Genomic DNA, 144179 nt, shown 5'->3' on the forward strand with positions numbered 1-144179 from the left:
TTAATTAACACAGAGCTTAATTAATTTTGTAAGGCAAGAAACAGTATTTCTTTGCAGTGAAAATCAATATTTGAATACTTGGAGCCCCTGCTCAGAGTTAATTTCACTCAGAGATTTAGCTCGTTTTTAATTTCTCACTTCTTGGTAAATGTTATATGCTTCCAACTATTAAGGTAATTGGGAATATTTATGGTGTTCTACCTCAAGTTATTTTTGGAAGAAGAATGTGAAATGTAAATGAATACATTCTTTATTCTCGTTTCAATTTCAGAAGCACGTTTAGGTTATGGCATTGGTCAGGATGTTAAGCTACATTGTTAAAGGCCAAGATGCCTGGAGAAGCCCTGGGAGGACATCAACTCCTGCTTTGGTCGAAGTTATCCGGAAGTGGTCCTCCATGCAAATGTAAGTCCTTCTTCCATTGTCAAAGCCTGGAGAATCACTTCCTTAAATATTGGAGTACATCTCAGGGGCTCTGAAGAAAGGTCACTCCCCTGGCATTTGACTTAGCAGTAATCTCTACTTTGCAAATAAACCAAGGATGTGAGGTTTTTCCTTCATCCTGGAAAAGCAATTTACTGTGAGGATCTGAAGAGAGCCCAGAGATTGGGCTGGGAAGGAAGCAATGCCTGCCAGGGAGCTCCAGATGAAGACCCGACTCCATGGCAGTCACTGGGCTAGGGAAGGCTTGAGCTCAGAACAACAAATAAAGACTCCCTGCTTCCCTGAGGAGGACAGCTGTGAGTGTGGCACGGGCCAGCTCTGCAGCACAGAGGCCCAGAGAGAGAAGGGGCGAAGTGGCAGGTTGGACTCACGGAGCAACACCCATGGACCAAAGTCCAGAGAGGACAAGGGAGCTATTCATTCATTCATTCATTCATTCCTTTCTGTGAACCAGAGCTAGAGCAAAATTCGAAGGATCCTAGAAAGACAGAGAGCAGAAAGCAAAAAGGACACAGTGGTCCCTGCCAGAAAGGCCAGAAAGAACTTTGGGAAGCCAGAGAAAAGCTTCCAGGATGAATTGAACATCCTGCCACACCTAACGCTCATGACACAGATTTTAACTCTGTTAGGACGGTATTTTATTTAAGCTTTCAGAATTATTTTCTCTAAAGTAATTTGGTAATTATTTAGTATCTAAGTGAATCATATGAAAAGGCTTTCCTTTAAATAAACATCCCTTCTTCTGAGTCTCTTTAAGTTTGTGGAGAGACTAGCAATGTCTCCTCAGGACCTAGCATCCGGGTATCAGCGGGTGTCAAGCCCAGGGAGAAGCAGTGATGCAGGACAGGAAGAAGGTGAGGCATGGAGGGAGAATTTAGGGGTCAGCTGTGGACCCTGGAGCCCTGGATGTTAGCTTCTGTTTCTGAAGCTAGCTGAAACACTGCTTCCCAGGCGTCTGCGACAGCTGGATACTGCACAGACAGATCATCTGCACACAAAGTTGCCAGTAAAGATAAATCATGCATTTTGTCACTGTTTTCAGGAGCATGATATAAACTACATTTCTTCCCAGATTTTAAACTAATTCACTGTTCCAGGGCATAACTCTGAGGCAACCACAGAGACCCTCTCTTCAAGCCCTGATCACACAAGAAAGATTTCAGATATGTTGCTCAGAGTAACAGACATGAGTTTATTAGAATGGATTGGAAAAGAGAAAAGTGGACAGTCTCAGAGAGGAAAGATGATGTGCCAATCCTGCCCTCCAGTTTTATTGGGGGTCCTGGGGAAGTTTCCAGAGAGACCTGCTTAGGTCCACCTCCTGACTTTTGACTGACAGCATGATGACATCAGACTTTCAAATCCCCACTGTGGATGACAATTCTAAGTCCCTTTGGCCCATGCTGACTGCTTCTAATTGGAATCCACTCCTACAGATGTACGGTTAGGGTGCACTATTTTATCCCCTAAGTTCTGGGACATGGTCTGTATAGGGGTCACAAAGAGTTTCCCACTTCAGGATAAATTACGTTCTTTTTATCAGCATTTTGGGGCTGAATTATCCTGCAGGTTACAGGTTGTTTGCTGTAACAGGAGTGTTACATTATCCTGTTGACTTAAGATAGGCAGGTCTACAGGTAAAAGGCTAAAGACAGACAGACAGCAAGAAAGAGGGGGGTCAGCACAGTGGCACAGTTTATAGACTTATTCCCTCACCCTCGTGTTCCCACTGCTCATTCATCTGTCTACTTGTTCCCAGTCATTCACCTGCTACGAAGAGGCCACATTTAAGTGAGCACTTGCAATGGGCAAGGGAGTTCAATATGCAGATAATGGAAGGAAGACAATTCCAGGCCATAGGTGGAAGGTGGAACACACCTGACTCAATCAGGGAACAGCCAGGGTCAGTGTCATGGAGGTGGAATGGGAGGAAGGAGGAGGAAAGCAAGATTGGAGGGAGCACGGACCATGTCTCCGTAGATCTTTGCAAGAATGTTGGCTTTTGCGGGGGGGAGAGAAATGGGAAACCATTGCAGAGGGATGTGATCTCCTTCATGTTCTCAGGGATCAACTGAGCTCTGACTCAGAATAGATTTTAAAGAGACAAGAATGGAAGCCAGGGCACTAGTTAGGAGCTTACTGTTGTTAGTAAGACAAGCAATAACAATAAGGGCAGCCGTGGAGGAATGGATGTATTTTGAGGGGAGAGGCTGCAGTATGTTCTGAGGGACTGAGCACAGGGTAAGGACATACGGGGAACTTAATAGAGAGAAATCAGGGTGATGTCAAGATCTGGAACAAAACAACTTCAATTACAAATTTGCCATTTACCAAGTAGAGACGATTACTGGTGGAGCAGGTGTGTGCTCAGAACGTAGGTTCAGTTTGGAACACGTCCTGTTTGAGAGGTTTCACGGACATTCGACTGGTGATACTGAGCAGGTCATTGGAAACATGAGTCTGAACTCAGAGGAGAGGCCCTGGCTGGGAGATTCTTATTTCAGGGTCATGAGAACATAGATGGCATTTAATCAAGGACCCGAGCTTAGACTTAGGAGCAAAGAGGACTTAGTACCGAGTATCTGGAACATTCCCAAATTAATACGCCAGGAAGAACCATCAAAGGAGATGGGAGAGTGGAGTGTCTGGAGCCAGGGGGAAGCAGATATGCCTAGTGCATAGACAGGCCCTGAACCAATCCTGCACACAGGCGAATCAGAGTCAGGACTGAGAACCGACTGCTGGCTCTGGCAATGTGGGGCTACCGACATTCAGGACAACGACAACTTTGTTGGGAAACAGAGGCAAAAGCCTAATTAGAAAAGAGAAATAATAACTGCTTTAGGAGTTTTGCTGTACAGTGGTACAAAGAAATGAGAGGTAACTGATAGAAGAAGTGGAATCAAGAGGTTTACTTTTTTTTTCTTCATTAATCATTTTAATTGATTTAATTAATCATTCATTAATCATTTTAATAACAAGCATGGAGAAGGTGTAAAGATCCCGAGTACAATGGAAAGTGTCTTCACAAGCCCAACACTACCCACATCGGGGAACAGAATCATACCAGTACCACCAGAAGAGCCCTGTGCTCCTTTCCAAGAACTGAGCACCCCAAGCTAACTAGTGTACTGGCTTCTGATTCCACACCTTTGTTCCTCCAGTTTATGAACTTTATGTAAATGGAATAGTTTAGTGTGTACACTTTTGTGTCTGGCTTCTCTCTCTAACATTATGTTTAAGATGAATCCATGCTGTTATATGCAAAAAGTTCATTTGTTCTCATTTCTGTACAGTATCTAATTGTATATTATACCACTGTGCAACTAAATTTTCACTATCTTAATAATATAATGTAATAAATACAATATATTAGTATTGTATGGTATGTGATTTTGGTATCCTGTTTAAAAAAGTTTGCCTATGCCAGAATTATGAAGATATTTTCCTATGTTTACTTCTAGCAGATTTGTTGCTTTGTCCTTCAAATTTACATCTGCAATCCACTCAGAATTCACTTACCAGTATGGTGTGAGATAGATGCAAGACTTACTTTTGGCTGACTGTAAGAGAGATGCAAGATTTACTTTGGGCTTAACTGTACTGTTATTGAAAAGAATGTCTTTCCTAATTGCAATGCAGTATTTTTTCATTTTGTAAAGTATGTGACTGCATATATATGGATGTGTTTTTAAACTTTCTAGTCTTTTCAGTTTGCATTATTGTCTGTCTTTGGGCCATTTACAAAGTGTCTTGCTCATCTTTTTTTTACCTAGTTTTGATATGTGGGGAAAGTCTTCCAACTTGGTTCATTTTTTGTTTGTCTTGACTATTTTTGGATGTCTGCATTTCCCTATAAATTTTAGAACTACTTTGTCAATTTCAGTTTGAAAATGACATTTGAATTGTGATCTCTTTAAGTCTGGAGAAACCAATATGAAGGACAGCTGACATCTTGACAGTACCTCTTCTACGTTACAGATTATGAACATATTATATGCTGTCATCTTCTGTAGGACTTCTTCAGTTTGACACCATCTGCTTTGCAGTTTTCTGTGTAGAGGTCTTACATGTTTTGTATTTACTAGTCCTATTGTAAGTAGTGTTTTTCTAAAAATCATCTTTTTTTAATTTGTTGCTTTTACATAGAAATTGAATTGACAAATTTTGTGTATCATCCATGTATCTGGCAACTTGGATTAATTCACTTCTTAATTCAAAAAAGTGATCTGTAGATTTATGTGGATATTCCACATATGTAATCATGTTATCTTTAAGTAATAAGACAGAATCTTCCTTTTCCATCTTTATATATTTTATTTCCCTTTCTTATGTCACTGATAAGAATCTTCATTATGATAGTGCATGAAAAATGGGATGGAATCATGTTTAACTCCTATCTCATCCTACATCTTACATTTGCTATTAAATGTAATGTTTTCTTCAAATTATGTGGGTCTTTTTTACGGAATTCGAAAGGTCTTCTACCTTTTCTTATTTGCTGAAAGATGTGTTTGTTTTTAAAATTACAAATCATCTTAACAAATGCTTTCCTCCCTTTTTTTGAAATGATTAGGTATCTTACTTATTTCCTTAATATGCAGAATTATGTTGATTGATTTTTAATAGTTCTGTCAATCTTGCAATCCTGAAACAAATCTAACTTGATTGGGATTTATTACTCTTTATGTAACTTGCTGGATCCAATTTGACAATATTCTGCTTGAGAGATTTACATATATAATCATGAAAGGAGTTGGCTTGTCACAGGCCTGTCATTTTGCTTTCTTATCTTGTTTGACATTACATTGTCCAGGGGTCAGCTATGAGTGCCAGGCCAGCTCCTGGCAATGCCAAGGCCAGCTGCTGGTACCATGCTATCTGTTGGCTCTCAGGGACTGCATTTGTATTTTTAGTCCTTATTTAGGCCAAGCACATTTAATATTCAGCTCCAGGGCATTGATCTAGGATATACAGCTCTTCCCCTTTGCCATGACTTCTCTACTAGCTAGTCCAGAGAATATTGCCTGTGTCTGGGAGACGATTTGTGTTTCCTACTTGTGCTGTTGTAGGATGAGTTACTCCAACTTCTGATGCAATAAGAATCTGGAAAAAGCAGATCAGCTAACCTCAACCCAGGTAATTGCCAGAAACAAAGTGGCCATTCATTCTTGTATTAGATCTTAAACCAGAAGCTGGGATCATCATCTCAAGATATTGAAAACATGCCTCAAAATTCATATGGGCTTTTCTAGAGATCTAGGTGGTTTTCTCTTTTAGCCTGGTCCTGGATTATTTTGTTCCGTCTCCAGAATTTATCTAGGTACATCAAGAGTGTTTGCTAAAGCATAAAAGATTTGATCTTCCCCTTGGGTTATGAATTTAAATTTAAACTGGCTTCGAGCAGAAATCATGCTTTCTTAAGAAGTAGTGATAGGGAGATACCAATTCTTTTAGGAACAACAGGTATAAGACATTGGTCCCTTCAACTGGGCAGCCTCATTAAATAATTACATTTTCTTCAAAACAGGCTGGATGTCTCTCTAGAAAGCAAACTGACCATTATCTCAAGGATAGCCTGAGGAGATTCCTTTGTTTTCAGATTATTTCAAAGTCATACCAACCTCAGATCATCCTACAATTAGCATAAACACTGGCTAATTTATCTTCTGTTGGTTGGCATGTCCAGGCAAGGGCCATTAATTGAACTGTTTGAACCAAGTTAATTTGTAGAGTAAGCTACTGTTCTGAGGGTAAAAACACATCTGTGACGGCTTAGCCTGCTTTTTACTTTTTTTTTTTTTCTTTTTGACTACGAATCATCATCAAATGAAATTTAATCAAGGTCATTCAAAGGAGTCTTTCAGATGAACCATTATCAAACAAAATCTAATCAGGGTCATTCAAAGGTGTCCGATAGGGAAGGATACAGACAGTTCCCTTAGGGTGGTGAAGCGGTCACAGGCTCCTCTTGGGGTAAAGGAAGGAGAGGGTTAGGTAAGGAGCATGCCACTTGCCCCCACCAACCTGCAGTTGAAGTCTTAGACCTCAATCCTCAGTTACCTTCTTCATATTTGGGAGCATTAGCCATGGTACACTCAAGCTGGAGTTCCATTCTGAGGGCCTGTTATACCATAGCCTCGGTTGAGAGAGGACCGCTGCCTCTCATCGGGGGTGAGCAATGAGTGTTTACTAAGCCCTAGAAGGCAGAGAGAGAATGACTGTATTCATCCCAGTGACAGCCAATCTACAGCGTGGCCAGTGACTTTTAAAGAGACAAAAGCAGGTTTCACAAGAGTCTTACTCTCAGGATCAGAATTGAGAAGAACAAAAAAACAATCCAGTAGTAGTTACAAGCATCCATGAAAATGGGAGCCCATTTTATAGAAACTGAAGCCAGAGAGGTTATGTTGCTCACCTTAGGTCAACCAGCTAACCCAAACATTGCTTTGCACCATACCTTGCAGCCACTGGAGATTTACAGAGCAAGGGGTAAGATAGTATGTGATAGTAGCAAGATGTGAGAAGTCATCATCAGGAAGCAGAGATGGAAAAGCTAGAAACTGATCCATGTTAATTCTGCCTGGTAGTCCCCCAGCACCGAGATCCCCACACTCTTGCCCAAATCCTAAATTCAAGCTATCCTAATGGTTGGTCCTCAAGAGTCTTAGCCACTGCAGGGTTCTTGCATCTGGATCTTAATGAATTCTCTCTCTCTTATTGCCATGTAGTCCTTAATGTTAACCTCTGTCTTACTTGAGTCAACACTTCAAAAAAAAAAAAAAAAAAAAAAAACAACTTGGAAACAGGGAACTAGGTGTCAAATTATAATTAATCCCTAAAATACTGCAGTTGCCAAAAAAAATAATAATAAAAATAGAAAGCCAAATTCTCATAGCCTGTTAGAGAATACCTTAACAAAGAAACAAAAGGAAGCCACAAAAGTAGTTTAAACTAACAGTTTCAAAAGGCAGATGAAATTTAGTTCCTTGAGTTTTGGAATCGGACAGATTCCATATTATTCCAGCAGAGGAAAGAAAGAAATGCTTCTTTAGTTACTATGAAAATTGTCCATACCAACTGAAGGTAGGCGAGGACAAAGGCAAGACTATGAATCAATGGAAGCACAAATCATGTCAAAATGCAGGCTTCGTCTATAACCAATAACTTTTTCGAATGACACCTTCCTACAGCCTTATTCCGAGTTTCACATCCCTCCTTCAACCTTAGAAATACCTGGATAAAGTTTTTTTTTTTAATTTGTTTAAATTGTATTTGGACACAATATCTTTGTTGTTTATTCATTTTATGTGGTGCTGAGAATTGAACCCAGCGCCTCACATACTCAAGGCAAGCGCTCTGCCATTGAGTCACAACCCCAGCCCTGGATAAAGTTTTTCACACCGCCATCTCAACCGCATGCCTTATTTCACCCTTCCCCATGCTCCTTTCCTTTGGGAAGAAGGACTCACAGTGCAGGTAAGAGTTACATTTATTGCTCCAGCTACTGCAAAAGTGGAGAAAACCAGGCTCATCAATAAAGAAAGCTGCAGAAATCAGAATTAAGTCCAAAGGAATATGTCCAAATACCCTTCGAAAGGGTATTTATGAAAGGATAGCTGGTTTTGCTAAGAGAGAAGTAATAGGTTTAAATAAGGATGTCCAGGGCTGACTTTTAGCTGGTTGGCATGAACTTATCCACATCAATAGTTTATTGTGGATGGCAGTTTTTCTGATTGGTTGCTACCACTGCTCAACCAGTAGGAACATGCTTTGAATATCAACCCTGGTTATGTCATGGTTTCTGTATCTATTATGTGAAAGGATTCTTAGAAAAAGATGTACTTGTTTAGACAGAGTTGTTTATACAAGTAGACACTCAGGTATTGTTCCTAAACACTTGTTGAGTGTTTTATTAATAAACTCATAATGACATTTAGAGTTTCAGTTCCTACAATGATTTTTTTTCTTTCCTTTCTTAACAGAGATGGACAAGAAAAAGACATTTCCTGGACCTCTTGTATGTTATTGAGGTTTGCTTCCACTTCTCGGCTTGATCTTCCCTTAGTCTCTCGTGGTCCCCCTGGATTGGGTTTCTTGGTATCTCTTCAATTTGCCCAGCTGATTGTATGCCCAGGAAAGTGCTCAAAATCCACCTTTATCTCTGATCTTGTCAACTTCTTCTGGGATATTGTCTTAGTTTGGCTGCTATAACAAAATACCATAGACTGGTATTAAATGGGCTTACATTGCAAACGTTTATTTCTCATAGTCTGGAGACTGGGAAATTCAAGGTCAAGGTTCCCAGAGATGTGATACTTGGTGAAGGCCGTCTTCTTGGTTTGCAAATGCTGCTTACTTGCCATTTCCTTTCATTAGAGAGAGTTGCCTTTCTCCCATTTCTTGTTTAAAGGGCACTAAACCCATTTATGATGGACTCCATGACCTAATTCGCTCCAAAAGACCTTGTTTTCAAATACCATTGCATTGCTAACTAGGGCTTCAATACAGTCATTTTGGGAGGGTACAAGCATTTATTCTATAAAATGTTTTCTTTTAATTTATTTTTAGAATTATTATTAATAAGTTAATAAAATGTTATTTTAGTAACTTTGTAAAAAAAAAAAGTGAAAACCCAAATGTCACTTAGCTCTCCTGATTATTCACAGTTTTGTGTATTCTGTGTTTATCTGGCACAATCTAGGCTATTGGAGAAGTACCACATTGGACTGCATAATAGTTGCAGATTTTATAACCATTTTAAAAAATTATTTTCCTATCTATTGGTTCTTTTTAATTATACATGACAACAGAATCCATTTTGATATAATTATACAAGCATGGAACATATCTTGTTCTAGTTAGAGCCCATTCTTATGGATGTATACGGTAAAGAGATTCACTGTGTTGTTTTCATATATGTACATGAGAAAGGTATGTTATGACCCATTTTTATTTGTAAGAAAGTGGGGTGTGACCATTATGTGAAACTTGAGGAAAAGCTGTGCCAGTAGTCCTTAAGAATCATTTATTATTAGCGACAGCAGTGTAAGATTAGCATGAGTGAATACCCCTTGAGTATTATTACATTAATGGAGTGGTGGGAACATTTATGAGGTTCAATATGGTAGATTTCCCTCTCCAAGAAAGATTATGACCAGGAAAGGTGAAGGGGTCCCAGAAAGCAGGACAGAATCTAATGCTGAGCAAGACCCAAGCTCAGAAGGAGGAAATGTGGTGTTTATGGAACTGACTGGAAATGCAAACATGAGCAAAGCAGAGCAACATAACAAATGATCCTTAGCAGCTGGATGTCTTCAGTGTTTAAGCTGGTAATAAACATCGGGCTATCTTTGGAACACGATTTGTCTGTAAATATACATATATTAATAGAACCACAAGAATTAGTTAACAAAAAAATGACCTAAGAACCATCAACTTTCTCTTTTGATTGATTTGTAATCCATAAATTAATTTGTTGGGAAAATGAAATATTATTTCATTCCAACTGTGGTGGGAGTCAGTGATTGTAGGGTTCTCAGAAAGATTCTGAAAAGCCCTTGAATATTAAGGGATTGAGGCTGCAATTTTCTGACTCTGTGAAATGTGAGAGGGGTGGAAGAAATAGCTTTTTTTTGAGACTCTAAAAGTTTTTGAACTTTCAAAGAGAGATTGAACTCAACCCGAAATAGTTCCCACTGAAAAACAAAATAATGTAGTATTGAATTTTAGCTCCAAGTATAAGATAAATCTTGGCAAGTCTATTCCAATAAAAATAAATGATTGCATAGATAAATGGGAGAGAAGGGAAAAAAATCTTTCTTACGGAATAATTCCTGATAGCAGTATATGGATACTTTCCTCTCTAGGAGGTGAGGTTCAATCCCTCCTTCACCTGGAGTGTGGGCTGAATTGAGCGACTTCCATCAGAAGAAGAGAGTACAGAAAGAGAAAAAATAGGAACTTTGCAGTATGGAAATTTGGCAAACATGACTTTACCCAAGGGATCAAGGTCAATATCACCAGTGATTGGTCATGCTTTTACCAGGTACCTGTGAGAAGAAGCCAGGATTAAAGCACTCCATCTCTGTAACTTTCTTCCCCCCTAACCCTTAATTCTGTGAGAAAAATATTAGAACCAAATCTGGGATATCCAAAGAACTTAGCTACAGTACCATAATTCTTAATGCTGTTGCAGTCGAGGAAAAATAAAAAGGAAAAAAGAAACTATCACACATCACAAAAGATACATACGGATAACATGAAGACGCAAATGCTGTATAGGGTCCTGAACAGGAACCTGGAATAGAAAGATATTAGCTGAAACACTAGTGAATCTGCCTCAAGTCTAGGGTTTAGTTAATTCCAAGGGACTAAGGTATAGTTATGACAAATGTACCTTGATTATGTAAGATATGGACTTAGGGGGACATGGGCTGAAGGGCGTTTGGAACTTTCTGTATTCATCCCCCCCCCCCTCTCTCATCAAGGATTGAACCCAGGGTTGCTTAACCATTGAGTCACATCCTCAGCCCCCACCCCTCATTTTATTTTTACTTTGAGACAGGGTCTTGCTAAGTTGCTTAGGGCCTAGCTAACTTGCTGAGGCTGATCTTGAACTTGGGATCCTCCTGCCTTAACCACCCTGCTTTCATCTGTTTTGTGTCTCAAATTATCCGAAACAAACGTTTTATCAAAAGCAACAAAAACAAAAGTTTAAGAACTTCGGGTGCAAATAGAAACTTCTTGAAATGCAGCAGTACATGTCCCTCTTCAGCACGTACCTCGATTGAGAGGCGCGCGGGGCAGGTGTCCGTCCCTGTGCCAGGGCCAAACAAGTCAGAGGCGCTGCCCCAGCCGAGGCTCCTCCCCGGAGCCGCAGGGGCGCCGGACTCTGCCCTGGACGCACCCTGCGGGGGCGGAGCCGAATCTGCGGACAACCTCGGCAACAGCACAGCCCTAGGGAGCAGACCCTGGCCTCAGCACCCGGCCAGAGAGCCCAGGGGAGAATCAGAGGGGTCCCTGCACTGACTGAGAGCCTCCAAGGTAGGCGAGCCCTGGAGACCTGCGGGCAGCGCGCGCCAGGTGGGTGGGTGTCCGGGTGCCCTTGGAGCGGGTGTCTCCAGCGGAGCTCGGTGCACCAAGGACATTTCCTGGAAAAGGGTCTTAGTGAAGAGAAAAGCTTCACCAAGCTAAACCTCTGTTCTGAGCCTGGGCGAGAAGTTTCTTTGCCCCAGAGAAGAGAAAGAGTTGCCTTTCCCCAACAAAGGAACCACTCTCTCCTTAGCCTGGCGCACACCTGATGATTTATTTAGTTTGTTGTTATCCATTTCCTCTGTCATAGGTCCCCGCGATTTCTGTCTGCTAATTTCAGGAGCGGTGGAGAAAAACTCTCTGGAAAACCGTGCCCTGTATTCCAGCGTGGCAGTCACTGCGTCCTCAGTTTGTAACCGCCAAGAGGAATGAGGATGGTGGTCTGGCCCCTCATTCATTCCTTTCTCGCAGCTGCCAGCGCAGCAAGGGGGCAGACCCCTGCTTGACAGTTTGGTACAGTTTCTGTTGAGGAGGCATCTTAGATATTTTTTAATTTCATATTGCAGAGCCCTAAGCAGCACTGCAAAGAAACAGTGTTACTTTTCCAAGAGTAGTACAGGACAATGCAAATGTCGTTTTGAGATTGGGTGGTGCCATAGTTGTGAATTTTCAGCTTTTTTTTTTTTTTCCAAAAGAAAGAAGAAAAAAAGCCAATGGAATATAAACCTCAGAACATGCAACCAGCCCTGAGCATAACCCAAGTTGATCACCATTATATTAAGGTCGTTTTATTTGAGGAATCAAACCTCTCTTCCTTTTTCGGTGTATAAAGAGTAGGTGAGGTGTCAAACACAAAAGGGAGTTATTCTGCATTTGCAACAGAGGAAAGATAAGCTGAGGTCTGTTTTTACCTAGTGCCATTAAATATTCAGCTCTATGGAAAGACTGGTTTACCGGAAATTTGAGCTGGGCTGGATTGTCAGGGGCCCTAGCACACACAATTGGATCTGTTGTAAAGGTTGTTTCCCTCTCCCTCACAATTTGAGAGTGAAGCTCCCTAACAGGGAGGAATTTGTGCCTAAGGCAGTTAAGATCCTGTTCTATTTATGGAATGAATGAAAACAGGTCCTACTTCCTGGGACCCAAGCAAACTTGATAAGTTTCTTACTCTTCCTTACTTACAAAATAAATTAATACCTTGTCCCAACTAAAAAGGGACTTTTGAAATGAATACTGAAGCTATTTCCTGAATTACTAATGGGAATGTTATTTATTAGGCTAGTTATTTACAATGTGCTCAGCAGTGAACTTGAATTCTAATTTAAAGTTTGGCCTAAACTAAAAAATGTGAGCTAGATTTGGTAAAAGATGAAAAATGAGAGGTATATTTATTTGGGATAATGACTGAAAAGGGAAAAAATGGAGTTTTAAGGGAATTCAAGAGTCTTGTAAAATTGTAGTTTTGAACTGAGATATTCACATCAAATTTGTACGATCATTTATAGATTGAACATTTTATAATGGCAAAATTTTACTATGGATTTAATAGCATGTTTAAATGAATTTACCTTTTATTAAGCACAAAAACAGCCATCCACATGGGTTTGGGAAACAAGTGTATATGGGGATATATGTGCATATATTCAGTTTTAGAAAATATTTGTATTTGTTGCATCCATGATTTTGTGGATAAATACTGGCCTTGTTCGCACATTCATTGGGCCAGTATTTATTGAGCACCTTTTATACAGGTTACTGTATTCTGTGTTGGAGCGCAAGGGGACATAGTACTATCTTATTATACAACATTGGGGTCCTGAGGGGCACCCCAAGATCACAGATTAGGAACCACATCAATAACCATCAGTTTTGATAGTGACTAAATGTAGATTGGTTTCCAATGCCATACTCTCTTACACTGATTTAAATCATCAATTCTAAAAAATTATAAAGAAGCTTTCATATTATTCTGTTCAGTGATATCTCTCTCTCTCTCTCTCTCTTTCTCTCTCTCTCTTTCAGATTGGGGAAGAATTTAGGAATCATGTGTTCTAGTTTTAATATTATTAAATATTGAAGTATTAAACCTAAAATAGCTAAATATGGATTTCATACACATTAAATGGAAACTAAACTTGTATTGTGAATGTCAATCATCTAGGTGAAAAATAGCTTAAAATGGAGAAAATAATTTTTCCTTTAAATTAAAAAAAAATGTGACTACAATTATATTTATCCCAGAGGGGGAAAAAGTCACTTTATTCCAGTTATACTTACTTTTTATTATTTTTTAAAAAAACTACTTTGTTGGAAGTGTAATTTACATAACCATAAAATACATTCAAGGGTCCAGTTCAATGATTTTTAGTAAATTTACATGATCATATAAATATCACCACAGTCCAATGTTAGATCATTTCATCATTCCCCCAAATCCCTGTTGTCTGTCTGTGGTCCCTCATCTCCACCCCTCACCCTGGGCAACTACTTTTCTACTTTCTCTATTTAGATTTACCTTTTCTGGACATACCATGCAAATGAAGTCATGTAACAAATGCTCTTTAGCATCTGTCTTCTTTCATATAGAATAAAGTTTTTGAGGCTCTTTCAGGTGGTAGCATATATCTGCACTTGGTTTCTTTTTATTGCTAACCAGTATTCATTCAATTTGATGACTGTACCATACTTTGTTAAACAGTTGGTGGCTATTTCTGCAATTTTTTAAAATAGTAAGACAGATATATTGGTCTGGCTTCCATAGAAGCATAATTTGAAAATAATTGACATGAGCCTTTTTCTTATTAGATGTTTTGATTCTCCTTCATGATTTAAAATATTAACACCAAGAGTTAAACACCTAAGTTCCTTTTAAGCAAGTGAGCTTTCCTATGTGGAACTATTTAGAGAACCAAATAAGACCTTCTTAATGTTGATTTTTGGTGTGCTTCTTTAAGGAGTCAGGAATCTTGAACAGCAGTTCCCAGTTTAAATTTTTTTCTTATACTCCCCTTTTATCCTGCCTTGTGCTACCATGGCAGGTACATGGGGCAGGGGGTGGACAGGTCATGCTTGACAACGTATACTTAGAGATATTTCTCTATTTGAGTAGCAACCCTTCTCTAAAAATCTGGCAGTTTTTGTGAATCAAAAGAAGAAAAGACAGTGTCTTTCTGAATGCCTTTCAGTTACTACTCAAATTGAAAGTTCATATCAGGGGAAAATAGAACATTAAAATAAATAGCTTGAAGTTTATTTTATTGGTAACTTAGAAACAAGAGATTTTCTTAAACATCTAAAATCTGAAAATAAGACAGCCTAGTAGGTCAAATAATATGGCTTTCCAAAGCTAAATGTGTTCCTGTGGAATTCTGTTTTCGATTGAAATGTCCAAACAACTTCCTCCAATTCTCAGGTGAAGTCAGAAGTTTAGTGATCAATCTCAGTTGGTAGCAATACCCCCATCCTTAGGAAGGATTTTAAGAATTCTAAAACTGATACATTTTTCTTGCCTCATAGTGACAACTTTATTTGAAATATCTCCTAAGAAGTCTATTCCATTTTCAGGAATCCACCTTCACCCTTCTTACTTTCACGTGCTTCAGGCATCCAGGTGGAAACATTCACCATGCTGTGTGGGTGCTCCAGGAGGACAAAGGCTTGATGGTCCCAGCACTGTGAGCACCTCTGATGATTATGATGGGTTCCCTAGGTCGTGACCATCTGGTATCATCCGGGACAGGCAGCTGCCTCTCAGCCTTGTATCTTTCTGGATTTTAGTAGGAGGCTGCTCTCTGATAAGGTAGACATCTTCATGGCACAGAAGGGTGAGCAGAGAGTGACCAAAAGGAGGTTCCAGGGATTGAATAGACTTTCTACTCCTGGACCCCATTGCCCACATGCAAATGGACAAAGATGGAGGATAAAAACATGTTGTGCATCTAAAAAAATTGTTAGGAAAGGGATAAATGGACAAGAGAAGGAATCTCTCATTTGTGTTTAGATTTAATTCTTGTTGCAGTGTTCAGGTCTTTCTATCTTCCTTCCTTCCTTCCTTCCTTCCTTCCTTCCTTCCTTCTTTCCTTCCTTCCTTCCTTCCTTTCTTTCTTTCGATTGAACTCAGGGGCACTTGACCACTATGCCATATCCCCAACCCAATTTTGTATTTTATTCACAGACAGGGTCTCATTGAGTTGCTTAGTGCCTCAACATTGCTGAGGCTGGTTTTGAACTGGTGATCCTCAGCCTCCCAAGCCGCTGGGATTACAGGTGTGTGCCACTGCATCCTACTTCTTGTATTTCTTATATATTCTATATATTTCCTTCCACTCCTTCACCTTAGTAAATAGTGCTCATCATTAATTTCCTTGCAATGTCTAAAAGACTTTTGTGTCTGTTGTTACATTAGATATCAGCTGTTACTATCTTGAGCTTCAACAGTTCAACCTACCTACCTACTGACCTACCTACCACCTCTCTACTAATTTGTCAGAGTTCACTTGGCTGCTCACTAACAGTTCTGAGTTCATTGCTGTTTCTTGTCATTTACACTTTTTTTTGGTTAATATTTAAATGAAGGAAAGCAAATTCAGTTCATTGTGACTTCCAGTTCTCCTAAAATCAGGGAGAGCCCTTGGATTTAAAAATCTCAATTGTTTCTTACTTTTTCTGGGGTACTATGTGTTATCATGAAAATAAAGGTTTTATATGCTAAATCTTTTTTTCCCCCTGTATAGTATTATTTTGTAAGTTTTAGCATATGGAACCACCATCACCATCAAGATATGAAGAGTTACTTTATTCCCCCTCCCAGATCCTCTATCTCTCTCTTCTCCCATTTCTAGTTCCAAGCAGCCACAGATCTGTTTCTACTTCCTATAGTTTTGACTTTTGTAGAATGTCATACAAATGGAAGCATAGAGCATGTTCTTTGAGCACAGCTATATTCAGTCAGCACGGTACATTGGAGATTCATCTATGTTCTTGTGAGTATCAGTTAACTTCTGGGTTAGCTTTCTATCACTTTAACAAATACCTTAGATACCTCTTGTATGAGAGAATAGGTTTGGTTTGGCTCTCAGTTCTGGAGGCTTCATTCCATGATCAACTGGCCCTATGGCTTTGGGCCCTGTGGTGAGGTAGCATGTCATGGCAGAAGTATGTGGCTGAGCACAGCCACTCACCCCATGATTGGGGAGTGAAAGAAAGAAGAAGGGTCCTGGGTCCTGCCTGAATCCCCTTCAAGGGCACCCCCACTGATGGGAGAACTCCTATTTGGCCCTACCTCTGAAACATGCCTCTACCTCCCAGTTGTTCCTTGCTGGGGACCATGCCTTTACTACGGACCTTTAGGGACCCTCCAGACCTGAACTATAGTGATTGATTTTGTTGCTGACTAGTACTCGCCTTGAATTGTTTCCAGTGTTGATGATTAAGAACATTAGTGTTCAGGTTCTGTGGAGCATACTTTTTAATTTTATTGGGTAGATGGATAGAAATGGGATTTCTGGATTATACAGTTTAACTGTATAGGAAGCTGTCAACCCGTTGTCCATAGTGGCTGTGTGTTTTGCATTTCCATCAGCCATAGACAGGAGCCCAGCGTGCTCACCAGTACTTGGTATTACCTCCACCCGCCATGGCTCATCTTAAAATGAAGTAAATTATGTTGTAGCTGAAATGCTCTGGGATGAGGCTAGAAACCTATAGATATTTTGTAAATGTCTGAGCTATTGACTCTTAGAAGCTTTTGTAAAGCCACATAATTTTCCAAAAGCACACCATGTACAGGTTACAGGTCCCTGTGGTCTACGTCACTGGCATCTGCTTCTTTTCGTATTTTCTTGACTGATGAGTCCTAACTGGCTTTTGGTTTGATTTGTTAGTTGGGTGATTTGTTAAATGGGTGACAGAGGAAAAAATGAGGGGACAAATGAGCTTAGGTGTTGCCACTTTCAAATTGAAATCCTATAAGTGAACGTCCTGTGGTTGTGAATATAAACATAATTATTTAATATTCACTCAACATGCATCATGGCAGATACTCTGTGAAGTCCTTTGAATGCCTTGTCTCATTTGATGGCCACATAATTCCATGAGGAGGTACACATTCTCACATGAATTTTCAGATGAAGAAGCTGAAGTCCGGAGACTTTAAATAGTTGTGTAAGGCGGCCATGGGTAAGAAAGTGAAGTAGTCTTCTGGACCCTACTGACGGCATCCAATCCCTTTGTTTTTAAGCCACAAAGCCTTATTGCCTGTGTTCCTAGAGTAAATCTACTGGTACAACAATATCTGCTCAGGTTCCTGAAGGACACACCGGGAACCTCACATCAGGAGTTCCTTGACTGTGACTTAGAAACTCACTTTGAAACACCTTGAGTCCTATCTCAGGCCCAAGAAGCAAGGCTTAAAAATTTATTCAGAATACTGCCCAGGCACAGTGGTAAGATGGAAAGAGCTAGCTGACTCCAGGCCAGAGTCAGCCAGGCCTGGGGTTAGGATGCCGTGACCATCGTGACTAGCTGGCTGTCTTTGCTCAATCTTGCTGAGCCTCATTTCCTCGTCTGTAAATACCACTCCTGACCTCTCTGTGCTGCTGAGACAGGTGACATACTCTACACATTCTGGGCACTCCACAGATCCTGGTCTCTCTCATACCCTCCTTCCTGAATGAGAGGGGCTCATATGATTTGTACCTCTTTGTAACCTAGTTGTTGAGCTGGCCCTGGCTGACACCTTCAGCTGTTTCATAGTTTGAAATCAGACTGTATGGCCTGGTTCAGTACAAAGACATTTGGACCTGAGGTCAGTCTGTCTGAGTTCAGGTGATGATGAAAAAATTGTATCATTCCTCTTTGCTTCGGTTGCACTTATTTCATGCTGAGGACCATGCCTATAAGGGAGTATTGTAATGATTGATTGTGACTATATATGGGAAATAATTCTTTGGTAAGTGGTACAGCACTTTGTTAACAGTATGTATTTGTACATAGTATTTGCACTAATATTTAAATCATTTTCCCTATAAAATAAATAGCCATATTTCATGTCTAAGAGTTTTCTATAGGAGTAAATTTATGTGTATGTACCAATGAGTGAGTAGCACGTGGTCGAATGAAGCTAATTCTACTGAAGAATGAATTACCTCCACAAAGACTGGCAGACAGAAGTGGGGTTCAGTGCAAACAGGCCCCTCTTTGGTGTAGTGTGTATTATTTCCAGGTAAGCTGCTCAGTCATCTGAGATGGAGCCAGCTGACACTGGATGTCACCATTGTGCTGTGTAACATAGCTGTGGCACAGGTGAGCTGCTAAAGATTCAGGACAAGGCCATTCTCTCTGAGGACTTGAAGGGATGCTAGCTCCCCTACTCATAACCTAATAAAGATCCAGTGGTGCTTCAGTTGTAACCTGCTTTACAGCTCCTGATCTCTAAGCTCTGTATGATAGATGTCAAGAGCAAAGCAATAGTATTGTTAGCTCAGAGCTGAGAAACTAAAAACCAAAACCCAGAGATGGCACTAAAACCAATCAGAGCTCCTGACTGCAAACCAGAGTAGCTGACTAATGACATGGCAGATAAAGAATTGACCGGAAGGTATGTGGTGTAGCTCCCCGAATTGATGGGAAAGTTAGGAAACCAGCTTTGGAAGGTGGGAGGCTCTGGTGTGCTTATCATCCCACTGCGAGATCAGGCAGCAGGAAAAGAGGTTAGGGTACCTCTGGCGTCACCATTGGTCACTGATTGCCACCGCTGGTGCTCTTGCCACGGGCCACAAAGCACCACTCTGTGTTAGAGTCTTCCCTTCCCTGAATGAGAACTGGGTTTTCATGGCCTCCAGTGTCACCAAGCCAGATGGCTAGTCCTCAAGTCACACCTCCAGGGACAGCACTCGGCTTGTTGAGTCTTGGTGTTGTAGCTAACTATGCTCTAACTCCAGGCAGTGGGGACAAATGAGCAAGGGACACTTGCTGCAAGACTCATGCAGATGGTGGTTCTGGTATCTGGGAAGGAGATAGATCGCCAAACACAGGGGCCACCTAGAGAAGAGAGCTGGGGTGCCCTTGGGTACTCAGGGGGTGTTACTGTCCTTGCTGGGCTCACGGTGAAGCATCTGAGGGCTGCATCTTGCCTGCCTTTCAGCTCTTGGGGACCCACGCCAAGCAGGGCTGTATTAATGTGGCTAAGGAGGTGACTCCTCGGGCAAATTGGACATCTCAACACATTTCAATCTACTCAAAGGAAAACAAGAAAAATCTCTGCAACATTAAAAGAAAAAGAAGAGACAGTGGTAGGCTGCGCCACGCACCGTGGTGGTCTTCTGAGAGCGCGACTGTGAGGGAACTTCAGCCTCTGCTCCTGCTTCTGCCCTTTGCCTGGGGTCCTTGCCAGGTGGCCACCCAGCCTGCAGACATTCTTTCAGTCCAGTCCTCCCCAGTGTCAGTCCCTCACGGCGAATCCCAAACAGCATCTCCTTTCATTCTGTTCCTCTGATCTGCTTTACTCATGCCACTGCCACCGCCTCCCATATTGACTTATTCGTGTCCTGTCTGCTCCCCTCTGTCCTGAAAGTCCCCTGGAAACCAGGCCTTTGGCTCAACCCTGGTAGCCACAGTCCCTAACCCAGTGGTATTCAAAAAATGTTTACTATAGGAAAGAATGAGTCAAGGGTTAGGCCAAGAAAGGAAACGCCCTTGTGGTAGTTTCAAGACAATAAACAGTGCTGCGCTGGTTTCCCAGGCTGCTCTCCCTTGAAAATGCAGGAAGGGTCCACCTGGCTACAGCATCTCCTCCTCTTTCCTTAGCTAATTACATCTACAATGAGCCTGTTTCCAAGTCAGGTCACATTCTGAGATAGCAGGGGTTAGGACATCAACATGTGCATTTGGAGGGGGGGCCACTATTTCAACCTGTAACAAAGCCTTCTACGGATTTATTATGGAATTCTTTAGCTATTCTCAGTTCATCCAACGCTGCAGTGGGTTTGGTTATATTGCTCGGTGTCCAGTAACGTGCTGATTTATCACACAGACTACAATTCACAGTAATGTATGTGCTTTGTAAGTTGTAAACTATTCATCAGACGCTAGCATCGTTGGTTGGGATGTTGACAAATTATTGATGCATTAGCAATAAAGAATCAGTATCATGGATTTGCTGGTCTTAAAATCCCCCAAAGCAAATTTTTCTTTATAGCCCATCTCAGTGTAGAGACTATTTAAAATATTACCTGTTTTTCTTCCCTACAGGGAAGAAAAACTGCTTGTCAACGTTAATTATGGATAATGGTCTCATATTTTATTTACTCATTTGACAAACATGTGCAGATCATTTATTATGTATTATATATGCTAAGTGCTTGACAAATATTAACTCACAAACAACCCCATGTTGATTATTATTGTTAATAATTAATATTATCTGAATTTTACTGTTAATGAGACTGAAGCACAGAGAGGTTAAGGAACTTACCCAAGTGACACAGCTATTGGGTAGCAGAATGAGGCCATGAAACTGGGCAGGCTGCCTATAAACCTTTTAGATGTTGAATTTTCTTTCTTCCCAGAAAGCCTTGTGGAAAAATTCAGTATATGATGGACAAAGCCGAGCTGCCTTGGTTGAAGTTAAGGGAACAGAGTCCTATTCTCCTTAGCAACCCTCTCCTCCCTGGGAGTCCCTTTGAAAAGCCTTCATCTAGGAAAGCACCCCCCTTGGCATGTTGCCGCTCATAAGCCGCCTCAATCCATTCTAGCATAAAACAAATAAAGTCTTTCCTCACTTTAATTAACTGATTGTGTTTTATTTTGAAAATTTTATCTGCCTAATCTACTTCTGGCTGAAATAAAATGCTAACATGGATTTTCCCCAGGATGGTAATGCCATATGGCGATTTGGACTTTGCTGGCTCATGTTCCCCCTTGAGTTTCTTTTAACAAAGCAGAGACTGTGGGCACAAAAGTTTTCTCAACCAAAGAGAGAAATGGAGTTTAACTTCGTATGGATATAGCTGGGTGGAAAGCTTTGTGACCAAAGAGGTGTGAACGGCCTCCTCTGTTATGGGCCGATTGTCTTTTGTGATGATCAATAGCATAAAAGAAGAATTGCAGCAATATTGATATTTACTAACCTTTGAGGACCTTTACCATCAGACATTAAATTAACAACCCATGTTCACAACCCTAGGTGTTTTCCTCTATGTTACAGATGTGGAAGTTAAGGCTGAGGTCGTAGGCGACCCTTTTAACCAGTGAGTGGAAAAGGTGGTATTTTTGAGAAATATCAGGCAGCAAGGAGCAGAATTCTTTGATATTAACAATAAAAGGAATGGGTGAGAGTATCTTTGTGTATACATGGCGTTTGGCCCAAGATGAAGTCCAATTATGAAGATTGGGAATGTAGCCGGATCCTTTCTACAGAGAGATGGTGCTCCATGATGAAGTACCTCTGCTCATTTGTCAATGTTCACAATGCATAACTGACAAAAAGAAAAATGAAAGCAAATCAGTCAAGTGAGATTATAGATCCAGGGAGATTGAAGTGGAGGAAAACCTTGATCCAGGCCAGATAATTTCTAGTTCTCCCATCTTGCTTCCACCCCCTGCTATTCCCAGGGTCAGCACACTTTTCCTGGAAAGGACTAGATAGTGACTATTTCAGATTTGGCTTGCCATGAAAGTCCTCTGTTGCACATACTCATCCCCAAATGCAAAACCAAAGCAGCATGGCCCAAATGCAAACCAATGCAGGGTTGCCTTAGAACAAACCTTCACTTGTGGATATGAAGTTTGATCTTCATATAATTTCCACGTGTCTTGAATGTAAGTCTTTTGAATTTTTAGTTTGAGTCATTAAAAATGTAAGAACCACTCACAGCTCACAGACTACCCAAGCAGGTAGGGGCTAGTTTGGGGGTCTCAGATATGGTTTACCGATCCCTACCCTGGCCTGACCACCCTCCCTTTGGTTTCTGAGCACATTGCTTATTGTCTCTAAGATTTTGAGATTTAAATGTTGTTTCAGACCCAGTCTTGAATCCTGGACTGGAGAGGACTGAGTCAGAGAAGCATTTCCACTTGTGGTCTTTGCAAGCCGACCTGCAGAGCCACTGCTGTCCACTCAGCTTCAGCCAAAGCAAATTGAAGCCCTGGGGGCTGTCTAAGAGGATTTATAATAAAATGGAAAATGCTTGGCATGCATTGTCAATTTCTTTGAAGATTAGAGGATAAATGCAGGGCTTTCTGGTATCCCCAGGGGCTATCTTATTTCAAAGTGATATAGGCCAATGTGAAAATTCTTTGTCTTTTAGTAGCAGAGGTATTGCTGGATTTTAAACATCTTGCTGTGTGTTGGTTGTTGTTGTTTCTCTCTAGGGAAGCCAGACTTAATGGGGTGGAAACACCCCTGAACTTAGTCTCAAAAAGTCCAACGTTTGACTTTTAGCTCCGCTGGATTTACTGTATCTTGGGTAAGTTAACATTACTGTGGGAATCTTGATTTCTTTATCCAGAAAATGGGTTTAATAATTCTATTTTGCAGCACTTTTTATTACAGTTTATTTTTTAGTTCCTTATTATTTTTTGTAGAAATGTAAAGCAAAACCAAAATAGAGTATAATGAGCCCCATTTGCCCACCATCCAGCATCAACAATTACCTATATTTTGTTTAACTTCTTTCATCTCTATTCCAACACCATTTTTCCTCCCTGCTATTTATTTATTTAGTTGTTGATGGACCTTTATTTTATTTCTTTATTTATATGTGGTGCTGGGAATCGAACGCAGTGCTTCACACATACAAGGCAAGATCCACGCACAGTTCATAGGTTGCATTTGGTCATGTGTCTCTTAGGACTCTTAATTCATGGCAATTTTTGGTTAAGATTGATGCATAAGGCCTCTCAGGTTAATGTATCCTCATTGAACTTCCACCTCACGATCTTAGTTGGTCAATGGTTTTTGCTCAGATCCATTATTTCACAGAGGGCTGAAAGTGGTGGGTTTCCCTCAGTCCTTGTGGACTCATTAGAAACCTTTCCCTCAACAACTACCATGAAATACAGTTCATAGAGTAAAGACAAGACAAATGCTGGTTCCTTTCCCTTCCTGTTTTCCCCTCCCTCACTCCCTTTTTTCTCGTTTCTCCCCTCCTTCCCTCCTCTAGGTTGTAATATAGTGGTGTTTATTCCACTGAGTTAAGCCTTAGTGAATTCCAAGGTGGGCAACGAGGCTGCTGCTGATGGGTTTTCACCTGTCATTATAAACTTAGGGATTTAGGATTCTGATGTTTCCCTCCAGCATGGTCATTGCTCCTCAGGATGGCTTTTGTGTCTTATTCAAGTAATATTTTATCAAATTTTTGCTTGCTGGATGATGTACTATCTCAGACTTACTTGATGCATTTCTTGCCCTCAACCTGGATCAACCAAGATGCTGGAGGTTTTTTTTAGCAATTTAAGACACAAAAGGAGCAGAGGATGGCCACCAGGGTGCTAATTGCTACTGCTTCTAGGATTTTCAGTGAATAGAGGTAGAATGTATATTTTTTAAGGAAAAAAAATCATTGCTTTATACTCATAATTCTAGGTGACATTGTAAGATTTTTACTTAACATTTCTGGTTCTATGAGCTATTTTTTCTGTTATGACAAAAAAATCTTGACTTTTAATGATATTAACTCATTTACTTACTGTTTTTTTTTCTATAGTATGCACTGAAGCTTGCCTGAACACACACACACACACACACACACACACACACAGTTTCAAAGTAGCAATACCAAACTTTCCACTAACTCTACTAACATTATTATTGATGAATATAGTTTAAGATTTTTTAAATCATTCTTTTTGTTCTTAGAACAAATATAGCACACCAAAGATCACTTGAATCACTTGAAATAATTTTTGAATCACTTGAAATAATTCTATGCCATCAACTTTATATGTAGATATAGTCATTTTATCATTTTGTTTTTATTTTGTATGATTGCCTTTTCTTTTTTAAATTCTGTTTTACAGTTATTGAAAATATTTATATGGCCCTATGTCAAAATTATAAGACATAGATTTTCCTTTTCCATTCCCATTTCCCACCTTCTCATAGAAAGTAGGATCCTATATATTTCTTTCAGTACCATATCTTTAATTGGACAAGATATACTAGAGGTAACTGCATGATAAATTAGATTAATTTAACCAATCAATCTCTGTGGGCATTTTTTTTAAATCCAGTCATTCACTATTACAAATAGTTTTTATAAATACACTTTATAAACTATATATAAAGATATATGCAAACACAACATGGTTTTGCTTAATTCTATTATTAATTCTACAGAAATTCCTTAAGCACTAACAACAGGCTACAAAATAAAGATGAATAACACATGTCCCCTATTCTTGATTAATAATAATTCTAAGATGATGCTAAAGAAAAAGAAATTTCATATTTTCCTCTTTCAGATTTTTTTCAAAAATTTTAATTATGTTTGCTTTGGATGATATTTCTTCCATATTCAATTTTAATGGATATCTACAGATTCTAAGGACTCATCATTTTTGCCAACTTTTTTTAAAAATGTTTTTATTAGTCGCTCAAAACATTACAATGATCTTGACATTTCATACATTTGATTCAAATGGGGTATGAATTCTTATTTTTACACGTGTACAGATTGCATTGCCTACTTTTGACTACAGTGAACTCCTCCTGTAAGTATGTGAATCATATGACCATCTAATTGGGAAAGTATGTTTTTCTCAGCTCATTTATGTTTTCTTAAAGCCAGAATTCACAATGACCACAATAACAGTGACCACAGAAGTTCCCCCAAAGAAAAAGATGGAGGATTCTGCCTTGTATGAATCTACGTCAGCTCACATTATTGAAGAGACTGAATATGTGAAAAAGGTATTTGGGTGCTGGCAGTCACCTGCGCCTGATTTTTTTTTTAGGATAAATTCTAGTATGGTTGGTGGGCTTGGATTTTCCCTTTCCATGGAAAGTATAAAAGAAACAGATCTAGCCTGGCAAAGGACAGTCTTGGCAGCTGAAATGTGAACACACGGTTAGTGATTTCTCTTGAGGATATGAACCTGATCCGACACTTGGAGTAAAATGATTTTCTTTCCCCAGTAAAATTGAGTAATGGGCCAGGAGGATTCAGAACACCTATCAGCACTTAATTTGCCCCGTGCTGTTCTCTGCTGGATTTCCTACTGTTTTATAACCTTTCCCAGTGGTTTCATGAGTGCTGGTACTGTGTTCCCAAGTAGATGTTTATGTTTCCCGCTGAGTGTCTTTCTCTTTACCTGGCTCCTCTCCACACTTCAGGGCAGCTACTGCTAATGACTACACGTCATTAAAAAATGTGAGGTCTTACAAGAATCCAGGATGATGAGGGCTAACGAAAGAGATATTTGTATTAATCATTTCTTAGAGCAGATGGATGAACTCCGATATGGATAGTTCATAACTTGTTTAGATCAACTAATTCAATTATCTTTGAGTATCTTGCCATTTCGTAGGTCATCACGACATGGGGCTCATATTTCATACATAAATTTATATGAATTCCTTTTTGTGATTATTCTGTAGTAATTACTTAATAGCAATTATTTTGTAGTAATTACTGGGTAGTGATTATTTTGTAGTAATGACGGAATAGTAATTATTTTGTAGTGATTACTAATTTAGTAATTGTTTTGTAGTGATTACTAATTTAGTAATTGTTTTATAGTAATTACCAAACAGTAAATTAGTACTAAATTACTATATAGATAAAATAGAACCAAATAGATAGTATTAAGTGCTAATTACTGAATAAGTATTTTGTAGTATAATATTAATTTAGCTTATCAGGTTCTGAGTTTGTCTGAAAAAGATATTTAAGAGCCAAACGTTTATTTTCAGCAATCTAAATCATTTCAGCCTAAATTCAAGTTAAGGTGATAGCCACTGTATAAATCTGACATCAGCATATGTATGTTACTTTCTAGAAAAATCAGGTATTCTATAGCTTGCATAGATTTTTTTAAGAGTATTTGGCATTAAATGCATTTGCAAAAAATATATTTTTTTCTCCCTCTAGATTCGAACTACTCTGGAAAAGATCAGAAGTCAAATGTTTAAAGACGAAGTAAGACATAACAGTAGGAATCACAAACGAGAGGCAAAGGTAATAAATTTATCAAAATTTACTACTTGCATTCTTTCAGAAGATTAGCAAAAAGCCATATTGACCTTACTTAAGTAAATTTTCTGGTAATTATTTTTCTTTGAAGCTTTGAAGGAGGAGTGATAAATATTTCATGTGTATCTAAAGATGTTAATGGCCAAATGTGTAGAATCTTTGCCCACATGTGACATTAATCAGATCACACTGGAATAGCCAGGCCTTGTTGGAATACTTTAATGGGAGATAACTTACCTGATTTGCATGGGAAAATGTTGGCACAGGAAGGAAACCTAGCAGCATTTCTCTATGACAGACTAAGATATAAGTTTATGGGCTCACCTGGGCTGTATCAATGGACACACAGTTAAAGATGTTAGGCTTGGGTTAGTGAGGATCTTTCAAGCCACACCAACTTAATGTACCTAAGGTGGAACAATTTGCACTTAGCTTTATCTGAATTGTGCCCGGCTAACCACATCTAAGCAAGTGTACGTCATCACTGTCACCCACTAACAAAATGGCCACAGAGTACACCATCAGAGCAGAGGGTGTGATGTGTAAATATAAACCCCTTCCTCATCCTCAGCCTTCCAAGCTGATACGGTTAGCCCCAATTATTTTCTTAAATCAAGGGCTCTGAAAGTGGGGCACATGGGGGAATGTATGTTTGGGGATGATGGGGAATATCAAAATCAGTTTTGGCCACGTTGAGTTGGCTGGTCTTCAAGGAGCAAGACAGCTGGACACCTGATTCTGCAGTTGAGGGTAGCAGTCTGGGCTCTAGGTCCAGGTTACAGGATAGAGATTTGGGGCACTATTGGCGATACTTAAAGTTCTAAAACTGGAAGAGATTCCCAGGCAAGTGATCATAGATAGACAATCTGAGGACTGTGTCTTGAGCTTCCCGATGTTTAGGTGTCAGGAAGAGGAACCATGATGGGAGGCTGAGACAAGAAGCTGGCGAAGGAGCAGGAAGAACAGCATTGGAAATGGAGTCACTAAGGGCAAGTGAGGAAACGATTTCAGAAAGTTGGCGGGATCGTTCTGTCTACTGTTGTCTATGGTCAAGGAAATTGAGGACTGCCCATTGTAAATAGCAACATGGAGTTGTTGGCGGTTTGTTGGAAGTAGCTTCTTATGATATGACATGTGCTGCCATATCAAATGCACAAGCTGAGTAGACCCACTGAGTACCAAAATATCAGCTACCTGGCCCTGCAGGGATTGCTTGGTTATAGTGCCGGGTCCTGCTGCTCCGAGTGTGGCTCAGTCTCAGTGGCAGTAGCATCACCAGGAGCTTTTTAGATAGGCAGCCAACACCCCAGGCTTCCTGAATTGGGACCTGCATCTTTAACCAGATCCCGCACCAAGTCATTCTTCTCAAACATTAAAGTTTGAAAAACACTGATCTATGTCCTTTGTAGCCATCCTTTAATGCCAATAATCTACCTTCTACGGGAGTTTTCTGTCAAATATTCAATAGCAAATTTAAAAACAAAATAATTCCTACTCTGGATATGGACAGTGAGGGAACACACTAGGGTCGGGACCCTAAGAGTCAAATCTGGCAGAGTTCTGGTGAGGGACGGTGTTATCTTTCTGCATCTTTCTGCACTGTATTCTTTTGGGGTTTTAGTTTTGCAAAAGCAGTCAGCATATGTAGTGGAAAGAAGAAAGGCTTAGTTGCGAAGCAAGCTTACATTCTAGTTCTGGTGGTGGTAGTTATTTTATGCATAACTCTTGTTAAACTCTCATCTTCAATTTCCTCCTATGTAAGAAGATCATAGTGTCTTCTATCATTTTGAGTATTCAGACAATGACAATGGAATACACAGTAGTATTAGTAGGTGCTTAGCAAATTGAGTATCTGTATAATATATATTTTTTTCCATCTGCCTTGAAATAAGTTTAAAGAGCACAGGATGGATATCAAGAAGTTGTACTGGGAGTTCTCTCACTTGCTATGTAAAGTTGGGTTCTGGTCCTTGGTTTTTGGAAAATTGATGTGCTAAGTTGGAAGTTTACTATTTTCTTTCCACCTCCAGATGTTTAAGAATCCAGATGGTATTTATGCTCCAAGTGTAGTTTCAGTGAGCTACAGTTACATAGAATTATAATGGCCGTGGTACTCCATTCTGATGTCCCTGATTGGAAATTTAATATGAGATCTAAGTTAATTACAGTGAAACATTGTTGAACGTTGAATATTACGTATCATACCTATTAGGTCCAATTATATTAGTGTGTAATGCAGTGCAACCAAAATATATTTATGCCATGACTTAGATAAGAAATTTGGTCTGTGGATATTCTTTATCTCCTAAGATGCATTTAACAGTATGTTTGAAACTATAAGCGATATAAAAGGAAAAAGACATGTAGTCCTACCTCATTTATTGTAAGAATCTGTTCAAATTTGAGCAAATGTAGAGGCCAGCCTAGTGTGGTAGCACACGCCTATGATCAATCCCAGCAACTTGGGATGCTGCTCTGAGAGTGGCATTACAAATTTGAACTCAGCCTCAGCAACTCAGTGAGGCCCTCCGCAACTAAGTGAGACACAGTCTCAAGATATAAAATAAAAAACACTGAGAATGTGGCTCAGTGGCAAAGTGCCCCTGGGTTCAATCTCCTGTACAAAAAGCAAAATAAATAAATACATAAATAAATAAAGTTGAGGCCAGCTGGTTTGGTCTGTGTAATGCTGAATGATAACTATTGTTGTCCGAGTTCATGAGGAAAGGAGTGGCCAGCTCAGTGATTCCATGTTGTCCATTTCAGCCCTGTGGAAACTTTCAAAATGGCTCCGACTCTGAAGTGGACCCCTCTTGTTGCAGCTTGGATTTGCTCATGGAAAAACTGAGAGGAAAAGACCTGCAGCTCTTAGAAGTGAACAAGGAGAATGAAGTATTGAAAATCAAGGTCTGACCATTAGGGGAAATTTCCAATCTCACATTTTGAGCCTTGGAGCTGACAGGTGGTCAGCATCTGTTGTTTTGTGCAAGCTGAGTGACACCCACACACATCCACAGGCCCACACGGGTGCTCACGTGTGTACAGAAGCATTTCACAAATTAGGTCTCAACTTGGTTTACTGTTATTAGTGAAGAGATCTTACAGAAGTTCAATGGGTATAAAGTTTCAGTTATGAAAGTTGAGTAAATCCTAAAGGCTTGCTTTAGAGATGGAGCTTATAGTTAACAATGCTGTACTGTGCACTTCCAAATTCAAGAGGCTAAGTCTCAAGCTAAGTTTCTTTCCACAATAAATTTAAAAAGCATCTGCATATTTAATAAACATTAATTATAGCATTCATAGATGCCTCACTATTGGTTTCACTGATCCATTATTGAATGCTTTATGTTTTCTTTGAGGGGCCTTATTTTCTATTCAGTCCTACAGTGAATATCTTAGTAGATAATCTTTGCAGCCATCTTTATTTCCCTATTTAAAGCTTTGAAAGATTCACAATCCTGAAATTTTTGTTGCCCACCTACTTCAAGCTTGTCCCACTTCTATTTCAGGAAGCTACCATGCATGCACCTAAAGCTCTGTTTCGGCTTGGCCAGGACAGATATGCCTCCATGCACTGACCCACTAAACAAGGGGTTTCTTATTTTACGTTTTTCTTTACCAAATAACAGTGTCTTTTCTCCCATCCATTGTCTATGGGGCTGCAAATGGCAGAGTCAGAGTCTCTGTTTTTAATTGCCCATCAACATGTTCTGCCTCTCACCCTTTTAACTGGAAATGTCAAAACATGCAGCGTGACCTTTTTCCCTAGCTGGAAGCCTCCAGAGAAGCAGGAGCAGCAGCTCTGAGAAATGTGGCCCAGAAATTATTTGAAAACTACCAAGCACAGTCTGAAGACGTGAGAAAGAAGCACGAGGACAGTAAACAATTACTCCAGGTACCAACTACCAGCTGGTCCATGGGAGCCAGTCTAGTCCCTCTTTCTGGAGGAGTTAGATGTGGAACAAGCCAGAGCCGGTGATGTGGCAAGGGCAGAGACGAGGCAGAAGAGCGGTCTTTTGTGCCGATTGCCCCAGCCCTGCTGAGCCCACACCAGATATGGCCGAGCTGCTAGGGTTTCGGGCCAGATAAATGGATTAAAGATCACTTGGGTCTTAGAATACATTCTTCTGATTAGGGAAAAAACAAACATAAATTGTGTGTGCGTACAAATATATTTAAAGATATAAAAATAAATGTGCACACATGCAAACTCACGCACAGTTTTTTGTTTGCTTTTATTTTAAATCAGAGTTATGTGTGTTAGGACTGATAAACGTCTGAAAAATGTTCTAGGATTGGAGGAGAGAATGTGTGTGTGAGTGTGTGTGTGTGTGTGTACTGAAACTCAGAATATAAAACACAGGATGAGGTGCCTGGGTCTCTACCTGGTCTGGCCTTAGGTATAAGGTCCCCTTGGGAGCACAGTAGGAAATTCACTGCTTAGGTCATGCTCCTCCTGCTTCAGGCTATGATGATGACAGCTACAAACTCGCCTGTGTGCGGGGTCGGGTGAAGAATATAAGCAAATGAAATGGCCTGGCTGGCTTGTGCCCCTGCAAGGGGTCCACTGGAGCAGTGGGACCTGCAGACAGGTCATGCATGTCCCTGTGATGGGACATCAGCCTTACCCCAAGCAGCCTGGCAGGAATGCCCGCCTGGATTTTTCAAGGGCAGACAGATGCTTTTATTTTTACTGAGAAATCTCAAGTTCTGCAACAGAGATCTATGATCATGTCAGGTAGAGGTCAAGTTGAAACACTCCCAAGTGTGGCCTATAGGAGGCCAAGCAGAGACTTTTCTTCTGGGGTCTTTCCCCTCCTGCAGCACGCCTGGGAAAAAACCCAGACACGTTGGGGATAATTATTCTGCTTTTATGACACTTCCTGATTTAGAAAGAAACACCTTCAATTGAACATATAAGCTTTTATTTTTTATTCTAGATAATTTTTGTTGAGAAACAGTTAAATATTTTGCTTTTCTTAAATCAGCATGTGTCTTTCTCATACCATTTTGGGAGGCGGGCTCTATGGTGACAAATGTCAACATTCTAGGGATCATATTTATATATTATTATTCTCTACTGATTTAGTATTGCATTCATCGGGATTATTTCAAAGAAAACACTGAAATCAAAAGAATAGTTCTAAACAAGTGTGAGCTATTCATTTCTGTGGCTAGTTAGAAAATTCTAGAGGGACATGTTATGTGTATGGTTTAATAAAAACAATCTGGTAACTATTTTTCTGACCAAAGGTTAATAAGCTTGAAAAAGAACAGAAATTGAAACAACATGTTGAAAATCTGAATCAAGTCACTGAAAAACTTGAAGAAAAACATAGTCAGATCACAGAATTGGAGAACCTTCTAGAGAGAATGGAAAAGGTAAGTCTCTGAAGAACGAAAGGGATTTCTTCCTGACAGGACTGGGGGGAAATGAAAGACAATAGCACTGAAAAAATAGGATATTAAATTAAATTAAATAATATAATATGAAATGAAATTTCCTCCTATGATACCTGATCTTAGGAAGTGCTCAATAATGTTAGCTTCTTCTCTTTAACACTTAATATGATCTGTGCTATAGTTATGGATTTACTTTAGCAAATAATGTAGTGATATCACTGTCACTTTCTCTTTCTAGTAAATGCACATCTTAGAATGGGAAACCAGGTCAGGCTGTGAATGGAAATAATGGAAAATACCACAGAATCTACCTCTTGGAATAATAATGCGGCAGATGCTACCCCTCATGGCCTTTTGTGTGTGTAGAGAGAGCAGTCTTCATTTCTGGCCACTCTTGACCCCTCTGAATACATAAAAACTAATGTTTACACCAGGAGAAAGAGAGTTCACAGTAAGAAAATCTATTCTTTGGAAATCAGAACTTTTCAAAGATGGATTTGGAAAAGAGTAATAATAGAAGAAAAATTGGGAAACAGTTCATGCAGTGTTACTTTAAGTGGCTGGCACTCCAAATGCATACAAAAGATAAACACATAAATTTAATTATTCATGCCTTAGAATTTAGAATTCAAACAAAACAAGGAATTTTAACTTTTAATAGGAAAACAAACAAGAAATTGGCATTTCTGAAACTGTATTCAGTGTAGATAAGAACATAGGTTTGGCTTCTAGGAAATTCCACCTGATGTGTTTTATATTTATTGTTTTAATCTCCTGATTTACTTCTGCTCTTCTCAACCTCAATATTTTTTCCAAGTCTTCTTTGTTATGGCATTTTAAAAAATGTCACTTCAAAAACGTCACATTTCAACGGTATTCATATTTCTTACTGAAGGAACTTTGATTAGTTTTAAAGTATTTTCCAAGAATGTAAGATTTGTGATACTGAATTTAGTTGCATTTATAATCTTAATGAGGAAAAATAAGAGGAAATCGAAAAAACTAAATAAGCCTAAACTTAATGTTATCTAATAACAACACACCGCTACACTCCTATTAGGTATTGGGTGCTGTTCTTCAGTAGAATCATTGGACTAGAATGTCCTTAAGCAGTTGGTGTATGCAGGCAGGCCAGTTTATAATTACACTCTCTTGGAAAAGCTGCAATATTTGGTTTGGTACTTGATAGTGTTAGAAAACTCCATTTGATAGTAAATCATTTAGAAACTAAGCACAATGAATGTTTGCATTGAGAAAAGGAAAACAGTTCTGGAAAGCACATAGGGTTGTCTAACCAAACAACTTGATCAACCAGTTTGGAATGTAACCTTCAACTTGCAATCATCCTATCTCAAATCCAGCAAACACCAGGTCAGATTAGTGGCCACTGGTTAGTGCCTGAAAATTAACAAAAGGACAGTGGAAGATAATTTCTGTTTTCTAACAACCCCAGGAATTCCAGACCATGTGTGAGTTATTATGCTAGGTCTCAAAGTTCCGGGATGTATTTAATCAACCATTTATTCAGTAGATTTGAGCACCTACCATGTGCTATGCAGAGCTGGGGTGAATGAGCTTGGGAATGAATGGACACAGTCACTGTTTGTGGAGATTACAGTGTGTGGAACTGGACTGTGTGCTGCTTCTGCCTCTAATTCTCCTAAGGATCTTTTGGGGAAGGCTAAAACCCATGTTGAATGTAGGGGGACACATTCAAGATTAAGGGTCAGTGGCTCAGATACTGGCAGGGCATTTTTTAGAGGCAAAGGCTTAGCTTGCCTGTAATGTTGACCCATAACTGTTCTCTGCCTAGAGAAGATTTGTGACAGAGTAATAGACTGGATGCCCATGGCTAAGCCAGGCCATGTGCTAACCTTCTAGAATGCCAAAGTTCAGTGGTTTCTGGGGTCGAGCCTCTGGGGAACTTCTGTGAGGTTGAGCTGAGTGGAGATGGAGTGGAGGAGCATGGAGTGTTTTTTTTTTAACATATTTAATTTAAAGATATTTTATATTTGTAAACAAACAAATAAAACTATTAAAAGAAGTAAAACTTGGCACCATCTTGGTTTAAGGAGATAATGAGAAGACAGGCTTGGAGGAAGTTTCTCAGATAGGGAGTGTGTTAGAATGGGGGGAGGGAGTCCTAAACCTTTTTGTATTAATAGGGAAAAGATGCCAGTTCCAAAAGAAAGTAAAAATGAAAAAAAAATGCTCATTCTCAGAAAGGGTGATAAATACCGCCCTAGTAGTGGGTACCCCTAGAGAAGAATTCATTTGCTACTCACTTGAACAAGGCCCTGCTCCAGTAAATAGCCATTAGTGCTATGAGGTCTGGTAATGAACACATGACTTAAAACCTCCACCATCTGTCCCACTTTAATCAGGAATGCAGTGAGAATCTATTCCGCACACACAGTGATAAGCTAGCGAAAACGCCCAATAAGAACATTTTCATATGGCACATTCTCCTTTTGCTAACAGTGCAATTCTGTTGAATCATGTTTGATTCTTAGTGTCATTGATTTAGCTCCATTAGAAGTTTAGAGCTCAAAGACACTTCTGAGACCACCTAGTTTCTCATCATCATTTTATAACCGAGGAGGGGGGGGGGGGGCAAGGAAGTATTCTGTAATCCTCCAGCTTCAAATTCACAGCCCTTCCCATTATGTCGCTCTCTTTTCTTATGCTAGATAAAATGACATTCTGGGCCCCTACATCAGTTAGATGGGAACATTTGGTAATGACTCTAATTGGTGTCCACTCCTCTCCTATTGATACTGCCTCCTAGGGGGGCAGCTTTGGGAACAGCAGGTGCCCACGGTGTGATGCTATTCACACCATGAAACCACAGTCAGAGAAGTGTTAGCTGGTAACCTGTGACCTACTGTGCTGCCCAAGAGGGTGTGTGAAGAGCCCAAGCCGGATGCTAGAACCCTGGCCTGGCTTGGAGGTTTTCCTCAGTTGTCTGTGGACTCTTTTAACTCTTGACTGTGAAAATCTGTTAATCAACAAGAAGTCCATCTGGAAGAACGATTGCAAAACACCATTCCTCCAACCTGCAAACTTAAGATACGTGATCTTTCATGGGTTTTATTGGTCATCCAAATGTCATCATTAGCTTGCAAGGCTCAGAAATAATTTGAACATAACTATAGCTACTCTGGAACAATTTCTGTGGATCAAGAATTCCACAAGAGAAATTTGAATAAATTAGCATAATTTTAAAAAAAATCTCAGAACACATAGAATATGAAGTAATTCATACTCTCAAATTTATTATATACTGAGGTCCAGCTTCATGCCAGGGGAGCAGGTAGGCCTCTCACATACATTATCTCTAATCATCCCAAGGTTTCAGTTTAGGGATTATTATCCTCATTTTAGGGATGTTCATAAATTTTAAAATGTGACTCATACAAATATAGAATGAATACATGTCGTCGAATGTTTTATTCAACTCATTAACTAATGAGGGAACCAGTAAGATGGTAAAGCTGATTTAAATAAAGTATTTTGAGAAACTGGCTACTTACGTAGGCATTTTGTGAGAAGGAAAGGAGTATAGAATCAGGTTTTTAGGTTAGACTTTAAAAAGTGGTTTATATTCTTTGAGGCAATTAAACCATAACCTTTGGGATCATCTTTCCTACCAGGCAGGAACCCACACATTAACATGCAACTTCAGAGAGTCAGAACTCTAATCAGATCACAAAGTCAGGCACAGGAAAATTATCTGAGTAAATTAAATAATTCAGGGGTCAGATTAGTAATGTGACGTGAAAACTACATGCAGCACATGTTGCTTTTATTTCTGAGTTTTGGTTAATTTTTCTTAACAGTAATAAGACCCAGAGAGGCTAAAACCTTGGACCCAAATTTCAAAACTGGATCAGCCCATGTGCAGAGTCTTTCAGATGCTTCTGCTGTGTGCTCTGCCTGTGTAATACCCGTATAAATACCACAGTGAGAAGCGATTTAAATAGCATTGTGGATATTTTCATAAAATCTCTTTCAGTCAGTGCCATCCAGTTTGCCGATACCAATTCCTGCTCTTTTCAGTTTTTTCCTGATTCCCCCACATCCCAACTTGGCTACTTAAAGCAGCCAACCCAAACTCTAAATTCCTTCTTTCAGCATGTTGCCATCAAATACACACCGAACACAATCGTCCCAGCCTGGTTTTTCATGGACTTGTCTATTTTCCTTTGGGATGAAGATAGTTTGGTTTAATAATTAAACGGCAGCATGTGTAAAGATGTTCTTTTTTAGTGTCATAGTTTTTCTGGGATCCTAATTAGGAAGCAATTTAATTGTCTGTGGCCTTGATCCGTCATTAAAAATACATTTAGTACTTTCCTGTTTTCCCGACAGATGCCACGAGAGCAGGTAGAGGTATCAAGGTACGCGCATTGGTGTCCTTGGATACCAACCACTCAGCCTAATGGAGGAGAGGCAGGTGTGGTGATGAGCAGGGACTGAACAGACTGTGCATTTGGGGTGGGACTGAGGAGGAGGATGGGAGAGGTCAAGCTGCAGGGGCTCCATTTCAGCAGTGGGTTAGATGAGGAGCAAGCTCTCTAGGCAGCAGGGGAATGAGGGTAAAAACTACTTTTAACTTCCTTGTAAAGCACTCAGAGGAAAGCCCAACCAGGCTGTCTTGGGGTACCTTGTAAACAGCTCTTAGGAAATGAGCTCTTTAGCTCAATCTGTATTTCTCGCATTGCAAGAGGCATCTTTTGTGAACAGTTTGCAAGAAGAATGCTTCACTAAACATGTGTGTGCCTGCACACACATGCACATACACACAGAAAATAAACAAAACTTGTATCTTATTTTCCCCTAGGAAAAGAGATCACTGCTAGAAAGAAAACTGTCTTTGGAAACCAAGCTGCTGCAACTCAAATCCAACACTGCATATGCTAAAAGGTTTGCAAGTCTACCTGCTAAATCAAAGTACTTCCTGATAGCTTTCCTCTCCACTGGCAGGCTCCACTGTGGACAGTCTTTTCACCCCCCAATGAAGTGGGAAGGAGGATGAATTTTTAGGAACAACAGCCCTATGCTTCTTTTCCTCACCCACTGAGGAATGGGGGGGGGTGGTGTGTGTGGGGTTAATCCTTCTGAAGAGTTGAGTGAGCCTGCAGCCTCCCTGTTTGCTCTTGGTGTTAAGGATGCTGGAGACACTGTCATTCCCCATGCTTTTGTCTGTTCAGGGGTCTCTTCTGCAGCCCACATCAAACCACCCAGCCCACAGGTCAAATTCTAGGGTACTTCTCCACAGCTCAGGAGAGGATGAAGGAGGTACTATGGAAAACATCCTGCCATCTTGGAACTGATTCATCGTCACACCTCTCTAGCTGCTGCAGTGCCCTCGGGTGGGCTGGATATGTGGACATCACGGGTTGTCCTACTCAGCTGTCATTAGGAGAATCCTCTAGAACATTGAGTCATAACTCACACCATCAGACATTTCTGTTCTCATTTTTTATTCTAAGCCCACCACAGCCGTGGTAGTTCTGATGCAAATAGATCACATTTGAAGTCAGCTTTCTTTCCACATCTTAGTCCATCCATCTAGAACTCTCGCTCACTGGGTCATCAGGCACTATTAGGTGCCTCACAGGGGGCAAATTCATATTTTCATTTATTCAGTAGTATGCACACCCATATCCTCTTTCTTGATCTTTGGTCTTTTCCCCTAACTTCCTTTTCCCTTCTGATTTCTCTTGCTCTCTTCTCATCTCTCCTTATATGTCTGGCTCATAGTCACAATTTTTTTACCACCAGAAATGGCTGAACCTGGCAATCAGGCACACATACCTGAAATATGGTGAGATACCAGTAAGTCACTATTTTCCTGTCTTCTTCTCTCTGGACACGAGTGTAACCCCAGCAGGGAGATTCCTACGACAGTTGTGTAGCCCTGTGCATCCTGGTAGAGAGTGAAGAGAATATGGCAGAGAGCATCCTATATTGTGAAATTACTTAAAGTATCCTTCCAATGTGACAGAATTACTTAAGAATACCTGTAACTTAACTCTAAGTCCATCTTTGGCTTACTTCGTTCCCCTTAAATACAGCTTTTGGTCCACATAGCAGAACTATTGGATCATACAGTATCTTTCATGAAGAGTCAAGGCAGTCTGAGTTTGATACTTTTCTTTAAGAGATCTTTTTAACAGATAATGGGGGTTTTGTCAGTCTTTGAGTCAACAGTATAATCCTTAAAAAAAAAAAACCTGATTTTTTTTTCAGTTCTGTTTTATATTAGCAATTGTCATAAGGAATTCTCCCAAAGCTCTTAAAGAGATTTCAGAAATTTCTTGAAGGAAATGGATGTTTTGTGCTCCCAGAAAGGTGTTTGGACATCTGGCTTATGTGGTTTATCTGGCTTATGTGCTACATAGTGTGTAGCATCACACGTATTCTGTCTTCCTTATTATCTCCTCCGAGCTGAATGGAGAGGCATTCATGGTGCTGTGTGACAACACAGTGAAATCAGCATGAACCAGCACCTTTGGGTTGGAGCAGTAGAGATTGGGTAAACCTCTCTCAAATAAAGGGAATTTCTGCAGGCTCAAGTCGGATAAATATGGCCATGAAGAAGAACTGGAAAGTTAAAAGATGTGTTTTCTTGAACATAAGGTTGACTGTATTGCCATTACCATTACCACTAGCAGACACATGGATAGTGCTTTACAGTTCAGAGTAACCCCAGGTACCATATCTAATTAAATCCTTCCATTGACCTTCAAGGAGCAATCTGGGCTTTTAATAACTAAGGACCTTGTCAAGCTATTTGACCTCTCCCAGGCTGGGATTGGCTTACAGGATTTGGCTCCAGTTTTCCTACTGGTTTCCCCTCCCTCCGGTGTGATGGCTAGCAGAAAGCTATTTCCCGGCTTGCCTGCTACCTCACCGACATATACACAAGTTCATGCAAAAGTCATATTTGGGATTTATAAAAATTAACAGCAAGGGCTCCCCCATTTAGGTAAGAGTTGCTTAGGCATGCGCAACCTCAGAGATGGAAAGACGGTTACCTCGAAGCTGAGGCTGCATGTCAAAGCATGCTGTGGTTGCCACTTAAGTGTGTGTTTACCTGCGGTCAATAGGGGGCTCTCTAAAAGCCATCCCTTTGGTGCCGTCACTGGAAATAACAATGGAAAGGATTTTGATGAGCTAAAAAAAAGACATATTCCTGAGTTTTATTGAAATATGGATAAAGCTACCTCTACATCCATACTGATTCTACCTCTTGTCTGGCTGAGTGATGGTAATACCCAACCTCTTCTATTCTCACTCATCCCTTCTTCCCTGGGGACCCACACTCAGTAATGTGGACACTCACAGAGATCCAGAGAAACATTATATCCTAGACAGCAGGCCATCTTTAAGTCCCTGTAGCTGCAGAAGATTCTTGCATGGCTTCAGAGAACCTCTTAGATACCACAAACCACTGTCTTTTCTCCCAATCTCACTTCTATGAAGTGTTGTGTTTCCAGTGCCCAGGGAATGTGTGCTGTGCCCAGAAGTAGCATCTTGGGCATGCAGTGTGGTTCCAGTTTTCACTTTTACTTTCTTCTTTTATCTCTTTTTGATTTTTTTTCCAATTTTTTAGATTTTTCATTCTTTCCTTTTCATTCTTGCAATAGTTGGGTTCATTAATCCCTGGTACACTTTGAAAACACCTAAAAAGATCGTATTTTGGGATTGTGTCAATGTGACCAGGAATGATGAACCCACAATTATATATATATATTATATTTATGTGCCCTAAGATTGCTTATTTAAAACCTATAAAAGTCATATCATCATTACTTAACTTGGAAAAAAATAGATGGTGAGACCAAGGAGATATAAGAATAGGCATTTCATGTGGTTAATCTACAAAATGCCTATGGTGGAATGCTGCAGACTTGCTCTCAGTAGACCACTGGCACATTTTTAAACCAACCCAAAAAGGAAATTAATGACTAGTTCTGTGACTCACGATGTCCACATGACTAAAACTAACCAATTCTTTAGGAGAAGTTCACTTTTTAAAAATATGTTCATATAACTGGAAAGAAAATTGTCCAGGATATGCTCATAAAGAGAATCATGAACAATATCTTCAACTATATCATGAAAAACACCTGAGGCCACACCTCAGAACGTCCTCTAGAAAAGAATAGCATGACACCAAAGAACAATTCGATCAAAGCCATCGCAACAGCATGGAACAGAGGGCAATGTAGCAAAGGCCAATGAAGCTGCCCACAGAACATCCTGAAGAACAGATGGAGAGACAGCGCTTCATGAACTTGGGTGCCTCCTACCAACCCTTTTGCAGAGCAGTACAGAGACGGAGGGTGGACTTCCTGTCAAGTACTGACCCTAGGGCCCCAGGTGCTAAAGAAAGGCCAGGGGTATTTGTTCTCACATTTCTGCAAGTTAAAAACGAGCTTGAATTTCTGTCTTGAAAGCTAAAGAATCCTAACAGAAAGAGAACCAGAAAAGGTACCCGCCTCATCTTCCCTCAGTGATGAATTGGGAAGGAGTCCTCAATTCCCTGCCTAAAAGGGAAGGGCCAGTATTCTTCTTTATTTTTTTTTGGGGGGGGGGGTTGGAGAGTGAGGGAGAGACTCCTCTTTTTTTTCCTTTTTCTCTTTTTGTCTACTCTCATTGACATTCTGGACTGCCAACTTTTTCAGCTTCAAGTCTGGGATTTAGGAGGTAAAGAGAAAATTCTGAGAACTCACCATGTTTCCCCCTTGGATCCTAGGATCCCAAGGCTGTCTGCCACCTTCTTATTGTTGTCAGTCTTCTTATGCTTGTTTATATCTAATGTCCAGGGTTTTTAGTTGTACTTAACCACGAAAGAATGGAGAAGCTTCCCTGAAGTTGAAGTTTTTAAATTATATTTTAATTTTAATATTCACTCCTTTTTTCTATTCTATTGCATGGCAGAGGAAAACGTCCATCAAAAATTCTATTGAGACATTGGGAGGCAGAGCATGCATCTTAGATAAAGGACTCCTGATGATCCCTGCCCCAAGGATTCATTCTCTGGGCTGTGGCCCCTCTCACTCTCACTCTCTTTGAAATGCTGCAAACCTCTGAAGTCTGGACTCTCCTTAGAGGCTCCAAGTTCCCCACACCCCCTCCTCAGGTCCTGAACCTCACCTGCTAGGGGATCTGAAATTTGCCCAGACTCCTTTTTCCTTCTTAAGAAAGCCTCTGTTCCTGGAGCTCAGGGGCACCTGGAATCCAGTGCAGGCTGGTGCTGCAGCAGCTATTCCTTGAACTTGAATTTCAGAAATGCTGAGAGGGCTGTGCCTTGCCTCCGTGGTGGTCAGATCCGGGAATATGAGCACACAGCATTTTCCTCTGAATCAGGCATCCAGCTTCTTTCTTTCAAATACTTTTCCTCACAAATTGTGGAAAGAAAACAATGAACTGCACATTTACTTGCTTCCGATTTCACATTTCCTCTGTCCAAGGGAAAGGTCCAAGTATGTGTTTTTGCTGAGATATGGGTCCCTTAGTGGATCATGTTACAAAAACCATGTGCAAAGGCGCAATTGAACTGGTAGCCTTTCTTCAGCCTGCGTCAACAATCTGCCCTTTTCTTCCTTCATAAATTTTCCTAATTGGATAGTTGTTTAACGTGTCAGTCAGGATGGGGAGGGAGGACGTAGCTGGCAGATTGTATTGTGTAGGCAATGATAATCAACTTAGGGAAACTCTGTCTCTAGGTAAAAAATAAAATTACAAAAAAATAAATAAAGAGCTGGGGGTGTAGCTCAGTGGTAGAACGCCCACGGGTTCAATTCCCTGTACAGCAAACAAACGAACAAAAAACAGCAAGAGAAGATTAAATAGCATGATAATCTCCAAAGACAAATGGAATTCTTCCAAATTCATAAACATAGAAAGCTCACTAGCATTAGTTGGTTGGCTTGTATCCCCTGCATCTCTTTTCTGTTTAAGCAAATATTGATACACACACACACACACACACACACACACACACACCCATGCATGTGAAGTAAGACACACATACAGAAACATGCACAGAACATTAATACTACCTATGGTTTAATGGACTATTTAAAAGCAAATAAGTGGGTGAACAAAACCACGGTCAAAAAACAGAACATTGTGACTTCCTGAAATGGCCCTGCTCTGGTCTGTCCTGTATCATGTCCCTGCTTTTCTTTATGTATCCCTTGCATAACAGCTGCCTTGACTAAGTTTTTCATTTTTACCTTCTGATGAGTGGCACAAATGGGTCTTCTTTTGCTCTGTGTGGTTTTTGAGCATCAGTCATGTTGTTGGTGTCTGTCATTCATGGTTTATGTGTGAAAAAGCCACAGTCGCTTATCCATTCTCCTGTCACTGAATCTCACAGGGTTGTTTCCAGGTTTCAACATGCATAAAGTTTCCATAAACATTTTTTATCTGTCTTCTAATGCACATTTTGGAATACACTTAAGAATGGAATTATGGATGATTGGCTAACTTCAAAAGAAAATGTTTTCTAAAATGATTATATTAATTTAATTTCCAGTGGCAGTGGTTAAAGTTCCTGTTGCTCCAAATCTTTGCCAAGACTCAGTATTCTGAGTCTTACTAAATTTTAGCTACTTTGGTTGTGCATAGATGTATGTATGTATGGCTGCCATTTGTGCTGCACTGAATATCAATGATATTTAGCATCTTTATATATATATTGGCTATCTGAATGGCATAGATAGACAATGCTTCATTTTTTCAGTCTTTATTGATGAGCATTTAGAACCTTCTCTTTTGTTTTATATTATGAACAACAATGAGCCTCATTTTACATGTATTTTGTGACATTTATTTTGCATAATTATACAGCACTTTGGTAGGATAAATTATTTAACTCCATATGATAAATATATTGTAATAGTCATCATTATGTTATTTGCATATGCAAGGATTAGTGTAGCTTTATGGAAATTAATGTTTTGTACAGTCAACTAAACTTTTCTAAAGTCCTCTCATGCAAAACCAAAAGAGAAAGAGAGTTTAAAAGAATTTTGCAAGTTGCCTGATAGTAAGTCACATGGTTTTGAAAGAGTATCTTATATACAAAAAGTTATGGAGCCTCCTTTAGTGGTTTAATGCTGCACTACTCAAAGCATAATCCATAGACCAGCAACATCATGGAACACCCAGTTGTATATGCAGAAATTCAAGCCCTACACCTGCATACTAAGTTGGAATCTAGATTTAACAAGATCCCTGATGCCTGATAAATTTGAGAAACAATGTCTTAATATATGATATGAAACTAGTGGAGACTAATAACCCTATTTTTCCCTAATGAGATCATGTTCTATGGTGTTCTATGAATTTCCATGATCTTTACATGTAGAGGCTATAAAAATACAGAATTGTGATTGCATTGGATGAGGGTTACTCATTGCAAAACTTTTAAAAGGCTGAAATAATATCGATACATTACTTTGTGAAAAGCTCATTACTTTCAAAAAGCATATTCACTTTATTCTTCAAGTCTATGGATTAATCTCATAAAGTAGCAAAGGCAGAGGTTATTGCAACTGTTACACCGAGACTTAGAAAGTGTGAGTGGCTTCTCAGCTTCCCAATACTCCCAACCTTGGTGGTCTTGCCGGGATGAATGTGGCTTCATAACTAATATTGGAAGAAGAGAAAGAAGCAAAAGTTGGAAAATTAATTCCCGTATCCCAAGTGGAGGTCTGGAAAAGTATGAGCAATCTAAGTTCAAACCTAACTACATATATATATATATATATATATATATATATATATATATATTTTTTTTTTTTTTTTTTTTTTTTTACCATGGTTTGTGTGGACTCAAAAGTGTTAGCTGAAATGTTAAGTGCTTCACTTGGCCAAATACAACTTAACCCAGCTGCCTCTTGGAGAAATTTTGTGACATGAATTGGCATTCCTGTTCAAGTTCATGACTAGGCACAACCCAGGAGCTGCTTCCTGGCTGTTCATCCTCAGTGTGATCTGTGTGGTCTAGTGCTCCATAGCTTGGGGTGTGTAAGGAGACCTAGCCCTAAAGGCAGGGGAAAGAGCTGCCCAGCCTGTTTGCAAAGCTTTCTTTCTTTTTTTCCCCTCTGCATTCCCAGTTGCCAGGATCTTCAGACAGAGATTTCCATTCTCCAGGAGCAGATCTCTCATTTGCAGTTTGTGATTCACTCCCAGCATCAGAACCTGCGCAGCATCATCCAGGAGGTCAGGCTAATCGAGTGCATTTCTCTGGTAGATGGTATGTTTACAGCCTGAAGGCCAAATATGGGTAGCTTGCCTGGACTTTAGAAGCGATGGGGCTCTTCTCCCCAATGATGTATGTTTTTGCTTTCTCATGCAACATGGCTCAGTTCTGAGTATCTTCTGTTACAGACAGTAACGCCAGCACCTGCCATATTTTCAATAAGGACCATTGGGAAATTGTGTTTAACTGCTTTTTAGGTGTTCCATTGATGTTTGTGTAGGTGTTCTGAGTCAGATACCATGCACTGTTGTTATTCAGAAGATTTTGTATATTATTCATACTTTTCAAAAATAAGAAGTTGGGGCTGGGATTGTGGCTCAGTGGTAGAGTGCTCGCCTAGCATGTGTGAGGCCCTGGGTTTGATCCTCAGCACCACATAAAAATAAAATAAAGGTATCGTGTCCAACTATAACCAAATAAACAAAATATTTTTTAAAAATAAGAAGTTATATTTTTTGATAACCTTATAATTAGTAAATTCATTTAGAATGTGTTTTAGGGTAGGAACTAGCCTGTTCTCTAGGAATACCCTGGCAGGAGAAAAAGAAGAAGTAATAGTGTTAGCAACCAGTGAGGCGGTGGAATGTACAAGACAGACTTCAAGATGTGTATGTAAAACTGGACTTCCATTTCATGTTTTTATACATAGCATTTGTTTCCAGAAGCAGCCTTTTAAAATAATCCCAGTGCTTTCCTGACACAAGTCAGCACTTGTATTCATTTGGCCATGGCTTCAATAAAAGGCCAGAGAAGGCCAGAAAGTTGAGGAGTGGGATTTGAGAGCCAGGAGAGATCTTGGGGGCATCTCACACTCACATTTTACAGATGAGAAGACCAAGGCTCATAATGGTTCAATGGTAGAGCTGGTGGTAACAGAGTTGGCTTCAGAATCCACTGTGCCCTCTCTTGGGTACTGTTCTGCACCTCACTACCCCATGTCTTGTTTCTGCATGGCCTCTTGGCAAAGCAGGTCACATCTTCCTGCCACTGCTTGACAAGCAGGCTCAGGGAGCTTCTGCACTCCCCATGCGCCTCGCCTTCAGTCTATCAGCAGGTGCATCTGCAGGAGGAGGCCAGGAGGTTGCTGAGACCTCTGGGGAGACCAGTGCTACTCTCCACAGGATGGGCTCCTGCTCAATTTGGTGTGAATAGGTTCTTCAGAAGTTAAAATGTCTAACAGCACCATCTGAGGACTTTCCTCTCCAGGTGCTAATTTGGCTTGCGATTTTCTGTAGCTTGCTGAGTCTGTTAATACTGGGAGATATCATGCTTTTATTTGATGAGCACCATTTGGCCTCAGAAAACCATATGATTTCTGACTTAACTATTCCTTGTGGCCTGACAAGATTTTTCCAATTGTGCCCCCTAATTCTTAGATGGAAGGATTAAAAAATAATTTAAAAGAACAAGATAAAAGAATAGAAAATCTGAAAGAAAAAGTCAACATCCTTGAAGCCCAGGTAAGAAGGGAATCTGTGGTACAATTCAGCCTGGAGTGTGTGTGTTTGTGTGTTTCAGTGAGCTTATGTGCCAGTGTGTGTGTATGGGCTTGTGCATGACTGCATGTCTGTGTGACACTATTCTGAGTGTGTATGCGTGGTTGCTTAGAGCTGTGTCTAAGTGTGTATGCTTGTGTGTACATACAGGTGTCTTCTTCTGAGCATATGCATATGAATGTTCTATGCATAAGAAATCACATCTTTTGGAGGAATATTTATAATAATCATTATTAAATTCCTAGTAAGTATTTAAATCATTTAATTGCATTATTAAATCGATAGTAACATTATTATATATTAGGTAATTGTTAAGCATCCACATTTTCCATTATACTTGATGTACTGGCAAGACAGATGATGACCTTTCCACATGGCCTTGGATCTGAAGTTTGTTCAAGGCCACTCTTATGTAAATTCCACTCTAGCCAGATGGCCAGGCTTCCTGTTGCCTGCCTTTGTTCCCACACAGGTTTCTTTTCCCAGCCTGAAATGTCCTCCTTTCTCCTCTCTCTTCATCCATACTCATCTTGGTTCTCAAGCTTTGCATCAGCACTCACTTCCAGAAACCTGTTGCAATTATCCACTTTTGCCTGTTTGAAAGCCCAGCACAATACTTTCTGATTTCCTGTGATAAGACATGCTTTTCTTCCCCTCCACTCCACTCGCCCCTCCTCTCCATCCCTTTTCTGGCATTCAGTGACAATCCTGGGCAGGTGGTGGCCCTACCCCAGAGGTTGTGCAGCCAAGCCCCCGCCCCGGTTGGAGCACAGGCACAAGACCCAAGGGCACCTCCACCCCCACTGTGTTACCTCTTTGTCTGCATCAAGGGCTCATCTCCAACTGCCTGAATCCAAGTACTTTTCCGACTTTATCCTTCAGTATTTTGATTTTCTGATGGATATCCATCTGCCAATGTCGTCCTGTCCTGTGGAAGACAGAGATGCTCTGAATTCCACTGGAAACCTGCAGCAACTTTTGGAACTTTCCTCCTCCTCAGCATAAACCAGGAAGGAGCACCATGACTACATCTTATTTCTGTAGGATTCCGTGCACATAAAGTTGTGGAGTGTACATGGCTCACTGTGTCTACTATACTGAAAGTAGTTGGACTTTTACTCATTTCATTCATTTGTTCACATCGCTAATGGTGTTATTAGTTCTACAGGTATTGAGTGACTACTCTTACCTAGGCACTGAATTCAGAAAAACAGTGTTGAAATAGAGAAATCATGAGACCCGCACTCTGGAGTTTATGACCAGTGAATGAAATTGAAACACCCACGTATTCTAGACTACATTCTTAGGTTGGAAACTGTTCAGTGGCCTACCAGCCTATTTTGGCTCCAATAAATGACTGCTTTAATTATTGTGCATCTGTGATCAATTTTAATTGGAGGGATTATTTTAGAGCTCGTATCTTTCTCTGATCTTTCACTTCATTATGGTCCTGGGCTCTGGTCATACCTAATTAAGTGCCAAGTCTTCTCACAGAGTCAATGAATCAGTGGTGCTCCTGCTTCTAATCCAATTTTATGATCTTCAATTGTGTCTGTTCATATCATCCCCAAAGCAGATTTTATTGTCTTAAGTAAAATGGTAATTTATCCTACACACTGTACATTATTGATCCAATTGGCCTTTTGGTCTAATAGTAAGTGCAGGAAAAGATGCATTTTGCAAGTGATAAAACCTGAGATTCAGAGAAGTTTAAAAAAAAAAAACTTGTTCAAAATCACTTAACTAGCAGGTGTCAGAATCTGCGTTTTAGTTTACTTGACTTTAAAGCATATGACTCCTTTTCACACAATACCCACTTATCAAATGAGCATGTGCGCATGTGTGTGTATAAATATGTGTGTATCATGTGTGAAATATAATGGAAGTGGTTATTTAATATATATTTTGAAATGAGTAGTTATAACATTAAATTGGGATAACCATTATTTTATCCATTGTCACAGTTACTGTATTAAATATTTTCTATTTTATTCTTATTTTGATGACATGGAAGTAATTTTTTCTATTTTAGCAGTTTTATTTTTGTAACTCCCTCCAAATAGAAAATAAAATTGACTCATATCAAGTTCCTTAGAAAAACTTTTAAATACATATAAAAGTCTTTTAAACCTCTTTTAAATATCATCAGAAAATACTTAACTCTACCTAAATTGTTTGCTTTCTTTCTACTTTTCCATGTCTTTCATCATCTTGATTTACAATGCTGACATTCATCTTACATTTCATGCATTTCTAACTTCTTTTACTAATGATCTGTTCTTATGGGAGATTAAGTGTGCAACAATTACATTCTTTAGGAACCCTGTTTAGTAAACTTTCCTAGGATAAAGTCATAACAATGACAGGCAAATTCTGGCTAGTGATTTGTAGTTTTATAAACAAATGATTTAATAAATCTCTGTCTTACTTAAAGGAAAAAGTAGAAACAGCTATGAATCAATAATAAATGCCTTAATCTGATAGGTGAAACAAGTCAACATGGAAGCTGAAATAAATTAAAGACAGACATGATAACTCATGGTTTTATGTTATTTGGAACTTGAGAAAGTGGGAGTTTATTTTGGAAAAAATCCAATTAGCTTCTACATAATTGTCTAGCCACAGAAGTATTTTCCATTTCTGGCTGTCATCACAATGTTGTGTTTCCAATTGCTTCATAACTTGAATAGAGGGGGGTTTCCCTCAGCCACACACTGGGCCTATCATATGCCTGCCCTTGTTTGGAGGATACGTTAGATTTATCTCCAATACATGAGGTGCATCCTTATTATCAATTTATCAAATCTGAAGTATATTTCCTGGATGAGACTTAAATGCTTAACTCCTGAAATGATTTATGTATCCAGTGGTGTTGTCTCTATCTTTTAGTTATTACTCAATATATCCACATATGTCGTTCTCACTTGAGGACTGAGAAGGGCCAAAATTCACAACTTACATCGATTCCTTCTTTCACTGGTTCTTTATTTCAGTTGCACTTTAGAATCACCTGTGGAACTTGAAAAACTCCTGAGCCCAGACAGCAACTAAATGAAACAGAATCTCAGGGAACAACTTGGGCTGCCATTGATTTTAATGCCCTCCTGGCAATTCCAGGACATAACCAAGACTGAAAATCACTCTCAGTCCAGTGTTTCCCACACTTGAGCTGACCCCAGAAGCACCTGGTGAGCGTATGAACACATATTAGCAGGTGCCTGGGTTTCTGATTCTGCAGGTCTCTTGAGGTCTGAGGATCTGTCTTAACAGGTTCCTAGGTGATGTTGAAATTGATGTTCCCAGGATCACACTCTAGGAATCATCAGAAGTCATTTTCTTTCCCACCTCACCCTTTGCATTTTGTTATGGATGTCCAAGTTAAGATTCTGTGTTGGAAAATGTTCCAGATTATTCTAGTCACACTGATTTCTATTTACTTCTCTTCTGTAGTCATTACATGCCTCCTGTTGGATGCTTCCTTGAATGGCTTTTATTCTACTTAGAGTTTCATATTCACATGCTTCCCCCACATGGATTTGTGGTGGCACCGTCCTGTAATATCAGCATCTTGGGAGGTTGAGGCAGGAGGAGGTTGAGTCCCTTAGCCTGGGTTTCAAGACCTGCAGCGGACAGTGCAGCGACGGGCAATTCACTCCTGGCCCATTCACTTTCACTCTTTGGACTCTCACTCTCCAGATCTGTTCAGTGAAATCTCTCAGTTTTGTCTTGTTGTGGAGAAATCATTGGCTCTGGATTGGGAAGACCCATCTTGACCCTGAACTTTGCCATGAATAGAACTTGGGCATTTAAAGGTTTTTATTTTTATTTATTTATTTAGAAGTACTGTGGACTGAAGCCAGGGGCACTGTACCACTGATAGATATATATATACACCTTGCTTTATTTATTTATTTAGACAGGGTCTTGCCAAGTTGCTGAGGCTAGCCTTGAACTTGGGATCCTCCTGCCTCAGCCTCCAGAGTCACTGCATGGGATTACAGGCATGTTACTGCACCTGGCTCAGAAAACCAAAGTTTTAGAACTCATTTTTTGTTGTTGTTGTTATATAAAAAAATGGTAGTTAGACTAGAAAACTATAACTAACTTCAGACCTTTAAGCCTTAAAATTCATGCTAGGTACTGAACTAATCTCATTTCAAACCTGTGATGAAGAGGCTATTTTTATATGTATTATGTAGGTGAGGAAATTAGGCAGAAAGAGGTTAAGTAACCTAAATCAGGTTACAGAGCTAGTGAGAGGCTGTGCTAGGATTTGTACTTGACAACAGCTAACACTGTTATTAGCCATTCCGTTATCTCCTAGAATTATGAGAACACTTCCAGAATTGAAATATTATCATCGTACAGTATTTGTTTCTTTGAAAAAAAAATGTATACAAGACAGGCTGGACATGTATCACTTACCACTAGTATAGAGATGAGCAATCTGAAGCCTCCAGGAGCAACTGAGGCTAAGGGTGCCTTGAATGGCATAGTGAAGAAGAGATGGCACCTGTTCTCATGTGATAAAACTGAGATTCAGAGAAGTTAAAAACATATAATCAAGAGCTTTTATTCAGTTTTGTAACAATGTTGTGTGTATCTTTAATAGGGTCCTTTAAGAAAGTTTTTTTTTATTTGTCTGTATAAAAGAATCTGTACAAAAAAATGTGGCATTTATACACCGTGGAATATTACGCAGCACTAAAAAAATGACAAAATCATGGAATTTGCAGGGAAATGGATGGCACTAGAGCAGATTATGCTTAGTGAAGCTAGCCAATCCCTAAAAAACAAATACCAAATGTCTTCTTTGATATAATGAGAGCAACTATGAACATAGCATGGAGGAAGAGCAGGAAGAAAAGATTAACATTAAACAGAGACATGAGATGGGAGGGAAAGGGAGAGAAAAGGGAAACTGCATGGAAATGAAGGGAGACCCTCATTGCTATGCAAAATTACATATAAGAGGTTGTGAGGGGAATGGGAAAATAAACAAGGAGAGAAATGAATTACAGTAGATGGGGTAGAGAGAGAAGATGGGAGGGAAGGGGAGGGAGGACAGTAGGAGATAGGAAAGGTAGCAGAATACAACAGTTACTAATAGGGCATTATGTAAAAATGTGGATGTGTAACCGACGTGATTCTGCAATCTGCATTTGGGGTAAAATTGGGAGTTCATAACCCACTTCAATCTAACGTATGAAATATGATATGTCAAGAGCTTTGCAATGTTGTGAACAACCAATAAAAAAAACAACCATATAACATATTTTACCACTGAATAATACATCATTTTAATGTCTTAACATCACTATTCATGGGTTGCTGCAATGACCACATCCTTTATTGATCTTGTTTTATGTTGATTGTATAGAGTAACTCAACTCTTCTACCTCCTACCTGCATAAGAACTTATTTACCATTCTGAAGCTTTGGCATAATATTTTTTTTGGACCCAATATTACAAAATTAATTTATATGTGCTTCCATCTTCTAATAATGCCTGGGCTCTATAAACCTCTTGAGGTTTCAAGCAAAGCTGGCTGGTATTTAATACTATTTATTATAAACAGCACATTTCCTGGTGGTTTCTAATTTCATTTTGTATTAAAATCTGTTTGTTGTAAAAAAAAAAAAAAGAATCTGTAAATTCAAACATAGATAACTCAGCTGTTGCAAATCCGAAGCTAAGTCAGAATACTGTATGTTGATCCCTTAAAAGAAGATTATGCACTTTTCAGGGCATATTTGTATCTTTGGAGATAAAAGTTAATGACCTTCAAATGGTTCATTCCTGGGTTCTAATAGAATGATTGCAACAAACTTACTGCCAACAAATGAGGCGGGTGTGTGTGGCAGGGTGAACAGAATCATTGGGGTTTATCGAATAGGTGGGTTAACTATCTGATCTCAGCACTTTTTTTTTTTTCAATTTTAGAATAAAGAACTAAAAACCAAGGTGGCACTTTGGTCTGAAACTCCTAGGACAAAAGTATGTAAGGCCGTGTCGACCAGGTAAGGTCTTTCTTTCCTCAGCCCCATCTTCACCACTGCTGTTGAACATGATTGATTTTCAACCCCCTGGAGAAAGACTGCAGTCTAATACTTAAGTGATCTTTTATTTACTCTCTGTTTCTCGGTTCCTCTTCAGAACTGTGTTAATCTTGCTCACCACTGAATCTTTGAAGCCTCCCATATAATTATTTTCTGAATAAATGAATGAATACATTTAGGTACCCTCTCCCTGCTTTCTTCCTTCCAACAAGCCCAATCTCGACTTTGATATTTTCTCCAAGCATTACAGATCATCTCCTGCCATGTCCTTCACTCCCTGTTGTTCATTTTTTATAACATTAGTGGACATTTTAATCATGAATTGTTCATACTTATTGAAATTTCCCTGTCATCTCTCAAATTAATAGATGGCAAATATCACCAGGGCAGGTCTAACTACTGGTATACTTATTTTTTGTTGTTTTTTTTTTCATTGCTTAAAAAATAAGTATCTCCAACAACTACCTATGAATAATCTCCAGTATTTCTCCTCTATTTCACTCTAGCTTCATTCCCTTCAAGGGCAATGAATAATCTCCAGTAATCACAATGATCCATGAAAGCCAAGGAAATGATGGTTGAAACCATCTAAGTCATGTCTAAATGCTTAATTTGTGTTGTTGTTGCCTGAATTTGAATGTGAATCTGGCTCAAATCTCATTTCCATAAACTCTTAAGAGATGATCACTTAAAAGAAAACATAGCCTGTAATTACATGATTCATTTTTTAAAAGTGATTAAAGACTTCCTGTTTGAGCAGCTTTTGAATTTCCCAGTCGGGTCCCTCTAGGGCAGAATCTCATTTCTGAAACCCTTCAGCACAGTGCCCGAGGTGGAAAATCATACTCGCTGTGATTAGCATCAGTCTAGGAATTCAGACAGATTCATCTCTCGCTTTAAAACTTCCTGCAACAATGTTTCACTTTGCTAATGATGGATATAATTAGAGACTGGAGATGAAACTATTATGAATCAAGTCCTCTAAAATCTTTGGGCCTCCAGGTGCCAAATTCTTATCTTTTTGGCCACTAGCAATGCAACTTCCAAAAAAGAAGAAATTAAACCCCAGAGGTATTCAAGGAAGAGACAAGATGCCCACATTTCAGAAGCAGGGAGATTATTAGTCACTTCAGTGTAGGGAAAGAGATGACAGCTTTGGAACAGGAGGACAAGTATGACCTTCCAAAGGAAGGGAGGCTGATCGGTGTGCTGGTCTCTTCCAAGCAGATAGCATTTCCCAAGGGTGGCTAAGTGTCATGGAGGCTCTCAACAGCTTTGCCCTTGAAGGGAATAAAGCTAGAGTGAAATAGAGGAGAAACAACTGGTTGCAACCATACTGTAGCCACTCCAGTATCTAATGCCTTGAATCTAGCTGCTACAGAGGGAGTGTGTCAGAGAAAATGGTTTTATGGGTCAATTTCTTAGTTTCAGATAGTTAATAGTTAAAGATCTACTTTTTTAAAGACTTTCCCTGTGATGTGGGGAAAGTCAAGTGGAGGAAATTTCCTAATAGAAATGGTGAAATTGGACTGAATATCCCTTTTGTCTTGTGATTTTTGATAGAAATTCCAGGGTTAAAATAGCTCTCCCATTTGCAAAATGAAGTCTAACCCACTGGCTGTTTTAAAAATGCAATTGGTGCCAAGCATGGTGGTGCACACCTCTGATCTCAGTGACCTGGGAGTTGAGGCAGGAGGACTGCAAGTACAAGATCAACCTCAGCAACTTAGTGAGGCTGTAAAGACTTAGCAAGACTCCGTCTCAAAATTAAACAACAACAAAAAAGGACTGGGGATGTGGCTCAGTGGTTAAGTGACTCTGGGTTCAATTTTCAGTACTCGCCCCCAAGAAATAATGTAATTGGCATGGATTCACCAATATACAATGGAATTATAACTTCAGGGATAGATTAAAGTACAAAAGTAGCCATTAAGTTTAAAAAAAAATCACACGCCTAAAATCTAGTCTTGACAGAGCTGTTAAATCATCCCCAAATGTAGTTCTATGTAGTTCTATGCAGTATTTCAGGAAGTACAAACAAACCATGTTTTGTTTTCAAACGTTAAAAAATATAGATGTTTCTTGAGTTGAACACCAGAAGAATGGGTTTGCTTGAGATTAGGAGCCATGTTATTAAATAACAAGTCACACATATTTACCTAGGTCTGTACATTCTCAGGGATGTGTGTGTATGCATGTATACATGCAGGCACATTTTAAATACTAGAATTGCATAGTGAGGAGAGAAGCTCAAGCTATAAGAAGTCCCCAGAACTTCAACATTCTGAGGGGACGCTTGGTTTGTGTTTTCTAACCTCCACCTAACTGTGGTGCGCATCTCCCCTGAGTGGAAAGGCAGACACAGGCTCTGACTCTCTGGCTTCCCTTCACTCTCTTACTCTTGTCCTGTCAAACCTAGCTGAATCTGCATAAGTTAAATGCTTTCACAATGTGATCCTACTGTATCTTGGGAGAGTTGACTAGAACAGATCCATGATGACCATCTCTTGGATCAATGCAGTTCAGACTTGGCAACATGGTGGGAGTAGAGGTGTGAGTGGTGGTGGTGCAGCCATTGGATCACTAGGGTTTCATGTGCTCTTCTTTGATACTGGTGTGGTCTTTTCTCCAGTGAAATGAAGACTGAAGGCACTTCCCCTTATGTGATGTTGATTAGACTACGGAAATGAACTTCGGGATAAAGATCCAGTTAAGAAGGACAATGTGGATCTCATTCTTTCCTCAATAGGGTGTCTACACATTCCTGTTAAAATAGCATAATGCAAGTATTTAAATGGGATTTATTATATAACGTTTGCTTTGGCAGAAGATGATATTCCAGAAAACCATGCACATATATACTTGAAGAAGGAACTCTTTCTTCAAAACTTGGTAAATAAACGAAGAGGAAGAGTCCAGGTGCTTTCTTGGAGGGAAGATGAATTCTGTCTCAAACCTAAAAGCAAAGAGAAAATATGAATCTTGTTTCCAGATTTTTGCTAAAGGAACTCTTTCAAATTTGTCAGTTTTGACCTTTTGATAGTGGTTTTTATGTGTACAAGCAGAGTGAATAGATGTATGAATAAATAGTCTATTTAAAGTTGACTTAGCTAATAAAAAATATCTTACTATGACATAAGTTTATCTTCTAACCTATTGTTAAAGAGCAAATTGTTTCCTGCTGAATTATGGACAAAGGAAAGAATAGATTCTTCTAAGCTAATTTCCTAACCCATCCTGCCCACAGAAGATGAGAATCATGGCTGCACTCATGCAAACATACTGATGCTCAGGAAAATACAATACACTGCAATTAAACGAGTAAGGAGAGACTTAGTTACCCTAAAGGGGAATTCTCTTTAAAACCTTCATCATCCACTGTGTATAACTCTCAACATTTTCTCAGGAAAATGTTTCCAACCTTTCAGTATGGAATGTGAAGTATCAGTATTATTTATTAATATTTAAAGGTATGTACAAGTGAGGTGAAGTATTTATAAATTCATGCAAGTACTGTAGTCCTCTAATGTTGCATTACTCTCTGTGTGAGTTTTAGCAAACAATACAAATGTTTGTCCTTGCAAACATTTGTATTGTTTGCTAGTTTTTAAGGTAGTTATCTAATAAAATTTACGTCTTAGTTATCCTATGCTGGGGCAATTCTAAGCACTTTACTTGTTTTGATTCTTGTCATTTTCTCTCAGACCCTCAGAAGCAGGTCATGTCATTATCCCTGTTTACAGAGAGATACTGAGAGTGGTTATGTAATTTCCCAACTGCTAATTGTGGACAAGGATTTGAACCTCTGACTTGGCTGTTGATATTCATTCTGCCTGCTCACTTGGTGGTCTGAGATATTTCTCAGTAATAGAAATACCCCTCTTCTTGCTGTATATCAAGCATGCAACTTCCATGAGGGCTGTCCGTCTACATTATACTGTGGATGATGGTCAGAAAAATCATTTACTGAGACAATCAATATTTCCTGAAGTGAGTTTGTCTTTCACTCGTTAGACTAACATCTAAAGAATTTAGGCAAACTTTTCTGCTGAGAATCTGCTTATTTACGTTTATTATTCATGATTTCACGCAGTATTTTTAGGGTATACAGAGAATCCACTTTTCCCTGCAGTTCCTTTGATGCCCTTTTAACCTTAAGCATTCTGTTAGATTTTAATAACTTTGAGATTTTGAAATGAACTCATTTAAGTAACCAAACAGCCTTCATAATTTCTAATAGAACAATTTATTCTAAAGTAAAAAATGGAAAAGCCCTCATGTGCTTTATTTTGACTTTGCTGTACTCAGTTTTGAACATCAAAGTACAGTTGGAGACAATACAGATGAGACCTGCCCTCCAGGTCCACTTTGAAATGGACTTTGAATTCCCTGAGAATACCAATCAGCAATTACAGAAGCCTCAAATGATTCAGACTCATCAAAAACAAAGATACCTTTATAGTAGCATCAGTTTTATCTTTCATTTGTCATATTTTGGTTATTTTTCATACCCTTATAGATTTAGAATTTATCATTTAAAATGTTTTTTATGTAACATTTCAAAACAGTTAGAAATGTTTCTTAAATAAACATTTCTGAACAATAAAACAGAAGAAATGGGGAATGAAATTCATTACTTTGAAAGTAAATTTCTATAAAGAAAATACAGGAGAAGAAATAGTAGTTCAGTTGTATTTTAAATAACTGCATTTCTAAATACAATAAATAATAAAATAAATAAGAAGATCTGAGATGGGCCTAACGTTCATATTATGAAGTTGGGAACTTAGTTCTACTTTGATTACATATGTTGTTGCAAATCATTGCTAAGAAATGTGTAGATTCAAAATTAAAAAAAAGAAATGTGTAGATTAAATAATTAATATATCTTTTGAACAATTACTTATGTGCCTTATGATAAAGAAGACCAATTATATATAATGTAAATGTTGTGTCATTTTATAATAAAATTATTATGCATTAATGTCTTTATTGGATCATAACAAAATCATGCACAAGAAATTGATCGTTTTTATCAGTCAATAGAGTTCTAAAATTTATTTGCTAATTTTCCCTGGTCCAAATTAACTGCAAAAAAGAAATTATTGTTTTTATTCTAAATTTTAAAACATAATAATTATAAAATTAAGAAGCACACACATACACCTTCTTCAATTCTTTCACTTTGAAACTCTCTACCTTTCCTCTGACCTGCAGATAAATACAGATTCCGTACCAATGTTACTCTAGGTTACCTATAGCCTCCCAGAACTGCTAAGTCCTTATTTTTTTTCTTCCTTGCTCCATCCCTTTCTTCTTCCACACCGCCCCCCTTTTTGATGAAAAAATATTAAGAAGGCAATAAATATCTAAATAATAACCTTTAATTGCTTGATTGTTAAAGTATAAACGTATGGAGTTCAAGATGTAGCTCCTCAAAATATGGCACTTGGCATTTGAGAAAACAGCCAAGGCAGGAAGGTGCTTGAGTTTCCACAGCACCCTTATTTGTAAGTGCTCAAAACAAACCCAAACAAAACAAATGTCCACCAAGAGGTGAAGAGATCAACAAAACGTGGTTCAACTCAGGTTTAGGATGTAGCCCGTGGATACAAAGGGCTAGGTCACAAACAAATATATGCAACAGAGACACTTCGAATCACTATGTTAAATGAAAGTCTTCAGAGGGAAAAAGACATACTGTATGTTCCATGTGACAAGAAATGCAAATCAAAATCTTGCACAAAGTTTTAAAACCAGAAATTGTCCAATGACGTGAAAGTCGGGATGCTCTGTTTTTTCCTCAATGTGGGGCATGCGATGACTTTTAAAAATCCTATACAATCATTAGGGAAAGCAAAGCTCTAATGATTTATCTTGAATTGTTTAAGATGAACCCAGCAGCAAATGAATGTGCCTTGTGAAACAACGTTATGGCTCCCAGGGAGCAAAGTGGAAGGAATGGTGCTGTATTTGCTTGCATTGGGAGAGTTGTTTATTTTCAATTAAAAACTCATCATTATCTTGGCAAAGCCCATCTAAGTAGCATATGGGCGAGGTCCACTCTGGGAGCAAGGTAGTCTTTGCAAATAAACATTTTAAAGAAAGCTGTATGGCTGTGGTCTAGAATTCCTCGAACTGGCTTTCACCTTTCTACGGCCAAGGGAGATACCACCATCTGCCCAGCATTTTGCTATGAAAGAAGGTATGTGTAATAATATGTGGAAGGGCTTATGTGCCACAGAATACTTTGACATCTTTATAGTTAATTTTAATCAATGTATCATTCAAAATTATTAGGAAATTTCACTAGCAAAGCCCAGTATTGAACTAATTAATGAGAAAATTTAGAGAGAGAAACAAAAACCAAGAGGCAGAGCTCAAATCACTTCCTACTTCTGCATGGATTCCTTTTTTTTTTTTTAATATTTATTTTTTCTTTAGTTGTAGTTGAACACAATACTTTTATTTTATTTATTGTATGTGGTGCTGAGGATCGAACCCAGGGCCTTGCACGTGCTAGGTGAGCGCTCTACCACTGAGCCACAACCCCAGCCTGTGGATTCCGCTTTTAATGTGATATCAAGTTCATGTTGATCCCAATGAAATGTTCCCACCTACCACACCTCCAACTTCAGCACAAGACATAAAGGTGTTCCAAGTCCATAAAATAATTGATAAAAATGTATTTTTTATTTGAAAAATGTGCAGAACAATCACTGAGTACAGTTCTCAACCATAATGTTCAAACCCAGACACCACAAAAATCATTGGATGCTATGATTTCTGAAGCCACTAGAACTTTGGTACAACGAAAAAGTGACCTAACAGTGTTTGTCAGGAACCACAGTTTATTCAGGGGCGTATAGAATGAAGACACCATGTTAAAATTTCAAGCTACATTCAAAGCATTAGACAAAACAGAGATCTGAATAGGAGATCGATGAAACAAACATGCTTAGCTTAAAAATGAGAGTCAGGTCACTGAAAGGTGAATGGTTGGGATACAGTGAAGCGTTGAGTGCTATGTGATTAGAACATTGTCTATTTTTAACACAGGAACTAAAGCAGGATAATTATTTTTTTTACTTAATTTCAAGTACAATCAGAATCTTACCAGGCTATGGACACAGAAGCCCTATTTATACATGAAGGACATTGACCAAGTTGTAATATACTACCTAGAATATACTTGGTTTTTTTGAAATACAAGAGGACATACAGATTAAAATGGAGCTCGTGTTTTTCAATCAAATGGAGCTCATACTTTTTAATTAAATGTTTTCAATCAAACACAATGACCTTGAGGTCACTGGCCCATTTTTCGTTTCCAATACCCCTACTAAAATTAGTGTGTGGTCCTTGTTATACTTCTTACCCCAAGAGGTTCAAACTAAGACTGAGTATTTCATTTGTTATTATCTTGTGATAATAGCATATGTTTAGGAAATGGAACATAATTTTCAAGACTTTCTTATGTATTTTATTTTCTGAGCCTTACATAAAAACCCTAGGAGGCACTCAAGGTTTATAAACATTATATGAGGAGAAGCCACCAAGATATTTAATGACATACCCATGGTCCCCAAATTGTTCTTTCTGGTCATTATCCTTTCTATAACACTAGCTTTCTCTCAAAGAGCATTTGGAGAGAAATATCCTCTGGGAAAAAAAAATAAGCACAAGCATACATAATTAGCTTGCTAGACAGGTAATATTTTGGTTTGCCAACAGATGTAAAGATGGAAGCCACAGGTTCAATAAGGGATCTATTCAGTTAAAGTCAGATGTGCTGACTTCTATAGAATTTGCTAATCATCCTTAAAGCCTAAGTCAGCCAAGGGATATTTGCCATGACTTCCTTGACCTCTTGAAAGGAAGGGGATCAGGAAGACCAAGTCAAACCACTCGATCGAAAGAGGATTTCCTGGTATATTTTTCCCCAAAGATAACATTCTTTTAAATAGTTCCACTATTTGGGTACTAATGTTTTGTTTATTTTTGTTAGTGATCTTCTCTCCACATATGAAATTAGAAAATATCTCAAGCATCCATTATACAGAGAACTTTGGAGAAAAACATCTTTAAGATGCTACACCTTGAAATTAAAGTACAATTTATGAGCGTATTGGATTCAACATATACAGTGAATAAATGTCTCTAAGTACACAAAATTTTGATGACATAGTGAAATATTTGGTGTTTATTTTATTAGCTTAGATATAAGGGCATAAACAAAAACGATAAATATTTTCCATAAATCTGGTTACAAATCTCTGTTTTTATTTTCTACCTAAAAGTCAATATGACCTTCTCCATGTTATGCTGTATTGAAAAGTATGATTTAGCCAACTTTTTCCTATTTTTTATTTTTTGGTTGTTGTTCCTTGTTCTTGCTCACCAATATCATTGTGGTTGGATCTCTACCCAAGAATTTGAAGGCAATAATTTTAGAAAATCCCCTATGTATGTGTAACAATTTTTATCTAAAGCTCTACATTATGAGATAAGCAGCTTCAGAGATTTATAAAGCACTGAGACCACCGTCATCTCAGATAATATTCGACATCCATTTTCATGTTTAAGAACTCAGGACTCTCCCCAGAAGTAAGCTGATATCTCAAAAATCAAGAAAATATAGCTTATGGAAAATTCCTAGACAACCTATTCAAATATAAACAGCATCTTGACATCTTTAAATATGATATAGCTTATATTTTCTCTAAAAGATGCAAACACACTAGACTTCTTCTAATGCTGTAAAGCTTAGGAGTAGAAGGTGAAAGAACTCTTCTAACACTTTGGCTAACATCAGCTCTCAAATCTTCCTTTTAAAGTTATTCAGCATCTTAGGAATCCAGAGACTTGGAATATTATTTTTTATAGTTTTGAGTTTTAGAGTACCACTCTAAATCCTTTATGTATGAGGATCTTTGATCAAATTTCTGGTGCGATATACAAAGAGTTGAGAGATGCATATCCTTTCCTAAGTGAGCAGAGAAGGAGAATGGTGAGTGACCTCATTCCATGGGACAGGATTCGTGGTCACACCTATGCCTACTTGTTCACCACACCCATGCACCACGGTGCTCCTAAACCCTGAGCTCACTCCACTGGCGAGAGGGTGCATGGACTTCATCACATTCGCTGAGTCCCAGCACACTCAACATACGGCTGAAAGAACTTGTAGTGTCTGCTGTTGACGTTTAATGTATCTTTCATTATATTCAAGCTTCTCTTTCCTATAAAGGGAACAAGAAAAAGACAGTCCAGTTCATCTTATCTGTTAAAAAAAACAGGTGGACAAAAAGAACTTGTTGTAGAAGTATGACAGAGACCCACCGAGTCACAGAATGCCCCATCTGGTTAAAAATAACAAAGAAAGTACTAGAAAAATGCTGGTTTTCAATTTTTTTTTTTTTAACGGGTGTGATAGCTGATAATATGGGCATGGTAGCACAACTGGCTGGAGCGCTGACTTACAAGTTTGAAGACTTTTAGGGAAAGAGACACAAATGCTGCTCCCAACACTCAGCATTTTCTTTGCTACTTCAACATTTGCTCCCATTTGTCGGCAGATCAAGACAAACATTGTTGTCTCTCAACTCTTTTTGATACATTTTTCAAAAGACTTGTTTTGACATTAAACCACAGCCTTGTACATAATCACAAATCAAGAGTATCCAGGAATGCCCATCCACGAGAAGTAAACTAGGAAATGAAGAGAAGGTGGTGGTTGTCAGCAGATACCAAGAAGTCCTTGAATCTTTTGCTGAAGGTCTCAGAAGACCTTTAGCTGTGGGAGGACTGTCTCTGTGTCTAGCCTTTCTCCTAATATTAGAGGAAGTGAGCTATGTGACTGGAGGCGAATTTGGTCACAGTGGTATCTGAGGCACTGAGTTAGGGAAATGTAAACATCAAACCCGTGTAAACTCCACCGAAACGGATTCTGTATCAGAAAGGAGTCATGTACTTTTAAAGTAGGTCTCCAAAATACAGTAGGGTTTTCTGATGGATTGGGAGATAATTAGTAACAGGACACATTGTGGCTAAAAATATATACTGTTCTGGAATACAAAAACATGGAGTTCCATATCATGGTAGAAGATCAACTTGAAATTATAAAATGAATTAATACAGAGCTATTAATACTGAAATAATGAGAGAGGGAATTTCTAACAATGGATTATATAGATTTGGGGTCAGATGCCAAATTTCACTGAGAAAATATTTTTTTTTAGACAAGGTTTTATTTGTAAGTAGAATAATATTTTAATTTCTTTCCAGTCTTAAATTTCATTCCTGTTGAGATTGTTACCCAATAATTGTTATTTTTACAAGCATAGTTCTATAATTACAGGCACCATCACCTTCTGCTTCATGCTACAGCTATCAAATAATGATCTTAAAACAGACCCTGAAAAAATACTCATTAAATAACTGACAGTGACAGAATCTTGGCATAAGGAAATCAATCATGTAACTGGAAAATGAAGAGGAACTAAAAGACATATCAAAACAAAATAATTGCTTTGGCATTTTATAAAGAACAAACATTCCCTGTTAGGCAAATGCAGGGGACATCACAATTTGCATCCAAAGAAGAAATTATCATGACCACAAAAGTTCACCAAACTTTGCCACAGCAGTGGTTATATCATTCCCCGCCACTTTCTTTCCAGAAGAAATATCTTAAATAATAATTGTCTATCTTCATGGCACAGGCACTGAGATTTTGAAGAACATTCCAGAGAAAACACCTTTGGAGGGGAAAGCCAACCATGATCCATCTTAGAAGCTGGTGTGGTGCTGCAGAAGTCAGAGGTGCTGGGCACTGAGAGCTACACAGGGACTGATCCCATCAAAGCTTCCAGACTGTTCTGACCTGGGGCACATTGATGGTAGACCATCCTGTGAACCTTACAGACAGAAATTCCCTTGGATCTGCCTATGCTTATGATACTGACGAGGAGGAAGGTGCTGGTATTTTGTTTCTAATGTGTATAATTTAACAAATTAAATGTGTATAGAGCATGGAAAAACTAGGTGTGGCTGGAAAAAAAATTTTAAGAGGAACCATCCTATAAAAAAAAAACCCTATACTCAAAATGGAAAATTGTATTACATTGCCTTTGTTATTGATAACATTCTTAATATTGTCATAGGAATGGCTTATGGATATCAGAAAATGAGATAACAAAATGAGTGTAATATTAGTTTAGATGATGTTGAGAACTGGCCAATGGAAAGTACTTTGTGACAATACTTAGAAAAGACAGCTTATATATATAAAAAAGAAGATAGAACAATTTGCCACAATTTTGGTGAGATAAGATAGAGCTCTGTTCCTGTTCACTCCTCAAATACAGCTCAACCATAGGTGTTCTTTTGCCTTAGGCAAAATAAAAAAATAAAGACATTTTAATAAGGAGATATCTTCAATTTCCATGTGATTAATCATTTGAAAATCCAGAGTGACCACAGAGCTGCTCCATCCTTATTCTGAAGTTGCTGATCTACAAATAATACACCTGCATTTCCACAATGGTTTTCAAAGCCAAGGTTGAGGGAAGGTATGTGATTTGGAGTCTCCCAGATTTTTGTAAACAAAGGAAACCCACAATTGATAGTCACTTTTGGTTTTATATCACCAACACAATTTATGTTTTTTAAAAAAAATTTTAGATAGATTTTCTTGACAACATTTTTAAAAGAGATACTTAGTCAACAGCAACAGTTTATTTCTCCTTGTGAGTATTTATCAAGATATGCTATGGAAAATGAAACGTGAAGCTGAACACCACCCCCACGGATTCCGAAAATTTTGTTTGAAATAGAAACCTCTGGAGAGCCTCCTAATCCCAACGAATAATGCCAGCTTCTAATTGGCTTGAGTGAAATTTGGCTAAGTAACTTTTCCAGGCATCTGGACAGATACATTTACTCTCAGCTATCCAAATGCCATATCCCCATACTTTCGTTTCTCCTTTAGGCAATCACTTCTAATCTGCCATCATAGTTCTGTTCTGGTCTATCTGCCACTGGTTAGGAATATAAAAAATGGCATTGTTATGCAATCTCCTCATTTTAGCAGAAATCTGACAATCACCCTCTCACAAACCTAGCAGCACTTGAGCATTTTAGTGTCGTTTATTGGCTATGCACAGCAATGTCATTCTTTTATGAGCTATATAGACTTCTTCATTGTATAACCATTGTTGCTATTATATTTTCCCCAATGCCAATGTGGAACTAGGTATCAGATTCTGTACAAGAAGTAAATATAATCTTTTTTAAAGGCAACTTGCCATGTTCACCTTTAGTCATCCTTCCTTCTCCAATGTGAAAAGGCAATGTTTGTTCTCATTTAAAACTCACCAACATTTCTTTCTTATATTTTCTCTTATATGCTCAACTTCTTTATTTAAAAAAAAAAAAAACAAAAACATCCATGCTGGTGAGATCACCTTAAAAAAAAAAATCTTTGATTTGTGTTTAGAAGGGGCTCAAGGAGAATTGGTCAATTTGTTTGAACACTGTTGACTTACTCTGATTTCTTAAAAACAGATCTGGCAGAAAAAGAAAGACATGCCATTGTTCATGGTCTACTCAACAATGATTGTGTGGCTTATCATTGCTTTGGGGAGGAATATTTGGGTGGGGTTCTTGATTATCAGTTCCTAGGTAGAGTTTAGCAGGCACATTTCTTCTCTGCGGGCTTTTCCCCGTCTAGCTTTCCAGAATTTCCACCGTTGACGGTGTCGGGGACTTGTGTCTTCTCCACACACTGTTCCATTCGCTTCATTATTAAGTCCAGAAGGGTTTCCACAGATTTCTCTACATTCTGTCCTGTCGCAGCACTTGTTTCAAAATATGGTATGCTAGCAGAGAAAAGATCACATATATATTGTCAGATAAAACTGTACGTGTGCATCCTATTAAAAAATGTTTTGAAGTACATACATGGTGAAATGGTTAAATCTAGCTAATGAACAAATCTATTACCTCACACAGTTATCATTTTTATGTTAGCACTCTCTCTCTGTGCATTTTTCACGAATATGACTTATCATTATTACATAGAGTCACTCTGCCGTATAATACACTTCTGGAACTTACTGTAGTCTCAAAAAAATGCCAAGAAAAGTGGATGTTCAGAATTCTCGCACAGAATGCTAATGATAAATATTTTTAAGAGGAAGAAATCACACATGCAAAAACATGGCTGGCAGAGAGATTGTGAAATCGTGTTTTCACAGGATACATTGGAAAACATCCTTGCTTTTTCTCAGTTAAGTAAAAATTAGTGGGCTGATCTTTAGGATGGCTATCATCAGTTTTATGGACAAGGCAACCTCTGCAGGAGGCTGTCAGGATGTTGAAGCCAAGGTGTTATCATTCTTTTAAAAACTAGGAGGGAGGAAATGCCCAAACTTGTGACTGAAACTACCGTGAAAATATTACTTCCCTTCCAATCAATCATTTAGAAATCTAATTTAGAAATGAGACATGCACTGAATGGATATTCACGTGAATGCAGCCTATATTTGTTTAGAATGAACAATTCTGAGATGTAAAATTTACAACTCCAAATAAGAATCCTTTAGCACAAAATTGGCAGATAGTATGAAATTGCTTTAAACTTAAAAATTAATGACAAATTTGGGGGATGGGTCTGTTGCTCAGTGGTAGAGCACTTGCCTAGCACATGTGAGGCACTGGGTTCGATCCTCAGCACTACAGAGAAATAAATAAACAAAGGTTTTGTGTATATCTATAAAAAAATTAAAAATTTTAATGACAAATTTTATGGTGGAAGTCCTCTTTTAAGTATAGATTTCTTTTTGGTCTTGTTTCTAGGTATCATTCAAGCTCAGGACAAGGGCTACATTACCATGTCCATGTCAGGTACTACTCTTTAGACTTGTGTAATTATTGAGCAACTGGATACTGTTTAAGCACATGAGCTGCTATCATAAGCTGTCCAAACTTAATTTAAGTTCTGTTCCTTACTAGTTATATGGCCTTCTATCAGGTACTCAATCTCTTAGTGATTCAATCTTCCATGTACAAAATGGAATTACTCCAGTATCTCCACGTGGTGATAAGGAGTTAAATGAGTTACAGCCTAGGAACAGTTGCTAGCATATATGAGAATTCAGTAAATGTCACCTGCTATTATTATTAAGTAAAGCATTAAACCATCACATATTTCTTTGGAGGGTCTTTTTCAGCTCACCTCCTGTTCTTGATCCAAGGAGATTCCTTCAAACACCAATCTCGTGTCTGCTCCACTCATTGGGCAGAAGAGTTCTAGGTCAGAGCGTTCTTGGTGGAACTGACTTACCCATATTTTTCAGCCAGGTCCCGGGCTTGCCGTTCATTGACTTCCCTCTGGTCTGGCAGGTCTGCCTTGTTGCCAATTAATACTATATCTGGATTTTCACAGTAAGCATTTGCTTGCAGTTGGCCTTGGAAAGGAAGCAGATGGAACCAGCAAGTTAGATGTAAACAAGCAATGTCAAATGACTGCTCATACTCCAGATTCTAATCGAATTGTTCATCTGCAGTTTGGTTGCTTACTAGTAATTAGCCAAGTCACTTACTCTTCTCAGTCACAGTTTCCTTGTCTATAAAATGGAGATAATGCCTCACAAACTGCAGACAGTGAATAATGTCCAAGAAGTACCTGCATCCATAGCTCTCTGTGTTCTTCTACATCCAGGGAAATGGCCAGAGCTCAGCATACCACCGCATACCATTTGCTCCCCAGATACAAGCGGAGGTACCAGAACACAATTTGAAGCTATTTAAATTTGCTTATTCCATTAGGAAGCTGCTAGATTTTCACCTTTTCTGTTGTCCCAAGAAGGGATCAGTGGAATGGAACATTTTTGAACTACCATAATTCATTTTAGGACAGGTATCTTGTTTTTCTGCTTTCTCCAAGAAAATACTGTGTGTGTGTGTGTGTGTGTGTGTGTGTGAGAGAGAGAGAGAGAGAGAGACAGACAGACAGACAGACAGAATAAGGGAAGAATGAAGGAAGAGGGGAGGGAGGGAAGATATGGGGAAGGAAGAAAAAGATAAGAAATCCATCCCTTTGTGTTTTCTAAATCAGAGACTACTTTAATACCTACTTTAAGGAGTGTTGGTTGTGTAGGATCTTGCCAAAACTACAGGAAGAACACAAAGGCTTTCCCTATAATATCAATTATTTGTGTGTTAGACATTAAAGTGTTAATTAGATGTAGTATTAACTAGATGTTGGGGTTTAAGATAATTAATCTAGTTTTGTTTTGTTGTTTTTAAACTGATCCAATTTAAAAACAACAAAACAAAACTAGATTATCTTAAACCCCAACATTATCCTTTTGGAGACTTAAAAACAAGAGTCTCATCTGCCTTGAAAAAAAAAGACAAATAAATCAACCTCTGGAAAGAATTTAATAATCTTATTATCTTCTTGTCCCCTCAGAATCTAATAATGCCACCAAAATTGGGATAGGGAAATACATATTAAAAGGAAATAGAGACAGATCCCAGAATAAACATTCATTTGGAGAAACAATTAAGAAAGACAGAAATCTGTTGATGTTTTGTCCATTGGTTGCAACTCTTATTGAACTCACATTGAAAGCTTTTTTTAGATTTTAATTATTAAGTATATATTACTAATTTTAAGTAAAAGAAATAAATATGCACACCCAGACACACACACACACAGAGAGAAAGAGAGAGAGAGAGAGAGAGAGAGAGAGAGAGATATCTACCCTGTGCCCATTGCTCACTAAGCTCTGGACTTTGCAATGGAATGAAATAGACCAAGTGTGCACATTCCCAGGCCTGTATTCCAGAGGGACAAAGATTCAAAAACAAAAGTACAAAAATACTTAATACAGTGACATGTGGTGATAGTGACTAAAGGAACTGTGCAGAGTATTGAGGGGACAAAGTGATGTCAAGTGTCCTTTTAGATGAGGTTGTGGGTCAGGAAACGCCTCTCCCAAGAAATCAAGTGTTGGACAAAATCTTGGGAAAGAAATAACTATAAAAAAAAAAAAACTGTAAAAAAAAAAAAAAAAAAAAGGAGAGAAATAAAGACTGAGGAAACTGGAAGTAGAAGGCCCACGGCAGGAAGAGGACTCATGTCCACCAACCCTTGACCTGGGAGCCCCGGCCCTGTACAAGTGAAGAGGAAGAAGTCAGATCTAATCACAGGGGCCTCAGGAGGGCCTCAGGGACTCTGCTAATATTCCTCCAGGTGAAAAGGAAAGTCAAAAAACTTCAGCAGGGGAAAACTGATCCAATTTAAAAACAACAAAACAAAACCAAACCCAGCGTCAAGCTGGCCACAGACAGCCCAGACAAATCCAGAAATAGCAAGAGCAGAACCAGCCCACAGGGCAACAGGTCTGGCCTGCTGCTGTGCCATCTCGTTCGATCAAACTTTTTATCTGTTCTAAAAATGTGAATGAAATAGTCTCTTTTGTGGTACATGTCAAATAAAAAAATAAATAAGGGCAACTTCTGACACTTCCCTCCTGTGGTGATGGGTACCAAACCCACTTCTATGACTGATCAGGCAGCATTTCAGTTGTGTATTAAATCTAGGTGGCCATGGAGGCTGGAGATTTTCCTATATGAGAAAAATGGGTCCTCATATTTGAACAATGGCTTGAGAAGTAAATTCCAATGTGAGCTGAATGACTGATAGGCTAGGCCTTCCCCTCATACAGCAGTCTGACCTGGAGCAATTTCTGGCTACTTTAAGTCTTTCATCTTGAACACATCAGAGGGCCAATGTCCCCATCTCAGAAAACCCTGCTCTTGTTCTCTGTGCCCTCCCCAGGTGAGGAGCTGCAGAAGTGGAAGCTCACTTAGTTATAACGAGTCATTCAAGACTTACTAGACAAGTGGTATTCATCGTCTTTTAATTACAATAATAAAGACCTTAAATATAGGTGGTTAGAAAGCTGCCAAGGCTTCCTCCAGGAACAGGGTCAAAGGAAAATGTGATTCCAAGCTACCTTGGGTGAGCCAGGTAGAGGCCACCACTGTGAAGGTGACACAGGAAATACTAAACTCTTATGCCTTTTCAAAGATAGCCCATGGTACCCAACCTGGCCGCATCTCCCAAGTCCAACAAGCTATGGAGCTGTTGGATCCCAACGCAGCCAGTGCACCCGTGACTCAGTCCCACTTACTCATCCAGTTTCTGACATTTAAGAAGCTCTGTTGACTGGTGAGGTCAAACATTAACAAGAAGCCCATGGCGTCTCTGAAAAACGCGGTGGTGAGGCTCCGGAACCTGCGAGGAAGCACAGTGGGCGGATTGGGGAGTTAGTCCACAGACTTATGATCATGGAACCAGCAACACTGTTTCCCTCTCGGGTGTGAAGTCTCCATGGCTGGTCCTGCTGGATTCTCCTACAGAAATGGTGGTTAGGAAGCTGCAAAGGCTTCCTCCTTTGAGGAGAGCAGGCAGACAGATGGCAGGAGGGCCAGGCCAGGCTTTGGGTGTCCTGTTTTGAGAGCCCCTGGGCACTTATATATGCACTGTGTCTGTCATAGTCAATCCCACGCTTGCTTATGCAGCCTCCTGGAATATTTTCCTTCTTGGTTCATGGGCATGGCATGGCCCACAGTTAGAATGTAAGCCACTTGAGAGAGCGGGGACTTAAACTTATACTTTTCAATTTTTCTTGTCTGTGCCCAGAAGAAAACTTGGCACAAAAATTCTTGAAAATGAATGCCTGGAAGCATATGAAGAAAACCACAACTTGTTAGCAGTTGGAACTAGACTTCTTTTGTAAGGAAAATGTTTGGTGAATTGATTCTTTTTAAAGCACTCCTGGGGGAAAATGGAGCTTTGAGCTGGCATCTAGTTCTTAGGAGAGGAAGATGAATAGGATGCCCAGAGGGGGTCGGGACAGAAGAGGCTGAGAAGTTGGAGAAAGAAAGGAAGGTTCTTCACTCATTTCTAATGAGGATGTTGAAGAACATGCTCTTCTGTGTGCAATGGGGACAACCTTTCTCTCCTGCTTCTCTTCCAGCCCCATGACTTCTTCAGGGAAGCTGAAGGTCTGCTGAGATCCCCAGAGACATTAGCAATGGGCAAAACCACAGACCGCACATAGGGACCAGAGGTTTCGAATTTGACAATGGGTTTTAGAAAGGCATTGAATTGGAAATGGAGACGTATATCACCTTCTATCCTAATTGTCCTCCAATTGCTCATTTCTTATTTTAGTCTGAAAAGATCTTTCATGTTGGTTTTCTCAAATTTGTTTGTTTTTCTGTTTTGCACCAGGGATTGAATCCAATGATGCTTAACCACTGAGCCACATCCCCAGCCCTTCTTATTTTGTATTTTGAGGCACAGTCTAGCTAAGTTGTTTAGGGTCTCACTACATTGCTGAGGCTGGCCTTGAACTTGTGATCCTCCTGCCTCAGCCTTCTGAGTTGCTAGGAAAACAGGCGTGTGCCACCACACCCAGCTCAAAGTTCTATTCTTGACTTTCCTCATTTTGTAAATAGGCACTAGATAATGTCATTTATTTTTGGTTCAATTACAGCTTATCTGTTGAGAAATCCAATGTTTATAGATCCAGATCTTTCCTGCCCTTCACCCTAAGTGCCTAATTACTTGGATATTTCCACTTGGAGGGAACTCAGGTGTCTCCAACTTCTTATGTCCAAAAACAAACCAGCCCCTCCTCCTGATTTCTTTTCCTGTCAGTGCCTTCGTCATTGACCTGGCTGCCACAACTTCTGTCTCCTTCACCTGATGTGTGCAGGTGACACAGACCTCTTGACCTGCTCAGTTTTGTCCATCTCCCCTGCCAAGACTCTATTTTTGGTACCCGCATTGCTTCATATTGATGACTACTACCAACATTTTAACAATTATAGATGACTCTTAACACCCCAGCTCCTTAATAAAGCTGTCTGGGCTCTGCAGGGACAAGATGCTGTTCATCATTTCAGCTTCATCTCTTCACTACCCACAGGCATGCTGAGCTTCTCCAGCTCTGAGAAAGTTCACCCCCCTCCCGGGCTCTCACACATGCTGGTCTTTCGGTGGGTGACCTCACATTAAGGCATCCTTTCCCCTTTCCTTCTTTTAGAGTGGATAAGCCTCACTCATACTCTGTGTGTGGGCATGAACATGGCACCAGAGGAAACAGCATTCCTCCAGGGGCTTCCCCAGCACCCACATCTGGGTGACAGCCTCTTCCTGGAGGGCTCACTTACTACCTTTGATTCCTTGTCACTATTCCAGGGCAGAATTGCAATCGTTTATTTGTTCGGTTTCCACCCTACGCTGGTCTCTCCGACGGGAAAAGCAGCTGTGTTTCTGATTCACCATCCATTGAGGGATTAGTTTTTAAATATTTATGATATTAAAGATAGTAACAGAAAAATAGAAAGAAAATGAGAATAAAGATAGAAAATTATTAAATATTTAAAATGACTTCCATAGAGAAGGCTACTTTTAATACCAAAGAAGGGGGAAAGAGATGACTTAGTTACTATTTGTTTCCCCAAAGTAGTTATTTCTTCCATAGAGAAGATTTGAAGATGTAGCATAAAATATAAGAATATTTACTCATTTTTTTTTTTCCTCTGTGACTCTGTTTCTATGGTTCGCTGGGAGCTCATGGAGATTACAGTGCTTTTGTTGAATGGTTCTCTCTCTTTGAAGACTAGCTGTACCCACAGAATCATTTCCTGCCCAACCATAATAGTGATGTGGCTACGAAAACTGTTCTTTGTTCCCTGAGTGTGCATGTTTCTCACTTGAGGACAAGACTGTCACCCTCTCTGGCTGCCTACAGTACACAAGAAGTTCTTCTAAAACACGTAGAGACCAGACTGGGCTGGTCCCATGTTCCTTCACAGTCGTGTAGGCAGGACGCTCTGGTTCTGGGTGGTTCTGATACTCTGAGGACTGCTCTGCCCAGTATTCCTGTTAACCTTCATTTGCCCTGGGAAAACAGAAACGCACTTTCCAGTTTCCTGTCCCCCAACCCCTGCTGCCTCATTCTGCCCAGGGATCAGCAAGGTGAAGAGAGAGAGGACCACATAAGGAAACACAGGCCAGAGTCAGGCACCTGTCGTTCTGTCTGTCTCACCTGGCACTAAGGCTATGTCCCATATCCTTTAGGTTCACGGAAGGATCATGTGTTTTTCCTCTTTCCCACGAGGTAACTTCCATCAATAATCATTACCCTACACGGATCATCCTGCCAGATGTCCTGAGGCATAGGGCCGAGGTGTGAGGCACGGCTGATCTCGTTGCCTAGCTACGCCCCACATACACAGAACGCTGCCTTCTCAGGGGATGAGTAACCCAAGTGTGACTAAGACTGCCCCTAGTATTCCCCATTTCCCTCACCGCGCAGCTGTCTCAGGGGGACAGATGAGAGAAGCCTGCCATCATGCTAAGCTGACATCTCATGTGCGAGGACATATGGGAACCACATTTTCTCCTATTACTTCTTCAGAAATGAATTAAATTGGTCTATACAGCATCCATCTTGGTGACAACAAAACTGACACACGAACAGAGACTCGCAGGAGGAGCGGCTTCCGCGGAAGCAGTAGTGTTGAAGGGTGTGTGTAAATGGAATTCACAGTCAAAAAAGCTAACGGAGAGGGCCCAGCACCTCTCCCAACGTTTACACCCACGGAAAGTGAGAACACTTTGGATGCATTTCAAAACTGGAAGTGTTTACAAGCATGAGCATTCTAAGACACGCGATGCAGGATTTGGAGGTACGTACCTTCTCAACATCTCTGCTGTCAATCTATTGCGGATTTAAATTTTTTTTTGATCCATTGTTGAAAAGATTTATTAACTGTGACTCTTCAAAATATTAGATCCAAAAGAAACCAAAGAAATGCATCTTTATTAAATAACGGAATGATACCTCCAGCTCAAAGCAACCAACACTCCTGGGTACTGAGTATCCATGATCCTGGACACTGTATTGGGGCTGATGCTGAAGCCCCAGGTAAAGTCTCTGCCCTTAGAAAGCTCACAATTTTGATGGGATGAGAAAAACCACAAGAGAATCCATATAGAGCAGTTCGAGGTAGAAATAGAAGATTTGCCTTTTTACAAAGTGGTATTTAATTAATTTAGTAATGGAAGGGGGTAAGACAGGGGCCACAAGTGTTCAGAAAAAGTGGCCTTTTGTTTCAGCTGGAGTGCTCAGAGAGGTTTTACCAGGAGGTGGAATTTGAGCCAGGCCTGGTGACAGGGGAACATTGAGAAAGGTGGGAAGGGAGTTCAAGATTCTAGATGGAGGGCAAAGGTATAACCAAAATCTGAGAGAGTCAAGTCAGTCACTTGGCAGGGGACGGAGGCTTCACAGAAGAATAGGAAGAGAGGAGAACGGTCTGTCAACTCCCACCTCAAATAGCACTTATAACAGCATTTTCACATCTTCATGCAAGTAACCCTGGAGAGGCTTTCTCCTAGTAGAAGCAGAGTCAGATTTACTTGAATCCGATCTCTGTATCTGTAGGAGCTCCACAATGCTAGTATGATTAGTTAACTAGAAATCATTTGTTTTTATTTCTCAATAAAATGTCAATTTTTAAGCCAGGTACGGTGGTACAGGCCTGTAATCACAGAGACTCTGGAAGCTGAGGCAGGAGGATCATGAGTTCAAAGCCAGCCTCAGCAACAGCAAGGCACTAAGCAACACAGTGAGATCCTGTTTCAAATACAAAATAGGGCTGGAGATGTGGCTCAGTGGTTGAATCACCGTGAGTTCAATCCCTGGTTACTCCCACCCCTGGCCAAAACAAATGCCAGTTTTTGCATGAGGAGAATAGTAGCATATGATTTGTCTTTCAAGTTCATATCCAGCATTCATTTAAAATAATTTTTTTCTGGGCTATATGTCACTAGAAATAAAGTGATTTCCTATTACCTCTCTTGTCCTGCAGTGTCCCAAAGCTGCAGATGCACCTTGAATGCTTTTCCCGAAGATCCATTTGGTCCTTGTGTGTTATAAACCTGAAAGATAAAATTCCCCTCAGTTAATATTGCTTTGGATTCTTGCCAACATTCTAATTCTCTGGGTTCCATCAGTGTGTTTTCTCTTGAATACTATAATCAAAGTTCATAGTACAGAATAAATATTTGCTCCATTTTTCCCCACAAATATCATTCCTATATATATATATAATTTAAAAGTTATATATATCACTTTTAAATGTCAAGTTCAAGTATGATTTCCAATGCTATTTAACCATATTGCAAACTTAAATTACATACTTTCTGTCATTTCCTTATAGAGCCAACAAACATCAAATTTAGGACACAAGTTCTAAGTTCAAAAATCAACCCCTCATTTAACCCAAGTCTCATATTTTTATCTGCAAACTGAGTCCTATAATCCCTTCCTGCTTAGTAGAGTTACTGCAAACTAAAATGAAATTACAAAGGGGAAAGTATTTTTTTTTTAAATAGTAAAGTGTTTTACAAATACCTAAATTTCATCAAGAGTGGAAATGGACTTTCCAAATAACTGAGCTGTGAAATATACACAGAATTTCTCAGTAAGTTAACACAGGACATCTCAGGCCTTCTTGTAACTAGCCATTTCTTCAAAGGGGCTTTTTAAGTAAGTTTATTGGCTTAGTGAAAAATGTCTTCAAGGGAAAATTTTGCAAGGATGTATATGCAGATGAGTGGGGGCATTGGGGAGGGGGGAACTGAAGCCAACCTGAAGCAAGCAAGTTTGCTAAGACTCCACTGCAAGGTGTGGACTTTGAGATAAAGTACGGGTCATGACTCAAAGTCTCAGGCAGTGGCCTTCCCACACCCGTTTCCTTTGTTTTCTTTCTGAATTCTCCAGGAATGAGTGGATTTGTGACATCAACTGGGAGCCACAGCCATCTTGGCAGTCGGGAAAACTTGGGTGGCAAGAAATCTGGCTAAGCTTATGGGCCTCTGCTGCATGTCTCACATGTCACAATATCCTTATTCCTGTCATTAGTGTCTAGCATAGGAGAAGGGTGGTTGTGATTCTCACTTAAACTCCCTTATCTTGGAAAAGAGCATGAAATCGGTCTCACATTCTGTTCATAATCAGCCAGTGATTGATGGCTGAGGCTCCACGTAAATAAAAATGCAGCAAGAACTTACAGAGCTCATGTTCCAGCTATTTGCCAATCATGCTTTTAACCTCTTTGTTACAAGCAAGACTTACACTTGGTCTTTTCAAGGAATTTAACTCAGATCAAGGAGTTAATTTTTCTTTTTTTTTTGAGATCCTGAATAACTCAAATTTGGAAAAATTTCTTAAAAATGCATAGGAGGGCTGGGATTGTGGCTCAGCGGTAGAGCGCTTGCCTAACACCGGTGAGGCCCTGGATTCAATCCTCAACACCACATCAAAAGAAACAAATTAATTAAAGATATTGTGTCCAACTACAACTAAAAAATAAAAACTATTTTTAGAAAAAGAATTCATAGGAAATACACTACACAAATCCAAAAGTTATTTATTTGCCTTGTAATACCTTTGGAGACAAGAGATTATGCCATTCAATATTTTTCTAGCAAAATGTTATTTATAGCCAAAAAAAGAAGTAAATAATACTCTAGAGTCAGGATATGAGTTCCTTGTGATAAAAGACACTTCTCAGTGCCACACACGTAGCTTCTTCATTCTGACTTTATACAGGATGAGAAGCAACAAGGTGAACAGTACGATTAAAAACTTACCACACGTTTTTCCCGGAAATCTATTCCCACTGTAGTGATGAATTTAGGGTTGAATTTATTATCTGTGTATCTATAAAGAAATGTCGTCTTCCCAACCCCTGAATCTCCAAGGGCCAGGAGTTTAATCAGATAGTCATAGTCCCCATCGGTCATAGTGATGGCGTTGGTAGGCCTGAGTAAGAGAGGAAAAACAGCATTTTATGATGAAAGTTGATTTTCCTTTGCCTCCTAAATACAACATAAATGTAATTTTCAAGGTTAAAAAAAAAAAACACAAATGCCTCTGTTCTGCCCAATTCAGAACTAACTTGATCAAAGCAGCTTCAAAGGTGAGGGCATATCTGTCATTTCACTGAGTACAAACCTTTTTACATCGTGTCACTTAATAAACGAAACCAAACCAAACCAAACAAAAACGTGAAATAGCCATGGCCACAGCAATGGCAGAAATTAAATTAGAAAGCCAAAAACATTTGTTTCAAAATCAGTGCCCTTTGGCAGTTGGAAGATGGTGCTAGGAAGAAAAGAGAGTCTCAGGAACAGAAATGGCAGTGCCAGATGACACAGGGATGTGTGAGAGAGAGACAATTACTTGCAGATAATGGAAGAGAACAGCCTGGGGGTATATTTTGCATCTAATCATGCAGGAGGAGTTCGCTATTATGTGCATGCGAAATATTCCTTTTTAATTCTAAAAATCTAACAACGGGTATAGTAACCTTTAAAACATCAATTTGAAATCATTTTAAAAGCAGGGGTGAGAAATCTTCTTTTTTGAAATACCAAAGCTTCTCCTTTCCAACTTCTGCTGCGTTTGGCTACATACTTTTATATAAATTTTCCAGACCTTGAGAAAGACGAAGGGCTGTCAGAAAGTATAGAAATGGTAGTTCTGCTAATACTTCTGCTGTCTGAAGGAACGACGTCACTTGCCATTTTTTCCAGGGCTCTAATCTCTCCCGATGATGAAGAAGGATGAGCCACAAACTAATGCCAGAGGCCCCTGCCTTGGGTACATGGAGAACACCAGGACACGCTAGAAGGACAGCATGGAGTTCTAGAATACTTGGCGAAGTTTCCACTTTGAGTTTAGAAGAATGATTTGATATTTAGTACAACTTTCTGATTGATGGGTTCCAGAACCCAGTGTGTCATATCCTATGTAGAGGAAGGCCTACAAAGATTTTTCTAGAATGGAAAAAGTTGCTCTCATTATCATGTGAAAAAGAAAACTATTTACCTACCTGTGAAGATCTGGAAAAGATTTCATCCTTCCAAAGTTCTGAAGAAATTGAAACTGGATTTAAATAACAATCTGTCACCTGGACATGTCTAAAACACTAGATCATTCTAATACTTTTCTACATGTAAGAAAATGAGGTCCGTGATGTCCATGCGTTTACTCTGTCATGTAAGTTAGCAGTCAACGACTGATGAGGGCCACAACCAAGTTAAGATGGCGCCTGGCAGTATGCTAGGAGGAGTGGTTTGTGAAGTAACGCCAGCGAGCCATTAAGATGATGAGGATTCCTTAATGACTGACTGCTGGGTCTAGATGATGTCAATTAAGTGAAGCTGAGTGTAATTAGTTGGGTATATGTACCTCTGCTGTCTGGCAGAGAAGCGGCTCCTGCTACCTTGGGTGCCTGCTACTTTGAGTTCTCAGTTCCTGCTGAGTTCACTCGAAATAAAGTAGTTCCTGCTTCAACCTTCAAATTGCTTGTCACCTCTTGGTTATTCCGCCCAGCCAGACTTAGGCAAACGACTATTTAAAATTTTTATTTTCTGGCTGCCTCAATGGAAGATAAGGCTGGAGGACACTGTGGTTCCATGAGGAACGAAGAGAACAGAGTCAAAGCGTCCTTCAGCATCCTTTAAATTTTTCTTCAAGTTAATTATGCTTTGTGTGTGTGTGTGTGTGTGTGTGTATGAGACAGTCTCAAGAAAAACTAAATCTTGAACAAATCTAGTGAAATACCTTCAGTACATAGAGTTACATCCAAAGATTAAAAACCAAAAAAAAAAAAATTTAATGCCTGAAGTGGCTTCAGACAAGATATGAATACACTGTAAGGCTACAAGTAAACAACATAAGCTTTCAAGATGGAACATGATTGATAAATGAGTCCATTGTGCTTTTAATTCAAACGCAGCAGTGGCCCTTGTGAACTGTAGTTTCCCCGACAAGACTTAACAGGAAGACAAACTTGAATTGACCCTTCCAGCATAGGGAGGAGAGACACACAGGGCCATCGCATGGGAGATTGCTTCCCCCTTGTAGAATGAGACTATTAACCACTTATCAGCTGCATGATCTACCAGGTACCCCTAATTGGCAGCCAGTACATCCTCTGTTATTTATATGTAAACCTGCCTGGGACAATACTGGGGCTGCAGCCCAGTCAAACTCTAATCCAGAGCAAGTGATGCAAGCCAACACAGGTCATTTTCACTGTGGCCTACACTGTCCCTTTTGTATATATGAAGAGTGGCCAACACTTTGTAGCATTTAACATAAATACCTCCGCAAATTAAGCAAAGCTTGGCACTGTTGAAACCCTTTATTTAGTATTTCCAATACCCTATTTGACAAGTTGAGCTAAAGTATAAGATAGATTATCTTTAAGTTTTGGGGTTTTTTTTTTGGACAACTTTTAACTACCCTCTTTTCTCTCCCTCTTTCTTTCCCATATTTTCTTTTATTTGGCTCAGCCTCTCTTTTTATTACTCTGTGATTTTCTGAGTCCTAGTACCTTATGACCTTGATATTTTATCCTTGGCACAGCAAATATAGCACCAGAAAGAAAAATAAAAGCCTTGGCAAGGTTTCTTTTTCTGACAACCAGGCTAAGAAATGATCCTCAAAGGGTGGGAGGTGGACACGTTTAACAGTCTTGTATATCCTGGCACAATGATGGATGGTCTTGTAGTTCTTGGTTCTCTGGATCTAAAAGGGAAGAAAAAGCTAGAAGACTGCAGTGTTCTGGCAGGCCAAGAGAAATACCAATCCCCAGAACACTGCAATCTTCTAGCTTTCTCTTCCCTTTTAGATCCAGCCATATCACAGAGTCTGAAGAGCCAGGAGATACAGAAACTAAAGTGCCACCCCCCACAGACGACAGGTGAGAGGTTGAAGAAGCAAGGAAAATAACAGAAATAGATGTCACCCATGAGGCTCTGCTGAATTGAGTCTAAAAAGCATAAAAAAATCCCAAGTAATCACCTGGTCAAGCCCCTCAGTTTTCAGATGAGAAGCCACCTGCTGAGATGATACATGGCTTGTGGGAGCGACTACAAATTTCTAGGAAAATCCATGACTCTTGTTTATTTTAATTTGAAATAACAAAAAAAAATGTGTTTGATAGGTACAGATAGAAATATTTTCATTCAACGGGAGAAGGGAATTTTCTTGTATGGCCAGGAACATAATTTTCAAAGCCAGAATATCTCAAATGAGGCTGCCCATGGGTTCTCTGTGTTTGCACCCCACCCTCCAAGCCCCTGTTATTCTTGTTCACCATAAGTTCTATTAGTTGAGGGACTTAATCTCCTTTATCCATTGCTAGATTCACAGAGCGCAGGACAGTAGCTGGCATGTGGGAGCTCAACACATATTTGTTGAGTATAAAAATATATTGAAACTCTTCCAAGCCAGACCCATGTTGTGATTAATGACATGAGTCTCATGACTAAGTTGGTGCAAACGGTGTCCATCCAAATTCAGGATTTGAATTCCTGTTTATGTGTGAGTGTTTAGGTTAAATGATCACTATGGCACTTTCCAGATCTGACTTCCTGAAATGACTTTTCCTTTTTAAGTAGTGCAAGAGTATGAAGATCTTCTCAAAATAGAATATTTATGTCTTCACAGGAATAGTTTCAAACAACCCTAGAAAAAGATAAAGCACAGAGGTACTGTAGTCTTTGAGTGTGTTGACTGAGAAAATGGGAAATCGTCAGCTGAAGAGGACAGGGCTCAGAGAACAGGGATCCATCCATTTGTCCATCTAACACACACCCACTGGCACCTCTTATTTCCCTGGATCTCAGGGTACATTCCTTATTCTCTACAAGGGAACTTAACAAATGCCACTTGGATGTATCAATGACTAAGGATGATGGAATTAACGGTGTTCGTTGCTAGTACACTGAAGAACAATCTCAAGAATGCCATGACCACGTGACTTTAACTTATTAAATTAATAGAAGCCAACTCAATATTCTTAAGGCACTTTGGAAAGCTTAAAATAGTAGATACATAAAGTATTAGTGCATTCCGTGTAGATCATGCCAATAAAATAAAGCTATTGAGCATAAGATGGAAAGATGTTTGTATTTCCTCATTAATTTTTATTTGATTGGCTGCATTGGGCTCCAGTGGGTGCATTTGACTTCTGGGACTCTCAAAGCAAGGCACCACTGACTGAATGACAGCCTGACCCATTAAATGACCTTGGAATGTATCTTCCCATTGCCACAATATACCAGAAGCTTAGAACTAAATGACAGAAGGCTGGATTATTTTGGATTTGTAACCTATGCATCAAAGGAACTGAAGGCATGCTACTTGGGGGGGGGGGGGAGGGGTGTAAATCAATTAAAATTAAATTACAAATTAATTCTCTATTATATTTTATAACATCCTTTTTTTCTGTTAGAAAGGTCCATTACCATTCATTTTTATTTCAATTCTTCTGAAAGGCCATTCAGAATTATTAATAGATGAGAGTTTATAAGGAAGGTTCAGACTAAATAGAAAATCTAAATCAATGTCAACCTACCTGAACATTTACTTAATTGTCAGTGGTCAGTGGTCCACTGGAGAAATCAGATCAATTTTTTGAAAAATAAGATGATCTATTTTATTTCATCTGTGACCAAAGGCTTTAATATAAAATAGAGATTAACCTAGAATGTATTGAGCTCTGAAGTTCAGCTTACTTATTCTAGAAGTAAAGAGTAGAAATTCCAGCACAGGCTGGATTTAGATTCATATATCCACACTAGCATATTGTCATGATTCCCACCCATTAAATTTGTTTCTAAGTCAATGAGTAATTTTTTTTCTCCAAATTATTTTTCCTCTAAAGTAACAATTTCATCTGAGTTAGTTTGACAGTATCTTTTGAAATATGCACATTTCTTTACTTGACTTTTTATTATGGAAAATTTCAAACACATACTAAATTTGAGGAATTTTAAGAGCATAATAGACCCCCCACCACCACCCAGTTTCTAAGTTACCAAAGCACAGCCAGTCTTATTTCATCTACCTTAAACCATCAGACTTCTATTTTTTTCCTAAAGAAAATACCAGACATCATAACATTTTTTAGAGTAATTCAAAATAAACTGTAAAATGAGATCTCTCCACTTTGGTGCTCTTGGCATTGACTAAATCATGAGAGGCAACTATCCAACATTTGGCTTTTTGAGAATTTGATAGGTCAGAAGTCATATATTAATACAATTTACTTGTAATTTCACCTACAACAATAAAGGTCAAGCATTTTTTCATAGGTTAAAGGGTTATTTTATTTTATCTTTGTGAATGAAGGCCTCATATCTCTTGCCTATTTTTTTTAAAAAATGGTTGTATCTGTTCTATACATAGAAACTGTTTGTACGTTAGGAAATGAACACTTAATCATTTCAGATGCAAATACTTTTCCCCATTTGTCTCTTTATTGTGGTGTTTATGCCACACAAAACCCTTCTGTTACAGCTGCTAAGAATGTTTTGGGTGATCAGAATAAAATTCTGTCAATTAGGAAGGGTTCCAAGCTCAGGATATAGGTGTTGCTATAGTCCTTACATAGTTTCAATTTTACATTAAATCTCTCCCTCACCTAGAATTTATTATCATGGATAGTATGAAGAATTGATCCAACTTTCTCTTCTAGCTGTTCCAGTATGACTTATTTAAAAATCCATTCTTCATCATTGACTTGAGGAGCCATTCCTGTCCTGTAAACTTTGATGCATAATTGTGTCTGTTTCTAGATTTTTCTCTTCTGACTCCTAGCCTGACTGTCTTGTTATGCAGTACTTTTTACTGAGAGGGTTATCCTCTCCTCATTGTTCTTTCCCCGACATCTTTATGATTTGAATTTTCCCATCCAAAGACCTGACAAATTTATCCATGTAGTCAAAATCCTACTATGACCTTAATTACTTCATGGTTTTTTTTTTCCTTCAGGTTTTGAATATCTTTATTGTTTATGCCTAAACATCACTTTTATTTGTTTTCTTAAATTTGGGCTCGATTTATTATCTTGTTTGTTATTTATTATCAGCTTCTGTGAAATGGTTTTATTACCCAATTCTCTGCTAAATTTTCTTTTATGATAATGATTTTTCAATGCACTATTTTGAACTTTCTAGTGTATAATCACACCCTTTCTTAATAGAGTTTTAGTTTTTCTTTCAAACTTTTATGCTTTCATTTTTTTCTCTAGTTCTACTTTCACTACCTCTATTATAAAATTAAAGTGAAGCAGACACAGTGGGCTTCATTATTATGGCTCTCAGCTGGAAATTCTGCAGTATTTTTCCATTTAGCTGACGGAATTAATATGAGTAATTATTGGATTTTTCAATTGCCCTTTTTTCTTCTCTTAAGGTGATCCCTTTATTTTTCTCTTTATTTCATTTGATATATTTTGACAGTACTATTTTAAATTTTAATAAATTTTGAATAGACTGCATTTATAGAACGAACTTTACATTTATGTCATAAATTTCACTTGTTCACGATGCCTCAACTTTTAATACACTGTTTGGTCTGTTTCTTAAATTTTTTCTAGTTGTTTTATTAGTATTCATTAGAAAAATCCATGGGACTTTTGGGGAAAATAATCTTTGATTTTGAGCTTTGAATTGTGTTCAGTTTATAAAATATAAACTTCTCCTTTTTCTGTGCTCTGGAATATTTAGATATTGAAATTATCTGATTTTTTTAAATATTTGAAAGAATTTCTGTGTGGCAACATCTAGTCCTAGTGATTTTTCTCTGAAAGTGTTTCTAAAATATCACCATGTCTATTTCTTCCTTAGTAATTGATCCATTTAATATTATTTTTATTTAATTGTGCAAAGTTGTAATTTGGTGTAATATCAATCACTTCATCTGGAAATTCTAATGTAATTGTACAAATTACTCTCGCATGAATTTTAAAATTTCTTCTATTTTGATATCCAAGATGGTATATTTAATGGTATATATAATTCTGGAAGACTTTAGGGAACAAATGAAAACACAGATCTTGACCTCAGAATCTATACTATACACTATAATCTATACTATAAACCAGTCTGTCAATCCTCTATTTCTTGCCATCATTCATTTTATCCATAGAAAGTCCTTTCAGTCCTATACTGTAGCTTCTAAATTCACTCTGCTCACTAACATCAATCCATTCAGATCAATGCTTTTCATATATTTCCCTACTGGATTTTTATAACTTGGCAGGAGTCACTCAGGCACAAGGCTGCTTTGTCCCCAGCTGCAGTATAATCTGGACACGTGTTCTGGGTGGGACGTTTCTGAGAAGGATGTCAGAGCAAGACCTGACAGGAGCCCTGCAGCTCAGGTGTACCCATGATGAAAAGCGGACCCCTAGGATGTGTGCCTAACACACTGGTGAGCTGGTGAGAGCCAAATGTCAGGGTTAAATCAATTCAGGCTTTTGGCTTCCCATGAGCAAATAAATAAATGGTCAGGAGGAAAAAAAAAAAATACTGTACAAACTTTCTGTTTCAGATTCAGAGAAACCTCTCTGCAGGCCTGCGTTTAAGGGTAAAAGTAGCTGAGAGGTCTCATAAGATGCTGAGAGCCTGAAATACCTCTTGATTCAGCAAGACTGCTAAGAACTTCACTGACTTCTTGGGAACCTGCTTGTGTGCAACCCCACAGCATGCCCCGGGTCATGAAGTGGGCCCAGTGCCCACAGTAACATGGGAGGATACAATGGTTTATCTAGCAAATCATCTGCACTGCTGAGTACTGCAGGGGTGAGAGATGAAGAGCCCCACTCGTCCTCCTGGATCCAGGGTGTCCTCACGGGTTCCCATTAAGACCTTATTCTTCTTCCCCTGTTTCATGTCCTTTTTTTTTTCTTGACCCTGATTTGGCTGATATCAGCTGTCACACAAGATTAAGATCTACAGGCTTCACAGATAGCCTGGTCAGCTCCTCCAATGGTATGGTCTAATTTGATGAATAATTATCTGACTCTGTATCACTCAGAATTATCCTTTTTTACTTTTTTGGATAAAATCTTCACTGATATAAATTTTCCAGACTGTTGATATGCCAACTTCAGATATGTGCCTCTATTTTCTAATGTGAAACAATTGGACAGTAGATTTCATTATAGCTAAGATAGCACTATGGAAAGAGCACCTATTTCAAATACAATGTCCTGCATCGTTTACATCAGACTCACAAATTGCAGTCTTGAAAGATAGCCACATGGTTATAATGTTATGGGCTATATATATTTCTCTACTGCTAAATAGTTATGGGCATTTAATATTAACTTCACTCTAAGATGTTGCAATTTTTTCTAAATCCTCAAAAAAAGATAATGCTAAATGAAGTTAGCCAATTCCAAAAAAACCCAAATGCTGACTGTTTTCTCTGCTATAAGGATGCTGATTTGTAGTAGAATAGGGAGGGGGAACATGGAAGGAATAGACAAACTCTAGATAGGGCAGAGGGGTGGGAGGGGAAGGAAGGGGGCAGAGGGTTAGAAATGATCTTGGAATGAGATGAACATCACTATCCAAAGTACATGTATGAAGACACGAGTGGTATGAATATACTTTGTATACAATCAGAGATATGAAAAATTGTGTTCTATATATGTAATGTGAATTGTAATGCATTCTGCTGTCATATATAACAAATCAGAATTAAAAAATTAAAAAAATACACCAACACCAAAATAAATAAATAAATAAATAAATCCTCAAAAAGTTGCCCTGTGGATGCTAACATGTCTCATGTCAAGAATCATGAACATGATTCTTATTCAATTTACACTATATTAAGTCAAATGAAGAATAATTCTTGTATGGTTTGTAATAACAGTATCGCCAAATGCTATTCTTCAGTTAGAGATATCATGATTTACAGACGCTGCTCTAAGACGTGATGCTGCAGGATTTTATGGGTTTTTTTCCCTCAGACAGGCAATTCAGGCAATCACTAGGCAATTTTTATAAGATGCACCGTCTAACATAATTTTCACATAAATTAATTTTTTTTTAATCAAAGGAAGTAAATCATGACTATGAAAAGTCACACACACACACACACACACACACACACACACACAGGCCATTGCAGGAAAAATAGAAAAAAATGTCAATCAATAGGAAAGAGATATTTGAGACAACTCACGCAATAATAGAATAATGATATCTAACAGTGGCACTGCCTTCTTATACATAAGGTTCTATTTTAAACACTAAGTTCTACCTTAAGGCAACCCAGAAGCACAGTCAATTCAATCCCTATCAAAACCTACCTTTCTTTCTTTCTTTCTTTTTTTCCCCCCAGAAATGAGAAGTTGATCCTAAAATTCAGGTGCAAGTGCAAGGAACATGGAATAATCAAAACATTCTTAACTAAAAAACAACATCAACGCTAGAGAGTTCATATTTCCCAATTTCAAAACTTACCACAAAGTTACAGAGTCCAGACAGTATGGCACAGGCCTAAAGACAGACATGTAAGTCACTGGAAGAGAATTTACTTTGAAACTCTTGGTTCTAACGTTTATAGTCAATTGTGACAAGGGTTCTAAGACAATGCAAAGGGAAAGAAGTCTATTTACCTAGGTGCTGTGGCAGCAGATAGAAAAAAATGGGCTCAAAATGGAACACAGACCTAAATGTAAGAGTTAAAGCTCTGAAATTCTTAGAAGAATACATAAGAGTAAATGTTCATGACTTTGAATTAGGCAATGGTTTCTTAGATTAAAAAAAAAAAAAGTGACCAAAAAAAGATAAAAACTTGTGTACTCCAAGACACCATAAAAAGTGAAAATACAACTACCAGACTAGGTGAAAAAAAAATTCAAACCACATATCTGATGAAGGGCTTGTATCCAAACTACACAAAAAATTCTTACAACTCAACACTTAATAATAATAATAATAATAATAATAATAATATTTTTTAAAAAATAAAAATGGGCTAAGAATTTGAACAAGTATTTCTCCAAAGACTGTATACAAATGGCCACAAACTGATGCTAAAAGAGCAGCAGTTGTTAGAAAAGTACTGAAATCCAACCCACAGTGACACACTACTTCACACCCAACTAGGAACCTGTAACACAGACATCAACACTAAGAAGTGAGGGAGGGGTTGCAGCAAATGGAAACCTTCACATGGCAGGCAGGAATGAAGGGCTCATCCACTCTGAAAAAGAGTTTGGTCATTCCTCAAAATCTTAAACACAAACTTCACATGTGACCTAGGAATTCCATTCCTAGGTCTACAAGAAATTGAGAAGTGAAAATATATGTCCACCCCAAAACTTGTATGTGAATGAATGCTCACTGCAGAATCACTTATACAAGCACCGAATTGGAAGCAAAAGAAAAGCTCATCCACTAAATGTGGAAACAAAATGTGGTGTGACCATAAATAGAAGTCATTCAGCCAGACAAAGGACAGAAGTACTGACACATGCTACAACACGGAAAAATCGTGAAAACATTGCTAAGGGAAAAAAAGGCCAGAAGCAAAAGACTGAATATTTAATGATTCCATTCATGTGAAATGTCCAGAATGGACAAATCCCTACAGACAGAATGTCAGTGAGTGTTTACCAGGAGCTGCCGAGAGGAGGAAAGGTGAGTGACAGCTAAAGGGTGGGGGTTTTGGGTGGCAGGGAGACTAATTAAAATGTTTTAGATTCAGATTCTGGCACAACTTTGTGAATACACTAAAAGCACCAAATTTTAATGTTCAAAGGACAGATTTTATGATATATGAATTTTAACTTGATAAAGCTGTTATTAAAACCCCAACAAGGTAAGAATACTACATTTCCTTTTACAAATAACTTTTTGACCTACCACCACTGACTGGGTATTCATTAATACTTGTTTATCATGCAGTAACTTACTAGTAAGAATTATGCATATCCAAACATGGATACTTCCTTGAAACCTAAAGGAAATGGCTTGTAGAATGTATGCTATAAAGCTAATGATCGCACAGTTATTTCTTTTGTTATTAAAATAGTGATTATTTGACAGGATTCTGATAACCAATCTACTTTATAAATGTGCTCATAAATGAGATTAGTTGAAAATCACTGAGAAATAGCAGGATGGGTTGACTACCTGGGTGCTGTCAACACTGAAGTGGAACTTGAGAGATACTTAATCCAGTGGGTCCCCAAAATAGGTGGCCATCAATATACCCTGGGGAAGTTTAAAAATAAAAACTCCAGGGCCTTTCCGGATGGGACAAATCAAAATCTCTGTAAGAAGGTCTTAGAATTTAGAGATTAAATATTCCCCTAAAGCAGGAGAGAATAGCAGCCCAAATGGAATTTTTTTTCCATTATTGTTTATCTAGACCTGCATCTACAGCCTGTTCCAGAAGGTTGAGACTCTGTAACTCCTTTCAGCAACCCCTTGTAGCAAAACCCATTGGTCAAGAAAGGAGACAATTTATCTAATTTGATCTGGTTACAGTTTAGAGCAATTTCCTCTAGCTGATTGTGATCTGCAAACCTTGGCACTGATGGATTGTGCTAAATAGTGAGATTACAATTCCCTTCATGTTGCCCAGTTACATGTAATTTTGTTTCCTTGCATATTCAGTTTTGTTTCCTTGAAAACTAGGAGTAGTTCTTGAAATCTTATAACTTTATTCACTCAAAACACATGCACTGGGGCTGGGGATATACCTCAGTTGGTAGAGTGCTTGCCTGGCATGCACAAGGCCCTGGGTTCAATCCCCAACACTACAAAAACAAAACAAAACATACATGCGCTGAAGATGTTACATAAATATTTGAATTTAGCAAACCAAACTTCAAGAATTTCCTCAAAGCCTTCATATTTAACCTGAAAAGCTCTTCTGCTACTCTTCATGGATTACATGGCTCATTTTTTTTCTTTGGAAATCAGTTTTTAAAAATTATTTTCTGAGATCTTTTTAGCCAGGACTTCAGCTAGGGACCAAGAAAAATAAATGTAAAATAAGTAAATAAATTCCTTAAATTTCTACAAAGCTATTCAGTGAGAGATCTTTTTCCTGTATATCTCTTCAAGGACTGAAAAACCTAGTGATGCAATAAAGCAGAAATAACCCCCGTTGAAAAGATGAGGAAGTACATGCACATAAGCCGATGCCTTTCTGAGATTATTCACCAACAGCAGAAAATTGGTTTTCTGAACTGGGTAGTTCTCAAGCTTGGCTGCTTTTAGAACTCCCCAACCTCTAAACCTAGTAAATCTGAATCCTGATGGTGAGACAAAACCATTTGCATCTTTTCATGCTCCCCAGATGATCCAACCATTTCACAAAGATCAGTAACCCTTATTCCAACTTTCGTTTTCAATCTATGCTACTGGGAGAGGAGAGGACCACACCCATAAAGATGTGTCTTTTCCTAAGACGTGCCTGAGTGGGAAGGTGCTTCCCTGCCTACCATGGGCACCTATTTCAAGGCTAACCAGCGCCAATCACAGCACAATTCCTTGCCCTATAAGAAAACACCACTCTCTGAAGAGTCAATCCATCTCTCTTCTTCTTAGAGTTATATGATATAGGAAAAGATGTTATATTTATATTTGTAAGTTGAAGTTTCTACTCTTAATATCTTCCTATAGAAAAAGACATGGTTATAAATTAAAGGCTTTTAATTAAAGGTGTACTTGTGGTTTTAAAAACATTTATTTTTAAATAAACAAGTAAAAATTATATATATTTAGAGTGTGCAACACCTTTTGAAATGTTGCAAAATGACTAAATTGGGCTAGTTAACAAATGCATTACTTCACAAAAACTTTTTCACAATGAGAATACTTAAAACCTACTCTCTTAGCAATTGTTAAGAATATAATTACTATTAGCCACAGCCATGGTGCCCTGAGGCTCTCTTAAACTTATTCCTCTGAACTGAACTTTTATATTCTGTGACCCACATCTCCCCTCCTTCCTCCCAGCACATGCTTGTTTAATAAGATACTTTACCAAATTTTCAGGTATTTGCCTGATAATTGTGCAAAATGGTTAATTTTCTTGTTGGCTGATGCTTTCGGGAAGTCATGCCAAAGTTCTGCTGTTTTGCTACATTATCTTAGAAAAAGCATACTAATCAAAATATCTTCCCACAAATTCTGCCTCTGAGGTGTGAGGAAGCAAATTAGATAGCATCTCTGGATCCACAGGCAGATAGCTATGAAAACAAGTTCCACATTATTGAAATTTTTCCATTTAAATATAATTCTAGATTACTCATACAACCATGCAACTCCAATCGTAAGAAATGTAAAAATTCTAAGACTTTTATGAAGAAAATGTTTACTTCCCCCCCCCCAACATTGTAAAAGACATAATTATGAAAAATAAATGCTGGGGGAAAAACAAAGATTATAGCTACAGAGAAGGGATCAGTCCTAAGAAAATACTTATTTGCTTCATAAGGGCTCCTTCTACATTAAGTAAATGTTGATGTTAATGGAAATTTCTGAATTTTATTTTTATTTCTGACATACATATATATGCATATGTATATGTATGTGTGTGTGTGTGTGTGTGTGTGTGTGTGTGTGTGTGATATATAAGGCTGAATAGAAACTAAGAACTCTATTGCATACATCTCTTACGCAGTCTTATGTGGTTGGACAGAAAGTACTTTCAGCTGATGTGTTATTTGAAATGAAGTCTACCTGGGGAAATCTAGGCTGTAAATCTGATAGGAGTTCAGAGGAGAAAGAAAAACTCACATCACATGCAGGGCGGGTAGGCAAGGACAGAAACAATCAAGAGGGCTGCACAGAGGAGGTGACAGGAAAGTTGTAGCTTGATGGGTAAAAGGCAGAAAAGGGGATCCCGAAGGCCGGATATGGACCCATGTCACTCGGTTTAGATGGAAGCAGAGCTGTCCTGGTAGCTGCGTTGATGAGTTTGGGTGTCCAGGATTAAAGGTTGACTGTGGTGTAATGGTAAGGGGCAGGCATTAGAATCCACATCCCTGAGTTTAGAGTAGAATTATAGCCATTTCCAACCAAGGGGCACTTACCTAACCCTGAATTCTTAGGTTTTTAATCTGCAGTTTTGTGTAAAACACTAGCTCAGTGCATTCAGGTACCATGAATTTTTCTCCATTCCTGACTTGCCAAGAAATGGAGTTTAAAAAAAAAATGACCTGGGCCCTAACATAACAAAACCACAAAATCATTAACCATTCAACAATCAAAATAGCCTAAAATGAAGTCACTGAATTCCTCAGAACAAAGGTAGTATAGAAAGTACCCCCACGCCTCCCCCAAAAAATCCTTGTCGAAAGTTTAAAAAGCTGGTTTTACTGCTACTTAACAAAGTAGTAGATTATTTCTGCCATTTAAGGCTCTGCTGGAGATGTGATTAAAAAAACAATAGTGAACAATGACTAATTACAGCATTAATGAGACTATTGTTTCCTTCTTGGCAGTAACCTAGTCCCTGGACGGTGTCTTAAACTCACCTAACATTTTCCAGTATAAAACATTCATAAAACGGTCTCTGTCAACTCTCACCCGCAGGTGTTCCCGGTGAGAAAAGCTGTCATTAGCACCAAGACATTTACAGCTTAAGCATCAAGACATTAAGGGCTCTGACCAACTTTCCCGCTGTTTGGTGCATTTTAAAGTTTAATCAGAGCAGGGCAGAAGGCAGCTTCTTGGGGTCTTGCTCAGGATCTACTCCAGTTCTGACCATGGAGAGTTCTAGCAAAAAGCAGTGCAGTCCTCATATGCTTACAACTTAGAGGTGGTGCACATTTTTGAGGAAGTTAATGACAACTTTGGGCTGACAAAAATTATGAAATACTTATAAGTTTGAGGAGCTTCACAGCCGTAATGGCAGTACCACTGTTCTTATGCCACCTTCTTTTAGATTAGTTCTACTTTGGAAATTTTCTCTCATTAAGTTATTCTCTGTCTTCTCAACGAGGCATTGTAAATTCTAAAGAAAACCACATTTAAATGACTCAGACGCTACCTGCCAGAGTCAATTATTGCAGGAAAATGAATTAAATAAACCCTGATCCCAAGATCCCGTAACTGGTAATCATTTCTTTGTTTTTCAGAATATCAAAGTGTGGACTGAGGTCTTGCTAAACTTTTCCTTTAATTAAAAAGTAAAATGTGGGGCTGCAGTTATAGCTCAGCATGTACAGTGCTTGCTTCGCACATGTGAGGTACTGGGTTCAATCCTCAGCACCACATAAAAATATATATATATATATATATATATATATATATATATATATATATATATTAAAAAGTAGAATGTTTCACCTGTAGAGAAATAGTCTTTGTCTAAAGAATTCTAAGGGGGCTGGCCTAGGAGGCAAACACAAGCTGTGAACTTGAGTTCTCTAAGATATCTTAGAGATAGTCTTTGTTTGGGGGGTGATAGCCCCTCCTCCCCACCCCTTCGGCATGCCAGCCCTTGAATAAAACCGATTTCCTTCCCACCCACTCTCCTCTGCAAGTGGCAGCTTCAAGTGCTGAGTGGGCAACTTGGGTCCAGCAACAGTTGTGAGCTGAAATTACACTTATCAAAAGCTTTCCACTTAGAATTTTGAATTACACTTTGCTCAACTTTTCCTTAAGCTAAGAAAGGAATCTCTGAGTGAAAACACACTCTCTCTTAATTGTGCTTCTCTAGAGTGACTGTTCTTGCTGAACAAAATTACAAAATTGGAAGAAAAGAAATCCCAAAATTGAAGTTCTTATAAAAATAAATTTGTTATAAGACAGTGCTTAAAAAATGAGCTTTGCCCACATGTGTTGGAGTTGATATAGAGAACACAGTGTGTGGCCTCTGAAAGAACACAGACTGGTGATAGTATATCTTATCCACACAAAGTCACGGCCCTAAAGATGACTCCTGGCCAAGGGGAAAACATGACCACAGTTTCTGTTGTTGTAAGTGAATTGTTGTGAATTTTAACAAAAGGACAAATAAACTTACTCCATTAAATCAAAGATTAAATATTTAATAGAAATTATACAGTGGAAAAAAATCACAATAAGCTGTCACTAATCACACCATATATTTGCTACATCTGACACATCACAGTCAAATGTCTGGATAGCAAAGAAATTCTTGGAAATCGGTCTATTCCTCCAATGACCGAGAACGCTCTTCCTATGCCACTTCCTTCAATTTTTAAAAAGGAAAAACCCAAATCTTTCTTTTTACATCTTATTTTATAATATTCTAGGAGCTTCAACTATAAATGGGAGGTGCTTATAGCTAAAATCAAATTTTCCTGCTAGAATCTGAGCCTATTTTGGTAGATGGTATTATTCCCAAAAGAAGCATAATTGTGAAAGCTAAATTCTTACACGTTAAATTCTAGGAGTATAAATTCTGAGGACATAGAATAACAGAATAGAAATATTTTGCATTTGCTCTGATTCTGCATTCCAATGGAGTACCTAAAGTGGAATATAGCACTGTCTGTGACTGTGAGAGGGATTGTATTTTGACAGAAGGTTCACAGCACCTTCTCACAGTTACAGAAGGACAAACACAGGCTAATGTTAACTCCACTCATTGTCTTTTTCCTAATCAAGCAAAGGCTGGATAATGGACACCGCAAAGTCTCCCAGCATCATCTGAAAAAACTGACATTCCCTAGCATTTAAAACAGAAACTAGTTTCCTAAATTCATCTGCAGGTGAGGCACCTTTGTGGGGTGTTCACAGATGCTGGCTGATGAAATCCTCTCTCTCCAGGGAGACGAGCTTACATTTTCTTCAGCAATGCAGACCAACAGGATAAAATGTAAGGATGAGGATGAGGATAAAATGTAAAAATGAGGATGAGGACAGGAGCTAACGTACTATCTTCCAGCAAACAGCACTGATTGGGTTATATCAGCTTTTGGCTGTAGAGGACGAGCATGGTCACCGTGAGGGCAGGTGCATGCACACCTGCACGTGTGCAGAAGCCCATGTGCATCCATGAACGTACACACATGAACACACACAAGTGCACAGACACATCACACACTGGAGGATCATTAGGACTCTGATTCACTCCTTAATAGTCTTAATAGTCTTCTATTTAAGTTGCTCTTGTCAGGTGTGTCTACTTTGAATGTAATAAAGTAAGCCAGAAACATATACAGTTTACAGCACAAATCTTACCGAGTTTTCAAATTGGAAATGTGCGTTCGTAATTCATAGTAGAAAAGTGAGGTATATGTTGGAGAGAAAAGAACAAAGGAGAGATCTGTCTGCAGGAAGTGGGAGAGGAAACGCACCTTCACCTTCACCGTGTGGCTAAAGGAACCCTGACAGATGGCCCACATGGCCGGCTTCTGAGGTTGGACATCAGATGTGGCAGGGATTCCTTCAAAGGAAAGATCAAAACATGACCCGAGGACTCTACTATCCAGGGTCGCTCTGATCCCCGCCTTTGATAAAAACTAGCACAGCGAATGCATTTCTGGAATGTCTGAAAGAAGAACAATAAACCTAGAGGAGAAGTGGAAATAAAGGAAGAAAATAGAGAAATAGACGCCACAGTGTTAGAGCATTTAAACAGCAATGGGGCCCTAAAGAAGCTGCAGACCCTGGTGCTCTTACACCAGGATTTAGACTTCACAGCATGGGGTGGCGCGCTCCCTCCTCAAAGCAAGGACACCAAACCTCTCCAGACTCACTCACTCACTCAGTCACTCACCAACATTCATTGGGCACCTATATGCACTGGGCACATAGTTTATTATGGGGATTAAAATAAATGACATTAAAGGCACTATCCACTCTCCTGTCCTATCAAGATGACTAGTAGTTAAAATCCCACAAACCCTCTGCTCAGCATACACCCAGTTTATACCTTCCGTTCTGTTAATGGTGGCCACTTTCACCCTCAGCGGGGTCCTCATGTAGATAAAAGGCAGGGTCCTTGTAATGAAGGAGCCTCCTAACTTGTCCTTAGGCCTCCAATTTTGCCCTCCCACATCCATTACCCAAAACACATAGAGTGATCTTTTAAAAGTGTAACTGAGACCACATTCCTGTTCTACTTAATGATCCCCAGTGGTATCCCATCAAACTGCAAATAGAGCCTAACATCGTTGGGCTGCTTCACAAAGTGCTATATGATGGTCTTTACTAATTCTCTCTGCCTACTGAAATTATACTCCTTGAAGGAGCAAAGTTTCATCCTGCCTCAGGGTCTTTGAATTTGCTGTTCCTTCCACCTATAACGTTTCCTCCGCCCCCATTTTCACAAAATGTCTCCTTGTTATTATCCATTTCTCAGCTCAAATGTTTCTTCCTTAGAGAGGTCTTGCAGTGGTGCATATTTAAGAAAAGTCTTCTGCCAGGTGGGCACAGTGGCACACGCCTGTAATCCTGGAGGATGGGGAGGGCAGAGACCGAAGGATCTCTAGTTCAAAGCCAGCCTCAGCAACTTAGCAAGGCCCTAAGAGCTCATTGAGACCATGGCTCTAAATAAAATATTAAAAAGGGCTGGGGATGTGGCTCACTGGTTAAGTGCCCCTGGTTTCAATCTCTAGTACCAAAAAAAAAAAAAAGAAAGTCTCCACCAACTATTTTAATTATTTTTACAGTACCGCTCTCTAGCTGCTCCCTAGCTGATACCTGTCTTCTTGTTTATTATCACTTCCCCTTATCCTGTAGAATGCAAGAGAGAGGGCAGAATCTCTGCATCTTGTTCACTTTGGGTCCCAGATCAAAATATGCACTCAACAACACTTTGGTGAATACACTCATACGTGCTCTGGTACACCAAATTTGGTGGGGTTATGTACTAAACACTTCGGGTCTTGGAGAACTTCTAGTTGTACAGACAAGAAAAATAAATACTTTATTTAAGAATCAGTTACCTTATATACTGAACCCAAAGAAGAAACCAATCTAAAATGACCTAGTAGGAATCTATAAAATCAAGGCACCTGGTAAGGAAGTGTACAGTACCCAACCCCATCAATAGCTCTTTGGTTTTGTTTTTATTTTTTATTTTTATTTTGTTGTTGTTGTTTGGGTACCAGGGATTAAACTCAGGGACACTTACCCACTGAGCCACATCCCTGACCCTTTTCATATTTTATTTTGAGACGGGTCTCACTAGATTGTTAAGGGTCTCACTAAGCTGCTGAAGCTGGCTTTAAACTCTCTATCCTCCTGCCTCTGCCTCCGAGCTGCTGGGATTACAGGTTTGTACCACTGTGCCTGGATCAACAGCTTTTGTTGAGACAGTATTTAATATCTACTTCGCTTTCTTGGTTTTTAGAACCATGTTCAGTAAAGATACCTGATGAGGATTTTGCTGAGATGCTGGAGAGTCTTTGGGGCTGCAGGGTAAGGTTATCAAAGTGGGAATCCAAGAGAAGCACTAGCCCCAACCCTCAGCTATACCCCGTGCAAGGCTGTGAATGGACCCAGGCTTTACACTGGATACACGTATGCATAATACAAAAAAATCTGTACCTCAAATAAAAGCAGGGATCATAATTTTTTTTTTGTTTGTGGCACCAGGGATTAAACCCAAGGGCACTTAACCACGAAGCCACATCCCCAGCCCTTTCTATAGTTTTATTTTAAGACAGGATTTCACTAAGTTGCTGAGAGCCTTGATAAATTGCTGAGGCTGGCTTTGAAGTAGAGGTCCTTTGGCCTCAGCCTCCTGAGCCACTGGGATTACAGGTGTGAGCCACTGCACTGGGTAGGAATCATATTTTTAATGCATAAAAATGTCTAGCATTTCAGGAAAAATCAAGAAAACACTATCACCACAAGGTTTAAATAGCTCACAGTATACACATCCTAAGGATAAAGTTTGTATTCTATCACTGTTTTTACTTTAGACTTTATTCTTCAATAGCTGATAAATGAATTGCTCAGTAAGAGACTGGACACGAGGAAGGTCTATCTAGAGACAAATTTCTACTATGTTGAATTCTCAGAACCCTAGTTATAGAAATCTTATAGGGGATGTGGCACTTAATTCTTATTTATTTTTCAATCTCAACATATTTTTAAAATAAATGTTATGTTTGACATTCCCGTGTGATACAAAGGCAAACTAATAGAAATCTCCTGTTTTCCCAAGTACCCCAAGAGTCGCTCCCTAAATGTGGCCTTGGTAGACAGGTTTTGGAGGGCCACTGACAGACTGCCCTGGCCTTCAGCCTCTGCCTGACCACACCGCCTGCCACTGTCCTGAGATGACACTCTTAACAGACCCAAAAGAAAAGGCAATATTCACTGTACGTGGGAAAGAGGTCCCCGAGGAGGGAACATATTAACTGGTCCCTCTTATCTGTACTGACGAGGTAAACTCATTAATTACTTATTACCTCCCATAATCTCCTAAAGGAAGGTTTCCCTTAGCAAAGTCCTGGTAAGAAGAGGCATTTGTTGGATAATGAAAAGGAGACAAAGGGTGGGAGTGGGGCACATTTCTATCAGTGAAATTTCTGAAGGAGAAAGCAGAGGAGACACAGGAAACAGTAGGATAAGGTCAAGGGGCAGATGGAAGGAAAAAAATAAAAGTAGAGGGGTTAAGAGTCAAGGCCCCTCCTTCACAATTTTGTTCCAAGTTGGCCCTAAAGCTATTGTATCAAATTCTAAATACGTGTATTGTAGCTGGGCTCAGCCCACTTTTGTGGCGCTCTATGGCTATTGTAAATAATTAACCTAGGGAAACCACTCTGCCCTTTACCAGTGGCATTTAACCGGATCTATAATAATATGCACTTTTACTAATACACTAGGTCTGAGCTAGGCGCCGAAACCAGGAGCAAGGAGCAAAGGGGACATCAAAATGCTCCCCTTAAATACATTTATGAAGACGTACTGGCATTATTGGATTCTACAGGTAAAAGGAGCCACAGGCAAAAAACTACCCCAAAATCCAAATAGAAGCAGGTTGAAGAAGGAGGGCTGAGTGACAATGTTAGGTGTGACACACTGGAAGTTCTGAGCTGGGAAAAGGGGGGGATTTAAAACTCCTGACAAACACTGCACATCATTCTAAGCTTATGCCAGCTAATAGTTCAACCAAAAGAAGATGGACTAGCAACAACAGCCAGGGGAGAACCCACCGAATGGGAAAGCACATGTGACCACCACACTTCTGAGAAAGAGAGTTGAGAATCTTCAGACCATTTAACAGTCTGAACAGCGAGAAAAATACCAAGAAGGTAACCTACTCCCATTTTTTCTCTTTTTTTTAAATAGTCCTCAGAGAAAATTATATTTACTAGGTCTTTGTTGCTGTCACAGCATTATTCTCTGGATTCTGGCCTAAACACAATCCCAAACTACTGAAATGGCTCAAACTGTGGTTTCATGGATCTTTTTTTTTTTTTTTAAGCAAACCCACAACTGTCATCAAGCCCTCAGTGGCTCTCTAAAATTCCCAGAACTTACAGTGCTTTCTCATCTACTGTTTGCTGAATGTTAAGATTTTGAGGTTAGTTGATCTTCTAAAGATTTTCTAAGTAAATAGAGATTGTCAAAATTAAAAGAATTTAAGATCCCAGTATAGCCCCACAGCCACTGATTTCACATGTCCCCATTGGTATCTCCTCATTTCCTAATGACCCCAGAACATATCCTCATGTTTCAAACATCAAAACGGTTCAATAAACGTTTACAGAACATCAACTATATGTAAGAGATGTTCAAAACTGCTGTAAAAACAGACAAATGAACTTAGCTAAGCCAAAAACAGAATTCAGCTTCTCTCCCTCCTGATCTAAGCTTCCAAATTTATGGGAAGACATGATTATCAGGAAACGACCTTGAAATAGATACTTACATTGTGTGTTTTGCTGCAGAAAACTGAATGGTTTTGTGGTCTGTCCCTATAGCACGCACATCAAAAAACACATCCATAAAGGAAGATGTGCATGTGCAAGAAGATAGCCACTCTTAGCTTTTTAATCCCATCACTTTAGTTGTGCATCACAACATGGGTGTGGTATACACACAATTTGAAGAGAATCATAAAGTTCATTAGCAAAAGACCCAACTGCCTTTCCCCTATGTCACAATTTGTAATTACATCCTTGCAACTCTCTTTTATGAGCCCTTCACGCTCAGGTGATTCAAGGCAGGTGAACCAACAAACACAAATCCAGAGCCACCTAGTAAAGACTTTAATGGAGATCAAGAAACTTGAGCCCAGAGGAATTTTACTTGTTTGGTTTCAATTGGCTGGTTCTCTGAGGAAGGCATTTTGGCTAAGAATCATGGTCTCAGCAATAGAAACCCTTGTTCTGAATCATTTCTCCTAGTCAGTCAAAGACAGCAGTCTGAATCATGCTAGAATGGTGGAATCTCAAAATTAGGCCAGGTTAAGAACTGATCCTACGAAGACTTTGGGGTCAGAATATGTGGCTCGAATCCTAGCTCCTCTAGTTACTACCTATGAGGGCAATTTCTTAACCTGGGTCTCAGGGTCCTCCTGTGTAAATGGGTATGAATGGGGTCACATAGCACCATGGGTCACCTAGCATTCCCTTCAGCAATGCAGAGACCTGGAGTAGGTGGAGGTGGACTCTTGATATGAAGCACTTCACAAGTCTTGCTTTGCAATCTTTCCTTTTCTTTTTCTTTTTTTTGGGCAATGAGTGTTGCAATTGCAAACACTTATAACATTTCTCATTTTGTTCATTAAAACCATTTACCAAGTGCAATAAAGAACTCTATTAGTCAACCTTTATGCCTAAAACACAGAAGTCCTAGGAAAGAGAAGAAGCACAACATATCATGTTTGCTCTAAACAGTTTACAATTAAAGAAGTGATTTTTGAGTGATTGCCAAAATATAGTGTTAATTAAAAACAGGGGCACATATTTGTCAAAATTCACTAAACTCTATACTTAAAATGGGTTCATTGGGTGTGTGTGTGTGTGTGTGTGTGTGTGTGTGTGTGTGTGTAAATAAAAAATACTGTTGCTCAGTTCCAGCCCTTAGAGATTCTGATGAAATGATTCTAGAAAGTGTGACTTGGGCCTGGGGAATTCTAAAACTATCCCAGGTGATTTAATGTGGAAAAAAATTAAAATAAAAAGACAATAAGATGCAAAACAGTGTAAAGTGTACCATAGGGATACTAGATTTAGCAAATAAAATTCAGAGCAACCAGTTAAATTTGAATTTCAGATAAAACACCATTTAACTTTTAGTGTATGCCCCCAATATTGCAGATATTACTGTATGCCCCAAATATTGCCGAATTTCATTTGGCAACCCTAAATAGTACACTAAATCTCATGCAAAAAAAAAGGGAAGTGTGGAATATATGTATCTAATTGTTTAATTATATACACATGACATAGATTTTTGAATTTTTTTTTTCCTGGGGAAGGAAACTATGACAGGAGGAAAAAACACCTTTCAATGCAGATGTTTTGTTTATTTTGAATTACATGAATGTATTTGTACACATTTTTAAACAGATATTATAATGTTTAAAAGTAAGTTCCAATAGGAGCTAAAAATCAATATAAGAAGATAAAACTAATATATAGGATATGCTTAGAAAACAAAACTGATAGGAATTTGCTCAAATAGTTTATTTTACTGTACCCTAATTTTTCGGTGAGGTTAGATGTAGGTGAAGAATTGATGATCACTTGTCAAGGTGTTGGACTATAATTCAAATTAATATTAGCAACTTCCAATTGAGTTGCTACTCTACTAAGTACTTTACACATAGTAGTTAATTTAATTATCACAAGAATCCTTTGAGATTTTGCAAATTAAAAGGCTAAAACTCAGAAAGGGGAAGTCATTTGCCCAAGAACACACAACAGCTAATTGGCAGAACTGGGATTTGAATCCAGGTCTTTCAGAATCCACAACCTATTCCTTTTTAATGCCACACCACACCACACAACACAAGACAAAGCTACTTGGTAGAATATATATATATATTCATTAAAAAGTTAGAACATATGCATTTAGTCATGAAAATCAGTGCAAAGAAGAAAACCAATGAATAAATTCATTTATGTACCATATCAGTCACTGGACTATGGATGATCATACACTAATAAATCCTTCCCTCCTTCCATCCTTAATCATTTATAAGTAAATATACTAATATATGTCACTTTGTGCAGTGCTCCTGTTTCAGGAAAGTTGTTTCTAAATATTATTTATGCAAATGTGATCATATCAAGAATAAAGCCAAGTGTCTGCTTTTTAGACAAGTTCTCTGTTAAATGTTTTTTTTAAATGGTGAGAGATTTTTGTATCATAACTGACCCCAGTTCATTGGTTTTGGACAGAGTGAAAAATAAAATAATCTAAGAGTTTGCTAAGAGTTGATTCAGTTGGATATAACAAATATGATTAAGTAGGAGATGGTCTCTTGATACGAATTGTAATACAAAACAGGACTGGTGGTGTATGTGTCGATATGATGTTTTGCTAAATTACAAAGGACTTAATTAGTTAGGTTAAGTTTGTGTCAAACCTACCTTTTATTTTAAAAGTATGAGTAAATATTTGCCAGGGAGAAGCAGAATGTCACTTAACTTATCAAACCAGTACTGTTTTCACAACTTATCAAGACAGGAATATTGTGAAAGGGCTATTTAGTTCTCTATTGTGAATGGTTTTTAAAGATTTCTTTAAAATCTGTTTTGGTCTCTATACTCTATGCATTTTGGGGTGATCCACTTTCTTCTTTTTTTTTATTGGTTGCTCAAAACATTACAAAGCTCTTGACATATCATATTTCATACATTTGATTCAAGTGGGTTATGAATTCCCATTTTTACCACGTGTACAGAATCACATCGGTTACACATCCACGTTTTTCCATACTGCCATACTAGTGTCTGTTGTATTCTGTTGCCCTTCCTATCCCCTTCCTATCCCCCCTCCCCTCCCCTCCCCTCCCATCTTCTCTCTCTACCCCATCTACTGTAATTCATTTCTCTCTCTTGTTTTTTTCCCTTTCCCCTCACCTCCTCTTATATGTAATTTTGTATAACAATGAGGGTCTCCTTCCATTTCCATGCAATTCCCCTTCTCTCTCCCATTCCCTCCACCTCTCGTCCCTGTTTAATGGTCATCTTCTTCCCATGCTCTTCCTCCCTGCTCTGTTTTGAGTTGCCCTCCTTATATCAAAGAAGACATTCGGCATTTGTTTTTTAGGGATTGGATAGCTTCACTTAGCATAATCTGCTCTAATGCCATCCATTTCCCTGAAAATGCCATGATCTTGTTATTTTTTAGTGCTGAGTAATACTCCATTGTGTATAAATGCCACATTTTTTTTATCCATTCATCTATTGAAGGTCATCTAGGTTGGTTCCACCGTCTAGCTATTGTGAATTGTGCTGCTATGAACATTGTACAGGGGAGTTTGGAGGAGTGTGAAGAAAGAAGACTACCCCCGGATGACTGTTGGAAACTAATACTGAAGGGTCATTGAACTTAACACTTTTAAAACAGTCAATCAAGAGCCATTATCCCTCAGAGAGCCACAGGTTCCGTGCAGAGCTGAGATGAGGCCTGACCAATATAGACATTCAGCACACATGGTTAAGGTAAACCTTGAGAGCCTGTGTACAGACTGTGAACTTTCTGCCATTATCCACCAACACTGCTGAACAGGCGGTGTACAATCCTAGCCCAGGCTTTTCAACAACCAACTCGGGAATGAACATTTAAAACCGCGCCCCAGAGCTGTGGCTGGCCAGGGGGTGGCTCAGCCATCTCAGGACTCCACTTATTCTCTTCTTTATTCCTCATCATAGTGAGCATTTTCTTTGATAACACAAAATTAAAGAACATGTATAACATGCCGAGATCTACACTGCCAAATATCATGTCTAAAGAGCAGCAAATGACGGAGGACCTCACATCACTGTTAGCGTCCACCATGAGATTTTTTGATATCTTCCATATTTGATTCAGTAGATATCTTCCAGAATGCATTACAAACCGGTAAGGTACTGCTTGCAGTTAATCTGCATAAAACTTACATTATTTCCAATAAATTCAATTGCATCTCTACTTAATCATATTTGTTATATCTAACCGAATCAAGTTTTTTGTTTACTTTCTTAATTTTAAGAAACAGGGAACTGAATTGCTGATATATTTTATGAACCATAATAGGTTTAAAGTTTTTCCCCTCCGTTTTCTGAAACCCTCCTTTTCCCTCTGTATGTCACCATCCATTTTTATTTCAACAGCTTTCTCTCTAAAGATTTGGGAAATATATGTACATCTCTTCATGAAAAGATTCCATGAATTTTTCCCATTTAATAATTTATTCATATGAAGGACTCAAACCTTAATATAAACATCTGAAACAATGACTAACAATGCAGAGTTATGAGATAGCCATAAATACTTCTCGTTACAAAGTTTCACAAGAATTAGATTCATGACCATGTTTGGGAAATCAGTACAAATTAACCTCAAGAATTTGGACAATTGCCGGGCACGGTGGTGCACGCCTGTAATTCCAGCGGCTTGGGAGGCTGAGGCAGGAGGATCTCAAGTTCAAAGACAGCTTCAGCAATAGCAAGGCGCTAAGTAACTCAGTGAGACCCTGTCTTTAAATAAAATACAAAAAAGGCTGGGAATATGGCTGAGTAGTTGAGTGCCCCTGAATTCAATCCCTGGTACCAAAAAAAAAAAAAAAAAGAATTTGGACAATCAATCTGAAATGCATGTGGAGAGGTTTAAGTAAGTCAATAAGTCTTTTCTAATCTTTGTTTTTTTTCCCTTGTTATTTGAGCCTATATTCTATACCTTTCTCAGCATCACATCAGAAAATTAGTAGCATCAGTGGTAGGACAAATTAAAAAATAAAATAGATGTGGATATTTAAAAGTCAGGGCCTTGGAGAGTGGTATTTCAGGTAGACAATTAATAATAATAATAATTGCATAATTAGTAAGATATTTGTACTTATCATTATGTTCCTACTGGGACACGGGTTCGAGACTACAGCCTTCCTCATTTTTCTGGGCTGCACCACAGAGGCTCTGCAGGTGGTAGGCCCAGGACGGCTGCCTCTTTTTACAGTGGTTTTGGAGGTCCCAAACAGCAGCCTGCTCAAACACACCCTTCCTCCAACTTTCCAGAGGATGAGGTGTTTCTACCGATAGAATAATTTCGTCTGAAGTTCTTTGGAATGTAAATGCAAGCCTAATATGCGTGATAGGACTATACTTTACCTAAGAATCCCAGAGATATGTAGAACTTCAGACCTGGATAGTAATGCCTTCATAGAACAAGAAAACAGTGTCCATGCCTTGGGCTTTGTCGCTGTTAAGAAAGAGTGCTATAAATCCATTTCCATTTCATTTATAAAACTACAATCAGAAATGCTGTCCACAGTGTACTTTATGATATAATGTTACTCCTAGAATGTAATACAAAAACAAAATGTGGCATACTCAAAAAAACTGGCATACTGTCCTTAATCTGAAAAAAAAAAGAGCTTTTTATCCTTTTCTTTTTTTAACCTCTATTCCCTGAAAGCTTAGAGTTCAGGTTTGGTTCAAATGTAAAGAACGTCAAAGGTTCTCAGGTGAGACTACCTTTTCTCTCTCTGGACTACAAGGCTCAGCTCCTGCTTGATTTTACTTTTCCTTTAGGTACTTGACTGCATTTTTATCTCTAAGGATAAATTACCACTAATCTTTCCATGAGAGGAAGTACATAGAGTAAATTCTTGTCTTTCACATTATTTATGGTCTACAAAGTTGCTTCAAATATGAAATTAGCTAAGACCGAGTCCCTGTTATAGAGGAAACACAGAATTCGTTCCCACCCGCCTCTGGTCAGGACATTCTCATCATGGGTCACTACATCACCTTGTTTAATGTGACACCTTATTCAACATGTTTTTGATTGGCAGAGGAAACAGAAGCGATAAGTACAAATTCATTCCTGACGCTATTTTCCAATAACTTTAAGTGTAAGTTCTTTTTACAGTGAGTTAGAAGCATCTTCATCTTTTGATGTTTGCCCACCCACCTCTGGTACCAGGATGGAACGGATGGAACCCAGGGCCAAGAATTTACTCTATTTACTTCCTCCCGTGGAAAGATTGGTGGTAATTTATCCTTAGAGATAAAAATGCAGTCAAGTACCTAAAGGAAAAGTAAAATCAAGCAGGAGCTGAGCCTTGTAGTCCAGAGAGAGAAAAGGTAGTCTCACCTGAGAACCTTTGACGTTCTTTACATTTGAACCAAACCTGAATTCTAAGCTTTCAGGGAATAGAGGTTTAAAAAAAAAAAAAAAAAGGATAGAAAGGCAAGTACTCTGCCTCTGAGACCCATCCCCAGCAATTACAAGCATCTTTTAAATGTACGGCAGTTTACCAGTGCTAATAATAATAATAATGTTTTATTGAAAATAAACATTATCACCACCCAGCTTCAACAATACAACTCTACAGGGCAGTAACTCATTTTTATGCCTTCCTGAAATAAAATTTCCCAGAGAAATTCTTACTGCAAACTCTATAGTTAGGTTATGGTAACCACTGACTATTGTACAAATGAACTTGAAGAACAGTGACTCTCTTTATAGAGGTTTAATGTCTGTTCATTAAAAGACATGGAAACAAAGAGTACATGAATTCACAATACCTGTAACAATTTTGTCTGAAACTAGTAAATCTAAGGCAAAATTATTAGTTGCAGCACCTGGCAATCTAAGAATATTTGTTAAATAAACATTTTGCTCTTGAGAGTAAAGAGAGATAAAACCTGATGGCAATGGCTATAAAATATATTTTTTGTTAATGTTTTGATTTCTGCTTTGATGCACACGAAAAAGATTTCTACCTACCCTAATGATATGTATGGCTAAGTTCTTTGTCTTACTTGATATCATTGTCTAAATTCTGAGGAACTTGAAAATGTCCTGAAAAAACAGGTTATGCTCAAAGATTAGGTGAAAATATCCCAACTTCGTTTCACACATACAGCTTTATAGAAATCTTTTTCTAAAAAAAGTAATTCACGCCAGGCACAGGGAGCGCACGCCTGTAATCCCAGCGGCTTGGGAGGCTGAAGCATGAGGATCGTGAGTTCAAAGCCAGCCTCAGCAAAAGCGAGGTGTTAAGCAACTAGGTGAGACCTTGTCTCTAAATAAAATATATGGCTGGGGATGTGGCTCAGTGGTAAAGTGCCCCTGAGTTCAATCCCCGGTACCAAAAAAAAAAAAAAAAAAAAAATCAAAAATTTGTTTCCTTGAAATGAAACTGAAATTATTTCAGTGCATTGGATCAAGTGCCCTGATGGTTCTGCAAAGAAAACCCTGTAACATCTCCAAGACTTTCAAGTTACCCAGACCCAGGTTTTCCTTATGGCAGAGGAAACAAGAAACAAAGACAGTGAGATAATCATTTATGCAACGTTTTGTACATTTCACCATCTTGCAATTGAGTATTACTTGGAGATAAGTACGTGAAGAAAATTAGGACCAAATAAAATTTTAAGAAGGAAGAAAGAAAGGAATGAAGGATGGCAGACAGGGAGGGAGGGAGGGAGGGAGGGACCCAGAACCCAATTTCCCCCTGATCACCTATTTTGTTTTGTTTTGTGGCTACTGCTTACACAGCCGTCTTCTCCCATGACACATCTGACCCAACTTTTTCCTCCATATATTCAAATATTTTCTTGTGGTGGACGTGGGACACCAGTTTACTTACTCCAACCAATAAGGGTATGTTTTTGTCCTTCAGCAAAAGTCGAGCTCTTTTCTCTTTATAATTCCTTGATTTTGGAACCATTTTATTCTGTGTAATAAGCCTGTTTTTCTAGGCTGGTAGCCTGGAAATAGGACTTCATCATGTATTGTTGTTTATTTCTAAAGATAACCATTCAGAGGGCAAAAAATTACACTCAGATTACTCTAAAATTACCAAGGCACAATCAACCAAGAGATCTTGAGCTAATGGCTGTGAAGTCAGCCATTTAGTTTGCAACTGTGACATGTATGCAGAGCCTACTTTTATTTATAAACCCACCCCTTATTCTTATCTAGTTAGGCTCAGGAAAAAAGAAAAAAAAATCCACTCTTCAAGCTGGTTGAGCTCTGAAAGCAGACCAAAGGCCCTTTCTGCAAGAAGGGATAGTGCCCTCATTTTCAGAACTGGAGGTCCAAACTGCTGAACCCTAGATCCATTGATATATTGGAAGATTTGAAGTGGAGGCAAATTCCAGGTCATAGTGGTGCCCTCCACATAAGCCACATTAGCTTTGACTGATCAAGTTCCTGTTGCCCCAAAATATTTCCTTAAAACTCCATTTTTAAGCCTGGGACTTCCATGATTTTGGCACATCTTTGGAAGTTTTACTGCCTGTAAATAAGCAAATATGCTTATTAGGATGTGCAATCTGTAAGCTGTTTCAGCCACAGGTACTTTAGCAGAAATCAACTAATCAGAAAGATTGGTCCACAAGTCATTAATTCCTCAGCTTGGGAGTGACAAATGCCACTAAGCAATGTAGAACAATATCAAAAGAAAGAAAGATAGGCTCGGAGATAAAAGTTCATTGGAGATCAATTTTACACTTGATTTGTATTAAAAAGTAAGTTCTTTACTCCACCCTCAGAGAATGTCAAAGATGAAAGACTCGAGGAGACAATTTTACCTGCATGATAAAGCCGACACGTAATAAGATTATTTACCCAGAGAGCAGTTCAGGGGCCCTCGAGCACGCTTAGCCATACAAAAAGCTTCATTATTCCCAATTAAGTAGGAGAAGCTGAGGACATATTATTTCTCTAAAAAGTCTGCTAATAGACATCTTTTGTTTCTTCCTTAACAACATTTCATGTCAAAAATAAATATTCTTAAGAATGTTATGGATTTATATGTTTATACGCAGACACTGCTCTTATATAAATGTACTCTGGACACTGATCACTGGGATTGATATCATAAAATTATTCACTCCCCTCTTTAATTCTAGTATCAATTCATTTCAGACCCAAGGAAACAGGTAATTTTAAGGTCATAGTAATCAAGTGATATTTTCTGCATAGAAAAGAAAAAAAAATATTATTCAACATCCAGTCCACTCAGTAGATTTTTCTTTACTGGTGGTGGATTTGAGGTCTGCTCTCAATAGCTGGTGGTGCTAGATGATACCATCAAACCAAGAAAAGAGCCCTTAATAGATTTTTAAAAATTTCCTTCTGTTTCTATATCCCCTTTTTCCTGGAACCTTGTGGTTTGGAGAAGACCCACCATTTACATCATCTAGTTCAGTTTTGTCTTTAAATCATTTCTTGAGCCAGTTCTTAGGAATTGTGTTAAATAAAATGGAATTCAGAAAGATTATGTCTAGCAGGGGAGGAATATTTATTTTCTTTAACCTTCTTTTTCCTTTTTCATACTTTGCAGGTATATTGTAGAAAAGCCCTGAAATCTTCACAAGTTCTATGGCAAAAATGACTCCAAAGGGAAAGCACTAGTAAGAACAAATAGAACTTGCAAAACTGTGCCCTTTACAACCCAAATTACCAAACTTTTGACGTCCTTCCACAGCAGTGAAGATTTGAAAACTGTCATGCGTGATGTGATGGATGCTTGCTTTAGGTTTTCAAAGCTGAAAATGATGATGCTCATTGTCAGGTCTTTAATCAAGTCTCAACATCAACACAGCTTTCCACACTTGATGACCATGCCCAACAGTCACCCTTTAAGGAGGCTCAGGAACATTTATCAAAGTTGTGGGAGGATGTTTCCTCTGCAGGAATCATGGTTGGTACCCATTTTGTCATATTTATTGTTACAGTTTCATACAGGGCCACACACTTTACAAAACAAGAAATTTGAGTCCATAATGTCATGTCACCTTGTCAGCTTACCTGTACTCAAAATTCAAACAACAGACACACACACACACACACACACACACACACACCACACACACACACACACACACACACACACACACACACACACACACACATACACACACACATCTTTCCCAAAGAAGTATTGATGAATTTACAGATGGGTTAAATTGAGAAGACTCACAGTTGGATAACAACTTAGAGAAAAACATAAACAACCAAATGCTAGAGGGAAAAAAAGAATTGAAGGATTAAAATCAACTGGGTTCTAATCAGAAGTCTTGAATGGGCTATTTGTAGAGAGGGGTAGTGTATCTAACTCATACATGAGTCATTGAGGGTTTTTTGTTTTGTTTTGTTTTGTTTTTTAGGATTTTGATTTTCTGTCTATAATAAGAACAAATAACTGGGCTCTTGGCAAATTACAAGGAGATTTCATGAAAAACACAGTTATTCAGAATTAAATGTCTCAACTGATGCATACTTAACAAAGACACCTTTGCATACCTGAAATCCAAGGAACACAGAGAGCATATAAATTGGACAAGCAGACACACAGTATGTTCTCAGAGTAATTATTTAATATTCACAAATATTTATGATGGAGAGTGAGAAGCAGCCAGATGGCTATGCAAAGAGTTACTGTAAACAGAATGTTTTCCAAACTTTTTTTCAAATAGCCAACTGGAAAGAGTATTAACAGAGAGATGAAGATGGGTGAGGAAAGGAAAGTAGGGAAAGAGAACAACATCCTTGAACTTGATTAATCGTTTGTCATTCTACTTTTTTTTTAACAAATCAATCATTTGATGATATTTTACATATTACTTATCCTACAATATAATTATTTTAATTCTTTTTGCATGTCAAGATATGTTTTGTTTTGCTTTAGTAGGTAGGTCTTGAGGTTAAAATTGTCATAAACTTAGTCACAGCAGAGCTAGAAAAAAGCTATTAAGTAAAATGAAGAGTGAGAGTTAATTTACTCTTAAATTAATAGTGCTTGGGTATCAGTTACTAGGGCATGATATTAAGGAGCCTGAATCAATAGATTCAATCACTTTAGGGACCTGTTGGGTTCCCATTCTATAGTACTGGCACATATTCTAATTAACTGAGATACGCCTTGCCTTTCACAGGGTGGACTGGGTAAATATAGGTGAACAGAACAAACCACAAAAAGGGATAAATAATGCCATATTCATATCAAAGAACTACTACAGGCTAAATCGTGTCCTTCCAATTCAATAGCAACAATGATGATACTGATACATATGCATGATTATATATCTTACATTTCCCCTAACTCCTTCCAAAATGTAAATGCCATTATTAGTCAAAGCAGAGTGATGCTTACAGAGAAAAAAAAATCATTAGTTTTATGTCTACCCTCCTCCCTCTCCCCAGGGACACTGCAAGAGGTGTCATTTGGTCTCATGGATTTTAGTGATCACCTGCCACCAATAGTCCCAATCAGGATTAACTTCCTGACCTCACCTAAGAGGCCTCAGTTTCAGTGATTTTCCTGCAGATCCAACAGAAGGACCACAGCCACCTCGACGTGGTGTGTCTTCTCCCTCCAACTTGCTTCCCCTCCTTTATGCCTGATTTCAATTTTGGGAACCACTATTCATCTATCAATTTTATTATTAAAAATGAAACCAGCAAGTGAGACTTTATAAAATTTTCTCCTTTATCCCAATATCTGGCCAATGCCCACTCACACCCCCTTTTTTTTTCCAACTCCTAACTGATCTTTCTACACTTTTAATTCTCTTACATTTATCTTCCTATTTATGACCACAATCCTACATTCAAATGATGAACTGAGTCTGAAGGGTTACAATGAAATTACCTGCACATGTTTCTCCAGATTCTAAGCCCTTTAAGATCGGATCCTATGTACAGCCTGAATGATTTTTTGCAGTTAAAAACTTCACACAGAGAAAAATTTCTGCTGGAGATTAAATTGCTGCTGCAGGTTTAACATAGTAACCAGGTCTTTTTACTGTAATAAATGCCACTGTTAATTTTAACTACCTTGACATTTTCCTTAAAGTTTATGCCATTCTACAAATAGTCAGAATTTATGCTCCTAAAGAATGTCAATAATTCTTGAATTTGTTATGTTTATCTGTTTCATCCAGCAACCATTTGTAACATATATTTGCTGTGTAAAATGCTTGATTCGAAGGCAGTTTTGAGCTATTCTTAAACCCTTTTATTCCAATTCCTGTGCATTTTTTAAAAACATGATTCCTGAAAAATAGGATAAAACAATGTCTCTACCGATTGTATAATATAGTTGTGCAAACAATACATCTTTCTTTAGATATATGGGCAACATGTATGAGCTTCAAATGTTCCTTTTCTATGTTCAATTAGTTCTCTGTTCTCAAGGTGCCAAGCCTTGCTCCTTATGTGTCTGAATATCGACCCATCTGATTTTAAGAATCAACCCTTCTGTTCCAGGCTGCTTATGCTATACCTCAAGACTATACTTCACTCAAATCACTCTACTCTTACACCTTCCAGGAACTGAAGATTAGGGAACTGTCTTTTGAGTCCCTGGCTTCATGCACCGGGTCTACTTTAAAAGTCAAAGCATCTTCTGAAAAGGTGAGTGCTGTAAAGAGTCAGCACCACAAGCTTGATTAGAAATACCGTTGGGAACTAGAAAGCACATTATAATACAGAGGAAATTCATCTGCGCAACTACTCAGTTGTTATCAAAGAATCATTTTACAGAAAAAAACCACAAGATAGAATTCAAGACCTTCCCAAGAGCTCATGCAGGAAACAGATGCCACCAAGGCTTTTCAAGTCTGCAGAGGGGACTAGGTCTGCAGGCTGCTGTTACTCTCTCTCTGGAGGAAGGAGCAAACGTGCTGGACAAGGTCCTCGTGCTCCGTCTTTCACCTTGCCCTTTAAAATCGAGATACACTCTTTATAACCTCAGATGGAATTAATTCTTATCGATTCTGTGGACACTGGGGACAGGGAGAGGGTACTCCAATTAAGGACATCAGAAGCCCTACTCACCGAGTTACATTTTCTACTTCTGTTTGCTTGGTTATCCTAGCAGCTAAGTGGAAAATTAAAATCAAACAAGGGAGATGCAGGGAGACTGTGTGGGCCAACTTTGAGAAAAGCAGCAGGTAACCGTGGCCTAGCACAGTCCCAAACACAATCCAGAGCTGCTCATCCGTCTTAGTGCTACCGAGGGGCGTTGATCAGCTAGCACCCCATTTCCAGCTGATGGAGAAGCAACAGGTCCCCCCATGGGGTGCCTGTCTGTTTAGCATGTGTGATTTGTTTCACCCTCAGTTACACATGTAAGAGCATCTGCATCCAGTGATCTTCCCAAGATATGTGTGACAGTGTGGTTTTCATTACTGTATCTAATGGAAGTTTTACCTGCAAACCTTCACAGGCAGCATTGGAGAATACAGCTGGTGTTACTAACTTTAGGAGGTTGAAGATCAAAGAGGGAGGGAGAGGGACAGCACAGGGACCTGATTTTCCACAGTTCCCACATAGGGAGTCGTGGTAGAGATCTTTAGTTCACTCCAGGAATTAAGAAATTCGCAAACTAGTTGTGATGCTCCTGCATTTTGGGGAAAACTTCTCAAATCAGAGGTGGAGCTGGTCAAGCAGGTACCTGAGTCAATATATGGCAACTGTGGTGTTGGAAAAGGATTCAATTTTTTTTAAAGCACTGAGATGCCCAGGGGTTTTCCTCCTCCTCTTTGAAAAATCTAATTTCATTATAGATTTTTAATGTTTTGACATGCCCAGAAATATATATTAACAGTTCATGTTATTTGTGAAAATAAGATGAACTGAGTATTGAGTAACTCTTTCCATAAACTTCTCAGGCTCTGATGATCTCTCCTAAGTCAGGCAGGACAAATACAACATAAACCAATTTCACTTTTTCTAATTATTCTTATTCTGGTGTATCCCTCGGGTCAGATTTAATGTGCAGTTTTATTTTTTCTGAGAATGTTAAGGAAGCAACAAGAAAAGATGTTGACCCTCAATTTACTATAATTAGAAATAAGTTATGTGCGACAGAAAAAAACTAAAGTCTGGTAGTTTCTTTCTACACCCCTTTAAATGAATTTTTCTTCCTTTACAGAATTTATTTGTATGTGTGTGTGTGTGTGTGTGTTCATATACATGCACACACATACTCAAGCACACACATATCTACTTATACACATAGATAGATACATCTGTATCTCTATCTAAGTGGATAGATACATAAATGGAAAGAATGAAGAAAAGAAGAAACTAAAATTGAAGAAGTACAAGTCCCCCAGGTTTAGAATTAAACAGTAGGAATGCTAAAATAATCAGTAATTCCTTTCATTTTAGGCAGGAGAAAAATCAAGATCTTAAGCAGACCTTCTGTCACAGCCTTAGCAATACATTTTGCAGCACTGACAATACTGGATTAATAATAGACTACAATAATTAGTTGACGTAAATCACACAAATTTATAAGCCTATATCTGTCTTCTATGAAATCACTTCCAAAATTATGTCTGTGGGTCTTAGTATTCTTGAACATAGTTTTACCAACTAAAAAATGTTGCTTTTGCTTTACTAAATCTCTTTCAACTGGCTTTTATGGCAGTTATAACATAATTTACATTGATCTCTTTTATTTCTCGTAAATAAACTTTCACTGTCAGTTCTTCCCTTTTGATCTATAATAGTGATCCAATATTATACAAATTGTGTTCTGACATTTGTAGGCTGACAGCTTTGGAGGAGAGTTTGAAGGTCATGTCGTTCCGTTTCCCAGTAGCAGTCATCTCACCGTGCCTGTGACTAGAAGTCTTGGGTGGCTGACCTTCTTGGTCCTCCTTGGTCTGACCCCTGCAGTGACTTTCCAAGCAGTATCTCCCACCTTACCTTGGCCCTCTCTGCCACTGCCTTCCACTCTCTTCTCCACACTTTTCTCTCAGTCCTTGAATGTGCCCAGCTCTATGCCAGGTTACATTCTCAACAGTGAGTTGCTTGTTGTGTTTTTTTTTTATACCAAAATCCACAGATATCCAAGCCCCTTACAGAAAAGGGCACAGCATTTGCATAGAACCTATGCATACCCTGTAGTGTACTTGAACTCATTTCTAGATTACTTATAATGCTTAATAGAATATGAATGCTATGACAATAGTTGTTATACCACAGTGTTTAGGGACTAATGTGTGTTAGTCAGCTATTTTGTAACTATGACAAAATACCTGAGGAAAACAACTTAGAGGAGGAGAGATTCATTTTGTTTACAGTTTCAGAGGTTTCAGTCTATGGTCACTTGACTCTTATTCCTGGCCCTGTGATAAGGCAGAATCTCATGTGGGGGTGTGGCAGAACAAAGCTGCTCACCTCATGACAGTCAAAAAGCAAAGAGTGGGACAGTCCGGGATAAGATATAGCCCTCAAGGGCACATACCCAGGGACCCATTCCTTTCAACTAGGTGTTATCTCCAACAGTTTTTATCCCTGGATGAGGTCACAACCCTCAGAACCAATCAATTCCTAAAAGCTTCACCTTTGAACATTGCTGCATTGGGATGCAAGGCTTCAATAGATGAGCCTTAGAGGACATTCCTGATCCAAACCACAGCATAATGACAAAAAATAAAATAAAATAAGTCTGTCCATGTTCAATACAGATGCAGTTTGTTTCCAAATATTTTGATTCGCAGTTGGTTAATTATGGGGGTACAGAACCCACCAATACAGAAGGCCAACTGTATACATATTGAACATCACACTGTACCCTAAAGACATGTACAGCTATTGTCTGCCAATAAAAAATAAAATAAAACTCTAAAAAATAGTCACCCTCCACCCCTGGAGAATTATTTTACTCTTTCACATATTTTCCGTAACAACACTGAGACTTGTAGAACTGTTTATTTATTTAATTATTTATGTCCCTGGAATGTAATTTTCATGATAGCAGAGACCCCAGTATGTTTTATTAATCTACTTTATCCACAGTGCTTAGGGGAATATTCAAGTTCATAGAATACTCAATAAAGTATTTCTTAAAAAATGTTTGACAGGTTGTACCTTAAGCACAGTGTTTTTGTGTTTCCTCATTTCATCCAGGATAAAATCAAAAGCCAACATATTTTTTATGACTTTCAAAGCCTCCATGACCTGACCCTGTTATTGTCCCTCCCTCCCTTCTCCAGACCTTACCCTTCCCTTTGTCTGAGCCAGATACACAGATTTCTTGCTGTCCCTGGAAGGTGCCAGGCAACCCCTGCTTCCTAGCCTTTAGTCTGGAATGTTCTTCTTCTCCCATCCACAGGGATCACTCTCTTCCTTGTTCAGATCAGTACTAGAATACAAGTTCAGCGGGGCTTGCCCTAGGCACCTGATCTTCCATTCCCACACTCCTTGCCTTCTGACAGTGACAGTTGATGCGTGCCTGTCTGTCCTTAGTCTCTTTCCTTAGCACCTTTCTCTAATGCACCATCAATTTAATTGCTCATCTTATTCATTTTTCGTCTCCCATGGAAAAGGTAAGCTCCATACGGTTAGGGAATGTTGTCTGTTTTGTCCACTTTTGTCCACATGGAATCCAGAATAGTGCTTGTTGACACTATTAATAAATACGTGTTGAATAAAAGGACAATCAACTGAATATAGTATTTTCTCAGTATATTGAGCAGTTGTTTGGTTAAAAAGACTGAATTTATTGAAGAGTTCTTTTCACCATTTGTTAAACAGAGTGCTCTTCACATCACTGATCATCTAGCCTGTCATTTAAAGAGGACTGGGGAATAAAGGTTAATATTTGAAGAGCATGAATAATTATTGTGAAGGACCTGAAATAAATGAGGTTAGAGCCTCAACTCCGTGTGTAGAGTTTGAAATAGACTTGTTACGCTCAATGATGTTGACGCTTCCTGTGTCTACAGAATAAACTTGAGCCCCACATATTCCTACCAATGAATAAAAAATCATCCCCCTTCAGCAGCCATCTTTTAGAAAGTGATATACTCTCCATCGGAAACACCTGTCTTGTCCTGTTTCTATTGTGATTGTTTTCCTGCATCTCAACATTACAATTACTTGCTTCAGTGCTGAACTGTTGGCTAACCAGCTTTGATGAGTCGACTCAAGAAACTGAATTAATCATGACACAAACTTTATGTGAATAGTTGATCTACATTTCATGTTCTACTGACCAGAGAGACCAGAAACCTAACCAAAATGTCCAAGAAGGAGGATGGGAAAAGAGCTGATTTCTGTTATGAACCACTTGAGGGTTTGGGATGATGTCCACATTCCTAGAAGAGCAGATAACTAATGAGCATCGAGTCTGAAAGTGGAAGGAAGTTCTAGTACAGGGTGGTACACCAAGGAGATGAGATTACCTTCCTAGTGTTACCTTCTCATCAGGTCAAATGTGACTGCTCAGAAATGACCCATGAGAAAGGAGAGTTGTGGTTTGCTTGCATTTGACAGATCTCCTTTATTACTTCTTGGCAACTATAAGAACAGGCTTATCCGGTTTCATCTGAAATGTTTTGTTTTCCTTTCAAAACAGTGATGTTAACATTGTACAGGAGTCCACAGTTGATTCTTAAGCAGAAAAGCCTCATTGATATTAAACTACCAGTCAAGATCACCCTTTTTGGTCATCCGTCAGGCATCTCCTCTTGCCTTCAAGAGTGGCTGAACTCATCTGGGCAGGGGATTATGCTAGGAAATATGAAAAAAAAAAACTATCTGGGGGGTGTAGCACAAGACAAGTCTGACTCCCATTTTGTTTATTTTGTTTATGTCTAAATGAGCCACATAATTGCTCTACTATTGTATGCAATAAATCATCCCCGATTCAGATCATTTAAGGGAATATTTCAAAAATTTCAAGTACTTGAGCATCTTTTGGTTTTGTATTTTTTTAAAAAATTGTTCTTTTTAGATATACACAACAGTACAGTGTATTTTGACATATTATAAACACATGGAGTATAACTTAATATGACTTTCATTTTATAACTATAATGTGGACTTCGTAGTATATTAAAAATGCAGTAAGCTTGCATACCTGAGTTTGTCACCATAGCAAAGTCCACCTCTTCTGTTACTTTTTGAAGTTCATAACTATAAACCATTTATGTTCTATATATATCATCTTATGAACAAGTGTAAATATATATAAATATTGGGAAATGTAGATGTCAACATTTATAGCTTTCAAATTTTGTTGCAAACAACTTTGAAACTACATGCTATTTATTTAGAATGAAGCCCATTTTAAAACTACTGAAATCCTATATCCTTACTTTTTGGTCTTGACTCCCAAAGATGCTGCTAAGCACTTTACAAGTGTGACAGCTCTAACCAGTTATAACCCAAAACATAGCTTTTCCAAAGAAGGGAGTCTGTGCTTAGAACTCGCCTGCTTCAGTAGTCTTCCGGGGCTTAACTAGGTAAATGTACCAGGTGGGAAAATCTTGGGAGCTAGTTTATTGTGACCATCTGAAGGGACACACACACACACACACACTGGCACCCATGTACGCACATCATAGTACATGCAACACGTAGATCAGAATTCAAAAGTAACAGCGAGACATTGAAACACAGAAATCATTCTTGATTTCTCTATGGCTGATTCACCCGAGGAAGTGGGGAGAAAAAAAAAAGACATCTTTGTCCTCTCACTTGCCAGACTGGCCTCACTAAGTCACTTCTTCCCAAGGAAGCTCTACACACACCATCCTCGTCCTGATCCTGATTAATCGGTATTCTGTTTTTTAGAGACAGAGGGGAGGGAGTTGGCTTGACCCGTGTGCCTGGACCCCGGGTTTTGGTTTCTGTGCTAACCAGCTGTCGGGTAGGCAAAGAGCAAAACAAAGAGCCACCGGAGTTGGCCGGGGCTCCCGCGGCGCGCGGTGCCAGGGTCTCGGTCTGCAGCTGCGCTCGCTCCGCAGCCGCCGGGCTCAGCCTCGGGGCCTGCGCTCCCCTCCGCGTCGCCGTCCCCCGGGATCGGGCACCCAGAGTGGGTGGGGACGCATTCCAGCCGCCGCTGGCCGGCCGCCTTCCCCAACTCACCAGCCTGCGAAGTTTCAGCGCCGAGGAGGCTGGGGTCAGATTTCAGCGACGTCTCTTTCCGGTCCCCAGCCGCCGCGGGACCGGCCACCACGCACGATCTGCTTCACGGGGCGACGTGCATAGGAAAGGCTCCTTCTTTCTCCAACCTGTGGCTCCGGAGAGGTCCAAAGGCAGGCGGTCCCCAGCCCCTGCCAGTCAGGACTGCAAGTGGCAGGGCTGGTAGCACCACCCCTGGGAGTCCTCCGGGGCCACGGGATCAGGAAGGGCTGTGTGAGAAGAAGGCGTGTCTGCGAGTCCCAACGCGGATGTGCCCGGCTCACCTCAGCCAGATCTTGCCCGTGACTCAACCGCTGCAATCAGAAACGCATTTGGCTCCTGGTTAAATTCTCCGCACTGTGGGCTCCAAGCCCGAGCGGCGAGCTCATTTTTATTCATTATTTTTCTCTGATCTATTCAAAGAGCCCCTGGCACCTTGAGAGAACCGCTTGCTTGGAGTGCTTGTCTCCTCCTCCCAGGGGTGTCTACAAATACAGAGAGAGCCAGGGATGCGGGTGGGGGACAGAGGAAGGCCTCAGGAAAGTAAAAGGGGATTGGAAAGAAATTGCATTTTAAAAGTTAGAATGTGTGCACAGGAATACATTGATTTCACCAACCTAATCCATGCTTCCTAAAATCAGTCCAGAAATCAATAAGTTACTGTTAAAATAATGAGCATACACGGTCACTGAACAAATATTTACTACCTACTACGTGGTAGGTCCTGTTCTGAACACTCCAGGTTTATCCACAAAGCAAAGATCCTGGCTGGTCTACTGGGGACTGCATTTTGGACATAACTCTGACTTCCCTAATTCTCAGACTCGTGGTAAAATTAAGACCACAAGGTTGCATATCTGTAATTATGATGGATTTATTCCTCTGAGAAGAAAATAAAAAATATTCCAAACCTATCGTTTGCATTTTTATTAGTAAGCAATGAGATAATTGTTGAAATTTAAATTGCTTAACTGTTCTGAATGGGTGATTTGGGGACTTAATGCTGTTAGCTGGGAAGCGTGTTCCCCAGAATTTCTTGTGGAAGGGACAAAGGAACAGCCCCAAACCAAAGCCTATACAAACAGTAATGAAATAGTGGAAAGCCAGAGAAAATGTTCCTTCTCCCAGAAGGTTCTCAACTCCGTTAGAAACCTAGGGAAGCTGTTCTATTTTTTGGACTGCGTTTGTCTTGCAAATGGGGACTATAATGAGTAACCCAGTTCATATCAGTAAGATGACTGTGAAAGTGATTGACACAAGAAGTTCTACAGATATGTTGTCTAGGCTTATTGCTGTAGCAGTACCTAATCTACTCCATTCTCCCATGGCATGATACCATTTATAAAAGTTGTTTTGAATTTGCTAGGAGAAATTATAGAAAGTTTAGTTTGTATATTTTCAAAATACATATGTTAGAAATCTATAGTTACGATAAATCCATTGTGCTTTCCATCAATAATATGCATATATAGAACAAGTATGTATCCATACACCCCAAAGGAGATAAAAGAAAGAACATACAACTTTGATTTTATTCTTCTGTGAATGCATTGATTTAAAATGACTGTGTTCACAATATTATTTCACAGTCTTATTCAGTTAATGTGTTCACTAGTTGCATTAACCCTAATAGTTATTTCTTGTATTCAATAGAGTTCATAAAGCCTTGCCCATGGATCATCTCATTTGACTTTCACAACATTGCTCAGAAATAGGCAAGGCCTCTGTTATATTTATTTTCCCCATTTTAAGAATGAAGAAACTGAAGTTGAGGAAGTTCTAATAGCTTGCCCAGAATCACGAAGGTCGGTAAAGGTAGAATATGGGTCTCCTTATTCTGAATGTAGGGCTCATGTGATCACTATATTTTGCTGCCTCCTTAGTACTTCTGGAAAAGTCCCTGCCATGAGCAAATCTAACACACACATTTATTATCTGCTCTCCGTCTCACCCTCCCTGCAGATAAGTGTGTCACCTGCCTGGTAAGGCTGGCTCTTGCAGGGACAGTCCTGGTGGAGTGACTTGTCACATATAGTACTGTCTTTCTTGTTTTGAGAGCCATTAGTGTTACATAGTGACATCACTGGAGAATAGCAGAATATTTCCTTCCCTGTGGGAAGAGGGAGGCCCAGGAGAAGGTGGTAGAGGACAAGAGAGAAATATTATTTTGTCATTTCACAAAAGTTACTTTGACTAGAGCAGAATCAGAAACTCTGAATGTTTGTAAAAACAAGGGGATGCGTCCCATGTCTTGGTAATAATAAAATAAAAATTTCCTGTACCTGGAGTTTACGTAGCACAAATTAAATTGATGTAATTTCTGTCTAATTCAATAAAACAGCTCTGAGGTATGCAGATATATAAATATACTTAGGAGACTTCTAGTGAAAAATGGCCAGTTAATCACATTTAATTATCCTTTCCTCAAACTCATTTAATACACACACAAAATGAAAATTTAGAAATGTTTTATACCACAATGAAAAATAAAAGGGAGAAGAGACATGACAGTTAAAATAAATTGCAGTGAATATTTTGAAGAATTTAAATCAGTTGGATGCTTGGTACCTGATCAAGCACAGATTACATACAATGTGTCCACAGAAGGGGTATCAGCAAGAAGCAAGACAGTTCTCCTGGCAAAACCCAGCTGCAGAAATATGGCACAAAAAGGGCCAAGTGATGGGGTAAATATAAGGATTCAGTTAGATGTCTGTTTCCAGAATGCTTGGACCCACAGTTCCCTTCCCCACTGCCATGCAATCAACTAACAATAATTAATTCCTTTATCTGCTCAATTCAGCCTCCAGGAGTTTGGAGCTTCAAAAATTGACAATATACTGGAAGTTTTACTCATGTGTAGATGGGATAGAAAATTAAGTTGTAACAAATTTAGGAAATTAAAATTATGTTAAAAAATAGAGAGGGAAAAATTGACTAACAGTAATACCAGAAAGTTCTAGAAAAGAGTTCTTTTTATGCAGAAAGGAATGGGAAATTAACTAAAAAAAATAATGCTTTTAAAATTTCAGAAGTAAAGATCATGAACTTTAGGGATCAAAACCTGCACTGAAAGTCCAGGTGAATACGTTTCAACTTAAATAGTTAATTAGTAAAACCACCAAGATACATCATTCTGCAATAATAAGAATCCCCAAATACAAAATAAGAACCTAAAAATCTTCCAGAAACACAGAGTAGAAATTGCATTGGATTTCTCAAGATTAATAATGGATCCAGAAGTTTGTTTGAATGCCTCTTCATCTTTAAAATGAAATTATTTTGAGCCTAGAATCATATTCCCAGACATACTGTCACCCGTGTGAATAAGATGTTTATACAGGCAAGGACTCAAAAAGTGTTCTTCCTGTGTGCCATTTTTAAGGAAGAGTCCCTTTCCCCCCAGCCCCCCCCCCAAAAAAAAAACCTTATAAATTGAGAAAGAAAAAGAGTTGAAAATAAACAAATGCCAGTCCAACATGGGAGACAGAAAAGAGAATTTTTTAGAACAATGGCAGTGAATCAGTCCTAAAGAGAAGCAGGAGGATGACTTGCAGTGGGAATGTCTCTGAGAAAGATAGAAAATGATTATTTGGTATTCCTGTGCGTTTGAAATTTATCAATGATTTTTCTTTTTTTTTTAATGGTGGAAACTGGCAGCACTCACCAGATTCCATGTTCTCTTTTTCCTGCACACCCCAGTAGATTTCATTTTTGAGTGCCTTGCAGGTGGAAAGGCATGCAGCTGAGTTCTATCCAACAAACTAGAACAGACTGTGGGCAGAGGTGTGGGACATCACTTCCAGGCCACGCCCATAAAATGGCTCCAGAGATCCTCCAGGCTTTCTCCTTTTCTTTATGAGATGCAGAGAAGAGAAGCAATGAAGAGCTCTAAGACCCTAGGGGATGTAAAAGCTGCTGAGTGGAAAAAAAAAAAAACAAAACTGTGGCTCTTAATAATGGTATCCATAGAAATCCCAGCTGCCACCTGTTGAACTGTGGCATGAACAAGAAATAAACTTGCATAAAATCTCCAAGATTTCAGGGGTGGTTACAGCAATTAGACTATTCTGTCACAATTGGAAAGATAATTTGGAGGCAATTTGGAATAATTTACTGTTGGTAAAACGTATGCTAAATAAATTCTCAAAGGACATTATGAACTCCAGGAAAAACAAAACATTGTGAGAGAAAAATAAATGTGATAGACCACGGCTTCGTTCAGACGTGGATATAATCAGAATAATGAGAAGACTGATAAAATGGTTGACTATAAACTGCCATAAAACTATGTGAAGACGGTACCTATGTATACATAAGACAACTAAATCCTCAATGATGATAATATAAATAACTAATGTGCAAGATTGCTAAATAAAAAATAGCAGGACAAGCAAACCACTTAGAAATACATAAGAACAATAAGAAACCACTAAATGAGTCAAATGTTTGCCTGTGGAAATTGAGGCTAGAGCTTAGGAGCCAGCTTGGGTCACTTTAGAATAACTTTACAACAACATCCTATTTAATTTTGAGCTATGAAATGTATTACCTAAATAAAAATAAAATGAATGGAAGAACCTTTAAAATATACATATGGAAACAAAACATGTTGGCTCCAGAGACACAACATTACATTTTATTATTATTAAAGTATCTGCTTCAATTTATATAATAACCTTCAAGCAGTGAAGAAAGTGAATTTAGGGTGCAGAATGAAGACAGATTTGACAGATTTGCACAATGATTTATCCATTCAGCAAACATTTAGGAAGCAACTTTTGCCTGGTACTCTGCTAGGCATGAAAGATAGAGTGGAGAACAGAAGGAAGAATAAAAGGGCTGAAGACAGATGAGTATTTTAAAACTTTGAACAACAAATGCATTTGATTTTTTCTTTCTTGTCCTTGGCAACATGAACCACTACCTTTTTGGTCCTGATAGTGCCTTTTATCCTTCAAAAGCCTCTTAAAGATTGCTCTTGACTTGACCCCTACACTGATGAGATCAGAAATTTCCAAACTAACCCACCTCCTGCCCAGGATTGCAGGGAAAGCAGGCTTGGCACAGGTGTGTCTCCACCACCTGCTGATTGCCAGTTCTGTGAAGTCTGTCTAATCGCAGACACAGATCAACTTCTCCCTGGTCTGAGGAAAGCCCACAGCGTGACTAACAGGTCTTAAGACTGGACTTCCGGGCCATGCCAGTTCTACCACTTTCAAGGATGGAATTTCAAGAAATAGGTGTGCTTAAGCAAATTACCTCAAATGTGAAGCAAGTTAAGATTTATTTTAGATGTGTTTTTCCACTGGAATTATTCTTACAATTGTACACAGAACATCTCCCCAATTGTGAGGTCATGACCTGTCCACGTCTAAACCTCATTTCATCTCATTGTCTTAGAAGGTGAAATGAAAATACATGTATGGAATTTAGTTGAATTCTTGCTTCCTGTGTGCAAGGAACATGCTATGGGAAGGGCCTAAACAGTTTGATGAGCAACGTTCATATGCAGTTTTAATGCGAGCTCTGACTTTGCCAAAAGTCACAGCAGTTGAGTGTACCATGATTCTGTCTGTGAGTGACATTAGACCCCTTGATAAAGACAAAATTCTATGATTGTGGACATAATCACAATCACAAGATTGTTTAATCAATGTCAAATACAACATGAAGTAGAAGGAAAACCATATTAATTAAAATAAAGTATATAGGAAGGTTACTATGACAACAAATTACTATGACAACACATATACTACACATAGATATCATCATACACCAACCTGTGTAATATAGGTGTGAACATAGGTAGAGCATAGATTCTGTGATATATATTTCACTGTCTGGTTTTTCATAACCAAGATATTTAAAGTAGAAAACAAAGGTTTGTGAAAATGATGCAAAGCATTGCATATATCAGGCTCTTAAAATGAGAGTGATTTGCAGGAAAAACGTGTGCAACACATAAAGAAAATTCCTTGAGGTGTAGTAGCATAAGTGTTTGTATTTTTCTAGACGAAGATTAGAAAGAGGAACTTCAACACCCTCACATTAATCATCATGACCTTGTGTCACATTTTCAGGTAGACCTTGGCAACTCCCTCTCCTACTATTTAACAGAAGAGAAATGAATGACAGAAACACCTTGGCTATTGCTGGACACCCTTCGCCTCAACTCGTCAGAGGCAATATTAAAGATGCAGCAGTCGGAAGATACACAGCCCAAACTTGGACTTGATCTTTCCTCTAAGGTCTTTCAACACTGGCCATCACTGTTTGGGATCTTCTTCCTCCTTTAGACTATCACTATCATGATAAAACTATCCTTAAAACTTCTCTGTTTTCAAGTTAGAAATCAAATAAAACATGAAATATTAGAAACAAAATAATAATTCATTTTATTATTATTAAAAACACTGCAAAAATTTTTTTTTAGAGACAGGGTCTCATTATGCTCATCTCCATGTAAATGAATCCCTCAGTTGTTTTGGCACACATATACTTGCTGATTTTAAAATACCACAAAACATTTGGTCTTTGGCTTTGGGGGATTGGCTTACTTCACTTAGCATTATATTCTGTGACTTCATGAGTCATATGATTTGGTATTAATGTTTTTTCCTCAGGTTGTTCCTTGGGGACCAGAAAGATTTTCTAGGCCCTTCTTGACCGCCTAATGCTTTTGCAGGCACAAATGGTATTTTGGGGCCATGACAAGGAACCATCTCTACTCCCTGCAGTAATTCCAGAGGAGCTTGCTACTTACACCTTGTCATGTAAATTCAGATGTTCATGTTGATGGATTCGTGCCATCGCATAAACAATTCAGTTACATTCACTAACCTGGTTGAGGATTAGGAGATTAGATATTCAAACTTCATAAATTTAAACATTAAAATGTAGATGCTCTGATGATAACGATAGCTTTTCTTAGCTAGTAAATTAGCATTATTAAATGAAATACTAAGGTCCCTAATGTTGTCACAGAAGCCAAACACTTATACATTTTAGTCTCAAAAGTTAAAATTCACTTTTTTGGATCTCATTGCCTTGTATAATGATCTCATTTATTTACTCATCCTCAAAATAAAACATGTAGTCTTCCTGTTTTGTCATTTTCAGTATCTCAATTTAATGCATTTAATTAATTTTTGAAGTTTAAATTAAATTTGAGTGAATATCTTTCAGAACTATCATGTTTCTGGTAAGAAGGATGGACTTTAAATCTCTACATTTTGTACCAACAGTTCTTATTCAATTCCTTTCTCTGAAATGTTGCATCCTATAATTTTCATTACTATTTTCTTGAGTTCTCAGTATTTTCTTTGACCATTTTTTTTCTTAAATTTTCCCTGAAAATAAAATGCATTCTCTTCTATAATTGAGTTTCATTGGTTTATCCATTAAGTTATATTTAGTGCTGTCCTTTCTTAACTAAAGAGTTCTTAGTTCTAGATTGATTAATTTTTACTAAGGTCATAAATTAGAACAACTACTATAATTTGCCACTAATCTGTAGGAGAAAATGTAAATTACATTTTAAACAAGTAACAAGTTAACCCAAAAAGGCAACTACTGCCAGCTGATTCCTTTAGTGTATAAATATTTACAAATCAATAGAGATTTATTCAATAAAATTCCCTGGTACACTGGACATATGCATGTTTTATTCCTTGTATCCCTCGCCTGAGGCTTTCCATTTTCAAAAGGACTTAACTTACTCCTAGTAAATTTCACAAAGACCTTTAGTTACTAGCTAAAGCTTAATCAGCAAAACTGATCACTGAGAATTTACACTAACATCAGACTTAGGACAGATTAACTATATTCTTTCTGCAATAAAAATGGTGCTGTTGATAACACTGAACTCTTAGCCCTCAGAGCTTTTTAATACCAAAAAGTTAAAGGTCTATGTCCAAAAGACTTAGGCTTTGGATTAGTGTTGGGTTTGGCACCTATTTTATATTGTTTTCATGTGTGTGTGTGTATGTGTGTGTGTGTCTCTACATAGACACAATTTGTTTCAGAAAGACATTGCATTTTTTTCCTATAATAGTGAAATATAATAAGAAAGTAAAATGGAAATGAATAACAATAGAAAATGACGAGTAAGCTGAATAGGCTTTCCAAATATCCAATATGCATGAAAAGCTGCTCTTACTAGTCATCAGAGAAATTAAAATTAAACTGAGAAACAACCATTCATCTACCAGAATTGTTGCAATGGAAAAGGACTGAAAATATCAAGTGTTGGTGAGGGTGTGGACAGCTTAAGTGGCGGGAGTCCCGACTGGTTTGACATTGATAGAAAATTGAACTGTAGCCAAGATATAGTTCATCTTAAACCTTGGGATATGCTTACCAGAAGCTTTTGTAAGGGCTATTTGCAATAACTGCAAACTGAAAACAACCTACATGTCCATAAACTTTAAAATAAGATATTAAAATAAGGTATAGTCACAAAACGGACTGTGATAGAGCAATGAGAATGAACTGTTCTTATGTAACAACATTCGTGAATTTCATCAGCATAATGCTGAATGACAAAATCCAGGCAACAAAATAATATTACCTGTAGGATTTCCTATCTATAAGTTTCAAAGTCAGACAAAACTAATCTATGGCCTTAGAGGTCAAGATGGTGGTTATCCTGCAGGGGTCAGGAGACCATGACTGGGAAGAGACACAGGGACTTCTGATGATGTCCTATTTCTTCATTTGTATGCTGGATACCTAGGTGTGGCTTTTTTGTTTGTTTGTTTTTTTGTGACATTTATCCAGTTGTATGTTTATGATTATTTGTACACGTTTGTGTATGTTTTTGATTTTTAGTAAAACTAACTTAAAATAAAATTGAAATTTCATGGAGGTGATAAGGAATGTGAAGGAAAGTCAGAAGTTAGAGTTGTTAAAAAAAAAAGAAGCTTTCTCTAACATCATTTACATTTGCTGCATGTAGGCCATGAAATTGTTAAGATTTACTATTCCCATAACAAGAAAACAAATGTGCTGCTTAAGAGAAACCAATACAATCATAGGACTAAGATCAAAAAGAGAGTTCTCCCATGTTCATTAAGAGGACTTGTCCTATAGAACAAGCTAGCCTTACAGTAAGTTTATAGTAAATACCGTAACGAAATGCTTGAGGTTGTTTTTCAAGATGGCCATCAGAGTTTAAGAATGGCATTAATAGCAAATTATAATTCAGTAAAAGTAGGCAAATAGTTATTTTTTTGTGAGAGACTGGCAAATGATGCTCCTTGAAGGCCTGATTTAATCATGGAATTGATTTCAGACTAAGGACTAACAGATTGTATGGTTATTGGTAGATCCAGAGGCAAGAGGATTAGAAGCTCCATCTCTCTAGGAGTGCTCAAAGGGCCTCCAGTATATGTTGCTGGTTAGATGAGATCCATGTGCTATGACCAATGGAGGCAAGATGACCTCTTTCATGAAAGCCAAGAACCCTGACATAAATATGTGTCTGCACAGAGCATTCCCATTCCTGATCAAGTTTAAACCCAAGGAGAATCCTCCACAAGCAGTTTTAAGTCTCTCTTCTATGAAGTGATCACATTCTGGAAGTTCTTCTTCTTTAGTCCAACCCCTGGAAAAAAAATTTGAGGAATCTGCGCATTTTTAATGGAACAATATAGCCCCAAGGAGGCAAAATTTGCTCTTGGAGGATGAAATAATCTTACTGCTTTTATGTATATAGCACAGATACACATGTGGTGCAAAAATAAGATATACAGTGTAATGGTGGTATGGAAATTAATTTGGGGAAGTAAATGTCTGAAAAGACTTCTTGGGGTGGATGTGGAGGAGACTAGATGGAGATAGTGAAATAAAAGTTGAGAAAAACCGATATAACCAATGCCAATCACACAATAACAGCATCTTTCCTTCAAGCCCGAATGAGGGATATTCACAGACATTTAAATATTTAACCATGACCAATATCACCTCATTCAATGTCCTCCAAGATACACTTTCTCAGTAAAGGGCCAGATAGAAAATATTTCAGATATTCAGGCCACAGGGCAACTGCTAGATTGCAGAAGCTGCTCAACTTTACCATCATACTGGGAAAGCAGTCAAATATTCAGATTTATAACACAGAATCATTTAATAAGACTATTCTTTTTTAAAAATTCACATAAATTAGTCCATGTTTCAGCATGAAGAAGATTGTGGTAAGGCATGGTGACAAACACCTGTAGTTCCAAAGACTCAGGAAGCAGAGACAGGAGAATTATGAATTCAAAACCAGACTCACCAACTTAGCAAGACCCTGTCTCAAAATGAAAAATAAAAAGGGCTGAGGATGTGGCTCAGAGATTAAGATCCCCTAGGTTCAATCCCTGGTTCCAAAGAGAAAGAGAGAGAGAAAGAAATGTTTTTTATTTAACTCAAGGAACTAGAATGAAAGAGAGTACTGCTCTAGTTATAACAAGGAAACACTTTTTTTTTTTTTTACAAAAAGGAGAATTGAATCTCAAACAGTGATTCCACCTCATTTGACGAATTTAGGGATCCAAAGCAGATTACTCTCCTGGCTACCGTTTTAATTTCAAAATTTTTTAACCACTGACAGGATACACTTCTTGAGTGAGCTATATTCAGTGAGCTATATCCATTTCCTTCTACTGAAGTCAAAAAGACAAGGATTTTATTTTCCAAGTGTAAGTGGCATTGATAGAATAAAAATCAAGATAAATATTACCATTCTAAAACCAAAGTCATCTTTTTAATGCACATACCCCCAAATTTAACTGAGTTAATCCATTTAGCCACCTGAGAACAGACATCACAAATAGTTTTACAGAGGATGTTGATCAAGCGTGGGGTCTGTAAATGTAGGTATTCTTCCCCTCCTACTGAAAAAGCTGATCTAATGTAAAATGACATAGTAATACCTATCCTCCATGGACGTTTAATTTTGAAATGAAACATACAAACGTTCTAATATGACGTCCAACACTTGGCAAGACCTATTGTAGTTAAAAAATATCCCTTTACTTCTGCCTCAAATACACAACAGGAGAAAGTAAAAAACAAAACAAAACAAAACAACAACAACAACAAAAACTCCTTTATTATTTCTTTTTTCAAAAGCAGATGGAAGGAGGGGAGGGGGGATAGTAGAGAATAGGACAGACAGCAGAATACATCAGACACTAGAAAGGCAATTTGTCAATCAATGGAAGGGTAACTGATGTGATACAGCAATCTGTATACGGGGTAAAATTGGGAGTTCATAACCCACTTGAATCAAATTGTGAAATATGATGTATTAAGAACTATGTAATGTTTTGAACAACCAACAATAAAAAAAAATAAAAATTAAAAAAAAAAAAGCAGATGGAACATAAAAAGGAGTAAAGAAATACCCTTGGGGCTGGGGATGTGGCTCAAGCGGTAGCGCGCCCGCCTGGCATGCATGCGGCCCGGGTTCGATCCTCAGCACCACGTACAAAGATGTTGTGTCCGCCGAGAACTAAAAAATAAATATATATATATATAAAAGAAATACCCTTTAGGGCTACAGTGTTCTTGAGACACAGTGATCGACAAGAACCATAAAGTCCCACAGAAAGAAGCCGTGACTGAGAAACATGAGAACATGGAATTTATTTCTGTGCCATGACATCTGGCTTCTTCTCTGAATTATGTCAATTAAGGAGCATAATTGCAGAGAATGATCAAAGAACTCTATGTCTATTCATTCTAATTCCTGTGCTAAGACTTAGAATTATTATTTGCATCAAGAAGATGGCAAGGATTGTTTTAATTTTTTAGTTGTAGTTGGTACACTATCTTTATTTATTTACTTTTCTGTGGTGCTGAGGATTAAACCCAGTATACCACACACGCAAGGCAAGTGCTCCACCACTGAGCTACAGCAAGTATTTCTTATAGCAATAGTATTATTTGTCACATTTTGCAAGTATAAATATGAATGTATGAATATATGTACATGTGTGCATGTATTTTGTTTTCTTTACACCAAAGGTTAAGCTCTTCCTTATTTTAAACCATTAGACATAAAAATTTCATAACAAAATTAATTCCTAAAGTGTCTTTAATACTTGATTTGTAGTCCTAGTAACTCGAAATGTGAAAGCAATCAAGTAGAGTAGAATTTTCCAAACTCTCTCCCAAGGTTACTTACTACATCTGAGAGGTACTGACAATGGTATATGCATACAAAGGGTTCCAGGGAGACTACTTTGAAAAATGCTGCTTCTGCTACTGCCTCTTAAAATTCACAAAGAGAATTGACACATTAGAATCTCCAAAGTAATGAAACTTCTTTAGTCTTATTTAGCCTATCTCATCCAAAGTAATATGGCAATACAATTTCTTTACTCAAAGAACACCTATTTAACATCTCTTAAAATTATTTTTCCCAGAACATCTGTAGATCTTCATCTAGTGTTCTATGCGTGAGGAAATATAATTGTGTGTGACAAAGAAGTGACCATGGCAACTGACGGCCTCATTTCTGTCAACCTTGATCTAAACGTTACCTAGATCCTTTTATCCTGCTGAATGCAAATTGTTTACCTTCTCTCCATCTTGAAACTCCAAAACACAGCAATGAAGAAACTTAAAAAGGCACTCATATATGAACACGCAACCACTGTAACTCCACATCATGTATAACCCCAAGAATGGGATCCTAATTGAAATGGGTTGCACTCCATGTATGTATATGTCAAAATACACCCAACTGCCATGTATTTCTAAAAAACAATAAATTAAAAAATAAATAAATAAAAGGCATTCACCCAGAAGGACAATAGCAAGAGAAAGGTGCAAAAGCTATAACACTGGCAAACACCGGAAAGAGTGCTTATCATCTTAGCGGAGTAGAAGAAACTCACACCATGGCCCTGCATTGGGGGAAATGGAGAATGGCTGATTCACCCCGGACCCATGGGTACACTGAGCACTTGAATACACCAGCTGTTACAGAAAGTACTGGGTGATAGGAAATTGAAATATAGAAATCAGTGAACATCTTGAGGAGGAGTACTTCCTCTTCCACCAAATAGTTTAGAAAACTTGTTTCTCTGGAGTGACTCATGGATGATGAGCACAGGAAGGCTAACCGAGAGGTAACACAAGGATCTAGATGATAATCGCTGTTCATTTTCTTCACATATAAAATGTGTTAATTCCAGGTAACATTTATTGACCACCAACTCCATAAAAATAATGGAAAATTAAGCTGAAGATACAAAAAGTGTTTAATAGCAAAATTCACATGAAAGCCATGATTCCTGGTCTCAAGGAGTTTACAACGGTAGGTTCAGGGTTCACAGAGCTTTTCAGATGTTTTTTTGTCATTCATTCATTCATTCAACACATATTTAATACCTACAAACTTTATGAGGTCCTGAGTTTGAATTTCAGAACTATATTAGCTCAGACAACTTTCGGAACCTCTCTACTTACTTCTTTTGCCTCTTGTATAACATAAAAGGCATAATAATAATGACGGCTTCTAGGTTCCTATGGATGAAATGCACTTTGACTGACATTTTTGATAAATATTTAAGCATAGAAGCACAGTGTTCCCTAGAATTAAATTTTGTTTAACTGAATTTATTAGGAGCCTATAAATGGCAGGCCCCATGATACAGTCTGTAAATTTAATTTTACCCAAAGTGAAGAGGGAGCATGTGAGGGATTACAGATGGACAGGAGGCAACTTAAGGGATGACAGATATGCTCACTATCTTGATTGTGTTTTGTGAGTATATTCATGTGTCAGAATGTATCAAACTGTACACTTTAATTAGGTGTAGTTTATTATATGTCAATTATACTTCAATGAAGCTGTCAAGAAAAGGAATATAGAAATAAAGTTAGGCTTAAAGATCAACCCCTTAAAAACAAAACATCATCATTTTTAAATTTAACTCCTCTCCCCTCCCATTCTAATTAGCTCAGTGTGAGCTGCATGGTGGGCTCTTATTCTTCTATTTATAGATGAAGATGTTACTTTTCCTCACAACGGGTATTTTCAACAATATTTTCAGATAAATCGTTCTGAAAATGTCAACTTATTCTAGACAGAAGATTAAAATTATGATTATTTTAATTATTAACTAATAGTTAAGCATAACTTTCTTTCATCCAAGTTCTAACCAAGACCCACCCTGCTGCATTTCTGAGATTATACAAGTTTGGATTGGTATGGCGATAAGCTAAATATAATTTTCTAACCTTTTTAAAAATCAGTGTAATCCAGAAGATCATTACCTCTACATGAATGGACATGTTCTCTACATAGCCATTAAGTAAAGACAGTTCAGTTTACCAAGAAATCAATCTTACTGTAGGATCTATTCAATAATATTTATACTTAATTTTTAAATGGTGTCTGGTATAGTCTTTTGCATGTAGATATGTGCTTAATAAACATGGAATTGTGCTGGAGTGCATAATTAATTCATAATCAATTGCATCTATTTCACTAAAGCATTTCCAAGCAGTTTTGCCCCCAAACACTTGGCTTTGTTATGCATTAGCTAAGCTTTTACTGAAATAATGAGTTATAATAAATTACTCCTAACTTCAGTGGCTTAAAACCAAGGTCTATTCTCTTGCTTACTGATCTGTGGTTGGCTGCAATTTGGCTGACCTAGGCCGTGGTCAAAATTTTCAAAATTAGAAACTATTTTGAAAATTTATTCTCTAATAAAATAGTAAATATCAAAGACATCGACAAATTTCTAGAGACATATGACCTACCCAAACTGAATGGGGAGGTCACACATTATTTAAACAAATCAATTTCATGTATGGAAAATGCCATCAAAAGCCTACTAACCAAGAAAATCCCAGGACCAGATGGATTCTCAGTGGAGTTCTACAAGACTTTCAAAAAAAATTAAAGCATTCTCGCTACAAACTGGAACAAGACAAGGGTGTCCTCTTTCACCACTTCTGTTCAACATCTTCCTTGAAACTCTGGCCAGAGCAATTAGACAAAAGAAATAAATTAAAGGGATATAAATAGGTAAAGAAGAACTCAAGCTATCACTATTTGCTGATGACATGATTCTATATCTAGAAGAACCAAAAAATTTCACAGAAAACTTCTAGAACTAATAAATGAATTCAGCAAAGCAGCAGGATATAAAATCGATACCTGTAAATCAAATGGACCCTTATATATCAGCGATGAATCCATCAAAAGAGAAATTAGGAAAACTACTCAAAAATAAAATAAATCTGTGAAGCTACTATATAATTGAGAAAATTCACACCAAAGAACTTATGTACTAATTGCTTGATAAACTTTCTTTCCTTAGGAAAAGTTCTTCTGTGGACACTTGGTTGCCTCTGTTCGCAGTGACCTCGTCTTAGCAGCTGAGGTGGGGAGTGTTCAACTGTAAGTATCACCTTTGCAAGGCATATTATGTCTGTGTGTGTATGCATAATAGTCACTTCACATTTTTCACTGTAGTGCAGAAATAATAAGTTGATTTAGTTTGGTCAACAAAGAACTGCATGATCAGCCATAAATTAATTTTCTGTAACATATTCATTAGTGTGTCGACTTTGTTTGAACAGGTTGGTACATGGCCTCTTTATTTGTGGTTGACTAACAGAGATTTCTAATGTGCTCCAGTACCTGGTTCTTCTCTATTTATAAGGACATTAAAGTTTATACTTTCTCCTTTGAAGTCTGGATCTAGGGTGTGGATAACTTGGTCAGTACTCCAATGAGTGTTCAAGAACAAAGTCACAAGAACATCACTAACAAGGAATTCCAGGTGGCACTTAAACTCCACAAAGGTCTCATTACTTATTCGCACTTGGCATTAATCAGATGGCCAGTTTCCATAGCTGGCAGTCAAATAACATGCATAATGATAGAGTTAAGAAATGAACTGGTTTTGTCCAAGGCTGGGGCCTTAGTAATGTGAGTCAACCCTGTGAAGCTTCAAGTTCCTGAAGAGGTTTCTTCTTAGGCCAAAGAGGTGAAGACTTACACAAAACATGGCCAACACTTCTGCCCACCCCCAACAGACAAGCTTAACCCTCAGGGAAAGGCTGATCCTCCAAGTCAGTGCCCATAAAAACATGCAAAGACTTTTTCTGAATACTAACACAAAACAGAATGGGTGATGCCTCAGAGCAGAAAAAAGGAAAGTTAAACTAAATGCTGATTTATCCCACTGAATCCTGAAAAGTGGCCCTGCATTTCAGAAAACTGTCTAAATTGTATCTGCTCAGTTTTAGTGACTTAAACCCACTGTTTTTTTTCTTTTAAGCAATTTAGAATGCTTATTTTTGATATTGAGTATGTTGGTATTGATGTAGTTCTTTAATTTTTTTTTAAATGTTACTTTTGCTAGTTGTGAACATCTTAAACATGCTGTTAATGACTCATGTTTCTTAACCACTTTAATCATCTCAGATTCATGGTAACTGATAAAACATCCTGAAAGCTAATCTAATTATGCCATTTTATGTCTGCAAGATATTATGATTAAAAACTACATGTAGAGAGTCCAGGTCTATTTCTGTTTCTTTGCTTAAAAGGTACAACATTTTCAAATAATTTTGATTCATATGTTGAGGCATTAAATTTTAATAATCCTTCTTTCCATTGGCTCCTGTAGCCTTCATTTCCAACTCCATCCAAATATGTCCTTGATAACGACTTTTCTATTTCTTAAAAGTATAATTAAAATAAACGAAGTTTACTCTTTATTTTACAATTCTGCAAGTTTTAGTAAATATATATATATATATATATATATATATATATATATATATATAATCATCTCATAATCAACATGATCAAGAACCAGAATAGTTCCATCAAAGTAAAAAGTCCCTCTGGGCTCTCCAGCCCTGACCTCAAAGAAATGACCAGTCAATCTCCTGTACCTACAGTTTTGCTTTTTCAAGAATGCCAAGTGAATGGAGTCTTACAGTACACATTCTTTTATTATGGTTTCTTTCAGTCTGTATATTAGTAAAATTTTATCATGTCCTACCATTTCTAAAAATTTGGCTTCTTAATACCTAAATGTTAAATACGTTTAGAAAGGCTTCACTTTCAAATCTGATGTTTCTTATAGTGCAATCCTTAATGTAAATTCCCCATATCAATCAATTTCTGCAAAGCTAGTTAGGGCACATTCCTTTCCACTTTGATAACTCTGTTCAGACTGTTTCCCCTCCCATAGAACCAAACCCAGCAACTTGACTCGTTCAAATATTCCCTGTATTCCTGTGGTTGCAGATCCAGTCTTGTCTTCTTGCTTTCCCTGAAAAAAAAAAAAAATCCAGCATAGAAAACTCTGTGTTGTATTGATTATTCGGAAACATCTGAATGATTCTGATTTATTAGTGTTTTTCTCTCTTACCAGGTTGTACAGTGTCTGATGGAAAGAGAAGGTCCTAGCAGAAGAGTGTAACACAGATGCTCAAAGTGAAACTTGAAAGTTTCTAGAAAGACGTGTTGGAAGAAGAAGAAGGGGAGTTATTTTGTATGCCTTAGTCAACTTGATCAAGCGGTATTTTAGAAGAGTGAGAAACTATGGCCACTCCCCAAGGAGCATGCAAAATGAGCATGCTAGCTTTATGGAGACAGTAGGTTTAACGGGTATGGATTTGGGAAGCTGATGGGGATTGGGATTACTACTGATTATGGATTCTTCGATTGCAAGAATCACTTCTGGTGACTTCTCACTTCCCTAGATTTAGAAACAGAGGATGGATGCCAGAATCCCAAATGAGAAGTAGAGGACTGGAAACAGCTGTTAAATGAATGTTCTTTCTTGATGTAAAGATGACCAAAAAAGGAATTCGAAATCTCTTTTAAGACCCATGAGAGGCATTAGAACCAGCAAACCCCAGGAAATAGCATAATTCCCATTTAGTTGTCAGTTGCTTCCTCAGGCTCTGAGGAAACTCATATCTACTTCACAATGGCTGAAAGCCACCGGTCTCCAGATGAAGCACACACTTTTTTGATTGTAAGAACTTCAATTTGCAGATACCCTGCATTTGTATTAGGAGTTAACGTTAATCGGCCCTTAAAGGTCACAGATTCTGAAGTATTATTTCTAGTATCTTTATTTCAATTATATTTCCTAAAACTAAAGACAATCAGTGACTCTTTGTACTATTAACTAAGCAATTTTAGAAATATCTAGAGAGTGGATAAGCTTTAAAAATACTTTGAATAAGGAGAAATGGCTTTGTCTGTGATTTATGTGGGCCCCATTGGTCTCTGCTTTCATCCCTATAACTTCTTCCTTCTTGACAGAAATCTCAGAAACGTGTTTATTTTCCCTCAGGTCCATGCACTTGAAAGCAGTGTGATTCCTAACACATTCTGCATGTCCAGGTCACACTGGAAGGGACAAACGTTTCAAGTGATTGATCACAGAAAAGAAAGAATCTGAACTACAGAATCATTATTATGATCATTTTCATTCTGATAATTCCCAGAATAATAACTTTTGAATCATGAATTTAAGCTTTTAAAAATTTGAATGAGAAAGAAATAACAGTAGACGTCGATGAATGTTGTAATTTTTCATCTTCCATCTGGGTACTCAGTGTGTGTATAAACTTGAAATCAAAGTGAATAACAAAACAAGGAGATAAAAAGAGCCTGGTCCTCTAATCAAAGTCTTTTGTGTCCCCATAAAGCTAGGCACCATGGAACTCCATGTCCCACCAGTCTTCATCGCCCTAAGAAGACAGGGGTTCTGGTGTGAAGCAGATGACTCAAATCCCAGCCACAGTATCAGGTCCTTGACCTCAGGCTCAGTGCATTGCTTATCTGCGCTGGCTGTCAACGTGTTTCAAAAAGAGACTCTCCATGGAGCCCAGGGTGAGGGCATCGGAATATAAAAGGAAGTAGCAACAAAGCATCTCCCATCTCTGAAGGAAATCCCACAGCTTGCCAACAAATCAAGTGGACTGAATCCATCATTCATTTTCACCGCAATGGGCCTCGATGAAGCACTTAAATTAGATGCTCTGGGATAGAGTGACCTGGTGAGTGTAATGGGTTTATATGTATATGCATCCCCCTTGTGCGTGAGGGATCCATCCCAGGACCCCCTTGGATGCCTGGGACTGCACAGAGTGCTGAATTCTATACATGCCATGGTCTTTCTTGTGCAAACAAACCTGTTGGTTAATTCTTTTAAACGAAATAAAAATTTAGCTTATTCTGCCAGGTGTGGTGGTGCCTACCTGGAATCTCAGCCACACGGAAGGCAGGGGGATCACAGCAACTTAGCAAGGCCCTAAGCAACTTAGGGAGACCCTGTTTCAAAATAAAAAATAAAAAGGGCTGGGGACGTGGCTTGGTGGTAAAGGGCCTCTGGACTCAATCCCAAATATTGGGGGGACATTGGTTTATTACTCAAGGAGAAAGAGAAGGATCTTCAAGAGAGAAAAACGAAACTTACTTTATGTATATCTCAAACAACAAAAATATAATGCTCTCTGTTTTTTTATTTTAAGTTTTATCATACCTCTCTGAAAACATTCTCAATTTAGTCAAAATTATTACTATTTATACAAGAATCATATTTTTCCTGGATTCAAGCATGTACATAGATATTTTGGGAGGGGAATAAGAAATTTAGAAAACTTAAAGTTTGTCTTTTAAATTTTCATATTCTGAGGTAAATCAGTTTCTAATCAAAAAATTGCTTTCCCAGATATTTTGGTTATGTACTATAATCTTATTATTTCTGTTTCTCATCATAAATACTGTGGCTATCGAAGTTCAGATTTTGTCTTTTTTTTTCATATACATGATTGGTTATTGATGTTTAATAATTTGGAGCTTATAAAATTAAAGTTTCATTTCAACCATTCGAACCATTTGAACATAATAAATTTTATGAGGAATATTAAAGTTTAATTTATAAATTAGCACAGTGTGATATTAATAAGTAGTAAAAATAGGATAATTATAATAGTATACTATAATAAAAATATTTAAAAATTAAGAATTATTTATTTCTGAAATTTTCCATTTAATATCTTTATACCACTGTTGATGGTAGGTAATTAAAATCATGGGAAGCAAAACTGAGAAAAGGGGATCTATCATGATGAATTTGACTCAACCTATGAGTAATAAATGTATGATTTTAATGAAGCAATATTATTATTCAATGCAGGCAAATAGAGCCTTAAATTACAATTTCCAATAGGGTAAAAACAAATGCCTCCCTGAAGTATTTTAACTCAACATGAGATTCAATCTCTTGAAACCTCATCTTCATCTTCAATTTAGAAACTTTTAGTTTATAAAACTAAAAGTACTTAGTTGGTGAATGGTAAGTTCATCTCGAGATGACATTACTAAATTCCATGAAAATATTAATAAATCCTGAAAATTGTCTGTCCTCCACTTTGAGGGAAAGACAACACATGATCCCTTAAACTCACAAATTACCTATGTTAGAACTCCCATGACAGCACCCTGGAGTGCAGCTTTTTCAAAGAGAGAAGTCTTCAAGCACCCTAAGGTGAGGACAAAGAGCTCACGGAGTCTTCAAGTGCAGGAGGCAAATCGCCATTTACGATGGTGAAAATGTTTTTTATATTTTAGAGATATACCTGGGATGGAGAATACTAGCACAATTTTAAATAGAAAGGCCTAATTTCAATAAGTACAGGAAAAGGCAATTATAAAGTGTTGAGAAGCATACAATCTTTGATGTAAAAAAAAAAATCATTATAAATGAACTGAGAGGAAAAGGAACCACAGCTGTAAAGAAAATCTTCCTGTAATGTTTTCTGCTGTAACTTTACTGGGAATGAATGCTGCCACTTTTTAGTCTCCATGAGCTTTTTTCTGGATCTCTCTTGACACTGGATAAGCCCCCCTCCCCCGCCTGGGACACATCTGAGCAGAATGTAAAGGAGGCTGGCAGAGAGCCAGTGCTCCTGGGAGGACTGCTGTCCACTGGCCATGGCTGAAAGGAGGGTGCTGATTGCACCCTTGCATTGAAGACACCACCAGAAACCTCTCCCAAAACTTGGTCACATCCTGCAACAGCCCACAACAGCCAAAATTAACAAACAAATAAACAAAGGCCTCTCCTCTCTTCAAACCCTTCAAACATATAAAAAGAATGACCACAACAGAAAGAAACTCCCATATTCCCTCCACCAGAGACTCCATTCCAGTTTGGATAACGGTCCCAAGAATAGCCTTTCTTTTTTTTGCTTGAAGTGCTGGGGATGGAACCCAGGGCCTTGTGCATGTCAGGCAAGCACTCTACCACGGAGCTCAACCCCAGCTCCCAAGAATATCTTTTACAGCAAAAAGATCTAATTCCAATTATTATTCAGCAGAATGTTCACTTTTAATCTGCTTCCTCTTCTCATAGGTGCTGAGATGTTTTGGTGTTGCTATTGCCGCTCACGTATGATAAATAAAGTAATGACTCTGTAATGGCAAGTCAGAGGACAATATCCAGACCTCTGACATTAAAAAAAAAATTGGCTAATGCAGTGGTAAATAGGGGCTATCATCCTAATATCTATAATAATCTATAACATCATTTCAAATAGCTAATGCACAGAACACTCCAATTGAAGTGCAGACAAAGAAAACTACAAATGGGTAAGTCTCAAAAGAAGAATTGCAAACAGATGCAAAATATGGACAGCTACAATGATGGTCAAGTAGACATGAATTAAAAGGAGACAGTTTTCATTAATGAGGTGAAAAAGGATGTGGTACCCAGTGCTGTCCAGTAATCTAGGCAAGAGGGGGAAGCAGGCTAATGCATCTTTGGCAAACATAAACTTTCTTTGTAATCTACAATTTGTGTCAAATTTAAAATTTACACATTCTATCATTCCCAAGTCCACTTCTACAGAATTATCTTAGGGAAAGAATTAAATAGGTCGATACAGGTAAACATATAATTCTGTTTATTATAACATGGTTTACGAAAGAAAAAAAAAGACTCATCAGAAATAACTCAAAAGACCATTCATAAAAGTTTGTTTTTGATAAACTGTATTACGGGCCATACAATATACGTCTATATAGCTGTCACAGAGAATGAGGTAATTTGTCTATGGAGGGAAGATAGATTGTGATCTTAAGTAAAAGAAAAATACAAGGGCTGGGTGTACTCGGTGGTAGAGCATGTGCTAAGCATGTCTGAGGCCCTGAGTTTGATCCCCAGCACTGGGTAGCGGGGGGAGAAAGAAAAAGAAAAAACTCAACATGTTATGAACAATAAAACTCAAAGTATTATTAAAAAAATAGACTGGAGAGCATGAGAGAAAGTTAATAAAGGAAATTTTTGAAAGAAGTTCTCACTAGCTCATGTTGCAATTGGTTGTTCTCACAAGCTGCCTTTGATGTGTGGGATAGTACATATTTTCTTTAAAAATAATTTTCTATTGTTGTCTTTTTATGTGTTACAAATATGCTTTTTGTAATAATAAAAGAGTAATAACAGTTGCTTTTGAAGTAAAATACAATAAAATATTACTTTTAAATCCAATCTGAAATATAAGAAATATTTAATGGTAAGATATCCACATATTACTGCTTAGGGGGAAATTTATGTTACATTTTTATATGAAGTTGTATTTTATGATCTATAAAACCAATAAACCAGATTTCACTTGGTCTCTTAAAAATCAGGAAATTTCTAGTTGATTTATTTATGTCTCTATAGGTCTGAGAAAAAAGCTTAGTTAACAAAAGCAAAAGTGCCACTAAGTCAGAAAGGGAGACATTTTCTATCCTTAATGATAAATTGTTCCAAACAAAATAAAATAAAACAAACAAAAATATAAGAATTTATTCTTTTCCCAAAGATTCCAGCATCATCAATTAAAACTAATTTGGAAGTAAAGGTGTCACAATTGTGCTTTTAAAAAAGGTATTAGATGGTTATAGAAAGCTTAATTTTTGTAACTATTGCTGAAAATAACCCAAAATAAGAAATTACTTCTGAGTATAAAGCAATTAATTATAGCGATTGTCTTTTATTCTTAAATTAAATTTGCCAGAAAATTTTAATAACAAATATTCCTTATACAAGTGAACCTCGTGTGATTCAATGTAACGTTGAGAAAAGGTACAATTTGATCTTTCTCTCCATATCCATCCCTCTTGATGATTTCATGGTCTTTATTATCTCTTAAATTTCAATAATACACTCAAGAAATGAATTCTTTTTGAAACTCATAAGACTGGGGCAAACACTATATTAATACGTAATAGCAAGAGATTCAACAATAGAGTTTGTAAAAAAGTATTAAAGTTTAGTGTTCAAACAACTGGTAACTCCCCACCACTAACTTTAGAGCATAGAATAATGACTGAATAATGTTAGCAACTTGAAAGTTTCAAAGCCACAAGACCTGTGCAGTACTTTCATATTCGCTCCATATTAGATTCCAGACTTAGGTCATTGGAAAATAAAGACAGACAGTTGGTTGAAATAAAGACAGACAATCGGTTGCTCGAGCAACCAACTATCTGTCTTTATTTTCCAATGACCTCAGTCTGGAATCTAACATAAATTAGGCCTCAATTTTCTTAATAAGACTCCTATAGCACAAGAATTAAAACCAAGAATCAATAAATGGGATGGAATCAAACTAAACAGTTTCTTCTCAGCAAAAGAAACAATCTCTGAGGTGAACAGACAGCCTACATCCTGGGAGCAAATTTTTACCCCTCACACATCAGATAGAGCTCTAATCTCTAGGATATATAAAGAACTCAAAAAGCTAAGCACCAAAAAAAAAAAAAAAAAAAAAAAATTACCCAATCAACAAGTGGGCCAAGGACCTGAACAGACACTTCTCAGAAGAGGATATACAATCAATCCACAAATATATGAAAAAATGTTCATCTAGCAATCAGAGAAATGCAAATCAAAACTACAGTAAGATATCATCTCACCCCAGTCAGAATGGCAGCTATTATGAAGGCAAACAACAATAAGTGTTGGCGAGGATGTGGGGAAAAGGGTACACTCAAACACTGCTGGTGGGACTGCCAATTGGTGTAGCCAATATGGAAAGCAGTATGGAGATTCCTTGGAAAACTGGGAATGGAACAACCATTTGATCCAGCTATCCCTCTCCTCAGTCTATAACCAGAGGACTTAAAAACAGCATACTACAGGGACACAGCCACATCAATGTTTACAGCAGCACAATTCACAATACCTAAACTGTGGAGCTAACCTAAATGCCCTTCAGTGGATGAATGGATAAAAAAAAAATGTGGCATATATACACAATGGAATTTTACTCATTAATAAAAGAGAATAAAATCATGGCATTTGCAGGTAAATGGATGGCGTTGGAGAAGATAATGCTAAGTGAAGTTAGCCAATCCCAAAAAACCAAATGCCAAATGTTTTATCTGATATAAGGAGACTGACTCATAGTGGGGTAGGGAAGGAGAGCATGGAAGGATTAGATGAATTCTAGATAGGGCAGAGGGGCGGCGGGAGGGAAAGGGAGGGTGCAGGGGATTAGCAAGGATGGTGGAATGTGATAGACATCACTATCCAAAGTACATGTATGAAGACACAAATTGGTGTCAACATACTTTATATACAACCAGATATGAAAAATTGTGCTGTATATGTGTAATAAGAATTGCAATGCATTCCACTGTTATTTATTTTTTAAAATCAATTAAAAAAAAGAAAAGCTATGATTTAGATTTAACTGCTTTGAATAAAGGACTGAATCATTTTTTCTTTTTTACTTTTACATTCTCAAATAGTAAGTGATGCTTTCAAATGTTGCCACGGATGACAATACTTTTCCTATTTTGTTTGTCGGCCTGACACAGAGAATTCCACACAGTCAGGTTGACCCACTACACTGAAGGACAGGACTCTTCTCTACCTTGACACTTATCTGATGAGACCAGGGTGCACTCCCATGCCCGGGGCCTACAGGCAAGAGTTGGGGGAGAAATCCAGGGTGCCCTGTGACCTTGGTCTCCTCTAGCTCTGCAATCACTAGTTCTTTGATCGCCACATCTTCATGCTTTTTGTTCTACCATGTAGAATATGGAAGAGTGACTGTGGTCCCTTCAGGCTCCGACCCACGAGGAGTCTGTGACCAGCCCCAGGAACACACTTTCATCCTGAATTCTTCAAACATTTCTCTTAGCATCTCTGAGCCTTTGAAGAGAGTTGTCCCTGCGCTTAGCTCCCTCAGAGCTGGATGGTTGTTCCTGAGGTTTCTGATGTTCTCAGGAAACAGGAAATGAATTGTTAAACAATGGGGAGTGGAAATGCGCTCTCCCAAGTCACATTAATGGGAAAGAAACACACAGAACAAAGAAGAGGGAAAAGAAGTTAGTTGTTAAATTATAGAACAGACGAGTGGTTCTCACATTACAACCACCTAGGTGTTCGTGAAAAAGACATCAGTGGTCGGCTTCATCCCAATTAAATCACAATCTTTAGAGCTGACACTAATTAAATGAGAATAAAAATAATCAGTCTCCCAGGTATGTCAGTTGAACAGCCAGCCTTGAGAACCGCAAGGGAAGATGGTGGTCACAGGATAATTTGAGGAAAAGAAGGAAATAAATCAATTCAGAAATATCATTATGTAAATAGAGATTGCTCTAAAAATGTACTAAAATTAGGAATGTTAACTATTCTTGGTTTTACAGAGAAACCACAAGCCACTCCTTTGCCAAGTGTCCTGGGCAGCCAGCGTTAAGAATCCCTAGACTGTCAGGCACTGTGTGCTACTTTAAAATCTGCTCCTTATTAGATTTGAGACTCAGGTCATTGGAAAATAAAGATGGATAGTTGTTTGTTTGGTCTGTTACCATAAATGAGCAAAGGCTATAATGTAGACTTCACTATTTTGAAGAAAGGAATAAATTGAATGTTTTTACATTTCTTAAAAACCTATCGATTACTATAAACAATTCCCAAAAGTCTGCACACACGCTTGCACAGACAAATGCCGGCTTGCTTTTCTCTGTATGTGATTCATTTGCACACAATTTTAAAGGTCTGGAAATACATTTTCATGATGTTAAATAAAGGTATGAGTCACATTACGAATGAGTCGGGTAGATAAAAAGTCTATATCTCTGTTGCTGAAATGGAGCAAAGATTGCAATGACTGAGCCCCACGTCTTAGAAGAGTATCTTTCTCTCCACCCTGTTCAGAGGCAGCTACTTGAGGCACAGCTGCTACCTCAACTATCACATGACTGTGTTATCACTCTCTGAGATACAATTGAATGATGGGTGGTTTCTGAAGATAGATTTTCTAAATGGTCAATACTAATTGGGAGGGTGTGTGAGGAGAATATGCTTTCAATGGGCACCTGTTACTGATTGTTTAAAATATCTGAGAAAAGAAATTGTACCTCAGACTTATTATTACACTACATTTATACATGTTTTGATCAATCACTATTTATATTTTTATTACCAGAAGTTAGCATGACCAGATTGGATGATGATGATGATGATAAGTTATCATTTAGGCAACAATTTAGTTAATAATTTTGAAATGCAGGAACTATATTAGTCAGCTTCCCAATACTGTAATAAATACTTGAGATATCAACTTATAAAAAGAAAAGGTTTATTTTAGATCATGGTTTCAGAGATGCCAATCCATAATCAGCTGACCCTGTTGATTTGGGGCTTATGGCAAGGCAGCACGTGATGTGGGGGTGGGTGGGTAGTGCATGGAATAGCAAAGCCATTCACCTCATGGCTGGGACACAAAAAAAGAACAGAAGAGGGAAGTGGCCGGGTCCCACTCCCATTATCTCCTTCAAAAATCTCCTATTAGGCCCCACTTCTTAAAGGTCACACCACCTCCCACTACAGTAGCACCATGCTGGGGAGTAGGCCTTTGACACAGAGGCCTTGGGGGGACATTTAAGATCTAAAGTATAGCAAGACCAGATTTAGAGGCAGTTAGTCACATTTATGTTTCTAGCCAGTGGATACAGATTCACAAATAGGAAACTAGCAAAGGTAGGAAGATCCTACATGTTGGAATGGATTACAATAAGCTCACATTCATCTATAGACAAATATCATGCATCAAAGTACGAAGAAGCATCATTCCTAATACCAAAACGTAGAAACAACCGAGAAGTAAAGAGATAACAAATGGCACGATTCACACAAGGGAACACGACCGGGCAGAAAGAAGAAATTAGCCATTCCAACACAGATGAGTAGCATTAGGTATGTTGAGTGGAAGAAATAGATGAAAAAATGATATGCACTGTATGATTCCAC

At 38.4% G+C, this 144179-nt stretch overlaps 2 protein-coding genes across 2 annotated transcripts; one reads left to right on the forward strand and one right to left on the reverse strand.

The window, feature by feature from the left end:
* Nucleotides 1–11454: 11454 nt before the first annotated feature.
* Ccdc68 (coiled-coil domain containing 68) lies at nt 11455–56662 on the forward strand. Its single transcript, XM_077792341.1, has 11 exons — nt 11455–11490; nt 25266–25387; nt 26568–26654; nt 29436–29576; nt 30439–30564; nt 31923–32051; nt 36916–36998; nt 44213–44318; nt 45735–45818; nt 51799–51875; nt 54547–56662. The coding sequence occupies exons 2-11, from the start codon at nt 25274–25276 to the stop codon at nt 54602–54604; spliced, it is 1005 nt and encodes a 334-aa protein (XP_077648467.1). The 5' UTR covers nt 11455–11490; nt 25266–25273; the 3' UTR covers nt 54605–56662.
* Nucleotides 56663–64605: 7943 nt separating this feature from the next.
* Nucleotides 64606–75816, reverse strand: Rab27b (RAB27B, member RAS oncogene family). Its single transcript, XM_026409968.2, has 5 exons — nt 75664–75816; nt 73862–73947; nt 69122–69225; nt 66262–66385; nt 64606–64795 (listed from the first exon to the last, which is right to left on the reverse strand). The coding sequence occupies exons 1-5, from the start codon at nt 75814–75816 to the stop codon at nt 64606–64608; spliced, it is 657 nt and encodes a 218-aa protein (XP_026265753.1).
* Nucleotides 75817–144179: the final 68363 nt, after the last annotated feature.

Source organism: Urocitellus parryii, chromosome 13 (genome assembly GCF_045843805.1).
Source record: "Urocitellus parryii isolate mUroPar1 chromosome 13, mUroPar1.hap1, whole genome shotgun sequence".
Lineage (NCBI taxonomy): Eukaryota > Metazoa > Chordata > Mammalia > Rodentia > Sciuridae > Urocitellus > Urocitellus parryii.

Coding starts and splice junctions, on each gene's coding strand:
- Rab27b (XM_026409968.2), bottom strand. CDS start 75,816: ATGACCGATGGGGACTATGACTATCTGATTAAACTCCTGGCCCTTGGA. Junction 73,948..75,663: donor ATTTCCGGGAAAAACGTGTG/GTAAGTTTTTAA, acceptor TTTATCTTTCAG/GTTTATAACACACAAGGACC. Junction 69,226..73,861: donor GACACTGCAGGACAAGAGAG/GTAATAGGAAAT, acceptor GCTTCCTCGCAG/GTTCCGGAGCCTCACCACCG.
- Ccdc68 (XM_077792341.1), top strand. CDS start 25,274: ATGACCACAATAACAGTGACCACAGAAGTTCCCCCAAAGAAAAAGATG. Junction 44,319..45,734: donor TGCGCAGCATCATCCAGGAG/GTCAGGCTAATC, acceptor CCTAATTCTTAG/ATGGAAGGATTAAAAAATAA. Junction 51,876..54,546: donor TGTAAGGCCGTGTCGACCAG/GTAAGGTCTTTC, acceptor TCTTTTCTCCAG/TGAAATGAAGACTGAAGGCA.